The 143393-nt window shown below is 45.3% G+C and overlaps 4 protein-coding genes and 1 pseudogene across 8 annotated transcripts in view; 3 read left to right on the plus strand and 2 right to left on the minus strand.

Annotated features, from left to right (window-relative positions):
- Positions 1–2150: 2150 nt before the first annotated feature.
- On the plus strand, positions 2151–11806 carry bphl (biphenyl hydrolase like). Its single transcript, XM_036978547.2, has 7 exons — positions 2151–2303; positions 2978–3081; positions 6555–6721; positions 10277–10430; positions 10543–10674; positions 10798–10921; positions 11107–11806. Exons 1-7 carry the CDS (start codon positions 2227–2229, stop codon positions 11195–11197), a joined length of 849 nt encoding a protein of 282 aa, XP_036834442.2. The 5' UTR covers positions 2151–2226; the 3' UTR covers positions 11198–11806.
- On the minus strand, positions 11648–15300 carry LOC110524664 (uncharacterized). The gene is made up of 2 exons (XM_021604511.3): positions 14969–15300; positions 11648–14574 (listed from the first exon to the last, which is right to left on the minus strand). Exons 1-2 carry the CDS (start codon positions 15192–15194, stop codon positions 12524–12526), a joined length of 2277 nt encoding a protein of 758 aa, XP_021460186.2. The 5' UTR covers positions 15195–15300; the 3' UTR covers positions 11648–12523.
- A 110-nt stretch (positions 15301–15410) lies between these two features.
- Positions 15411–17449, plus strand: LOC149983600 (proteasome assembly chaperone 4-like; annotated as a pseudogene). The gene is made up of 3 exons (XR_016496339.1): positions 15411–15714; positions 15852–15927; positions 17272–17449. The product of XR_016496339.1 is annotated as a proteasome assembly chaperone 4-like (transcript).
- Positions 17450–17565: 116 nt separating this feature from the next.
- LOC110524665 (solute carrier family 22 member 23) lies at positions 17566–103622 on the minus strand. 2 transcript variants are annotated; one of them, XM_036978544.2, is made up of 10 exons: positions 100525–103622; positions 97892–97995; positions 97209–97363; positions 67943–68129; positions 67366–67493; positions 25645–25747; positions 23134–23360; positions 22631–22663; positions 21304–21427; positions 17566–20545 (listed from the first exon to the last, which is right to left on the minus strand). In XM_036978544.2, the coding sequence occupies exons 1-10, from the start codon at positions 100999–101001 to the stop codon at positions 20107–20109; spliced, it is 1977 nt and encodes a 658-aa protein (XP_036834439.2). In that variant the 5' UTR covers positions 101002–103622; the 3' UTR covers positions 17566–20106. The 2 variants fall into 2 exon arrangements, with proteins under 2 accessions (XP_036834439.2, XP_036834441.1); XM_036978546.2 differs by having other exon boundaries at positions 101187–101716.
- A 14322-nt stretch (positions 103623–117944) lies between these two features.
- LOC110524668 (desmoplakin-B) overlaps positions 117945–143393 on the plus strand; it is a 39666-nt gene continuing 14217 nt past the window's right edge. For all 3 annotated transcript variants that reach the window (XM_021604515.3, XM_021604516.3, XM_021604517.3), the window contains exons 1-21: positions 117945–118502; positions 120187–120280; positions 121299–121432; positions 123901–124051; positions 125746–125871; positions 126011–126070; positions 126660–126827; positions 127315–127419; positions 129048–129269; positions 129909–130064; positions 131394–131548; positions 135001–135127; positions 135347–135533; positions 138530–138837; positions 138969–139147; positions 139447–139585; positions 140310–140503; positions 140790–140952; positions 141042–141125; positions 141235–141342; positions 141653–141751. In XM_021604515.3, coding sequence (XP_021460190.3) covers positions 118312–118502; positions 120187–120280; positions 121299–121432; positions 123901–124051; positions 125746–125871; positions 126011–126070; positions 126660–126827; positions 127315–127419; positions 129048–129269; positions 129909–130064; positions 131394–131548; positions 135001–135127; positions 135347–135533; positions 138530–138837; positions 138969–139147; positions 139447–139585; positions 140310–140503; positions 140790–140952; positions 141042–141125; positions 141235–141342; positions 141653–141751 — 3150 coding nt within the window. In that variant the 5' untranslated portion in view covers positions 117945–118311. The remainder of the gene's footprint in view (positions 118503–120186; positions 120281–121298; positions 121433–123900; positions 124052–125745; positions 125872–126010; positions 126071–126659; positions 126828–127314; positions 127420–129047; positions 129270–129908; positions 130065–131393; positions 131549–135000; positions 135128–135346; positions 135534–138529; positions 138838–138968; positions 139148–139446; positions 139586–140309; positions 140504–140789; positions 140953–141041; positions 141126–141234; positions 141343–141652; positions 141752–143393) is intronic.

The following is a 143393-nucleotide window of genomic DNA, read 5'->3' on the forward strand; positions in this document are numbered from 1 at the left end:
GAAGCATCTTATATGGTGAGCTACTGAGTGGCTAGGACAGGCAAGCCCCATACTATTGTGGAGGACTTAATTCTTCCTGCTGCCGCGGGTATGACTGGGACAATGCTGCGGGGAAAGGCCAAAAAAATTATACAGACAGTGCCTTCATCAAACAACACTGTTTCACAATGCATTAGTGACATGGCAGGAGATGTTTTGAAGCAATTACTGCTTCGCATACAAGCCAGTGAATTATATGCATTACAGTTGGATGAGTCGACAGACGTGGTGGGCCTGGCACAGCTCCTGGTATATGTCTATTATGTTTATATGGGGCCAAGTAAGGAAGACATCCTCTTCTGCAAACCACTGGAAACCAGGACAACATGAAAGGATATTTCTAAAGTACTGGACAGCTTTGTGACATCAAATGACTTTGGTGGTTAGGATGTGTTGGAATCTGTACTGATGGTACCATGACAGGGAGACATAGTGGAGTGGTAACGCACATGCAAGCTGTTGCTCACGACACCACTTGGGTGCACTGCCGGGGGCGGCAGGGTAGCCTAGTCGTTAGAGCGTTGGACTAGTAACCGGAAGGTTGCAAGTTCAAAACCCCTGAGCTGACAAGGTACAAATCTGTCGTTCTGCCCCTGAACAGGCAGTTAACCCACTGTTCCTAGGCCGTCATTGAAAATAAGTTGTTAACTGACTTGCCTGGTTAAATAAAGGTAAAATAAATAAAAAATAAAATCCACCGAGAGGCTCTTGCTGTGAAGGGAATGCCTGACAGCTTGAAAGATGTTATGGACACTACAGTGAAAATGGTTAACTTTGTTAAAGCAAGGCCCCTGAACTCTCGTCTATTCCCTGCATTATGTAATGATATGGGCAGCAAACATGTACTGCTTTTACAACATATGGTTATCAAGGGGCAAAGTATTGACAATTTTTTTTTAAATTGAGAGAGTGGCTTAAAGTTTTCTTTACTGACCATAATTTTCACTTGTCTGACCGCTTGCATGATGACGAGTTTCTCAGACGACTGGCCTATCTGGGTGATGTTTTTTCACGCCTGAATGATCTGAATCTAGGATTACAGGTACTCTTTGCAACTATATTCAATGTGCGGGAGAAAATTGATGCTATGATTAAGAAGTTGGAGCTCTTCTCTGTCTGCATTAACAAGGAAAACACACAGGTCTTTCCATCACTGTATGATTTTTTTGTGTACAAATGAACTCAAGCTTACGGACAATGTCAAATGTGATATAGCGAAGCACCTGAGTGAGATGGGTGCACAATTAAGCAGGTACTTTCCCGAAACGGATTACACAAACAACTGGATTCCTTATCCCTTTCATGCCCTGCATCCAATCCACTTACCAATATCTGAACAAGAGAGCCTAATCAAATTTGCAACAAGCGGTTCTGTGAAAATTTAATTTAATCAGAAGCCACTGCCAGATTTCTGGATTGGGCTGCGCTCAGAGTTTCTTGCCTTGGCAAATTGGCTGTTAAGACACTGATGCCCTTTGCAACCACGTACCTATGTGAGAGTGGATTGTCGGCCCTCACTAGCATGAAAACTAAATACAGGCGGGCACAGACTGTGTGTGGAAAAGGATTTAAGATTGAGACTCTCCAATGTTTGAAGGGGTACGGGACTATAAAAAGTTTGGGAACCACTGGCCTAGATGGGGAATGTAGTGATACTATAACATTTAACTGTACCACTGTATAATTAAATAGTATACTTAGAGAAATAAGGACATGTCATTTCCATTAGAGCGGTCACTTGACTATCTTGTCACTCACTATAATAGACCATTTTTGCTGAGGTGATGGCTAGAAGAGATCGAGGTTTGGTCAAAAAATTTGAGATTGGACTTTTCGTAGCAGGCTAGAACTTAAACAGCATGTTATGATAATTAACGTAACAGGTTAGGATAATTTGGCTAAGGTAAGGAAAAACTGTTAAAATGTCAATTTTTGACATTAATTTAACAAGAGCTGTATCCCATCTAGCCATGACCCTTTGGCTAATATGAGCTAGTGAAAGATTTGCCTCCGTACTTTCGCCAAAACGCACACTTGTGTCGAAATTGTCGGCAGGTTCTTCAAGCTATTCATTCACCAAAACAAACTTTGCTTTACACGTTTACCTGTCAATATAGTTCAGCTGTGACACAGTCAAATGAGAAATTGTGCGAGGTGAAACCCATCTAGAAACGTTTTGTCAACGAAATGGCGATGTTATTCTGGGAAAGAGGACTTCGCAACGCTTTTACCAAAAAGGCTATGCAAGGAGTCCAGCTCTACTGGTAATACATGCGGTTCAAGTGTCCGTAAATACGATGTGCATTCTACGGTAGCTAGCTAGCGAATTATTTGCAAATATTACAACAATGGTTCGTGTTTAGCAATGAAAATACTTAGAATAGTCTTTGCCTCCAATACAGCTGTCATGCATGTTGTCTGGCTTTCAGTGCAGTTTAATATATTTACAGACGATGGCGCTATTTACCAATCTCAGGCTCCAGTTGCAGCGTATGAAATTTAATATGCATTTGGTTTGTGACCTATCAAATTTCAATCAAATGTATTTATAAAGCCCTGTTTACGCCAGCCGATGTCACAAAATGCTGTACAGAAACCCAGCCTAAAACGCCAAACCGCAAGCAATGCAGATGTAGAAGCACGGTGGCTAGAAAATACTCCCTAGGAAGAAACCTAGCGAGTAACCAGGCTCTGAGGGGTGGCAAAGCCTCTTCTGGCTGTGCCGGGTGGAGATTTTAATAGTACATGGCTAAGATGTTTAAACGTTCATGGTTGTAGAGGGTGCAACAGGTCAGCACCTCAGGAGAAAATGTCAGTTGGCTTTTCATAGCCGATCATGATACTGTATGTCACAGATTATCAGTTAAAATACGCATGAATTGTCAGTATTTATTCATCAAGTAGATAATCTGTCTAATTGTGTTTGTTTTCCCCTCAGTACGTCAGTGGTATCAGGCAGAGAGCGTGTGAATGGGGTGGATCTGTTCTACCAGCAGACTGGAAAAGGAGACCATGCTGTTTTACTACTGCCTGGAGCTCTGGGTAGGTAACAACACTCATAACATGGTCCCCAGGCTTTCAGTGTCTGGTGCACAACACTACCGACCTTTGTCACTTCCCCAAGCCTTGTCGAGTGACTGTCTAAAGTTGTAGATGATGATCTCTTTCAAATATGGAGTAGCCTAAATCATACGTCACACTACTGATTAAGGCCTCTGCCCATCAGAGCATCAACATTAGTAATTGTGACTTTGATATTGAGAGGAGACTGAGGACTTCAAGCTGCAGTGGTTCCCAAACTTTTTATAGTCCCGTACCCCTTCAAACATTCAACCTCCAGCTGCGTACCCCCTCTAGCACCAGGGTCAGTGCAATCTCAAATGTTGTTTTTTGCCATCATTGTAAGCCTGCCACACACATACTATACGATAAATGTATTAAACATAAGAATGAGTGTGAGTTTTTGTCACAACCTGGCTCATGGGAAGTGGCAAAGAGCTCTTATTGGACCAGGGCACAAATAATAACATAATAATAATCATTAATTTTTCTCTTTATTTAGACATCTTACATATAAAACCTTATTTGTTCATCAAAAATTGTGAATAACTCATCACAGGTTAATGAGAAGGGTGTGCTTGAAAGGATGCACATAACTGCATGTAGAGAGTCTGTCTTAAATAATTTTCCACAGTCTGTGCCCGCCTGTATTTAGTTTTCATGCTAGTGAGGGCCGAGAATCCACTCTCACATAGGTACGTGGTTGCAAAGGGCATCAGTGTCTTAACAGCCAATTTGCCAAGGCAAGAAACTCTGAGCGCAGCCCAATCCAGAAATCAGGCAGTGGTTTCTGATTAAATTAAATTTTCACAGAACCGCTTGTTGCAAATCCGATGAGGCTCTCTTGTTCAGATATCGGTAAGTGGACTGGAGGCAGGGCATGAAATGGATAACGAATCCAGTTGTTTGTTTTGTCCGTTTCGGGAAAGTACATGCGTAATTGTGCAACCATCTCACTCAGGTGCTTCGCTATATCACATTTGACATTGTCCATAAGCTTGAGTTCATTTGCACACAAAAAAAATCATACAATGATGGATAGACCTGTGTGTTTTCCTTTTTAATGCAGACAGAGAAGAGCTCCAACTTCTTAATCAAAGCCTCAATTTTCTCCCGCACATTGAATATAGTTGCGGAGAGTCCCTTTAATCCTAGATTCAGATCATTCAGGCGAGAAAAAACTTCACCCAGATAGGCCAGTCGTTTGAGATGCTCGTCATCATGCAAGCGGTCAGACAAGTGAAAATTACAGTGGCAAGAAAAAGTATGTGAACCCTTTGGAATTACCTGGATTTCTGCATGAATTAGGCAAAACATTTGATCTGATCCTCATCTTAGTCACAACAATAGACGAATACAGTGTGCTTAAACTAATAAGACAAAAATTATTGTATTTTTCTTGTCTATATTGAATACATAATTTAAACATTGATAGCATAGGTTGGTAAAAGTATGTGAACCCCTAGGCTAAGGACTTTTCCAAAATCTAATTGGAGTCAGGAGTCAGCTAACCTGGAGTTCAATTAATGAGACAAGATTGGAGATGTTGGTTAGAGCTCCCTATAAAAAAAACTCAGAAAATGTGAGTTTGCTATTCACAAGAAGCATTGTCTGATGTGAACCATGCCTCGAACAAAAGAGATCTCAGAAGACCTAAGATTAAGAATTGTTGACTTGCATAAAGCTGGAAAGGGTTCGAAAAGTATCTCTAAAAGCCTTGATGTTCATCAGTCCACAGTAAGACAAATTGTCTATAAATGGAGTAAGTTCAACGTTGTTGCTACTCTCTCTTGGAGTGGACGTCCTGCAAGAGCACAGTGCAGAATGCTCAATGAGGTTACAAAGAATCCTAGAGTGTCAGCTTAAGATGTACAGAAATCTCTGGAACATTCTAACATCTCTGTTGACGAGTCTACGATACGTAAAACACTAAACAAGAAAGGTGTTCATGGGAGGACACCGCGGAAGAAGCCACTGCTGTCCAAAAAAACATAGCTGCATGTCTTAAGTTCATAAAAAAGCACCTGGATAATTAAAAAAAAATATATTTTTTATTTCACCTTCACAAGCCAGTTGAGAACAAGTTCTCATTTACAACTGCGACCTGGCCAAGATAGAGCAAAGCAGTGTGACACAAACAACAGAGTTACACATACACATGGGATAAACAAACATACAGTCAATAACACAATAGAAAAAGTATATATACAGTGTGTGCAAATGTAGTAACATTAGGGAGGTAAGGCAATAAATAGGACATCGTGGCGAAATAATTACAATTTAGCTATTAAACACTGGAGTGATAGATGTGCAGAATATGAATGTGCAAGTAGAGATACTGGAGTGCAAAGGAGCAAAAAAAAGAATAACAATATGGGGATTAGGTAGTTGGGTGGGCAATTTACAGATGGGCTATATACAAATGCAGTGATCGGTAAGCAGCTCTGACAGCTGATGCTTAAAGTTTGTGGGGGAGATATGTCTCCAGCTTCAGTGATTTTTGCAATTTGTTCCAGTCATTGGCAGCAGAGAACTGGAAGGAAAGGCGGCCAAAGGAGGAGTTGGTTTTGTGGGTGACCAGTAAAATATACCTGCTGGAGCGCGTGCTACGGGTGGATGCTGCAATGGTGACCAGTGAGCTGAGATAAGGCAGGGCTTTACCTAGCAAAGACTTAGATGGCCTGGAGCCAGCGGGTTTGGCGACGAATATGAAGCGAGTACCAGCCAACGAGAGCATACAGGTTGCAGTGGTGGGTAGTATATGGGGCTTTGGTGACAAAACTGTGGACAGATTAAACTAAAGTTGAGTTGTTTGGAATGAACACACAACACTACAGTGGGGCAAAAAAGTATTTAGTCAGCCACCAATTGTGCAAGTTCTCCCACTTAAAAAGATGAGAGAGGCCTGTAATTTTCATCATAGGTACACTTCAACTATGACAGACAAAATGAGAAAAATAAATCCAGAAAATTACATTGTAGGATTTTTTATTTATTCATTTGCAAATTATGGTGGAAAATAAGTATTTGGTCACCTACAAACAAGCAATATTTCTGGTTCTCACACACCTGTAACTTCTTCTTTAAGAGGCTCCTCTGTCCTCCACTCGTTACCTGTATTAATGGCACCTGTTTGAACTTGTTATCAGTATAAAAGACACCTGTCCACAACCTCAAACAGTCACACTCCAAACTCCACTATGGCCAAGACCAAAGAGCTCACCCCCATTTTTTTTATTTTTTATATATATAATTTTTAAAATATTTTTTTAATGTGAATCACATTTTTATTTGGCGTACCCCTGACGGCATTGCACATACCCCAGTTTGGGAATACCTGGCCTACGTGATAGAAAACTTCATAAAAACACATACTAAGTTGTTTTGGGTCCTCATCAGAACAGGCATAGACCCTCTATAATGTTGGTTACCAGCAGTGTGTCTTCCTGTAACAGGAAGTGCTCAGACTGACTTTGGGCCGCAGCTGAAGTCTTTGAGTAAGGACCGCTTCACTGTGATTGGTTGGGACCCTCGCGGGTACGGAAACTCCCGCCCCCCGGAGAGAGACTTCCCACTGGACTTCTTTGAGAGGGATGCCAAGGACGCTGTGGACCTGATGCAGGTCAGAGTTAAACCAATCAGGAATCACATTCGGAAGATGCTTTAAAATGTTGCTGTAGAGTGTGTTTCTCAATATTGCATATTGCAAGTCAGCACACAAGATGACTTTCTCCGCAACACAGAGAAACAGGACTACTCTGGAGAACATGAACTACACAGTTGCCTCTCTTGCTCTTTGTATGTGAGGACAGTCAGCCAAGTATATTTCCTTATTTATCTGTGAACGTGTGTATGTCTTTCCCTCATTGCTTTTCTATGAACGTGTGTACAGTTGTGGCCAAAAGTTTTGAGAATGACACCAATATTAATTTTCACAAGGTCTGCTGCCTCAGTTTGTATGATGGCAATTTGCATATACTCCAGAATGTTATGAAGAGTGATCAGATGAATTGCAATTAATTGCAAAGTCCCTCTTTGCCATGCAAATTAACTGAATGCCAAAAAAACATTTCCACTGCATTTCAGCCCTGCCACAAAAGGACCAGCTGACATCATGTCAGTGATTCTCTCGTTAACACAGCTGTGATTGTTGACGAGGACAAGGCTGGAGATCTGTCACACTGATTGAGTTCAAATAACAGACTGGAAGTTTCAAAAGGAGGGTGGTGCTTGGAATCATTGATCTTCCTCTGTCAACCATGATTACCTGAAAGGAAACACGTGCCGTCATCATTGCTTTGCACAAAAAGTGCTTCACAGGCTGCCAGTAAGATTGCACCTAAATCAACCATTTATCGGATCATCAAGAACTTCGAGAGCGGTTCAATTGTTGTGAAGAAGGCTTCAGGGCACCCAAGAAAGTCCAGCAAGCGTCAGGACCGTCTCCTAAAGTTGATTCAGCTGCGGGATAGGGGCTCGGGAATGGCAGCAGGCAGGTGTGAGTGCATCTGCATGCACAGTGAGGCGAAGACTTTTGGAGGATGGCCTGGTGTCAAGAAGGGCAGCAAAGAAGCCACTTCTCTCCAGGACAAACATCAGGGACAGACGGATATTCTGCAAAAGGTACAGGGATTGGACTGCTGAGGACTGGGGTCAAGTCATTTTCTCTGATGAATCCCCTTTCTGATTGTTTGGGGCATCCAGAAAAAAGCTTGTCCAGAGAAGACAAGGTGAGCGCTACCATCAGTCCTGTGTCATGCCAACAGTAAAGCATCCTGAGACCATTCATGTGTGGGTTTGCTTCTCAGCCAAGGGAGTGGGCTCACTCACAATTTTGCCTAAGAACACAGCCATGAATAAATAATGGTACCAACACATATTCCGACAGCAACTTCTCCCAACCATCCAGGAACAGTTTGGTGACAAACAATGCCTTTTCCGGCATGATGGAGCACCTTGCCATAAGGCAAAAGTGATAACCAAGTGGCTTGAGGAACAAAACATCTATATTTTTGGTCCATGGCCAGGAAACTCTCCAGACCTTAATCCCATTGAGAACTTGAGGTCAATCCTCAAGAGGCGGGTAGACAAACAAAACCCCACAAATTCTGACAAACTCCAAGCATTGATTATGCAAGAATGGGCTGCAATCAGTCAGGATGTGGCCCAGAAGTTAATTGACAGCATGCCAGGGCGGTTTGCAGAGGTCGTGAAAAAGAAGGGTCAAGATTGCAAATATTGACTCTTTGCATCAACTTCATGTAATTGTCAATAAAAGCATTTGACACGTATGAAATGCTTGTAATTATTATTACTATGGAATACTTCAGTATTCCATAGTAACATAAATATCTAAAGACGCTGAAGCAGCAAACTTTGTGGAAATTAATATTTGTGTCATTCTCTTTTGGCCACGACTGTATGCTTTTTCCCTTATTGCTTATCTGTGAACGTGTGTATGCCTTTTCCCTCATTGCTTATCTGTGAACGTGTGTCTTTTCCTTCATTGCTTATCTGTGAACGTGTATGCCTTTTCCCTCATTGCTTATCTGTGAACGTGTCTTTTCCTTCATTGCTTATCTGTGAACGTGTGTGTCTTTTCCTTCATTGCTTATCTGTGAACGTGTGTGTGTCTTTTCCTTCATTGCTTATGTGTGAACGTGTGTCTTTTCCCTCATTGCTTATCTGTGAACGTGTGTCTTTTCCTTCATTGCTTATCTGTGAACGTGTGTCTTTTCCTTCATTGCTTATCTGTGAACGTGTGTGTGTCTTTTCCTTTATTGCTTATGTGTGAACGTGTGTCTTTTCCCTTATTGCTTATCTGTGAACGTGTGTCTTTTCTTTCATTGCTTATGTGTGAACGTGTGTATGCCTTTTTCCTCATTGCTTATGTGTGAACGTGTGTGTGTGTGTGTGTGTCTTTTCCCTTATTGCTTATCTGTGAACGTGTGTCTTTTCCTTCATTGCTTATGTGTGAACGTGTGTGTGTGTGTCTTTTCCCTCATTGCTTATCTGTGAACGTGTGTGTGTGTCTTTTCCCTCATTGCTTATGGGTGAACGTGTGTGTGTGTGTCTTTTCCCTTATTGCTTATGTGTGAACGTGTGTATGCCTTTTCCCTCAATGCTTATCTGTGAACGTGTGTGTGTCTTTTCCCTTATTGCTTATCTGTGAACGTGTGTATGCCTTTTCCCTCATTGCTTATGTGTGAACGTGTGTGTGTGTGTGTCTTTTCCTTCATTGCTTATCTGTGAACGTGTGTGTGTGTGTGTGTGTGTCTGTTCCCTCATTGCTTATCTGTGAACGTGTGTGTGTGTGTCTTTTCCCTTATTGCTTATCTGTGAACGTGTGTGTGTCTTTTCCCTTATTGCTTATCTGTGAACGTGTGTGTGTGTCTTTTCCCTCATTGCTTATCTGTGAACGTGTGTGTCTTTTCCCTTATTGCTTATCTGTGAACGTGTGTATGCCTTTTCCCTCATTGCTTATGTGTGAACGTGTGTGTGTGTCTTTTCCTTCATTGCTTATCTGTGAACGTGTGTGTGTGTGTGTCTTTTCCCTCATTGCTTATCTGTGAACGTGTGTGTGTGTCTTTTCCCTCATTGCTTATCTGTGAACGTGTGTGTTTGTCTTTTCCCTCATTGCTTATCTGTGAACGTGTGTGTGTGTCTTTTCCCTTATTGCTTATCTGTGAACGTGTGTATGCCTTTTCCCTCATTGCTTATGTGTGAACGTGTGTGTGTGTCTTTTCCTTCATTGCTTATCTGTGAACGTGTGTGTGTGTGTGTCTTTTCCCTCATTGCTTATCTGTGAACGTGTGTGTGTGTCTTTTCCCTCATTGCTTATCTGTGAACGTGTGTGTGTGTCTTTTCCCTCATTGCTTATCTGTGAACGTGTGTGTTTGTCTTTTCCCTCATTGCTTATCTGTGAACGTGTGTGTGTGTGTCTTTTCCCTTATTGCTTATCTGTGAACGTGTGTGTGTCTTTTCCCTTATTGCTTATCTGTGAACGTGTGTGTTTGTCTTTTCCTTCATTGCTTATCTGTGAACGTGTGTGTGTGTCTTTTCCCTCATTGCTTATCTGTGAACGTGTGTGTGTGTCTTTTCCTTCATTGCTTATGTGTGAACGTGTGTGTGTGTGTGTCTTTTCCCTCATTGCTTATCTGTATCTTTCCCATGGTAGGCGTTGAGATTTCCAAGGTTCTCTCTGCTGGGCTGGAGTGACGGAGGCATTACTGCTCTGATTGCAGCAGCCAGGAACCCCTCCCTGGTCAATAAGATGGTGGTGTGGGGCTCCAACGCATATGTCTCACCACAAGATGTAAAGATCTACAATGGTGAGGTCCTCTTATTGGTGTGTGCGAGCATGCTTTGGAGAGACTGGATGAGGCAGCTCTGCATGTGTCAGGGTTTGTGCAATACAGCTTGTGTGTGTCCATGTGTCTTCAGCGATCCGTGATGTGTCTCAGTGGAGTGAGAGGATGAGGAGGCCCATGGAGGAAGTGTATGGGGCAGAGCTCTTCATTAAGACCTGGGAAGGATGGGTGGACGGGATTGGACAGTTCGCCCAGAGACCAGAAGGTAAGGGCAGCAACATCTTTGCAGCAAAGATTCCAATTTTCCAGTTCCACTTGTCAGTTCCTGTGTTAGGTAGTATCTGTATAGATCCTTAGACTTGTTTTCTGTCTGTCCTGTATTGTTCAGGAAGCATCTGTATGGAGCTGTTGCCTCAGATCAGCTGTCCCTCTCTCATCATCCACGGAGAGAAGGATCCCATGGTGCCCAGCTTCCACCCTCAGTATCTCCTCAAACACATCAAGGGTTCAAGGTGAGCTGATTCCCCCATTACATTCCTTCTCTTTTGTTTTCCTATCCTCCCTTCTGTATGTTTTTCTCTCTTATAGAGGCATTGTATGAAATAAATTATGTAGTCAGCATGTATTATGTCAATGTTTAACTACAACCACTAATGATACGTACAACCTCCACTGTAACATCTTCTTTGGTGTCCAGGTTGCATCTGATGCCGGAAGGGAAACACAACCTGCATCTGAGGTTTGCTGCCAAGTTCAACAAGCTGGTTGAAGACTTCCTGAACCAGTGATGGACATAGGAATAGGGTGCCATTTGGGACGTAACCTAACATTTTGCAGTATGTAGGGATTAGGGTGCCAATTCGGTTACACAAGTCCTGCACCCACAGGAAATGAGAAGCTTTCAGGCCTGGGTCTGTGTTCAAGAGTGGACAACATTGAAGGAGCACTATAGAAAGCAACAGTAATAATCAATCGGAGTTTGGTCCATTAATTAACTGACTTATCACTGAATTACTAGTATATGAGCCAAAATAAATACCCATCCACATGACTATTGCAAATGTTATATATTAATTCCTTGTGTAATAAGTTGTTTAACTTTTTGCATCATTTGTATTGTTGTGTACAGTCCTCTGTTTTGTACTGTTGTGTGTCATATATGGCATGTTATGTAAATGTTGCATTTGCAAACTGTTATGCCATGTAAAACAAAGCAAAAGAAAAGTTGGAAAATGATAGTCATTCAATTACAATTTTAATCAGACATATTTAGTAAACAGCAGGGGTGAAAGTAAGGTGGTGTGTGGTACGGCGTCCCAGCAAAATAAATAGTGTGGGTACGCCGTACCAGTTAAACATGAACTTATCACAATGATTAAAACAAAATGTCAAGAAAATTAGCAAATGGACTTAAACTGGTGGTATAGCCTATGCTCCAATATGCGATGTGGTCAGATGAGAACACTGAAATTTTGCAAAGGTAGAGATGAGTGGCTGACACAGGCGCGTGCAGACAGCAGTGGACGCTTCAATTCTGGCCTAATGACAATCACCAAATGTCATTAGACTTTTTGGTGTTTTGTGTAACAGATGACTGGAAAGAGTCACCACTGTTTGGAACAAGAGCTCGACTTGGACTGAAATAGGTTCCGGTACTTTTGAGCTAATATTCTATAAGAGGAACAGGAGCTCAAGCAGTAGAACATTTGAAGTACCAGTACTCAGTTCATGTGAGGTCCTGGTTTGGAGGCTGGAAATATGTTGAGTGGATGAGCTTGGAGCCCTTTGAAGTGATTATCAAACAATCAGATAAAAACATAATGACTGGTTGTGTTTATACCACAATACTAGTTAATACATTTTAAAAGTTATGAAATATCTTCTAGGTCCACAGACATCCTTTTGAATTAATAGGAATTCTATGATTAGGCCAATACATTTATTGGGTCTATAGGCACAAGCACATGTTGGTCCCGTAGTGGGAAGAAATGAATTCTACTTTCACCGCTGGTAAAGTCTTTATATGTACAGTGTGTTCTCTGACAGGCACAACAGTGACAGTTACAATGAGCCTATCCATCTTTTGATGGACACATTTTACACCTGACCGAGAACTACATGCTCTCCCTCTTGTGAATGTTATTCATGTGTGATTTCAGGGAACTCATCTGATTGAAGCATTTATCGCAATAGTTACAGCGAAACGGTTTCTCGCCAGTGTGAATTCTCTGATGGCGTTTAAGATCGCTTGTTGATAAAAAGCATTTACCACACGAAGGACACATGTATGGTTTCTCCCCTGAATGAGTCCTCATGTGACCATTCAGGTGTTCCTTCCTGCTAAAGCTTTTCCCACAAGTGTTACACAGGTACGGTTTCTCTCCAGTGTGAATTCTCTCGTGGAGTTTGAGTTGGCTTTCTTTTGGAAAAGCTTTTTCACACATAGTGCACTGCAGCATTGCCTTCTGTTTGTGACTCTTCATATGCTGCTTAAGGTTTCGCATCTGATGGAAGCTTTTGCCGCAATCGCTGCAGAGATACGCTGGAGGCTCCTCTCCTTCCTCTCCTGTCTCCCCTGTGTGTACCCTCATATGGCTTAGCAAATTACCCTCGTAGTTGAAGCATTTGTTACATTCAACACACCTGTATGGTTCCTCACCTGTGTGAATTCTCTCATGCTTTTTCAAATCGCTTGAATAGACAAAGCATTTCCCGCAGACATCACACTTGTACGGCTGCTCCCCTGTGTGGCTCCTCATGTGGTCTGTCAGTCTAGTATTGTGGAGGAAGCATTTGCCACATTCATTGCAGCAGTAGGGTTTCCGTGTTGTGTGTATCTTCATGTGCGTTTTCAGACCTCCCTTAAGAGTGAAGCTTTTGTCGCATTCCTTGCAGCTGTATGGTTTCTCACCAGTGTGGATCCGCTGGTGGCGTTTTAAATCACAGTCTGATATAAAGCATTTCTCACATAGAAGGCACCGGAATAATCTCTCTCCTGTATGAGTGCGCATATGCCCGATCAAGTCCGATTTACGGCTGAAACTTTGACTGCAATCGCTGCACATGTATGGTGTCTCTCTATTGTGAGTTTTTAGGTGTTGTCTTAGACCTGCTTTAAATGTGAAACATTTTTCACACATAGGACACTGAAGTCGTTGCCCTGTGTGGCTCCTCATATGCTCTTTTAGTGTTGCCTTCAGACTGTAGCTTTTTCCACACTCCTGGCAGCTGCATGGTTTCACTCCGGTGTGAATTAGCTGATGGCGTTTTAGAACCACGGCTGATATACAGGATTTCTCACACACAGGACATTTAAATAGGCTCTCCCCTCCTGTATGGGATCTCATATGCTCTGTCAGGTGTCCCTGACGTGTGAAGCCTTTGTCACACTCAAAACATTGATAAGGTTTCTCTCCATTGTGAGTCTTCATATGCCTGACCAGAGCTCCCTTGCCTTTGAAGGACCTGGAGCATTCTTTGCACTTATATGGCTTTTCATCTTTCTGATGAATTTTCCGGTGATTTCCTAAATGGCTTCTGCTAATGAAGCATTGACTGCACACAGGGCATTTGTATGGTGTCACTCCTGTGTGAGTGTTTATATGCCTGTCCAGGATTTCCTTGTGGTTGAATGATTTGCCACATTCAGTACAGCTGTATGGTTTCTCACCGATGTGAATAATTCTCTGATGTATTTTTAACTGGCCTGCCCTGGTGAAGCTTTTCCTGCACACAGTACACATGTGTAACCGCTTCTCTGTGTGAGCCCTCAACGGTGCTTTCAGCTCACTGGTTATCTTGGCCTCAGTGCAGACTTTAGAGTCTGGATGTAGACCAAGTTCAGAGAGGGGCTGAGAGTCAATGATTGGTTCTGATACTCCGTAGTCCTCTCCATCATCAGGTTCTGTTTTGATTCCGACAATGGTGTTGGTGGGTAGAGGGTCCCTTTCACTGTCCTGATCACAGTCACGTTCCACATAGGGAGGAGGAAATATAAACTGTGTGACCTCTGTGGTATCCTGACTGGCCTTGAGTTCCTCCTGTTGCTCTGTAATCAATGTGTGCTCTGTCTCCTCCTGCACCCGACTGGGGCTCCACTCCTGCTCACAGTGTGGTTGTTGTTGCTGCTGCTTAGGTGGAATCTCCCGAGTTAGCTGCTGGGGGTCTGGGGAGAAGGATGGGAAATAAGGTTCTACACATTCGATAAATAACTCAAACACAATTCACATCAATTCAAGTTGGCTACCTTCACAATTATTTAGGCCTATGCCCCGCTTCTTAACCTGGGGAAATACAGTTTGTATGAGCTAACATTCCACTCCTTGTCATGCAAAAAATGTTTGGCAATGACACCGAATACAAGGATTGGAATGTTAGCAACAACAACAAAAAAACTGGTTCTGACTCAGGCATTCTGGAGTGGCAAAGAGTGACATCATCGCTTTAAGACTGTCAGTCTACCGCCCTTCTACTACTGCGACGAATGCAACAGTGGATTAATATGTGCATTAGCGGTCATCTGTATTGTTTTAATCGTATGCTGTTTACTAGTCACAAACCTGCTCCCAAATCCAGAAGAATCCTCCGCAGACGACCATTCTCCTGCTTTGAGCTGGATATCTCTTCCAAGTACTCTATTATCGTCTTTTCCACTATCCTGAATATATCAACTGCCGCTGATTTTAATCGGTCATGGTACTCGGTTTTATTTTCTCCAAATAGCTCAACAGCTGCCGTTGTTAACCGTTCGGTGATAAACAGATTCAACAGCTGTATTTTGGACATTTTTAGGAAATATTAACGCTTTAACAACTTAAATTAAACCTAAAGATACTCGTCAACTTCTAACCACCTTAGCATTTTTCATGCCGAAGTTCCGAGCTTGCAAAGATTTCCGGCTTCGAAAAGATGTTGACACTTTGAGGACCGAATGACATTCAAGCAAAGGCGGGAACAATACACAGCTAGCCAATCATGTTTCTCGTGATGTTCAGAATCACGTGCAAGTGCTTAGGCGTTCCAGAAACCAGGAAGTGACTTGATTTACGGGCGCACATGAGTAGGTTGAACAAATTCAAATGAATCGTCTCGTTTAGTCGTAGCTACTTGTCTTCCTACAAACAGCTATTCAAAATGAACATATCAGAAGCAGTAGGAGATGCCATTACAGTGCACGATATCTCAGAGAAGATTCTGGAGCAAACGGTTCACTTTCACGTCATGAAACTCAATGTTTTTTTTTCTCCTTTGGTTCGGCTCGAACCCCGTCTTGTCCAACTTGGTTGTTTCAATGGAAAGTACATTTGTGAGTAGCTTACTGTACAACACATACACTGTTACAAAGCAGACTAGCTAACAGAGATTGGAAGCTAGCTAGCTTCACTGTGTAATGTTTCTAGCTAGCTGCGTTAAAGGTATTATATCAGGTGTGTGTGTATTCAGGATTCGATGCCGCTGTCTACCTTAGTCCTGGAGGACCCATCTGAAACCACCCAGAATTCACTGGCGCAGAAATTGAGTAAGCACCCCTTTCTTCATCTTCCTGTCAATATCCTATCTCTCAGAAGATTGGCTGTATCCTCCACAGACTGTGAAGGTATTGTCCAGCTTCATGCTATCATGATGGTGCTGTCAAGACAACTGGGAATTTGGGAGAAAAAAATCATCAGGTCAGAAAATCGGAGCCCTAGAAAGATGGAGCTATACCGGTCCGCAAATACAGGACTACAAAATATATATTTTTGTATTAACTGTTTTTTCCTCTTCAGATTTTCCAGGTGGTGCTGCAGCACCTCTACTTCCCGAAGCTATGGTCGGACCTCGTTTTTCTCTGAATTCGCAGTTGTCTTGAACTCACTGAAGTTGGAATCAGTTCCCAGTTGTTTTAAACGCAGCATAAGACAGGCCACATATTTACACACACACAAATTATCCAAGATGCCACAACATTGTGCTTACAGTCAAAATTGTCTAACAATCAATTATACATTGATTTATACTGAACAAAAAAATAAACTCAACATGCAACAATTTTACTGAGTTACAGTTTATATAAGGAAGTCAGTCAATTGAAATAAATAAATTAGGCCCTAATCTAATTAGGCCCAGCCATCAGTTTTTCCCCACAAAAGGGCTTTAATACCGTAATAAATACTCCTCAGTTTCTTCAGGTGGCTAGACTCAGACGATTTTGAAGGTGAAGAAGATGGGTGTGGAGGTCCTGGGATGGGGTGGTTACGTGTGGTCTGTGGTTGTGACGCTGGTTGGACGTACTGCCAAATTCTCTAAAATAACGTTGGTAGAGAAATAATGGTAGAGAAATTAAGCTTCAATTCTCTGGCAAGACTCTGGTGGGCATTCATGCAGTCAGCATGCCAATTGCACACTCCCTCAACTTGAGACATCTGTGGCATTGTGTTGTGTGACAAAACTGCACATTTTAGAGTAGCCTTTTATTCTCCCCAGTAGAAGGTGCACCTGTGTAATGATCATGCTGTTTAATCAGCTTCTTGATTAAATCCATCCACCCGATATCTTGGCAAAGGGAAAATGCTCACTAACAGGGATGTAAACAAATTTGTACACAACATTTAAGAAGCTTTTATGTGTATTGAACATTTGTGGATCTTTAATTTCAGCTCATGAAACTTGGGACCAACACTTTACATGTTGCGTTTATATTTTTCTTCACTATAGTTGCTATATGTTATTCAGAATCAGAACATTTACAGAAAGCTAGACACTTAAACCACTAACCAGTATGATTGTCTTTTGTTGGTGTCAGCTTACACGATTTGAAACATCACTAACCCAGTTGTCCTAGTCACTAATCCAGCTGTCCTCCTTATCCTTTGTTTTCCAGCTAAGAGGACTAAGAAACGGGTGTTTGTGAGCTACAATCTGCCCATGACCAACTCCAACCTGTCTCTGCTGGTGGAGAATAGGATAAAGGAGATGGAAGTTCACATGGATACATTTGAATCTTTCCCCCATTTATATTGACATTTTACCAAAATAATACAATGGAGAGAACAACATTACCTACCTGTCTAGACTGTTTGTCACTTGCTGTTTTAGCACTTGCTTGAGATCTAACCAGAGACCAGTCCTCTTTCCTGTGCCCACTGCCCACCTACAAACTTAGACATCACATGTATCACCTCGGTAGTGTTCATTTATTGACAAACAATACATTAAGTGGTTTATTATCAAAACAACATTTATGGTTTTAATATGTACAAGTGCATCATATAAAAAAACATTTAGAAAATATTAGTGGTTGACAATCACTCATGGAATTTCATTTATTTTACCACAATATTTCATTGATAAACATTTACAAACTACCAAATAAACAATACAAGGTGTCCACCGTCAAAATATGTGCCATTTGCATCAACTATGGTTCATGGCAGAAATGTATAGAGTATACTTGGCCTTTAAGGTCCTCTATGTACATTGTGTGACAAATTGTCCTATGAAAATAACTGATGTGCCTAGTACATGAGATATGATAGTCCATACATCAGGGATCATTAACTAGATTCAGCAGCGGCTGATTTATTTTGGTTGAGTGGATGGTCAGGGGGCCAGGTCATACTTAAAAATAATTTGTAGACTGCAAATTGACTGAAAGAAGCCCAAATAGATATATTTGACGAAAACAAATCATTTCAAACCTTGTTTACATTTGTATACAGTCACATATCTCTTATGCGTGGGAATACTTTGGAACAGACTTCTAAAATTAAAATCAGTTGGAGCTGATTTGCTGGTGTTTCTACAATCTTTTCAGAAAACTTGGGGAGCCAAATAAAATCACCTGAGGTCGCCAATGTAAGGTGTGTATTAATAATTTGTATGTTAGAGCAGAGTTTGTATACAAACACCCTGTAAGTCACAGCTGTTCTAACTAGATCACACTATTGTACTAACCTAATAAACTAGACACTAACCATTTCAAAACCCCGATAGACATTGTGCTTTGTGGCATGGCCAGCCATTATTTAACCGTGCTAAAGAGACGGGTTGAAACAAGTCCTAAAAACACCAATATACTACTAACATTATTTACCACAGTGTTGAGAACAGGGACAGGAAAGGTCAGAATTAGCTAAATTAAAGGTATTTCAAGCAACAAGAATGCCCTTGGCAACATGACAAAAATAAATACTGAATTACTGAACGATTCTTTCAAAGTAGCCTGTACCATTTTAATTGTATTTTTTAAACAAAAGAACCATCATGATAAAGCCATTCAGAAGCATATGTTTCATAGTGGAGACAGGCTCAATCTCAAATTGTACTCTATTCCCTATGTAGTGCACTACTTTTGACCAAGTAGTGCACTATGTAGTAAATAGGGTGCTATTTGGGACATATTCTGCACATACTAGTAACTAACTAGTATTGTCCACTCAACACCATAGAATACGGATATAAAAACACCATGAAAAGGTCAAGTTCAAATCCTTTTCCATCACAGTTTTTAGGTTTCCGACTGTCACTCACAGCATTGTGTTGACAACCATCATTCACCAACATTACATGGGAGAAGCAATACTCTGTTTTCTAAAGTCATCATAGTGATTCCACTCCTACTAAGCATAAAGTGCCAACTTGGACTTTTGATGGGGGTGGGAGGCAGAGATTCATAAATAAACCCATCAAGTAGGCAACAGTATATAGGCCTACCCTTTTATTCAATTTAGAGCGCAGCAGTTTCACCTAAAACAAGTTGGCGGACAAATATTTTATTACATTTGATTTAACTTTGAATTTTAGTGCAAAAAAACCAAGTAGAGGGAAATTAAATGCATAGAGCACACATCACTGTTGAAAGCCATGACGTTTCAAATGAAATATCTAATACAGTGTCTGTTCTGCTGCTCTATACATTTATCTCTATGCGGTTTGAGTACACTACTCTGCTGATAACTTACAGACACCATGACATCCCTCCTCAGCATGGAACCATGCTGCTCATTCTACACACTGACAACCCTTGGCAACAACTACCCTATGGGCACTAATGCATGTAAGTCATTGTAATGAGTTTCAGTTAATTGCAAAGACATACTTTCCCATATTTTGTTCCAAGATCCTGTTCTATTGCAGGCCCTCAAAGTCTTACTAAATATATTGAGTGTCCAAAATAGTACCCTATTCCCTATAGATAGGCCTCTGGTCATGAGTAGTGCACGATGCAGGCCCTGGTCAAAAGCAGTACACTATATAGGGAATATGGTGACATTCAGGACACAGAGAATCACTACTCTACAGGCTAACCCATCACCATATTACATTACGACCCATTTAAATCCAACCATTGATGCCCTCCTGGGGCATCTGAATAGTAATTCGTTTTTTCTTTTGTCCAAATCTTGGATGTCCATGATTGGGGAAGCTCGATTTTCCCCTTTCAGACTAACACAACGTGGAGAGATCGCATCATAAGTCTAATGAGAGGGATAATATTTTCATTAAACCCACCAGAATGGGAATGTTTTAAAATTAAAGAGTTCCTCATGGAAGAATCTGACAAGCGGAATTATTCCATGTTCTCCTGACTGCATGATCACATCAGACCAGGCCAGTCATGACAGTGACCAGGAGTGGGACAGTCCCTGCCATCCCTACAGCACAGTCTCGTCCTATCCTCTGTCTGTGTGTGTCAGAGAGGAGTGTGTGTCTGCTGCTACGACGACCCTCCCACCCCATTTGACACCATAATATTACTGATCACCCCCCCTCTGGTAACATACAATGTCGGCACTGCTGCAAGAGCAGTAGCCGCTGCTGTTGTGGCGCCCCCGGTGGCCGTAAGATGCCGCGGCGTGTCGTGGACCCGGGAGTATAAGTCCCTATCCCCAGGCTTGGTGAGAAGGAGGTGCTGCTCTCCAGGCCGGTGGGTGAGGAGGGGCTGGCGAGTGTAGCTCTCCCCGTCCGCGAGGCTCTCTGGCAGAGGCTGGTTGCGCGGCTCGGGCAGCAGTAGGAGACAGATGATGCACAGCAGGGTGCAGGCAGCGAAGATCATGTGATGCAGGAAGTAGCCCTTCTGGTTGTGGAGCTCCATGATGGGGGCTGTCAGCATGCCGAAGCCAGCACTGGCCAGGACCAGGCCCAGACCACCACCCCTGGGGGAGGAAGGGAGACAGAGGGAGAGTCAGTTTTACACTTAATTTCCTGCAATTCTACACAGTTTACTATAGAGGGGAGGTAAACGTTTGCAGTTTTTAATATGATAACTGATGAGCAATGGGCCCACCCCGGTCAGTAATTCCACTATGCTTACTACAAGTGTAGATAGCGGGCCGCTAGATTACTACCAATCTATAAAAAACTATTTGCTGACATGAGCTAATTGAGTAACTGCTGATGCACAATCAATTTTCAAAATTGCACCTTGTGTATTTTATTATTCTAACTCTCAACAGTAAGTTGAGACCCCGACGGAGTCGTCACCCCCCCCCCCCCCAAAAAAAACTATATCCATATATTTGTTGTTCTTGTGAAATTGATCTGTGGACCGCCAGTTGCCCTTCCCTGATCTATATTCTAGAACAGCAGTCTCTGTCAAATTGCATTTATATGACACATACAGACTGCACCAAAAGATGGCGCTAGTAGGCCACTCAAACCTAAAACTTAGTGAGTAGCAGTGGAGGCTGCTGAGGGGAGGATGGCTCATAATGGCTGGAAGGGGTGAATGGAATGGTGTCCATGTGTTTGATGTTGTTGTTGATACCTTTCCACATGTTCTGCTCCAGCCATTACCACAAGCCCGTCCTCCCAATTAAGGTGCCACCAACCACCTGTAGTATGTAGTTATAGGAATCAAATAACTAGGTGTGTGTGGGTGCAGTCAGACCATACATAGGTGTGTGTGTGTTACCTGATGACGGTGGGAGTGATCTCAGCGCAGAAGAAGATGCTGAGGGTGCTGACGGCATGAGAGGAGAACATTCCAATGATGGAGAATGCCACAGAGAACTTCCTGTTTAGCGTGTCCCTCAGAACTAACCATACAAGAGGAGGAGGGACACGAGAGGAGGTGAGACACATACATCACAAGTATAAACATTTCACTTAATAAAAACCAAACACAGTGGTGTACTGACTAGCCATTCATTTTATTTAATGACTGTTTTGTATATTCTACAACACAAAATCAACAGATGGAGCCTGAGGCTGGCCTGTAGAGCACCTGATCGGCATATACTCTTAGAAAAATGGTTCCAAAAACAGTTATTTGGTTGTCCCAATAGGTCAACCCTTTTTGGTTCCAGGTAGAACCCCCTTTTTTAACCTTTATTTAACTAGGCAAGTCACTTAAGAACTAATTCTTATTTACAATGACAGCCTAGGAACAGTGTGCAGAAAGACAGATTTGTACCTTGTCAGCTCGGGGATTCAATCTAGCAACCTTTCAGTTACTGTCCCAACGCTCTAACCACTAGGCTACCTGCCGCCCCAGGTTAAAAGGGTTTAACCTGGAACCTAAAGGGTTTAACCTGGAACCTAAAGGGTTTAACCTGGAACCTAAAGGGTTTAACTTGGAACCTAAAGGGTTATACCCGGAACCTAAAGGGTTTAACCCGGAACCTAAAGGGTTTAACCTGGAACCTAAAGGGTTTAACCTGGAACCTAAATGGTTTAACCTGGAACCTAAAGGGTTATACCTGGAACCTAAAGGGTTTAACCTGGAACCTAAAGGGTTTAACCTGGAACCTAAAGGGTTTAACCTGGAACCTAAAGGGTTATACCTGGAACCTAAAGGGTTTAACCTGGAACCTAAAGGGTTTAACCTGGAACCTAAAGGGTTTAACCTGGAACCTAAAGGGTTTAACCTGGAACCTAAAGGGCTATACCTGGAACCTAAAGGGTTATACCCGGAACCTAAAGGGTTTAACCTGGAACCTAAAGGGTTTAACCTGGAACCTAAAGGGTTTAACCTGGAACCTAAAGGGTTTAACCTGGAACCTAAAGGGCTATACCTGGAACCTAAAGGGTTATACCCGGAACCTAAAGGGTTTAACCTGGAACCTAAAGGGTTTAACCTGGAACCTAAAGGGTTTAACCTGGAACCTAAAGGGTTATACCTGGAACCTAAAGGGTTTAACCTGGAACTTAAAGGGTTATAACTGGAACCTAAAGGGCTATACCTGGAACCAATGATTGCATTCTTCCAATCAGTATGATTGTATAAAGTCAAACTGTACCTGTGTCATGGCGAAGGCTGTACTTGCCAATCACTATATTCAAACAAAGGCCAGGATAGAGGGAATAAAAATTGAGAAAATTAGCACGAGCATAGCCATTAGAAGAGCTCAGTATTTGTCTGACAGATACTGTTGATCTGATATAATGACTGAAGAACAGAGGTAATGATGCAGAAAGTGACATTCTCCTAGTAATGACTTCTCTGAAGCACTGTAAGTCCATTATCTGAGTATGACACTTGTCTACGACAAATTCAAATTATAATAGGATGATTTTGCTTTGTGTTTACCCATGTAAAGAGCTATTTGTGAATTAAGAATTATGAGGGGGATGCCTGCATTGGTCACTTGTTAAAACATCTGACAAAACATGGGCTTTCATAAACTGAAGGTTGACCCAAATGTTTATTTCATAGAGATAAGATGTATATATATCTGTGTTTCATTTGTGTGTGTGTGCATAACACGTGTGTGTGTGTCTCCAGTGTGTGTCTCCAACTCACAGTTGAGCAGACCCAGCTGCAACAGTGATGCCAGGGCGGTGATGATCATGAAGGTGAGCAGTCCGCCCCGACGACCCATGAATGCCACGGCCGGGCACAGCGCCAGGCACGTCGCTACGGCGATGCCAGCCATAGTGTAGTAGTCAGCGTGAAACATGGCCGACACAGGAGCCTCCGGGTCCATCATACTGCGGGCAAAACAGTGGTGGATACCGTACCCAGTCAACCTGAGGAAAGAGAGATATGTAGGTGAGTTGGACTCTCTGGCAGAAGGATATTCTCTCCTGGTCTAGGTGAGTTGGACTCTCTGGCAGAAGGGTATTCTCTCCTGGTCTAGGTGAGTTGGACTCTCTGGCAGAAGGATATTCTCTCCTGGTCTAGGTGAGTTGGACTCTCTGGCAGAAGGGTATTCTCTCCTGGTCTAGGTGAGCTGGACTCTCTGGCAGAAGGGTATTCTCTCCTGGTCTAGGTGAGCTGGACTCTCTGGCAGAAGGGTATTCTCTCCTGGTCTAGGTGAGTTGGACTCTCTGGCGGAAGGATATTCTCTCCTGGTCTAGGTGAGTTGGACTCTCTGGCGGAAGGATATTCTCTCCTGGTCTAGGTGAACTGGACTCTCTGGCAGAAGGGTATTCTCTCCTGGTCTAGGTGAGTTGGACTCTCTGGCGGAAGGATATTCTCTCCTGGTCTAGGTGAGTTGGACTCTCTGGCGGAAGGATATTCTCTCCTGGTCTAGGTGAGTTGGACTCTCTGGCGGAAGGATATTCTCTCCTGGTCTAGGTGAGCTGGACTCTCTGGCAGAAGGGTATTCTCTCCTGGTCTAGGTGAGCTGGACTCTCTGGCAGAAGGGTATTCTCTCCTGGTCTAGGTGAGTTGGACTCTCTGGCGGAAGGATATTCTCTCCTGGTCTAGGTGAGTTGGACTCTCTGGCGGAAGGATATTCTCTCCTGGTCTAGGTGAGTTGGACTCTCTGGCAGAAGGATATTCTCTCCTGGTCTAGGTGAGTTGGACTCTCTGGCGGAAGGATATTCTCTCCTGGTCTAATGGTTAAGTCATTGCCCACTGGGCAATTTAATATCTATTTCACGTTGGTTGGAACAACGAGGTTTATAACCAGTGTGTGGTTTCCCAAGCGGGAGAGCAGATCCCACCAGTTACACACACACACACACACAGCCTTGTCATAGCCACAGTGTACCGGCACACCACTATGTCATAGCCACAAAGTGTACCAGCAAACAGCCTTGTCATAGCCACAAACTATACCGGCAAACAGCCTTGTCATAGCCACAAACTATACCGGCAAACAGCCTTGTCATAGCCACAAACTATACCGGCAAACAGCCTTGTCATAGCCACAAACTATACCGGCAAACAGCCTTGTCATAGCCACAAACTATACCGGCAAACAGCCTTATCATAGCCACAAACTATACCGGCAAACAGCCTTATCATAGCCACAAACTATACCGGCAAACAGCCTTGTCATAGCCACAAACTATACCGGCAAACAGCCTTGTCATAGCCACAAAGTGTACCAGCAAACAGCCTTGTCATAGCCACAAACTATACCGGCAAACAGCCTTGTCATAGCCACAAACTATACCGGCAAACAGCCTTGTCATAGCCACAAAGTGTACCAGCAAACAGCCTTATCATAGCCACAAACTATACCGGCAAACAGCCTTGTCATAGCCACAAACAGCCTTGTCATAGCCACAAACAGCCTTTTCATAGCCACAAACTATACCGGCAAACAGCCTTGTCATAGCCACAAACAGCCTTGTCATAGCCACAAACAGCCTTTTCATAGCCACAAACTATACCGGCAAACAGCCTTGTCATAGCCACAAACAGCCTTGTCATAGCCACAAACAGCCTTGTCATAGCCACAAACAGCCTTTTCATAGCCACAAACAGCCTTTTCATAGCCACAATGGCTATTTTATTTATTGTTATTTTTTAACATTTTTACCCCGTTTTTCTCCCCAATTTCGTGGTATCCAATTGTTTTAGCAGCTTGTCTTATCGCTACAACTCCCGTACGGGCTCGGGAGAGACGTCCTCACAACCCAACCAAGCCGCACTGCTTCTTAACACAGCGCGCATCCAACCCGGAAGCCAGCCGCACCAATGTGTCGGAGGAAACACCGCACACCTGGCAACCTTGGTTAGCGCGCACTGCGCCCGGCCCGCCACAGGAGTCACTGGTGCGCAATGAGACAAGGATATCCCAACCGGCCAAACCCTCCCTAACCCGGACGACTCTAGGCCAATTGTGCGTCGCCCCACGGACCTCCCGGGTTGCGGCCGGTTACGACAGAGTCTGGGCGCGAACCCAGAGTCTCTGGTGGCACAGCTGGCGCTGCAGTAACCACTGCGCCACCCGGGAGGCCAATGTACCGTTTCTCAATGGGAAACCTAACTCATATGAAATTCATGCTCTGTTTGGCACATTACCCAGTGCCTTCGATACAATTACACACAGATGTGCACACACACAGACAGACTTACGAGTTGACACAGAGCACGACGATGTTCTTCCACAGGTTTCTGGTGCTGGTCATCTTGACGATGCAGGTCCTCTTTGGCTTCTTATGCAGCTCATGCTCCAGCTCTGATGGTGAGATAGAACACAGTGTGAGACCTTTACACTGGCAAGGAAACAACACACACGCACGCACATACATGGAGCCAGCATCCACACCACACAGATTATACAGTAATGGTCTTCTGTGGGTTGATGTGTGTGTATGAGATCCGATCCATCTGTATTAATCTGCTCCCTGCGTTAAACTCATTTCTCATGGAGGGTGTATGTGTCTGGCATCAAGCCTTGCAGATATATTTCATCATATGAAACTAAATCCCATGCAGTTGCACATATAAAAATGAACGAGTGTGTGTGTGTTTGACAGTGTCTGACTGACTGAATCCATGGCAGACACATTTCATCACTGAAATCAGAGACCTGCAGTTACATGTTGTTTATAACAACAATGTGATCCGTGTAAATGCAATAGACAATGGTGTGTTGTTGTTGACTCTACGTGAAACTTCCCATATGTATATACTGCAAGATCAGCTGCAAACCAGGGATCTGTGTAGTGGCCATGGACAGAACACAGTTATTTTTTGACATGCAGTGTCTTTTCCCTCTCTACCTCTCCATCTCTCATTTTACTCTCTGTCTCTCCATCTCTCCCCTCTCTGTCTCTCTACCTCTCCCCTCTCTGTCGCTCTACCTCTCATTTTACTCTCTGTCTCTCTACCTCTCCATCTCTCCTTTTACTCTGTCTCTCTACCTCTCATTTTACTCTCTGTCTCTCTACCTCTCCATCTCTCCTTTTACTCTCTGTCTCTCTACCTCTCCATCTCTCCTTTTACTCTGTCTCTCTACCTCTCCCCTCTCTGTCTCTCTACCTCTCCTTTTACTCTCTGTCTCTCTACCGCTCCCCTCTCTGTCTCTCTACCTCTCCTTTTACTCTGTCTCTCTACCTCTCATTTTACTCTGTCTCTCTACCTCTCCATCTCTCCTTTTACTCTCTGTCTCTCTACCTCTCCCCTCTCTACCTCTCATTTTACTCTCTGTCTCTCCATCTCTCCCCTCTCTGTCTCTCTACCTCTCCTTTTACTCTCTGTCTCTCTACCTCTCCTTTTACTCTGTCTCTCTACCTCTCATTTTACTCTCTGTCTCTCTACCTCTCCCCTCTCTGTCTCTCTACCTCTCATTTTACTCTCTGTCTCTCTACCTCTCCTTTTACTCTCTGTCTCTCCATCTCTCCTTTTACTCTCTGTCTCTCTACCTCTCCATCTCTCCTTTTACTCTCTGTCTCTCTACCTCTCCCCTCTCTACCTCTCATTTTACTCTCTGTCTCTCCATCTCTCCCCTCTCTGTCTCTCTACCTCTCCCCTCTCTGTCTCTCCATCTCTCCTTTTACTCTCTGTCTCTCTACCTCTCCCCTCTCTGTCTCTCTACCTCTCCCCTCTCTGTCTCTCTACCTCTCATTTTACTCTCTGTCTCTCTACCTCTCCCCTCTCTGTCTCTCTACCTCTCATTTTACTCTCTGTCTCTCTACCTCTCCATCTCTCCTTTTACTCTCTGTCTCTCTACCTCTCCCCTCTCTACCTCTCATTTTACTCTCTGTCTCTCCATCTCTCCCCTCTCTGTCTCTCTACCTCTCCCCTCTCTGTCTCTCCATCTCTCCTTTTACTCTCTGTCTCTCTACCTCTCCCCTCTCTGTCTCTCTACCTCTCCCCTCTCTGTCTCTCTACCTCTCATTTTACTCTCTGTCTCTCTACCTCTCCCCTCTCTGTCTCTCTACCTCTCCCCTCTCTGTCTCTCTACCTCTCCTTTTACTCTCTGTCTCTCTACCTCTCATTTTACTCTCTGTCTCTCTACCTCTCCCTTCTCTGTCTCTCTACCTCTCCCCTCTCTGTCTCTCTACCTCTCCCCTCTCTGTCTCTCTACATCTCCTTTTACTCTCTGTCTCTCTACCTCTCCCCTCTCTGTCGCTCTACCTCTCCCCTCTCTGTCTCTCTACCTCTCATTTTACTCTCTGTCTCTCTACCTCTCCCCCCTCTGTCTCTCTACCTCTCCTTTTTACTCTCTGTCTCTCTACCTCTCCCCCCTCTGTCTCTCTACCTCTCCTTTTACTCTCTGTCTCTCTACCTCTCCCCTCTGTCTCTCTACCTCTCCTTTTACTCTCTGTCTCTCTACCTCTCTCCCCTCTGTCTCTCTACCTCTCCTTTTACTCTGTCTCTCTACCTCTCCCCTCTCTGTCTCTCCATCTCTCCTTTTACTCTCTGTCTCTCTACCTCTCCCCTCTCTGTCTCTCTACCTCTCCTTTTACTCTCTGTCTCTCTACCTCTCCTTTTACACTATCTCTCTACCTCTCATTTTACTCTGTCTCTCTACCTCTCCCCTCTGTCTCTCTACCTCTCCTTTTACTCTCTGTCTCTCTACCTCTCCTTTTACTCTGTCTCTCTACCTCTCCTTTTACTCTGTCTCTCTACCTCTCCTTTTACTCTCTGTCTCTCTACCTCTCCCCTCTCTGTCTCTCTACCTCTCCCCTCTCTGTCTCTCTACCTCTCCTTTTACTCTCTGTCTCTCTACCTCTCCCCCCTCTGTCTCTCTACCTCTCCCCCCTCTGTCTCTCTACCTCTCATTTTTACTCTCTGTCTCTCTACCTCTCCTTTTACTCTCTGTATCTCTACCTCTCCCCCTCTGTCTCTCTACCTCTCATTTTACTCTCTGTCTCTCTACCTCTCTCCCATCTGTCTCTCTACCTCTCCTTTTTACTCTCTGTCTCTCTACCTCTCCCCTCTCTGTCTCTCTACCTCTCCATCTCTCTGTCAGTCTACCTCTCCTTTTACTCTCTGTCTCTCTACCTCTCCCCTCTCTGTCTCTCTACCTCTCCATCTCTCTGTCAGTCTACCTCTCCTTTTACTCTCTGTCTCTCTACCTCTGTCCCATCTGTCTCTCTACCTCTCCTTTTTACTCTGTCTCTCTACCTCTCCTTTTTACTCTCTGTCTCTCTACCTCTCCCCTCTCTGTCTCTCTACCTCTCCATCTCTCTGTCAGTCTACCTCTCCTTTTACTCTCTGTCTCTCTACCTCTCCTTTTTACTCTCTGTCTCTCTACCTCTCCCCTCTCTGTCTCTCTACCTCTCCCCTCTCTGTCTCTCTACCTCTCCTTTTACTCTCTGTCTCTCTACCTCTCCCCTCTCTGTCTCTCTACCTCTCATTTTACTCTCTGTCTCTCTACCTCTCCCCTCTGTCTCTCTACCTCTCCTTTTACTCTCTGTCTCTCTACCTCTCCCCTCTCTGTCTCTCTACCTCTCCTTTTACTCTCTGTCTCTCTACCTCTCCCCTCTCTGTCTCTCTACCTCTCCCCTCTGTCTCTCTACCTCTCCTTTTACTCTCTGTCTCTCTACCTCTCATTTTACTCTCTGTCTCTCTACCTCTCCCTTCTCTGTCTCTCTACCTCTCCCCTCTCTGTCTCTCCATCTCTCCTTTTACTCTCTGTCTCTCTACCTCTCCCCTCTCTGTCTCTCTACCTCTCCCCTCTCTGTCTCTCTACCACTCATTTTACTCTCTGTCTCTCTACCTCTCCCCTCTGTCTCTCTACCTCTCATTTTACTCTCTCTCTCTACCTCTCATTTTACTCTCTGTCTCTCTACCTCTCCCCTCTCTGTCTCTCTACCTCTCCCCTCTCTGTCTCTCTACCTCTCCTTTTACTCTCTGTCTCTCTACCTCTCATTTCACTCTCTGTCTCTCTACCTCTCCCTTCTCTGTCTCTCTACCTCTCCCCTCTCTCTGTCAGTCTACCTCTCCTTTTACTCTCTGTCTCTCTACCTCTCCTTTTTACTCTCTGTCTCTCTACCTCTCCCCTCTCTGTCTCTCTACCTCTCCTTTTACTCTCTGTCTCTCTACCTCTCCCCTCTCTGTCTCTCTACCTCTCATTTTACTCTCTGTCTCTCTACCTCTCCCCTCTGTCTCTCTACCTCTCCTTTTACTCTCTGTCTCTCTACCTCTCCCCTCTCTGTCTCTCTACCTCTCCTTTTACTCTCTGTCTCTCTATCTCTCCCCTCTCTGTCTCTCTACCTCTCCCCTCTGTCTCTCTACCTCTCCTTTTACTCTCTGTCTCTCTACCTCTCATTTCACTCTCTGTCTCTCTACCTCTCCCTTCTCTGTCTCTCTACCTCTCCCCTCTCTGTCTCTCCATCTCTCCTTTTACTCTCTGTCTCTCTACCTCTCCCCTCTCTGTCTCTCTACCTCTCCCCTCTGTCTCTCTACCTCTCCTTTTACTCTCTGTCTCTCTACCTCTCTCCCCTCTGTCTCTCTACCTCTCCATCTCTCTGTCAGTCTACCTCTCCTTTTACTCTCTGTCTCTCTACCTCTCCTTTTTACTCTCTGTCTCTCTACCTCTCCCCTCTCTGTCTCTCTACCTCTCCTTTTACTCTCTGTCTCTCTACCTCTCCCCTCTCTGTCTCTCTACCTCTCATTTTACTCTCTGTCTCTCTACCTCTCCCCTCTGTCTCTCTACCTCTCCTTTTACTCTCTGTCTCTCTACCTCTCCCCTCTCTGTCTCTCTACCTCTCCTTTTACTCTCTGTCTCTCTACCTCTCCCCTCTCTGTCTCTCTACCTCTCCCCTCTGTCTCTCTACCTCTCCTTTTACTCTCTGTCTCTCTACCTCTCATTTCACTCTCTGTCTCTCTACCTCTCCCTTCTCTGTCTCTCTACCTCTCCCCTCTCTGTCTCTCCATCTCTCCTTTTACTCTCTGTCTCTCTACCTCTCCCCTCTCTGTCTCTCTACCTCTCCCCTCTCTGTCTCTCTACCACTCATTTTACTCTCTGTCTCTCTACCTCTCCCCTCTGTCTTTCTACCTCTCATTTTACTCTCTCTCTCTACCTCTCATTTTACTCTCTGTCTCTCTACCTCTCCCCTCTCTGTCTCTCTACCTCTCCCCTCTCTGTCTCTCTACCTCTCCCCTCTGTCGCTCTACCTCTCCTTTTACTCTGTCTCTCTACCTCTCATTTTACTCTCTGTCTCTCTACCTCTCCATCTCTCCTTTTACTCTCTGTCTCTCTACCTCTCCATCTCTCCTTTTACTCTCTGTCTCTCTACCTCTCCCCTCTCTGTCTCTCTACCTCTCCCCTCTCTGTCGCTCTACCTCTCCTTTTACTCTGTCTCTCTACCTCTCATTTTACTCTCTGTCTCTCTACCTCTCCATATCTCCTTTTACTCTCTGTCTCTCGACCTCTCCCCTCTCTACCTCTCATTTTACTCTCTGTCTCTCTACCTCTCCATCTCTCCTTTTACTCTGTCTCTCTACCTCTCATTTTACTCTCTGTCTCTCTACCTCTCCATCTCTCCTTTTACTCTGTCTCTCTACCTCTCATTTTACTCTCTGTCTCTCTACCTCTCCATCTCTCCTTTTACTCTCTGTCTCTCTACCTCTCCATCTCTCCTTTTACTCTCTGTCTCTCTACCTCTCCCCTCTCTGTCTCTCTACCTCTCCTTTTACTCTCTGTCTCTCTACCTCTCCCCTCTCTGTCTCTCTACCTCTCCCCTCTCTGTCTCTCTACCTCTCCTTTTACTCTCTGTCTCTCTACCTCTCCCCCCTCTGTCTCTCTACCTCTCCCCCCTCTGTCTCTCTACCTCTCATTTTTACTCTCTGTCTCTCTACCTCTCCTTTTACTCTCTGTATCTCTACCTCTCCCCCTCTGTCTCTCTACCTCTCCTTTTACTCTCTGTCTCTCTACCTCTCCCCCCTCTGTCTCTCTACCTCTCCTTTTACTCTCTGTCTCTCTACCTCTCTCCCATCTGTCTCTCTACCTCTCCTTTTTACTCTCTGTCTCTCTACCTCTCCCCTCTCTGTCTCTCTACCTCTCCATCTCTCTGTCAGTCTACCTCTCCTTTTACTCTCTGTCTCTCTACCTCTCCCCTCTCTGTCTCTCTACCTCTCCATCTCTCTGTCAGTCTACCTCTCCTTTTACTCTCTGTCTCTCTACCTCTGTCCCATCTGTCTCTCTACCTCTCCTTTTTACTCTGTCTCTCTACCTCTCCTTTTTACTCTCTGTCTCTCTACCTCTCCCCTCTCTGTCTCTCTACCTCTCCATCTCTCTGTCAGTCTACCTCTCCTTTTACTCTCTGTCTCTCTACCTCTCCTTTTTACTCTCTGTCTCTCTACCTCTCCCCTCTCTGTCTCTCTACCTCTCCTTTTACTCTCTGTCTCTCTACCTCTCCCCTCTCTGTCTCTCTACCTCTCATTTTACTCTCTGTCTCTCTACCTCTCCCCTCTGTCTCTCTACCTCTCCTTTTACTCTCTGTCTCTCTACCTCTCCCCTCTCTGTCTCTCTACCTCTCCTTTTACTCTCTGTCTCTCTACCTCTCCCCTCTCTGTCTCTCTACCTCTCCCCTCTGTCTCTCTACCTCTCCTTTTACTCTCTGTCTCTCTACCTCTCATTTCACTCTGTCTCTCTACCTCTCCCTTCTCTGTCTCTCTACCTCTCCCCTCTCTGTCTCTCTACCTCTCCCCTCTCTGTCTCTCCATCTCTCCTTTTACTCTCTGTCTCTCTACCTCTCCCCTCTCTGTCTCTCTACCTCTCCCCTCTCTGTCTCTCTACCACTCATTTTACTCTCTGTCTCTCTACCTCTCCCCTCTGTCTCTCTACCTCTCATTTTACTCTCTCTCTCTACCTCTCATTTTACTCTCTGTCTCTCTACCTCTCCCCTCTCTGTCTCTCTACCTCTCCCCTCTCTGTCTCTCTACCTCTCCCCTCTGTCGCTCTACCTCTCCTTTTACTCTGTCTCTCTACCTCTCATTTTACTCTCTGTCTCTCTACCTCTCCATCTCTCCTTTTACTCTCTGTCTCTCTACCTCTCCATCTCTCCTTTTACTCTCTGTCTCTCTACCTCTCCCCTCTCTGTCTCTCTACCTCTCCCCTCTCTGTCGCTCTACCTCTCCTTTTACTCTGTCTCTCTACCTCTCATTTTACTCTCTGTCTCTCTACCTCTCCATATCTCCTTTTACTCTCTGTCTCTCTACCTCTCCCCTCTCTACCTCTCATTTTACTCTCTGTCTCTCTACCTCTCCATCTCTCCTTTTACTCTGTCTCTCTACCTCTCATTTTACTCTCTGTCTCTCTACCTCTCCATCTCTCCTTTTACTCTGTCTCTCTACCTCTCATTTTACTCTCTGTCTCTCTACCTCTCCATCTCTCCTTTTACTCTCTGTCTCTCTACCTCTCCATCTCTCCTTTTACTCTCTGTCTCTCTACCTCTCCCCTCTCTGTCTCTCTACCTCTCCTTTTACTCTCTGTCTCTCTACCGCTCCCCTCTCTGTCTCTCTACCTCTCCTTTTACTCTGTCTCTCTACCTCTCATTTTACTCTGTCTCTCTACCTCTCCATCTCTCCTTTTACTCTCTGTCTCTCTACCTCTCCATATCTCCTTTTACTCTCTGTCTCTCTACCTCTCCCCTCTCTACCTCTCATTTTACTCTCTGTCTCTCCATCTCTCCCCTCTCTGTCTCTCTACCTCTCCTTTTACTCTCTGTCTCTCTACCTCTCCTTTTACTCTGTCTCTCTACCTCTCATTTTACTCTCTGTCTCTCTACCTCTCCCCTCTCTGTCTCTCTACCTCTCCTTTTACTCTCTGTCTCTCTACCTCTCCTTTTACTCTCTGTCTCTCCATCTCTCCTTTTACTCTCTGTCTCTCTACCTCTCCATCTCTCCTTTTACTCTCTGTCTCTCTACCTCTCCCCTCTCTACCTCTCATTTTACTCTCTGTCTCTCCATCTCTCCCCTCTCTGTCTCTCTACCTCTCCCCTCTCTGTCTCTCCATCTCTCCTTTTACCCTCTGTCTCTCTACCTCTCCTTTTACTCTCTGTCTCTCTACCTCTCCCCTCTCTGTCTCTCTACCTCTCCTTTTACTCTCTGTCTCTCTACCTCTCCCCTCTCTGTCTCTCTACCTCTCCCCTCTGTCTCTCTACCTCTCCTTTTACTCTCTGTCTCTCTACCTCTCATTTCACTCTGTCTCTCTACCTCTCCCTTCTCTGTCTCTCTACCTCTCCCCTCTCTGTCTCTCTACCTCTCCCCTCTCTGTCTCTCCATCTCTCCTTTTACTCTCTGTCTCTCTACCTCTCCCCTCTCTGTCTCTCTACCTCTCCCCTCTCTGTCTCTCTACCACTCATTTTACTCTCTGTCTCTCTACCTCTCCCCTCTGTCTCTCTACCTCTCATTTTACTCTCTCTCTCTACCTCTCATTTTACTCTCTGTCTCTCTACCTCTCCCCTCTCTGTCTCTCTACCTCTCCCCTCTCTGTCTCTCTACCTCTCCCCTCTGTCGCTCTACCTCTCCTTTTACTCTGTCTCTCTACCTCTCATTTTACTCTCTGTCTCTCTACCTCTCCATCTCTCCTTTTACTCTCTGTCTCTCTACCTCTCCATCTCTCCTTTTACTCTCTGTCTCTCTACCTCTCCCCTCTCTGTCTCTCTACCTCTCCCCTCTCTGTCGCTCTACCTCTCCTTTTACTCTGTCTCTCTACCTCTCATTTTACTCTCTGTCTCTCTACCTCTCCATATCTCCTTTTACTCTCTGTCTCTCTACCTCTCCCCTCTCTACCTCTCATTTTACTCTCTGTCTCTCTACCTCTCCATCTCTCCTTTTACTCTGTCTCTCTACCTCTCATTTTACTCTCTGTCTCTCTACCTCTCCATCTCTCCTTTTACTCTGTCTCTCTACCTCTCATTTTACTCTCTGTCTCTCTACCTCTCCATCTCTCCTTTTACTCTCTGTCTCTCTACCTCTCCATCTCTCCTTTTACTCTCTGTCTCTCTACCTCTCCCCTCTCTGTCTCTCTACCTCTCCTTTTACTCTCTGTCTCTCTACCGCTCCCCTCTCTGTCTCTCTACCTCTCCTTTTACTCTGTCTCTCTACCTCTCATTTTACTCTGTCTCTCTACCTCTCCATCTCTCCTTTTACTCTCTGTCTCTCTACCTCTCCATATCTCCTTTTACTCTCTGTCTCTCTACCTCTCCCCTCTCTACCTCTCATTTTACTCTCTGTCTCTCCATCTCTCCCCTCTCTGTCTCTCTACCTCTCCTTTTACTCTCTGTCTCTCTACCTCTCCTTTTACTCTGTCTCTCTACCTCTCATTTTACTCTCTGTCTCTCTACCTCTCCCCTCTCTGTCTCTCTACCTCTCCTTTTACTCTCTGTCTCTCTACCTCTCCTTTTACTCTCTGTCTCTCCATCTCTCCTTTTACTCTCTGTCTCTCTACCTCTCCATCTCTCCTTTTACTCTCTGTCTCTCTACCTCTCCCCTCTCTACCTCTCATTTTACTCTCTGTCTCTCCATCTCTCCCCTCTCTGTCTCTCTACCTCTCCCCTCTCTGTCTCTCCATCTCTCCTTTTACTCTCTGTCTCTCTACCTCTCCCCTCTCTGTCTCTCTACCTCTCCCCTCTCTGTCTCTCTACCTCTCATTTTACTCTCTGTCTCTCTACCTCTCCCCTCTCTGTCTCTCTACCTCTCATTTTACTCTCTGTCTCTCTACCTCTCCATCTCTCCTTTTACTCTCTGTCTCTCTACCTCTCCCCTCTCTACCTCTCATTTTACTCTCTGTCTCTCCATCTCTCCCCTCTCTGTCTCTCTACCTCTCCCCTCTCTGTCTCTCCATCTCTCCTTTTACTCTCTGTCTCTCTACCTCTCCCCTCTCTGTCTCTCTACCTCTCCCCTCTCTGTCTCTCTACCTCTCATTTTACTCTCTGTCTCTCTACCTCTCCCCTCTCTGTCTCTCTACCTCTCCCCTCTCTGTCTCTCTACCTCTCCTTTTACTCTCTGTCTCTCTACCTCTCATTTTACTCTCTGTCTCTCTACCTCTCCCTTCTCTGTCTCTCTACCTCTCCCCTCTCTGTCTCTCTACCTCTCCCCTCTCTGTCTCTCTACATCTCCTTTTACTCTCTGTCTCTCTACCTCTCCCCTCTCTGTCGCTCTACCTCTCCCCTCTCTGTCTCTCTACCTCTCATTTTACTCTCTGTCTCTCTACCTCTCCCCCCTCTGTCTCTCTACCTCTCCTTTTTACTCTCTGTCTCTCTACCTCTCCCCCCTCTGTCTCTCTACCTCTCCTTTTACTCTCTGTCTCTCTACCTCTCCCCTCTGTCTCTCTACCTCTCCTTTTACTCTCTGTCTCTCTACCTCTCCTTTTACTCTCTGTCTCTCTACCTCCCCCCTCTGTCTCTCTACCTCTCCTTTTACTCTGTCTCTCTACCTCTCCCCTCTCTGTCTCTCCATCTCTCCTTTTACTCTCTGTCTCTCTACCTCTCCCCTCTCTGTCTCTCTACCTCTCCTTTTACTCTCTGTCTCTCTACCTCTCCTTTTACACTATCTCTCTACCTCTCCCCTCTGTCTCTCTACCTCTCCTTTTACTCTCTGTCTCTCTACCTCTCCTTTTACTCTGTCTCTCTACCTCTCCCCTCTCTGTCTCTCTACCTCTCCTTTTACTCTCTGTCTCTCTACCTCTCCCCTCTCTGTCTCTCTACCTCTCCCCTCTCTGTCTCTCTACCTCTCCATCTCTCCTTTTACTCTCTGTCTCTCTACCTCTCCATCTCTCCTTTTACTCTCTGTCTCTCTACCTCTCCCCTCTCTGTCTCTCTACCTCTCCTTTTACTCTCTGTCTCTCTACCGCTCCCCTCTCTGTCTCTCTACCTCTCCTTTTACTCTGTCTCTCTACCTCTCATTTTACTCTGTCTCTCTACCTCTCCATCTCTCCTTTTACTCTCTGTCTCTCTACCTCTCCCCTCTCTACCTCTCATTTTACTCTCTGTCTCTCCATCTCTCCCCTCTCTGTCTCTCTACCTCTCCTTTTACTCTCTGTCTCTCTACCTCTCATTTTACTCTCTGTCTCTCTACCTCTCCCCTCTCTGTCTCTCTACCTCTCCTTTTACTCTCTGTCTCTCTACCTCTCCTTTTACTCTCTGTCTCTCCATCTCTCCTTTTACTCTCTGTCTCTCTACCTCTCCATCTCTCCTTTTACTCTCTGTCTCTCTACCTCTCCCCTCTCATTTTACTCTCTGTCTCTCCATCTCTCCCCTCTCTGTCTCTCTACCTCTCCCCTCTCTGTCTCTCCATCTCTCCTTTTACTCTCTGTCTCTCTACCTCTCCCCTCTCTGTCTCTCTACCTCTCCCCTCTCTGTCTCTCTACCTCTCATTTTACTCTCTGTCTCTCTACCTCTCCCCTCTCTGTCTCTCTACCTCTCATTTTACTCTCTGTCTCTCTACCTCTCCATATCTCCTTTTACTCTCTGTCTCTCTACCTCTCCCCTCTCTACCTCTCATTTTACTCTCTGTCTCTCCATCTCTCCCCTCTCTGTCTCTCTACCTCTCCCCTCTCTGTCTCTCCATCTCTCCTTTTACTCTCTGTCTCTCTACCTCTCCCCTCTCTGTCTCTCTCCCTCTCCCCTCTCTGTCTCTCTACCTCTCATTTTACTCTCTGTCTCTCTACCTCTCCCCTCTCTGTCTCTCTACCTCTCCCCTCTCTGTCTCTACCTCTCCTTTTACTCTCTGTCTCTCTACCTCTCATTTTACTCTCTGTCTCTCTACCTCTCCCTTCTCTGTCTCTCTACCTCTCCCCTCTCTGTCTCTCTACCTCTCCCCTCTCTGTCTCTCTACCTCTCCTTTTACTCTCTGTCTCTCTACCTCTCCCCTCTCTGTCTCTCTACCTCTCCCCTCTCTGTCTCTCTACCTCTCCTTTTACTCTCTGTCTCTCTACCTCTCCCCCCTCTGTCTCTCTACCTCTCCCCCCTCTGTCTCTCTACCTCTCATTTTTACTCTCTGTCTCTCTACCTCTCCTTTTACTCTCTGTATCTCTACCTCTCCCCCTCTGTCTCTCTACCTCTCATTTTACTCTCTGTCTCTCTACCTCTCTCCCATCTGTCTCTCTACCTCTCCTTTTTACTCTCTGTCTCTCTACCTCTCCCCTCTCTGTCTCTCTACCTCTCCATCTCTCTGTCAGTCTACCTCTCCTTTTACTCTCTGTCTCTCTACCTCTCCCCTCTCTGTCTCTCTACCTCTCCATCTCTCTGTCAGTCTACCTCTCCTTTTACTCTCTGTCTCTCTACCTCTGTCCCATCTGTCTCTCTACCTCTCCTTTTTACTCTGTCTCTCTACCTCTCCTTTTTACTCTCTGTCTCTCTACCTCTCCCCTCTCTGTCTCTCTACCTCTCCATCTCTCTGTCAGTCTACCTCTCCTTTTACTCTCTGTCTCTCTACCTCTCCTTTTTACTCTCTGTCTCTCTACCTCTCCCCTCTCTGTCTCTCTACCTCTCCCCTCTCTGTCTCTCTACCTCTCCTTTTACTCTCTGTCTCTCTACCTCTCCCCTCTCTGTCTCTCTACCTCTCATTTTACTCTCTGTCTCTCTACCTCTCCCCTCTGTCTCTCTACCTCTCCTTTTACTCTCTGTCTCTCTACCTCTCCCCTCTCTGTCTCTCTACCTCTCCTTTTACTCTCTGTCTCTCTACCTCTCCCCTCTCTGTCTCTCTACCTCTCCCCTCTGTCTCTCTACCTCTCCTTTTACTCTCTGTCTCTCTACCTCTCATTTTACTCTCTGTCTCTCTACCTCTCCCTTCTCTGTCTCTCTACCTCTCCCCTCTCTGTCTCTCCATCTCTCCTTTTACTCTCTGTCTCTCTACCTCTCCCCTCTCTGTCTCTCTACCTCTCCCCTCTCTGTCTCTCTACCACTCATTTTACTCTCTGTCTCTCTACCTCTCCCCTCTGTCTCTCTACCTCTCATTTTACTCTCTCTCTCTACCTCTCATTTTACTCTCTGTCTCTCTACCTCTCCCCTCTCTGTCTCTCTACCTCTCCCCTCTCTGTCTCTCTACCTCTCCTTTTACTCTCTGTCTCTCTACCTCTCATTTCACTCTCTGTCTCTCTACCTCTCCCTTCTCTGTCTCTCTACCTCTCCCCTCTCTCTGTCAGTCTACCTCTCCTTTTACTCTCTGTCTCTCTACCTCTCCTTTTTACTCTCTGTCTCTCTACCTCTCCCCTCTCTGTCTCTCTACCTCTCCTTTTACTCTCTGTCTCTCTACCTCTCCCCTCTCTGTCTCTCTACCTCTCATTTTACTCTCTGTCTCTCTACCTCTCCCCTCTGTCTCTCTACCTCTCCTTTTACTCTCTGTCTCTCTACCTCTCCCCTCTCTGTCTCTCTACCTCTCCTTTTACTCTGTCTCTCTATCTCTCCCCTCTCTGTCTCTCTACCTCTCCCCTCTGTCTCTCTACCTCTCCTTTTACTCTCTGTCTCTCTACCTCTCATTTCACTCTCTGTCTCTCTACCTCTCCCTTCTCTGTCTCTCTACCTCTCCCCTCTCTGTCTCTCCATCTCTCCTTTTACTCTCTGTCTCTCTACCTCTCCCCTCTCTGTCTCTCTACCTCTCCCCTCTGTCTCTCTACCTCTCCTTTTACTCTCTGTCTCTCTACCTCTCTCCCCTCTGTCTCTCTACCTCTCCATCTCTCTGTCAGTCTACCTCTCCTTTTACTCTCTGTCTCTCTACCTCTCCTTTTTACTCTCTGTCTCTCTACCTCTCCCCTCTCTGTCTCTCTACCTCTCCTTTTACTCTCTGTCTCTCTACCTCTCCCCTCTCTGTCTCTCTACCTCTCATTTTACTCTCTGTCTCTCTACCTCTCCCCTCTGTCTCTCTACCTCTCCTTTTACTCTCTGTCTCTCTACCTCTCCCCTCTCTGTCTCTCTACCTCTCCTTTTACTCTCTGTCTCTCTACCTCTCCCCTCTCTGTCTCTCTACCTCTCCCCTCTGTCTCTCTACCTCTCCTTTTACTCTCTGTCTCTCTACCTCTCATTTCACTCTCTGTCTCTCTACCTCTCCCTTCTCTGTCTCTCTACCTCTCCCCTCTCTGTCTCTCCATCTCTCCTTTTACTCTCTGTCTCTCTACCTCTCCCCTCTCTGTCTCTCTACCTCTCCCCTCTCTGTCTCTCTACCACTCATTTTACTCTCTGTCTCTCTACCTCTCCCCTCTGTCTCTCTACCTCTCATTTTACTCTCTCTCTCTACCTCTCATTTTACTCTCTGTCTCTCTACCTCTCCCCTCTCTGTCTCTCTACCTCTCCCCTCTCTGTCTCTCTACCTCTCCCCTCTGTCGCTCTACCTCTCCTTTTACTCTGTCTCTCTACCTCTCATTTTACTCTCTGTCTCTCTACCTCTCCATCTCTCCTTTTACTCTCTGTCTCTCTACCTCTCCATCTCTCCTTTTACTCTCTGTCTCTCTACCTCTCCCCTCTCTGTCTCTCTACCTCTCCCCTCTCTGTCGCTCTACCTCTCCTTTTACTCTGTCTCTCTACCTCTCATTTTACTCTCTGTCTCTCTACCTCTCCATATCTCCTTTTACTCTCTGTCTCTCGACCTCTCCCCTCTCTACCTCTCATTTTACTCTCTGTCTCTCTACCTCTCCATCTCTCCTTTTACTCTGTCTCTCTACCTCTCATTTTACTCTCTGTCTCTCTACCTCTCCATCTCTCCTTTTACTCTGTCTCTCTACCTCTCATTTTACTCTCTGTCTCTCTACCTCTCCATCTCTCCTTTTACTCTCTGTCTCTCTACCTCTCCATCTCTCCTTTTACTCTCTGTCTCTCTACCTCTCCCCTCTCTGTCTCTCTACCTCTCCTTTTACTCTCTGTCTCTCTACCTCTCCCCTCTCTGTCTCTCTACCTCTCCCCTCTCTGTCTCTCTACCTCTCCTTTTACTCTCTGTCTCTCTACCTCTCCCCCCTCTGTCTCTCTACCTCTCCCCCCTCTGTCTCTCTACCTCTCATTTTACTCTCTGTCTCTCTACCTCTCCTTTTACTCTCTGTATCTCTACCTCTCCCCCTCTGTCTCTCTACCTCTCCTTTTACTCTCTGTCTCTCTACCTCTCCCCCCTCTGTCTCTCTACCTCTCCTTTTACTCTCTGTCTCTCTACCTCTCTCCCATCTGTCTCTCTACCTCTCCTTTTTACTCTCTGTCTCTCTACCTCTCCCCTCTCTGTCTCTCTACCTCTCCATCTCTCTGTCAGTCTACCTCTCCTTTTACTCTCTGTCTCTCTACCTCTCCCCTCTCTGTCTCTCTACCTCTCCATCTCTCTGTCAGTCTACCTCTCCTTTTACTCTCTGTCTCTCTACCTCTGTCCCATCTGTCTCTCTACCTCTCCTTTTTACTCTGTCTCTCTACCTCTCCTTTTTACTCTCTGTCTCTCTACCTCTCCCCTCTCTGTCTCTCTACCTCTCCATCTCTCTGTCAGTCTACCTCTCCTTTTACTCTCTGTCTCTCTACCTCTCCTTTTTACTCTCTGTCTCTCTACCTCTCCCCTCTCTGTCTCTCTACCTCTCCTTTTACTCTCTGTCTCTCTACCTCTCCCCTCTCTGTCTCTCTACCTCTCATTTTACTCTCTGTCTCTCTACCTCTCCCCTCTGTCTCTCTACCTCTCCTTTTACTCTCTGTCTCTCTACCTCTCCCCTCTCTGTCTCTCTACCTCTCCTTTTACTCTCTGTCTCTCTACCTCTCCCCTCTCTGTCTCTCTACCTCTCCCCTCTGTCTCTCTACCTCTCCTTTTACTCTCTGTCTCTCTACCTCTCATTTCACTCTGTCTCTCTACCTCTCCCTTCTCTGTCTCTCTACCTCTCCCCTCTCTGTCTCTCTACCTCTCCCCTCTCTGTCTCTCCATCTCTCCTTTTACTCTCTGTCTCTCTACCTCTCCCCTCTCTGTCTCTCTACCTCTCCCCTCTCTGTCTCTCTACCACTCATTTTACTCTCTGTCTCTCTACCTCTCCCCTCTGTCTCTCTACCTCTCATTTTACTCTCTCTCTCTACCTCTCATTTTACTCTCTGTCTCTCTACCTCTCCCCTCTCTGTCTCTCTACCTCTCCCCTCTCTGTCTCTCTACCTCTCCCCTCTGTCGCTCTACCTCTCCTTTTACTCTGTCTCTCTACCTCTCATTTTACTCTCTGTCTCTCTACCTCTCCATCTCTCCTTTTACTCTCTGTCTCTCTACCTCTCCATCTCTCCTTTTACTCTCTGTCTCTCTACCTCTCCCCTCTCTGTCTCTCTACCTCTCCCCTCTCTGTCGCTCTACCTCTCCTTTTACTCTGTCTCTCTACCTCTCATTTTACTCTCTGTCTCTCTACCTCTCCATATCTCCTTTTACTCTCTGTCTCTCTACCTCTCCCCTCTCTACCTCTCATTTTACTCTCTGTCTCTCTACCTCTCCATCTCTCCTTTTACTCTGTCTCTCTACCTCTCATTTTACTCTCTGTCTCTCTACCTCTCCATCTCTCCTTTTACTCTGTCTCTCTACCTCTCATTTTACTCTCTGTCTCTCTACCTCTCCATCTCTCCTTTTACTCTCTGTCTCTCTACCTCTCCATCTCTCCTTTTACTCTCTGTCTCTCTACCTCTCCCCTCTCTGTCTCTCTACCTCTCCTTTTACTCTCTGTCTCTCTACCGCTCCCCTCTCTGTCTCTCTACCTCTCCTTTTACTCTGTCTCTCTACCTCTCATTTTACTCTGTCTCTCTACCTCTCCATCTCTCCTTTTACTCTCTGTCTCTCTACCTCTCCATATCTCCTTTTACTCTCTGTCTCTCTACCTCTCCCCTCTCTACCTCTCATTTTACTCTCTGTCTCTCCATCTCTCCCCTCTCTGTCTCTCTACCTCTCCTTTTACTCTCTGTCTCTCTACCTCTCCTTTTACTCTGTCTCTCTACCTCTCATTTTACTCTCTGTCTCTCTACCTCTCCCCTCTCTGTCTCTCTACCTCTCCTTTTACTCTCTGTCTCTCTACCTCTCCTTTTACTCTCTGTCTCTCCATCTCTCCTTTTACTCTCTGTCTCTCTACCTCTCCATCTCTCCTTTTACTCTCTGTCTCTCTACCTCTCCCCTCTCTACCTCTCATTTTACTCTCTGTCTCTCCATCTCTCCCCTCTCTGTCTCTCTACCTCTCCCCTCTCTGTCTCTCCATCTCTCCTTTTACTCTCTGTCTCTCTACCTCTCCCCTCTCTGTCTCTCTACCTCTCCCCTCTCTGTCTCTCTACCTCTCATTTTACTCTCTGTCTCTCTACCTCTCCCCTCTCTGTCTCTCTACCTCTCATTTTACTCTCTGTCTCTCTACCTCTCCATCTCTCCTTTTACTCTCTGTCTCTCTACCTCTCCCCTCTCTACCTCTCATTTTACTCTCTGTCTCTCCATCTCTCCCCTCTCTGTCTCTCTACCTCTCCCCTCTCTGTCTCTCCATCTCTCCTTTTACTCTCTGTCTCTCTACCTCTCCCCTCTCTGTCTCTCTACCTCTCCCCTCTCTGTCTCTCTACCTCTCATTTTACTCTCTGTCTCTCTACCTCTCCCCTCTCTGTCTCTCTACCTCTCCCCTCTCTGTCTCTCTACCTCTCCTTTTACTCTCTGTCTCTCTACCTCTCATTTTACTCTCTGTCTCTCTACCTCTCCCTTCTCTGTCTCTCTACCTCTCACCTCTCTGTCTCTCTACCTCTCCCCTCTCTGTCTCTCTACATCTCCTTTTACTCTCTGTCTCTCTACCTCTCCCCTCTCTGTCGCTCTACCTCTCCCCTCTCTGTCTCTCTACCTCTCATTTTACTCTCTGTCTCTCTACCTCTCCCCCCTCTGTCTCTCTACCTCTCCTTTTTACTCTCTGTCTCTCTACCTCTCCCCCCTCTGTCTCTCTACCTCTCCTTTTACTCTCTGTCTCTCTACCTCTCCCCTCTGTCTCTCTACCTCTCCTTTTACTCTCTGTCTCTCTACCTCTCCTTTTACTCTCTGTCTCTCTACCTCCCCCCTCTGTCTCTCTACCTCTCCTTTTACTCTGTCTCTCTACCTCTCCCCTCTCTGTCTCTCCATCTCTCCTTTTACTCTCTGTCTCTCTACCTCTCCCCTCTCTGTCTCTCTACCTCTCCTTTTACTCTCTGTCTCTCTACCTCTCCTTTTACACTATCTCTCTACCTCTCCCCTCTGTCTCTCTACCTCTCCTTTTACTCTCTGTCTCTCTACCTCTCCTTTTACTCTGTCTCTCTACCTCTCCCCTCTCTGTCTCTCTACCTCTCCTTTTACTCTCTGTCTCTCTACCTCTCCCCTCTCTGTCTCTCTACCTCTCCCCTCTCTGTCTCTCTACCTCTCCATCTCTCCTTTTACTCTCTGTCTCTCTACCTCTCCATCTCTCCTTTTACTCTCTGTCTCTCTACCTCTCCCCTCTCTGTCTCTCTACCTCTCCTTTTACTCTCTGTCTCTCTACCGCTCCCCTCTCTGTCTCTCTACCTCTCCTTTTACTCTGTCTCTCTACCTCTCATTTTACTCTGTCTCTCTACCTCTCCATCTCTCCTTTTACTCTCTGTCTCTCTACCTCTCCCCTCTCTACCTCTCATTTTACTCTCTGTCTCTCCATCTCTCCCCTCTCTGTCTCTCTACCTCTCCTTTTACTCTCTGTCTCTCTACCTCTCATTTTACTCTCTGTCTCTCTACCTCTCCCCTCTCTGTCTCTCTACCTCTCCTTTTACTCTCTGTCTCTCTACCTCTCCTTTTACTCTCTGTCTCTCCATCTCTCCTTTTACTCTCTGTCTCTCTACCTCTCCATCTCTCCTTTTACTCTCTGTCTCTCTACCTCTCCCCTCTCATTTTACTCTCTGTCTCTCCATCTCTCCCCTCTCTGTCTCTCTACCTCTCCCCTCTCTGTCTCTCCATCTCTCCTTTTACTCTCTGTCTCTCTACCTCTCCCCTCTCTGTCTCTCTACCTCTCCCCTCTCTGTCTCTCTACCTCTCATTTTACTCTCTGTCTCTCTACCTCTCCCCTCTCTGTCTCTCTACCTCTCATTTTACTCTCTGTCTCTCTACCTCTCCATATCTCCTTTTACTCTCTGTCTCTCTACCTCTCCCCTCTCTACCTCTCATTTTACTCTCTGTCTCTCCATCTCTCCCCTCTCTGTCTCTCTACCTCTCCCCTCTCTGTCTCTCCATCTCTCCTTTTACTCTCTGTCTCTCTACCTCTCCCCTCTCTGTCTCTCTCCCTCTCCCCTCTCTGTCTCTCTACCTCTCATTTTACTCTCTGTCTCTCTACCTCTCCCCTCTCTGTCTCTCTACCTCTCCCCTCTCTGTCTCTACCTCTCCTTTTACTCTCTGTCTCTCTACCTCTCATTTTACTCTCTGTCTCTCTACCTCTCCCTTCTCTGTCTCTCTACCTCTCCCCTCTCTGTCTCTCTACCTCTCCCCTCTCTGTCTCTCTACATCTCCTTTTACTCTCTGTCTCTCTACCTCTCCCCTCTCTGTCGCTCTACCTCTCCCCTCTCTGTCTCTCTACCTCTCATTTTACTCTCTGTCTCTCTACCTCTCCCCCCTCTGTCTCTCTACCTCTCCTTTTTACTCTCTGTCTCTCTACCTCTCCCCCCTCTGTCTCTCTACCTCTCCTTTTACTCTCTGTCTCTCTACCTCTCCCCTCTGTCTCTCTACCTCTCCTTTTACTCTCTGTCTCTCTACCTCTCTCCCCTCTGTCTCTCTACCTCTCCTTTTACTCTGTCTCTCTACCTCTCCCCTCTCTGTCTCTCCATCTCTCCTTTTACTCTCTGTCTCTCTACCTCTCCCCTCTCTGTCTCTCTACCTCTCCTTTTACTCTCTGTCTCTCTACCTCTCCTTTTACACTATCTCTCTACCTCTCATTTTACTCTGTCTCTCTACCTCTCCCCTCTGTCTCTCTACCTCTCATTTTACTCTGTCTCTCTACCTCTCCTTTTACTCTGTCTCTCTACCTCTCCCCTCTCTGTCTCTCTACCTCTCCTTTTACTCTCTGTCTCTCTACCTCTCCCCTCTCTGTCTCTCTACCTCTCCCCTCTCTGTCTCTCTACCTCTCCTTTTACTCTCTGTCTCTCTACCTCTCCCCCCTCTGTCTCTCTACCTCTCCCCCCTCTGTCTCTCTACCTCTCATTTTTACTCTGTCTCTCTACCTCTCCTTTTACTCTCTGTATCTCTACCTCTCCCCCTCTGTCTCTCTACCTCTCCTTTTACTCTCTGTCTCTCTACCTCTCCCCCCTCTGTCTCTCTACCTCTCCTTTTACTCTCTGTCTCTCTACCTCTCTCCCATCTGTCTCTCTACCTCTCCTTTTTACTCTCTGTCTCTCTACCTCTCCTTTTTACTCTCTGTCTCTCTACCTCTCCCCTCTCTGTCTCTCTACCTCTCCATCTCTCTGTCAGTCTACCTCTCCTTTTACTCTCTGTCTCTCTACCTCTCCCCTCTCTGTCTCTCTACCTCTCCATCTCTCTGTCAGTCTACCTCTCCTTTTACTCTCTGTCTCTCTACCTCTGTCCCATCTGTCTCTCTACCTCTCCTTTTTACTCTGTCTCTCTACCTCTCCTTTTTACTCTCTGTCTCTCTACCTCTCCCCTCTCTGTCTCTCTACCTCTCCATCTCTCTGTCAGTCTACCTCTCCTTTTACTCTCTGTCTCTCTACCTCTCCTTTTTACTCTCTGTCTCTCTACCTCTCCCCTCTCTGTCTCTCTACCTCTCCTTTTACTCTCTGTCTCTCTACCTCTCCCCTCTCTGTCTCTCTACCTCTCATTTTACTCTCTGTCTCTCTACCTCTCCCCTCTGTCTCTCTACCTCTCCTTTTACTCTCTGTCTCTCTACCTCTCCCCTCTCTGTCTCTCTACCTCTCCTTTTACTCTCTGTCTCTCTACCTCTCCCCTCTCTGTCTCTCTACCTCTCCCCTCTGTCTCTCTACCTCTCCTTTTACTCTCTGTCTCTCTACCTCTCATTTCACTCTCTGTCTCTCTACCTCTCCCTTCTCTGTCTCTCTACCTCTCCCCTCTCTGTCTCTCCATCTCTCCTTTACTCTCTGTCTCTCTACCTCTCCCCTCTCTGTCTCTCTACCTCTCATTTTACTCTCTCTCTCTACCTCTCATTTTACTCTCTGTCTCTCTACCTCTCCCCTCTCTGTCTCTCTACCTCTCCCATCTCTGTCTCTCTACCTCTCCCCTCTGTCTCTCTACCTCTCATTTTACTCTCTGTCTCTCTATCTCTCCTTTTACTCTCTGTCTCTCTACCTCTCCATCTCTCCTTTTACTCTCTGTCTCTCTACCTCTCCCCTCTCTGTCTCTCTACCTCTCCCCTCTCTGTCGCTCTACCTCTCCTTTTACTCTGTCTCTCTACCTCTCATTTTACTCTCTGTCTCTCTACCTCTCCATATCTCCTTTTACTCTCTGTCTCTCTACCTCTCCCCTCTCTACCTCTCATTTTACTCTCTGTCTCTCTACCTCTCCATCTCTCCTTTTACTCTGTCTCTCTACCTCTCATTTTACTCTCTGTCTCTCTACCTCTCCATCTCTCCTTTTACTCTGTCTCTCTACCTCTCATTTTACTCTCTGTCTCTCTACCTCTCCATCTCTCCTTTTACTCTCTGTCTCTCTACCTCTCCATCTCTCCTTTTACTCTCTGTCTCTCTACCTCTCCCCTCTCTGTCTCTCTACCTCTCCTTTTACTCTCTGTCTCTCTACCGCTCCCCTCTCTGTCTCTCTACCTCTCCTTTTACTCTGTCTCTCTACCTCTCATTTTACTCTGTCTCTCTACCTCTCCATCTCTCCTTTTACTCTCTGTCTCTCTACCTCTCCATATCTCCTTTTACTCTCTGTCTCTCTACCTCTCCCCTCTCTACCTCTCATTTTACTCTCTGTCTCTCCATCTCTCCCCTCTCTGTCTCTCTACCTCTCCTTTTACTCTCTGTCTCTCTACCTCTCCTTTTACTCTGTCTCTCTACCTCTCATTTTACTCTCTGTCTCTCTACCTCTCCCCTCTCTGTCTCTCTACCTCTCCTTTTACTCTCTGTCTCTCTACCTCTCCTTTTACTCTCTGTCTCTCCATCTCTCCTTTTACTCTCTGTCTCTCTACCTCTCCATCTCTCCTTTTACTCTCTGTCTCTCTACCTCTCCCCTCTCTACCTCTCATTTTACTCTCTGTCTCTCCATCTCTCCCCTCTCTGTCTCTCTACCTCTCCCCTCTCTGTCTCTCCATCTCTCCTTTTACTCTCTGTCTCTCTACCTCTCCCCTCTCTGTCTCTCTACCTCTCCCCTCTCTGTCTCTCTACCTCTTATTTTACTCTCTGTCTCTCTACCTCTCCCCTCTCTGTCTCTCTACCTCTCATTTTACTCTCTGTCTCTCTACCTCTCCATCTCTCCTTTTACTCTCTGTCTCTCTACCTCTCCCCTCTCTACCTCTCATTTTACTCTCTGTCTCTCCATCTCTCCCCTCTCTGTCTCTCTACCTCTCCCCTCTCTGTCTCTCCATCTCTCCTTTTACTCTCTGTCTCTCTACCTCTCCCCTCTCTGTCTCTCTACCTCTCCCCTCTCTGTCTCTCTACCTCTCATTTTACTCTCTGTCTCTCTACCTCTCCCCTCTCTGTCTCTCTACCTCTCCCCTCTCTGTCTCTCTACCTCTCCTTTTACTCTCTGTCTCTCTACCTCTCATTTTACTCTCTGTCTCTCTACCTCTCCCTTCTCTGTCTCTCTACCTCTCCCCTCTCTGTCTCTCTACCTCTCCCCTCTCTGTCTCTCTACATCTCCATTTACTCTCTGTCTCTCTACCTCTCCCCTCTCTGTCGCTCTACCTCTCCCCTCTCTGTCTCTCTACCTCTCATTTTACTCTCTGTCTCTCTACCTCTCCCCCCTCTGTCTCTCTACCTCTCCTTTTTACTCTCTGTCTCTCTACCTCTCCCCCCTCTGTCTCTCTACCTCTCCTTTTACTCTCTGTCTCTCTACCTCTCCCCTCTGTCTCTCTACCTCTCCTTTTACTCTCTGTCTCTCTACCTCTCCTTTTACTCTCTGTCTCTCTACCTCCCCCCTCTGTCTCTCTACCTCTCCTTTTACTCTGTCTCTCTACCTCTCCCCTCTCTGTCTCTCCATCTCTCCTTTTACTCTCTGTCTCTCTACCTCTCCCCTCTCTGTCTCTCTACCTCTCCTTTTACTCTCTGTCTCTCTACCTCTCCTTTTACACTATCTCTCTACCTCTCCCCTCTGTCTCTCTACCTCTCCTTTTACTCTCTTTCTCTCTACCTCTCCTTTTACTCTGTCTCTCTACCTCTCCCCTCTCTGTCTCTCTACCTCTCCTTTTACTCTCTGTCTCTCTACCTCTCCCCTCTCTGTCTCTCTACCTCTCCCCTCTCTGTCTCTCTACCTCTCCTTTTACTCTCTGTCTCTCTACCTCTCCCCCCTCTGTCTCTCTACCTCTCCCCCCTCTGTCTCTCTACCTCTCATTTTTACTCTCTGTCTCTCTACCTCTCCTTTTACTCTCTGTATCTCTACCTCTCCCCCTCTGTCTCTCTACCTCTCCTTTTACTCTCTGTCTCTCTACCTCTCCCCCCTCTGTCTCTCTACCTCTCCTTTTACTCTCTGTCTCTCTACCTCTCTCCCATCTGTCTCTCTACCTCTCCTTTTTACTCTCTGTCTCTCTACCTCTCCTTTTTACTCTCTGTCTCTCTACCTCTCCCCTCTCTGTCTCTCTACCTCTCCATCTCTCTGTCAGTCTACCTCTCCTTTTACTCTCTGTCTCTCTACCTCTCCCCTCTCTGTCTCTCTACCTCTCCATCTCTCTGTCAGTCTACCTCTCCTTTTACTCTCTGTCTCTCTACCTCTGTCCCATCTGTCTCTCTACCTCCCCTTTTTACTCTGTCTCTCTACCTCTCCTTTTTACTCTCTGTCTCTCTACCTCTCCCCTCTCTGTCTCTCTACCTCTCCTTTTACTCTCTGTCTCTCTACCGCTCCCCTCTCTGTCTCTCTACCTCTCCTTTTACTCTGTCTCTCTACCTCTCATTTTACTCTGTCTCTCTACCTCTCCATCTCTCCTTTTACTCTCTGTCTCTCTACCTCTCCATATCTCCTTTTACTCTCTGTCTCTCTACCTCTCCCCTCTCTACCTCTCATTTTACTCTCTGTCTCTCCATCTCTCCCCTCTCTGTCTCTCTACCTCTCCTTTTACTCTCTGTCTCTCTACCTCTCCTTTTACTCTGTCTCTCTACCTCTCATTTTACTCTCTGTCTCTCTACCTCTCCCCTCTCTGTCTCTCTACCTCTCCTTTTACTCTCTGTCTCTCTACCTCTCCTTTTACTCTCTGTCTCTCCATCTCTCCTTTTACTCTCTGTCTCTCTACCTCTCCATCTCTCCTTTTACTCTCCGTCTCTCTACCTCTCCCCTCTCTACCTCTCATTTTACTCTCTGTCTCTCCATCTCTCCCCTCTCCCCTCTCTGTCTCTCCATCTCTCCTTTTACTCTCTGTCTCTCTACCTCTCCCCTCTCTGTCTCTCTACCTCTCCCCTCTCTGTCTCTCTACCTCTCATTTTACTCTCTGTCTCTCTACCTCTCCCCTCTCTGTCTCTCTACCTCTCATTTTACTCTCTGTCTCTCTACCTCTCCATCTCTCCTTTTACTCTCTGTCTCTCTACCTCTCCCCTCTCTACCTCTCATTTTACTCTCTGTCTCTCCATCTCTCCCCTCTCTGTCTCTCTACCTCTCCCCTCTCTGTCTCTCCATCTCTCCTTTTACTCTCTGTCTCTCTACCTCTCCCCTCTCTGTCTCTCTACCTCTCCCCTCTCTGTCTCTCTACCTCTCATTTTACTCTCTGTCTCTCTACCTCTCCCCTCTCTGTCTCTCTACCTCTCCCCTCTCTGTCTCTCTACCTCTCCTTTTACTCTCTGTCTCTCTACCTCTCCCCTCTCTGTCTCTCTACCTCTCCCCTCTCTGTCTCTCTACCTCTCCTTTTACTCTCTGTCTCTCTACCTCTCCCTTCTCTGTCTCTCTACCTCTCCCCTCTCTGTCTCTCTAACTCTCCCCTCTCTGTCTCTCTACCTCTCCTTTTACTCTCTGTCTCTCTACCTCTCCCCTCTCTGTCTCTCTACCTCTCCCCTCTCTGTCTCTCTACCTCTCCTTTTACTCTCTGTCTCTCTACCTCTCCCCCCTCTGTCTCTCTACCTCTCCCCCCTCTGTCTCTCTACCTCTCATTTTTACTCTCTGTCTCTCTACCTCTCCTTTTACTCTCTGTATCTCTACCTCTCCCCCTCTGTCTCTCTACCTCTCCTTTTACTCTCTGTCTCTCTACCTCTCCCCCCTCTGTCTCTCTACCTCTCCTTTTACTCTCTGTCTCTCTACCTCTCTCCCATCTGTCTCTCTACCTCTCCTTTTTACTCTCTGTCTCTCTACCTCTCCTTTTTACTCTCTGTCTCTCTACCTCTCCCCTCTCTGTCTCTCTACCTCTCCATCTCTCTGTCAGTCTACCTCTCCTTTTACTCTCTGTCTCTCTACCTCTCCCCTCTCTGTCTCTCTACCTCTCCATCTCTCTGTCAGTCTACCTCTCCTTTTACTCTCTGTCTCTCTACCTCTGTCCCATCTGTCTCTCTACCTCTCCTTTTTACTCTGTCTCTCCCCTCTCCTTTTTACTCTCTGTCTCTCTACCTCTCCCCTCTCTGTCTCTCTACCTCTCCATCTCTCTGTCAGTCTACCTCTCCTTTTACTCTCTGTCTCTCTACCTCTCCTTTTTACTCTCTGTCTCTCTACCTCTCCCCTCTCTGTCTCTCTACCTCTCCCCTCTCTGTCTCTCTACCTCTCCTTTTACTCTCTGTCTCTCTACCTCTCCCCTCTCTGTCTCTCTACCTCTCATTTTACTCTCTGTCTCTCTACCTCTCCCCTCTGTCTCTCTACCTCTCCTTTTACTCTCTGTCTCTCTACCTCTCCCCTCTCTGTCTCTCTACCTCTCCTTTTACTCTCTGTCTCTCTACCTCTCCCCTCTCTGTCTCTCTACCTCTCCATCTCTCTGTCAGTCTACCTCTCCTTTTACTCTCTGTCTCTCTACCTCTCCCCTCTCTGTCTCTCTACCTCTCCATCTCTCTGTCAGTCTACCTCTCCTTTTACTCTCTGTCTCTCTACCTCTGTCCCATCTGTCTCTCTACCTCTCCTTTTTACTCTGTCTCTCCCCTCTCCTTTTTACTCTCTGTCTCTCTACCTCTCCCCCCTCTGTCTCTCTACCTCTCCTTTTACTCTCTGTCTCTCTACCTCTCCCCTCTGTCTCTCTACCTCTCCTTTTACTCTCTGTCTCTCTACCTCTCCTTTTACTCTCTGTCTCTCTACCTCCCCCCTCTGTCTCTCTACCTCTCCTTTTACTCTGTCTCTCTACCTCTCCCCTCTCTGTCTCTCCATCTCTCCTTTTACTCTCTGTCTCTCTACCTCTCCCCTCTCTGTCTCTCTACCTCTCCTTTTACTCTCTGTCTCTCTACCTCTCCTTTTACACTATCTCTCTACCTCTCATTTTACTCTGTCTCTCTACCTCTCCCCTCTGTCTCTCTACCTCTCCTTTTACTCTCTGTCTCTCTACCTCTCCTTTTACTCTGTCTCTCTACCTCTCCCCTCTCTGTCTCTCTACCTCTCCTTTTACTCTCTGTCTCTCTACCTCTCCCCTCTCTGTCTCTCTACCTCTCCCCTCTGTCGCTCTACCTCTCCTTTTACTCTGTCTCTCTACCTCTCATTTTACTCTCTGTCTCTCTACCTCTCCATCTCTCCTTTTACTCTCTGTCTCTCTACCTCTCCATCTCTCCTTTTACTCTCTGTCTCTCTACCTCTCCCCTCTCTGTCTCTCTACCTCTCCCCTCTCTGTCGCTCTACCTCTCCCCTCTCTGTCGCTCTACCTCTCCTTTTACTCTGTCTCTCTACCTCTCATTTTACTCTCTGTCTCTCTACCTCTCCATATCTCCTTTTACTCTCTGTCTCTCTACCTCTCCCCTCTCTACCTCTCATTTTACTCTCTGTCTCTCTACCTCTCCATCTCTCCTTTTACTCTGTCTCTCTACCTCTCATTTTACTCTCTGTCTCTCTACCTCTCCATCTCTCCTTTTACTCTGTCTCTCTACCTCTCATTTTACTCTCTGTCTCTCTACCTCTCCATCTCTCCTTTTACTCTCTGTCTCTCTACCTCTCCATCTCTCCTTTTACTCTCAGTCTCTCTACCTCTCCCCTCTCTGTCTCTCTACCTCTCCTTTTACTCTCTGTCTCTCTACCTCTCCCCTCTCTACCTCTCCTTTTACTCTGTCTCTCTACCTCTCATTTTACTCTGTCTCTCTACCTCTCCATCTCTCCTTTTACTCTCTGTCTCTCTACCTCTCCCCTCTCTACCTCTCATTTTACTCTCTGTCTCTCCATCTCTCCCCTCTCTGTCTCTCTACCTCTCCCCTCTCTGTCTCTCTACCTCTCCTTTTACTCTCTGTCTCTCTACCTCTCCTTTTACTCTGTCTCTCTACCTCTCATTTTACTCTCTGTCTCTCTACCTCTCCCCTCTCTGTCTCTCTACCTCTCCTTTTACTCTGTCTCTCTACCTCTCCTTTTACTCTCTGTCTCTCTACCTCTCCATCTCTCCTTTTACTCTCTGTCTCTCTACCTCTCCCCTCTCTACCTCTCATTTTATTCTCTGTCTCTCCATCTCTCCCCTCTCTACCTCTCCCCTCTCTGTCTCTCCATCTCTCCTTTTACTCTCTGTCTCTCTACCTCTCCCCTCTCTGTCTCTCTACCTCTCCCCTCTCTGTCTCTCTACCTCTCATTTTACTATCTGTCTCTCTACCTCTCCCCTCTCTGTCTCTCTACCTCTCATTTTACTCTCTGTCTCTCTACCTCTCCTTTTACTCTCTGTCTCTCTACCTCTCCCCTCTCTACCTCTCATTTTACTCTCTGTCTCTCCATCTCTCCCCTCTCTGTCTCTCTACCTCTCCCCTCTCTGTCTCTCCATCTCTCCTTTTACTCTCTGTCTCTCTACCTCTCCCCTCTCTGTCTCTCTACCTCTCCCCTCTCTGTCTCTCTACCTCTCATTTTACTCTCTGTCTCTCTACCTCTCCCCCCTCTGTCTCTCTACCTCTCCTTTTTACTCTCTGTCTCTCTACCTCTCCCCCTCTGTCTCTCTACCTCTCCTTTTACTCTCTGTCTCTCTACCTCTCCCCTCTGTCTCTCTACCTCTCCTTTTACTCTCTGTCTCTCTACCTCTCTCCCCTCTGTCTCTCTACCTCTCCTTTTACTCTGTCTCTCTACCTCTCCCCTCTCTGTCTCTCCATCTCTCATTTTACTCTCTGTCTCTCTACCTCTCCCCTCTGTCTCTCTACCTCTCCTTTTACACTATCTCTCTACCTCTCCCCTCTGTCTCTCTACCTCTCATTTTACTCTCTGTCTCTCTACCTCTCCCCTCTCTGTCTCTCTACCTCTCCTTTTACTCTCTGTCTCTCTACCTCTCCTTTTACACTATCTCTCTACCTCTCATTTTACTCTGTCTCTCTACCTCTCCCCTCTGTCTCTCTACCTCTCCTTTTACTCTCTGTCTCTCTACCTCTCCTTTTACTATCTGTCTCTCTACCTCTCCCCTCTCTGTCTCTCTACCTCTCCCCTCTCTGTCTCTCTACCTCTCCTTTTACTCTCTGTCTCTCTACCTCTCCCCCCTCTGTCTCTCTACCTCTCCCCCCTCTGTCTCTCTACCTCTCATGTTTACTCTCTGTCTCTCTACCTCTCCTTTTACTCTCTGTCTCTCTACCTCTCCCCCTCTGTCTCTCTACCTCTCCTTTTACTCTCTGTCTCTCTACCTCTCCCCCCTCTGTCTCTCTACCTCTCCTTTTACTCTCTGTCTCTCTACCTCTCTCCCATCTGTCTCTCTACCTCTCCTTTTTACTCTCTGTCTCTCTACCTCTCCATCTCTCTGTCAGTCTACCTCTCCTTTTACTCTCTGTCTCTCTACCTCTCCCCTCTCTGTCTCTCTACCTCTCCATCTCTCTGTCAGTCTACCTCTCCTTTTACTCTCTGTCTCTCTACCTCTGTCCCATCTGTCTCTCTACCTCTCCTTTTTACTCTGTCTCTCTACCTCTCCTTTTTACTCTCTGTCTCTCTACCTCTCCCCTCTCTGTCTCTCTACCTCTCCATCTCTCTGTCAGTCTACCTCTCCTTTTACTCTCTGTCTCTCTACCTCTCCTTTTTACTCTCTGTCTCTCTACCTCTCCCCTCTCTGTCTCTCTACCTCTCCCCTCTCTGTCTCTCTACCTCTCCCCTCTCTGTCTCTCTACCTCTCATTTTACTCTCTGTCTCTCTACCTCTCCCCTCTGTCTCTCTACCTCTCCTTTTACTCTCTGTCTCTCTACCTCTCCCCTCTCTGTCTCTCTACCTCTCCTTTTACTCTCTGTCTCTCTACCTCTCCCCTCTCCCCTCTCTGTCTCTCTACCTCTCCCCTCTGTCTCTCTACCTCTCCTTTTACTCTCTGTCTCTCTACCTCTCATTTTACTCTCTGTCTCTCTACCTCTCCCTTCTCTGTCTCTCTACCTCTCCCCTCTCTGTCTCTCCATCTCTCCTTTTACTCTCTGTCTCTCTACCTCTCCCCTCTCTGTCTCTCTACCTCTCCCCTCTCTGTCTCTCTACCACTCATTTTACTCTCTGTCTCTCTACCTCTCCCCTCTGTCTCTCTACCTCTCATTTTACTCTCTCTCTCTACCTCTCATTTTACTCTCTGTCTCTCTACCTCTCCCCTCTCTGTCTCTCTACCTCTCCCCTCTCTGTCTCTCTACCTCTCCCCTCTGTCTCTCTACCTCTCATTTTACTCTCTGTCTCTCTACCTCTCCCCTCTGTCTCTCTACCTCTCATTTTACTCTCTCTCTCTACCTCTCATTTTACTCTCTGTCTCTCTACCTCTCCCCTCTCTGTCTCTCTACCTCTCCCCTCTGTCTCTCTACCTCTCCTTTTACTCTCTGTCTCTCTACCTCTCCCCTCTCTGTCTCTCTACCTCTCCTTTTACTCTCTCTCTCTCTACCTCTCATTTTACTCTCTGTCTCTCTACCTCTCCCCTCTCTGTCTCTCTACCTCTCGCCTCTCTGTCTCTCTACCTCTCCCCTCTCTGTCTCTCTACCTCTCCTTTTACTCTCTGTCTCTCTACCTCTCCCCTCTCTGTCTCTCTACCTCTCCTTTTACTCTCTGTCTCTCTACCTCTCCTTTTACTCTCTGTCTCTCTACCGCTCCCCTCTCTGTCTCTCTACCTCTCGCCTCTCTGTCTCTCTACCTCTCCCCTCTCTGTCTCTCTACCTCTCATGTTTACTCTCTGTCTCTCTACCTCTCCTTTTACTCTCTGTCTCTCTACCTCTCCCCCTCTGTCTCTCTACCTCTCCTTTTACTCTCTGTCTCTCTACCTCTCCCCCCTCTGTCTCTCTACCTCTCCTTTTACTCTCTGTCTCTCTACCTCTCTCCCATCTGTCTCTCTACCTCTCCTTTTTACTCTCTGTCTCTCTACCTCTCCTTTTTACTCTCTGTCTCTCTACCTCTCCCCTCTCTGTCTCTCTACCTCTCCATCTCTCTGTCAGTCTACCTCTCCTTTTACTCTCTGTCTCTCTACCTCTCCCCTCTCTGTCTCTCTACCTCTCCATCTCTCTGTCAGTCTACCTCTCCTTTTACTCTATGTCTCTCTACCTCTGTCCCATCTGTCTCTCTACCTCTCCTTTTTACTCTGTCTCTCTACCTCTCCTTTTTACTCTCTGTCTCTCTACCTCTCCCCTCTCTGTCTCTCTACCTCTCCATCTCTCTGTCAGTCTACCTCTCCTTTTACTCTCTGTCTCTCTACCTCTCCTTTTTACTCTCTGTCTCTCTACCTCTCCCCTCTCTGTCTCTCTACCTCTCCCCTCTCTGTCTCTCTACCTCTCCCCTCTCTGTCTCTCTACCTCTCCTTTTACTCTCTGTCTCTCTACCTCTCCCCTCTCTACCTCTCATTTTACTCTCTGTCTCTCTACCTCTCCCCTCTGTCTCTCTACCTCTCCTTTTACTCTCTGTCTCTCTACCTCTCCCCTCTCTGTCTCTCTACCTCTCCTTTTACTCTCTGTCTCTCTACCTCTCCCCTCTCTGTCTCTCTACCTCTCCCCTCTGTCTCTCTACCTCTCCTTTTACTCTCTGTCTCTCTACCTCTCATTTTACTCTCTGTCTCTCTACCTCTCCCTTCTCTGTCTCTCTACCTCTCCCCTCTCTGTCTCTCCATCTCTCCTTTTACTCTCTGTCTCTCTACCTCTCCCCTCTCTGTCTCTCTACCTCTCCCCTCTCTGTCTCTCTACCACTCATTTTACTCTCTGTCTCTCTACCTCTCCCCTCTGTCTCTCTACCTCTCATTTTACTCTCTCTCTCTACCTCTCATTTTACTCTCTGTCTCTCTACCTCTCCCCTCTCTGTCTCTCTACCTCTCCCCTCTCTGTCTCTCTACCTCTCCCCTCTGTCTCTCTACCTCTCATTTTACTCTCTGTCTCTCTACCTCTCCCCTCTGTCTCTCTACCTCTCATTTTACTCTCTCTCTCTACCTCTCATTTTACTCTCTGTCTCTCTACCTCTCCCCTCTCTGTCTCTCTACCTCTCCCCTCTGTCTCTCTACCTCTCCTTTTACTCTCTGTCTCTCTACCTCTCCCCTCTCTGTCTCTCTACCTCTCCTTTTACTCTCTCTCTCTCTACCTCTCATTTTACTCTCTGTCTCTCTACCTCTCGCCTCTGTCTCTCTACCTCTCCCCTCTCTGTCTCTCTACCTCTCCTTTTACTCTGTCTCTCTACCTCTCCCCTCTCTGTCTCTCTACCTCTCGCCTCTCTGTCTCTCTACCTCTCCCCTCTCTGTCTCTCTACCTCTCCTTTTACTCTCTGTCTCTCTACCTCTCCCCTCTGTCTCTCTACCTCTCCTTTTACTCTCTGTCTCTCTACCTCTCCTTTTACTCTCTGTCTCTCTACCGCTCCCCTCTCTGTCTCTCTACCTCTCGCCTCTCTGTCTCTCTACCTCTCCCCTCTCTGTCTCTCTACCTCTCATTTTACTATCTGTCTCTCTACCTCTCCCCTCTCTGTCTCTCTACCTCTCATTTTACTCTCTGTCTCTCTACCTCTCCTTTTACTCTCTGTCTCTCTACCTCTCCCCTCTCTACCTCTCATTTTACTCTCTGTCTCTCCATCTCTCCCCTCTCTGTCTCTCTACCTCTCCCCTCTCTGTCTCTCCATCTCTCCTTTTACTCTCTGTCTCTCTACCTCTCCCCTCTCTGTCTCTCTACCTCTCCCCTCTCTGTCTCTCTACCTCTCATTTTACTCTCTGTCTCTCTACCTCTCCCCCCTCTGTCTCTCTACCTCTCCTTTTTACTCTCTGTCTCTCTACCTCTCCCCCTCTGTCTCTCTACCTCTCCTTTTACTCTCTGTCTCTCTACCTCTCCCCTCTGTCTCTCTACCTCTCCTTTTACTCTCTGTCTCTCTACCTCTCTCCCCTCTGTCTCTCTACCTCTCCTTTTACTCTGTCTCTCTACCTCTCCCCTCTCTGTCTCTCCATCTCTCATTTTACTCTCTGTCTCTCTACTTCTCCCCTCTGTCTCTCTACCTCTCCTTTTACACTATCTCTCTACCTCTCCCCTCTGTCTCTCTACCTCTCATTTTACTCTCTGTCTCTCTACCTCTCCCCTCTCTGTCTCTCTACCTCTCCTTTTACTCTCTGTCTCTCTACCTCTCCTTTTACACTATCTCTCTACCTCTCATTTTACTCTGTCTCTCTACCTCTCCCCTCTGTCTCTCTACCTCTCCTTTTACTCTCTGTCTCTCTACCTCTCCTTTTACTATCTGTCTCTCTACCTCTCCCCTCTCTGTCTCTCTACCTCTCCCCTCTCTGTCTCTCTACCTCTCCTTTTACTCTCTGTCTCTCTACCTCTCCCCCCTCTGTCTCTCTACCTCTCCCCCCTCTGTCTCTCTACCTCTCATGTTTACTCTCTGTCTCTCTACCTCTCCTTTTACTCTCTGTCTCTCTACCTCTCCCCCTCTGTCTCTCTACCTCTCCTTTTACTCTCTGTCTCTCTACCTCTCCCCCCTCTGTCTCTCTACCTCTCCTTTTACTCTCTGTCTCTCTACCTCTCTCCCATCTGTCTCTCTACCTCTCCTTTTTACTCTCTGTCTCTCTACCTCTCCATCTCTCTGTCAGTCTACCTCTCCTTTTACTCTCTGTCTCTCTACCTCTCCCCTCTCTGTCTCTCTACCTCTCCATCTCTCTGTCAGTCTACCTCTCCTTTTACTCTCTGTCTCTCTACCTCTGTCCCATCTGTCTCTCTACCTCTCCTTTTTACTCTGTCTCTCTACCTCTCCTTTTTACTCTCTGTCTCTCTACCTCTCCCCTCTCTGTCTCTCTACCTCTCCATCTCTCTGTCAGTCTACCTCTCCTTTTACTCTCTGTCTCTCTACCTCTCCTTTTTACTCTCTGTCTCTCTACCTCTCCCCTCTCTGTCTCTCTACCTCTCCCCTCTCTGTCTCTCTACCTCTCCCCTCTCTGTCTCTCTACCTCTCATTTTACTCTCTGTCTCTCTACCTCTCCCCTCTGTCTCTCTACCTCTCCTTTTACTCTCTGTCTCTCTACCTCTCCCCTCTCTGTCTCTCTACCTCTCCTTTTACTCTCTGTCTCTCTACCTCTCCCCTCTCCCCTCTCTGTCTCTCTACCTCTCCCCTCTGTCTCTCTACCTCTCCTTTTACTCTCTGTCTCTCTACCTCTCATTTTACTCTCTGTCTCTCTACCTCTCCCTTCTCTGTCTCTCTACCTCTCCCCTCTCTGTCTCTCCATCTCTCCTTTTACTCTCTGTCTCTCTACCTCTCCCCTCTCTGTCTCTCTACCTCTCCCCTCTCTGTCTCTCTACCACTCATTTTACTCTCTGTCTCTCTACCTCTCCCCTCTGTCTCTCTACCTCTCATTTTACTCTCTCTCTCTACCTCTCATTTTACTCTCTGTCTCTCTACCTCTCCCCTCTCTGTCTCTCTACCTCTCCCCTCTCTGTCTCTCTACCTCTCCCCTCTGTCTCTCTACCTCTCATTTTACTCTCTGTCTCTCTACCTCTCCCCTCTGTCTCTCTACCTCTCATTTTACTCTCTCTCTCTACCTCTCATTTTACTCTCTGTCTCTCTACCTCTCCCCTCTCTGTCTCTCTACCTCTCCCCTCTGTCTCTCTACCTCTCCTTTTACTCTCTGTCTCTCTACCTCTCCCTCTCTGTCTCTCTACCTCTCCTTTTACTCTCTCTCTCTCTACCTCTCATTTTACTCTCTGTCTCTCTACCTCTCCCCTCTCTGTCTCTCTACCTCTCGCCTCTCTGTCTCTCTACCTCTCCCCTCTCTGTCTCTCTACCTCTCCTTTTACTCTCTGTCTCTCTACCTCTCCCCTCTCTGTCTCTCTACCTCTCCTTTTACTCTCTGTCTCTCTACCTCTCCTTTTACTCTCTGTCTCTCTACCGCTCCCCTCTCTGTCTCTCTACCTCTCGCCTCTCTGTCTCTCTACCTCTCCCCTCTCTGTCTCTCTACCTCTCATGTTTACTCTCTGTCTCTCTACCTCTCCTTTTACTCTCTGTCTCTCTACCTCTCCCCCTCTGTCTCTCTACCTCTCCTTTTACTCTCTGTCTCTCTACCTCTCCCCCCTCTGTCTCTCTACCTCTCCTTTTACTCTCTGTCTCTCTACCTCTCTCCCATCTGTCTCTCTACCTCTCCTTTTTACTCTCTGTCTCTCTACCTCTCCTTTTTACTCTCTGTCTCTCTACCTCTCCCCTCTCTGTCTCTCTACCTCTCCATCTCTCTGTCAGTCTACCTCTCCTTTTACTCTCTGTCTCTCTACCTCTCCCCTCTCTGTCTCTCTACCTCTCATTTTACTCTCTGTCTCTCTACCTCTCGCCTCTGTCTCTCTACCTCTCCCCTCTCTGTCTCTCTACCTCTCCTTTTACTCTGTCTCTCTACCTCTCCCCTCTCTGTCTCTCTACCTCTCGCCTCTCTGTCTCTCTACCTCTCCCCTCTCTGTCTCTCTACCTCTCCTTTTACTCTCTGTCTCTCTACCTCTCCCCTCTGTCTCTCTACCTCTCCTTTTACTCTCTGTCTCTCTACCTCTCCTTTTACTCTCTGTCTCTCTACCGCTCCCCTCTCTGTCTCTCTACCTCTCGCCTCTCTGTCTCTCTACCTCTCCCCTCTCTGTCTCTCTACCTCTCATTTTACTATCTGTCTCTCTACCTCTCCCCTCTCTGTCTCTCTACCTCTCATTTTACTCTCTGTCTCTCTACCTCTCCTTTTACTCTCTGTCTCTCTACCTCTCCCCTCTCTACCTCTCATTTTACTCTCTGTCTCTCCATCTCTCCCCTCTCTGTCTCTCTACCTCTCCCCTCTCTGTCTCTCCATCTCTCCTTTTACTCTCTGTCTCTCTACCTCTCCCCTCTCTGTCTCTCTACCTCTCCCCTCTCTGTCTCTCTACCTCTCATTTTACTCTCTGTCTCTCTACCTCTCCCCCCTCTGTCTCTCTACCTCTCCTTTTTACTCTCTGTCTCTCTACCTCTCCCCTCTGTCTCTCTACCTCTCCTTTTACTCTCTGTCTCTCTACCTCTCCCCTCTGTCTCTCTACCTCTCCTTTTACTCTCTGTCTCTCTACCTCTCTCCCCTCTGTCTCTCTACCTCTCCTTTTACTCTGTCTCTCTACCTCTCCCCTCTCTGTCTCTCCATCTCTCATTTTACTCTCTGTCTCTCTACCTCTCCCCTCTGTCTCTCTACCTCTCCTTTTACACTATCTCTCTACCTCTCCCCTCTGTCTCTCTACCTCTCATTTTACTCTCTGTCTCTCTACCTCTCCCCTCTCTGTCTCTCTACCTCTCCTTTTACTCTCTGTCTCTCTACCTCTCCTTTTACACTATCTCTCTACCTCTCATTTTACTCTGTCTCTCTACCTCTCCCCTCTGTCTCTCTACCTCTCCTTTTACTCTCTGTCTCTCTACCTCTCCTTTTACTATCTGTCTCTCTACCTCTCCCCTCTCTGTCTCTCTACCTCTCCCCTCTCTGTCTCTCTACCTCTCCTTTTACTCTCTGTCTCTCTACCTCTCCCCCCTCTGTCTCTCTACCTCTCCCCCCTCTGTCTCTCTACCTCTCATGTTTACTCTCTGTCTCTCTACCTCTCCTTTTACTCTCTGTCTCTCTACCTCTCCCCCTCTGTCTCTCTACCTCTCCTTTTACTCTCTGTCTCTCTACCTCTCCCCCCTCTGTCTCTCTACCTCTCCTTTTACTCTCTGTCTCTCTACCTCTCTCCCATCTGTCTCTCTACCTCTCCTTTTTACTCTCTGTCTCTCTACCTCTCCATCTCTCTGTCAGTCTACCTCTCCTTTTACTCTCTGTCTCTCTACCTCTCCCCTCTCTGTCTCTCTACCTCTCCATCTCTCTGTCAGTCTACCTCTCCTTTTACTCTCTGTCTCTCTACCTCTGTCCCATCTGTCTCTCTACCTCTCCTTTTTACTCTGTCTCTCTACCTCTCCTTTTTACTCTCTGTCTCTCTACCTCTCCCCTCTCTGTCTCTCTACCTCTCCATCTCTCTGTCAGTCTAACTCTCCTTTTACTCTCTGTCTCTCTACCTCTCCTTTTTACTCTCTGTCTCTCTACCTCTCCCCTCTCTGTCTCTCTACCTCTCCCCTCTCTGTCTCTCTACCTCTCCCCTCTCTGTCTCTCTACCTCTCATTTTACTCTCTGTCTCTCTACCTCTCCCCTCTGTCTCTCTACCTCTCCTTTTACTCTCTGTCTCTCTACCTCTCCCCTCTCTGTCTCTCTACCTCTCCTTTTACTCTCTGTCTCTCTACCTCTCCCCTCTCCCCTCTCTGTCTCTCTACCTCTCCCCTCTGTCTCTCTACCTCTCCTTTTACTCTCTGTCTCTCTACCTCTCATTTTACTCTCTGTCTCTCTACCTCTCCCTTCTCTGTCTCTCTACCTCTCCCCTCTCTGTCTCTCCATCTCTCCTTTTACTCTCTGTCTCTCTACCTCTCCCCTCTCTGTCTCTCTACCTCTCCCCTCTCTGTCTCTCTACCACTCATTTTACTCTCTGTCTCTCTACCTCTCCCCTCTGTCTCTCTACCTCTCATTTTACTCTCTCTCTCTACCTCTCATTTTACTCTCTGTCTCTCTACCTCTCCCCTCTCTGTCTCTCTACCTCTCCCCTCTCTGTCTCTCTACCTCTCCCCTCTGTCTCTCTACCTCTCATTTTACTCTCTGTCTCTCTACCTCTCCCCTCTGTCTCTCTACCTCTCATTTTACTCTCTCTCTCTACCTCTCATTTTACTCTCTGTCTCTCTACCTCTCCCCTCTCTGTCTCTCTACCTCTCCCCTCTGTCTCTCTACCTCTCCTTTTACTCTCTGTCTCTCTACCTCTCCCCTCTCTGTCTCTCTACCTCTCCTTTTACTCTCTCTCTCTCTACCTCTCATTTTACTCTCTGTCTCTCTACCTCTCCCCTCTCTGTCTCTCTACCTCTCGCCTCTCTGTCTCTCTACCTCTCCCCTCTCTGTCTCTCTACCTCTCCTTTTACTCTCTGTCTCTCTACCTCTCCCCTCTCTGTCTCTCTACCTCTCCTTTTACTCTCTGTCTCTCTACCTCTCCTTTTACTCTCTGTCTCTCTACCGCTCCCCTCTCTGTCTCTCTACCTCTCGCCTCTCTGTCTCTCTACCTCTCCCCTCTCTGTCTCTCTACCTCTCATGTTTACTCTCTGTCTCTCTACCTCTCTCCCATCTGTCTCTCTACCTCTCCTTTTTACTCTCTGTCTCTCTACCTCTCCATCTCTCTGTCAGTCTACCTCTCCTTTTACTCTCTGTCTCTCTACCTCTCCCCTCTCTGTCTCTCTACCTCTCCATCTCTCTGTCAGTCTACCTCTCCTTTTACTCTCTGTCTCTCTACCTCTGTCCCATCTGTCTCTCTACCTCTCCTTTTTACTCTGTCTCTCTACCTCTCCTTTTTACTCTCTGTCTCTCTACCTCTCCCCTCTCTGTCTCTCTACCTCTCCATCTCTCTGTCAGTCTAACTCTCCTTTTACTCTCTGTCTCTCTACCTCTCCTTTTTACTCTCTGTCTCTCTACCTCTCCCCTCTCTGTCTCTCTACCTCTCCCCTCTCTGTCTCTCTACCTCTCCCCTCTCTGTCTCTCTACCTCTCATTTTACTCTCTGTCTCTCTACCTCTCCCCTCTGTCTCTCTACCTCTCCTTTTACTCTCTGTCTCTCTACCTCTCCCCTCTCTGTCTCTCTACCTCTCCTTTTACTCTCTGTCTCTCTACCTCTCCCCTCTCCCCTCTCTGTCTCTCTACCTCTCCCCTCTGTCTCTCTACCTCTCCTTTTACTCTCTGTCTCTCTACCTCTCATTTTACTCTCTGTCTCTCTACCTCTCCCTTCTCTGTCTCTCTACCTCTCCCCTCTCTGTCTCTCCATCTCTCCTTTTACTCTCTGTCTCTCTACCTCTCCCCTCTCTGTCTCTCTACCTCTCCCCTCTCTGTCTCTCTACCACTCATTTTACTCTCTGTCTCTCTACCTCTCCCCTCTGTCTCTCTACCTCTCATTTTACTCTCTCTCTCTACCTCTCATTTTACTCTCTGTCTCTCTACCTCTCCCCTCTCTGTCTCTCTACCTCTCCCCTCTCTGTCTCTCTACCTCTCCCCTCTGTCTCTCTACCTCTCATTTTACTCTCTGTCTCTCTACCTCTCCCCTCTGTCTCTCTACCTCTCATTTTACTCTCTCTCTCTACCTCTCATTTTACTCTCTGTCTCTCTACCTCTCCCCTCTCTGTCTCTCTACCTCTCCCCTCTGTCTCTCTACCTCTCCTTTTACTCTCTGTCTCTCTACCTCTCCCCTCTCTGTCTCTCTACCTCTCCTTTTACTCTCTCTCTCTCTACCTCTCATTTTACTCTCTGTCTCTCTACCTCTCCCCTCTCTGTCTCTCTACCTCTCGCCTCTCTGTCTCTCTACCTCTCCCCTCTCTGTCTCTCTACCTCTCCTTTTACTCTCTGTCTCTCTACCTCTCCCCTCTCTGTCTCTCTACCTCTCCTTTTACTCTCTGTCTCTCTACCTCTCCTTTTACTCTCTGTCTCTCTACCGCTCCCCTCTCTGTCTCTCTACCTCTCGCCTCTCTGTCTCTCTACCTCTCCCCTCTCTGTCTCTCTACCTCTCATGTTTACTCTCTGTCTCTCTACCTCTCCTTTTACTCTCTGTCTCTCTACCTCTCCCCCTCTGTCTCTCTACCTCTCCTTTTACTCTCTGTCTCTCTACCTCTCCCCCCTCTGTCTCTCTACCTCTCCTTTTACTCTCTGTCTCTCTACCTCTCTCCCATCTGTCTCTCTACCTCTCCTTTTTACTCTCTGTCTCTCTACCTCTCCTTTTTACTCTCTGTCTCTCTACCTCTCCCCTCTCTGTCTCTCTACCTCTCCATCTCTCTGTCAGTCTACCTCTCCTTTTACTCTCTGTCTCTCTACCTCTCCCCTCTCTGTCTCTCTACCTCTCCATCTCTCTGTCAGTCTACCTCTCCTTTTACTCTATGTCTCTCTACCTCTGTCCCATCTGTCTCTCTACCTCTCCTTTTTACTCTGTCTCTCTACCTCTCCTTTTTACTCTCTGTCTCTCTACCTCTCCCCTCTCTGTCTCTCTACCTCTCCATCTCTCTGTCAGTCTACCTCTCCTTTTACTCTCTGTCTCTCTACCTCTCCTTTTTACTCTCTGTCTCTCTACCTCTCCCCTCTCTGTCTCTCTACCTCTCCCCTCTCTGTCTCTCTACCTCTCCCCTCTCTGTCTCTCTACCTCTCCTTTTACTCTCTGTCTCTCTACCTCTCCCCTCTCTACCTCTCATTTTACTCTCTGTCTCTCTACCTCTCCCCTCTGTCTCTCTACCTCTCCTTTTACTCTCTGTCTCTCTACCTCTCCCCTCTCTGTCTCTCTACCTCTCCTTTTACTCTCTGTCTCTCTACCTCTCCCCTCTCTGTCTCTCTACCTCTCCCCTCTGTCTCTCTACCTCTCCTTTTACTCTCTGTCTCTCTACCTCTCATTTTACTCTCTGTCTCTCTACCTCTCCCTTCTCTGTCTCTCTACCTCTCCCCTCTCTGTCTCTCCATCTCTCCTTTTACTCTCTGTCTCTCTACCTCTCCCCTCTCTGTCTCTCTACCTCTCCCCTCTCTGTCTCTCTACCACTCATTTTACTCTCTGTCTCTCTACCTCTCCCCTCTGTCTCTCTACCTCTCATTTTACTCTCTCTCTCTACCTCTCATTTTACTCTCTGTCTCTCTACCTCTCCCCTCTCTGTCTCTCTACCTCTCCCCTCTCTGTCTCTCTACCTCTCCCCTCTGTCTCTCTACCTCTCATTTTACTCTCTGTCTCTCTACCTCTCCCCTCTGTCTCTCTACCTCTCATTTTACTCTCTCTCTCTACCTCTCATTTTACTCTCTGTCTCTCTACCTCTCCCCTCTCTGTCTCTCTACCTCTCCCCTCTGTCTCTCTACCTCTCCTTTTACTCTCTGTCTCTCTACCTCTCCCCTCTCTGTCTCTCTACCTCTCCTTTTACTCTCTCTCTCTCTACCTCTCATTTTACTCTCTGTCTCTCTACCTCTCGCCTCTGTCTCTCTACCTCTCCCCTCTCTGTCTCTCTACCTCTCCTTTTACTCTGTCTCTCTACCTCTCCCCTCTCTGTCTCTCTACCTCTCGCCTCTCTGTCTCTCTACCTCTCCCCTCTCTGTCTCTCTACCTCTCCTTTTACTCTCTGTCTCTCTACCTCTCCCCTCTGTCTCTCTACCTCTCCTTTTACTCTCTGTCTCTCTACCTCTCCTTTTACTCTCTGTCTCTCTACCGCTCCCCTCTCTGTCTCTCTACCTCTCGCCTCTCTGTCTCTCTACCTCTCCCCTCTCTGTCTCTCTACCTCTCCTTTTACTCTCTGTCTCTCTACCTCTCCCCTCTGTCTCTCTACCTCTCCTTTTACTCTCTGTCTCTCTACCTCTCCCCTCTGTCTCTCTACCTCTCCTTTTACTCTCTGTCTCTCTACCTCTCCTTCTCTCTACCTCTCCTTTTACTCTCTGTCTCTCTACCTCTCCCCTCTCTGTCTCTCCATCTCTCCTTTTACTCTCTGTCTCTCTACCTCTCCATCTCTCCTTTTACTCTGTCTCTCTACCTCTCCTTCTCTCCATCTCTCCTTTTACTCTCTGTCTCTCTACCTCTCCTTCTCTCCATCTCTCCTTTTACTCTATGTCTCTCTACCTCTCCTTCTCTCCATCTCTCCTTTTACTCTCTGTCTCTCTACCTCTCCTTCTCTCCATCTCTCCTTTTACTCTCTGTCTCTCTACCTCTCCCCTCTCTGTCTCTCTACCTCTCCTTTTACTCTATGTCTCTCTACCTCTCCTTCTCTCCATCTCTCCTTTTACTCTCTGTCTCTCTACCTCTCCTTCTCTCCATCTCTCCTTTTACTCTATGTCTCTCTACCTCTCCTTCTCTCCATCTCTCCTTTTACTCTCTGTCTCTCTACCTCTCCTTCTCTCCATCTCTCCTTTTACTCTCTGTCTCTCTACCTCTCCCCTCTGTCTCTCCATCTCTCATTTTACTCTGTCTCTCTACCTCTCCCCTCTCTGTCACCCTACCTCCATCTCTCCGTTTGCTCTCTGTCTCTCTACCTCTCCAGCTCTCCTTTTACTCTGTCTCTACCTCTCCCCTCTCTACCTCTCCTTTTACTCTCTGTCTCTCTACCTCTCCATCTCTCCGTTTACTCTCTGTCTCTCAACCTCTCCATCTCTCCTTTTACTCTGTCTCTACCTCTCCCCTCTCTGTCTCTCTACCTCTCCTTTTACTCTTTGTCTCTCTACCTCTCCCCTCCCTGTCTCTCTACCTCTCCCCTTCCTGTCTCTCTACCTCTCCCCTCCCTGTCTCTCCATCTCCTTCACCTGTTAGAACGCCACTGGGCTCGGTTGTCATGTCGACCTGGTTCTTCCTGGCGATGCAAAGCATCATGGCTTTAGAGCGATGATAGTGCTGGGTGGCCAGGAGCCAACGCAGGGACTCAGGGAAGATCCTACAGAGAGAAAGGGGGGAGATGGGAGGGGAGTAGGAAGAGAAATATAATAAGTTGTGAGGGAATGAGTAGAGGAGAGAGAGAAAGAAAGAAAGGAACGGAGAGAGAGAGAAGTAAACATGACAAAGAGAGAAAGAATGACAGAAGGGAAGTGAGAGAAAGAGAGTATTGTCTAAAGATCTGAACAGAGCATGCAGTGTGTAATGTACTGTACAAGCCGAAGCCTGGTCCTGATGACCAAGTCTTTAACCTCTAACCCCACAGCATGGCGGACTCCCTCAGTGGGCTGATATACTTCATCAGTGGGAGGGGCCACTCTCTAAGTGGGTGTGGCTATCCCCTCAGTGGGTGGGACTACATGGTGATTCAAATTTTCAACCTCTAACTCTAGGATGAATGTCTCAACAGAATAGTGGTGACATGGAAGACATTTGGGCATGTCTCCTTACCAGATGTAGGGCAGCATGAGGACGAAGGGGCAGATTATGAAAATCTGCAGGACCTGCCAATCATCCCGGGCGGGCCAATCACGACACAGAGCCGCCACCCCGGGCATCACCAGCTGCCCGCCCACCATGAGGAAACTGGCCACCATGGTCATGGAGAAACGCCAGCCTGGCAGGCACAACTCAATCCCTGTAAAGAGGGAGAGTGGGGGGGGAAAGAGCCGGAGAGGATAGGGGAGCGAGAAGGGGGAAGTAGAGAGAGAGAGAGGGAGGGAGGCGAGGTTAGACATATACAGACACCATGGTCATAGAGAACCGCCAGTTCAATCCATGTAGAGAGAGAGGGACAGAAGTTCCAGACAGAAACATTGGTTCAATTAGTGCATTCTAAGAGGTTTTTGTGTATTCCTTCTAATAAGGGCTTTTTACACTACTGAGCTGAACCAAATCAAACTGTGCTGAGCCTGGTTATGCATTCACCATAGTTGCTGGAAATGTGCTGAAAAGGAAAATGTGAAACAAATATTGTGAAAAGGGTATAATTGTATATCACTCGGTACTGGCTGGTATCTCTGTCTTTGGTGTATGTGTGTTTAAAGACTAAACAGTGAAACCTACATCTCTATCAATTAATAATTGAACACCTCTTCATGGCTGACCATTCCCTGGAGAAACTCCCAGTTAACCACCAGTTAACAATCAGAGAGAGAGAGAGAGAGAGAGAGAGAGAGAGAGAGAGAGAGAGAGAGAGAGAGAGAGAGAGAGAGAGAGAGAGAGAGAGAGAGAGAGAGAGAGAGAGAGAGAGAGAGAGAGAGAGAGAGAGAGAGAGAGAGAGAGAGAGAGAGAGAGAGAGAGAGAGAGAGAGAGAGAGAGAGAGAGAGAGAGAGAGAGAGAGAGAGAGAGAGAGAGAGAGAGAGAGAGAGAGAGAGAGAGAGAGAGAGAGAGAGAGAGAGAGAGAGAGAGAGAGAGAGAGAGAGAGAGAAAAAAAATGAAAGAGAGAGAGAGAGCTATACACACAAATTGATGGAAGCGGTGTTGTGGGAAAAAAATACAATACTGTGAAATCCATGTACACAAACAACAAGTGTGCAGTTAAAATTAGCAAAAAACACACATTTTCTTCCACAGGGCTGTGGGGTGAGTCAGGGATGCAGCTTAAGCCCCACCCCCTTCAATATATATATCAACGAATTGGCTACTAGAATCTGAAGTCATCTGTTTGCTGATGATCTGGTGGTTCTTTCACCAACCAAGGAGGGCCTAAATCAGCACCTAGATCTTCTGCACAGATTCTGTCAGACCTGGGCCCTGACAGAACTGGGACCTGACAGTAAATCTCAGTAAGACCAAAAGAATGGTGTTCCAAAAAAGGTCCAGTGGTCAGGACCACAAATACAAATTCTATCTAGACACCGTTGCCCTAGAGCACACAAAAAACTATACATACCTCGGCCTAAACATCAACGCCACAGGTAACTTCCACAAAGCTGTGAACGATTTGAGAGACAAGGCAAGAAGGGTCTTCTATGCCATCAAAAGGAACATAAAATTCGACATACAAATTAGGACCTGGCTAAATATACTTGAATCAGTTATAGAACACAATGCCCTTCATGGTTGACAGTAGGGCTGTTGCGGTGACCGTATGACTGTTTAATCACGGTAGTTAGGCTTCTCCGAGCTCTGATGCTGCTGCTGGTCATTAGTACCTACCAAAAGTTCTAACTGCCTGGTACTCAGCACTCTACTGTCCCTCTAAATCACTCTACTGTCCCTCTAAATCACTATACTCTCTGTCATCACTCTAATGTCCCTCTAAATCACTATACTGTCCCTCTAAATCACTCTACTGTCCATCTAAATCACTCTACTGTCCCTCTAAATCACTCTACTCTCTCTCATCACTCTACTGTTCCTTTAAATCACTTTACTCTCCCTCTGAATCACTCTACTCTCCCTCTGAATCACTCTACTGTTCCTCTAAATCACTCTACTGTCCCTCTAAATCACTCTACTGTCCCTCTAAATCACTCTACTGTCCCTCTAAATCACTCTACTGTCCCTCTCATCACACTACCGTCCCTATCATCACTCTACTGTCACTATCATCACTCTACTGTCCCTCTAAATCACTCTACTGTCCCTCTAAATCACTTTACTCTCCCTCTGAATCACTCTACTGTTCCTCTAAATCACTCTACTGTCCCTCTAAATCACTCTACTGTCCCTCTAAATCACTCTACTGTCCCTCTAAATCACTCTACTGTCCCTCTAAATCACTCTACTGTCACTCTCATCACACTACCGTCCCTATCATCACTCTACTGTCACTATCATCACTCTACTGTCCCTCTAAATCACTCTACTGTCCCTCTAAATCACTTTACTCTCTCTCATCACTCTACTGTCCCTCTAAATCACTCTACTGTCACTCTCATCACTCTACTGTCCCTCTAAATCACTATACTGTCCCTCTAAATCACTCTACTGTCACTCTCATCACTCTACTGTCCCTCTAAATCACCATACTGTCACTCTAAATCACTTTACTGTCCCTCTAAATCACTCTACTGTCCCTCTAAATCACTTTACTCTCTCTCATCACTCTACTGTCCCTCTAAATCACTCTACTGTCCCTATAAATCACTTTACTGTCCCTATAAATCATTTTACTGTCCCTCTAAATCACTCTACGGTCTCTATAAATCACTCAACTGATCCTATAAATCACTATACTGTCCCTCTAAATCACTCTACTGTCACTCTCATCACTCTACTGTCCCTCTAAATCACTATACTGTCCCTCTCATCACTCTACTGTCCCTCTAAATCACTCTAGTGTCCTGCTCATCACTCTACTGTCCCTTAAAATCACTACTCTCCCTCTGAATCACTCTATTGTCCCTCTAAATCACTACTGTCCCTATAAATCACTTTACTCTCTCTCATCCCTCTACTGTCCCTCTAAATCACCATACTGTCCCTCTAAATCACTCTACTGTCCCTCTAAATCACTCTACTGTCCCTCTAAATCACTATACACTCTGTCATCACTCTACTGTCCCTCTAAATCACTATACTGTCCCTCTAAATCACTCTACTGTCCATCTAAATCACTCTACTGTCCCTCTAAATCACTCTACTCTCTCTCATCACTCTACTGTTCCTTTAAATCACTTTACTCTCCCTCTGAATCACTCTACTCTCCCTCTGAATCACTCTACTGTTCCTCTAAATCACTCTACTGTCCCTCTAAATCACTCTACTGTCCCTCTCATCACACTACCGTCCCTATCATCACTCTACTGTCACTATCATCACTCTACTGTCCCTCTAAATCACTCTACTGTCCCTCTAAATCACTCTACTGTCCCTCTAAATCACTCTACTGTCCCTCTCATCACACTACCGTCCCTATCATCACTCTACTGTCACTATCATCACTCTACTGTCCCTCTAAATCACTCTACTGTCCCTCTAAATCACTCTACTGTCCCTCTAAATCACTCTACTGTCCCTCTCATCACACTACCGTCCCTATCATCACTCTACTGTCACTATCATCACTCTACTGTCCCTCTAAATCACTCTACTGTCCCTCTAAATCACTCTACTGTCCCTCTCATCACACTACCGTCCCTATCATCACTCTACTGTCACTATCATCACTCTACTGTCCCTCTAAATCACTCTAGTGTCCTGCTCATCACTCTACTGTCCCTTAAAATCACTACTCTCCCTCTGAATCACTCTATTGTCCCTCTAAATCACTACTGTCCCTATAAATCACTTTACTCTCTCTCATCCCTCTACTGTCCCTCTAAATCACCATACTGTCCCTCTAAATCACTCTACTGTCCCTCTAAATCACTCTACTGTCCCTCTAAATCACTATACTCTCTGTCATCACTCTACTGTCCCTTAAAATCACTACTCTCCCTCTGAATCACTCTATTGTCCCTCTAAATCACTACTGTCCCTATAAATCACTTTACTCTCTCTCATCCCTCTACTGTCCCTCTAAATCACCATACTGTCCCTCTAAATCACTCTACTGTCCCTCTAAATCACTCTACTGTCCCTCTAAATCACTATACTCTCTGTCATCACTCTACTGTCCCTCTAAATCACTATACTGTCCCTCTAAATCACTCTACTGTCCATCTAAATCACTCTACTGTCCCTCTAAATCACTCTACTCTCTCTCATCACTCTACTGTTCCTTTAAATCACTTTACTCTCCCTCTGAATCACTCTACTCTCCCTCTGAATCACTCTACTGTTCCTCTAAATCACTCTACTGTCCCTCTAAATCACTCTACTGTCCCTCTAAATCACTCTACTGTCCCTCTAAATCACTCTACTGTCCCTCTCATCACACTACCGTCCCTATCATCACTCTACTGTCACTATCATCACTCTACTGTCCCTCTAAATCACTCTACTGTCCCTCTAAATCACTTTACTCTCTCTCATCACTCTACTGTCCCTCTAAATCACTCTACTGTCACTCTCATCACTCTACTGTCCCTCTAAATCACTATACTGTCCCTCTAAATCACTCTACTGTCACTCTCATCACTCTACTGTCCCTCTAAATCACTCTACTGTCCCTCTAAATCACTCTACTGTCCCTCTCATCACACTACCGTCCCTATCATCACTCTACTGTCACTATCATCACTCTACTGTCCCTCTAAATCACTCTACTGTCCCTCTAAATCACTCTACTGTCCCTCTAAATCACTCTACTGTCCCTCTCATCACACTACTGTCCCTATCATCACTCTACTGTCACTATCATCACTCTACTGTCCCTCTAAATCACTCTACTGTCCCTCTAAATCACTCTACTGTCCCTCTCATCACACTACCGTCCCTATCATCACTCTACGGTCACTATCATCACTCTACTGTCCCTCTAAATCACTCTACTGTCCCTCTCATCACACTACCGTCCCTATCATCACTCTACTGTCACTATCATCACTCTACTGTCCCTCTAAATCACTCTACTTTCCCTATAAATCACTACTAAATCACTACTGTGATTTAGGATCGAACATAAGGACAACTCAGAGTATGCTATTCTGTTCTTCTGAAATAGACCACATTTTCTTCATATCATGCTTCATTAGATCTGTCTAAAATAGATAATATATTTATTGTGAAGGTGTAGGCTATAGTACATGGATTAATTTGACTTTTGAAAATGTATATGTTCCAAAGGTCTCCATCAGTTGCATGTAGGCTACGTGTGGAAGCGGTAAATTAATGGTCAATTACCGTGAGACCAATAGTTATTTGCTTGACAATCACCAGCTGACCAAATTCCATGACCGCCACAGCCCTAGTTGTGAGGTCTGGGGTCCACTCACCAACCAAGAATTCACAAAACGGGAAAAACACCAAATTGAGACTCTGCATTCAGAATTCTGCAAAAATACAATCTGTGTACAACGTAAAACACCAAATAATACATGCAGAGTAGAATTAGGCCAAGACCCACTAATGATCAAAATCCAGAAAAGAGCTGTTCAATTCTACAACCATCTAAAAGGAAGCAATTCCTAAACCTTCCATAACAAAGCCATCACATACAGAGAGATGAACCAGGAGAAGAGTCCCCTAAGCAAGCTGGTCCTGGGGCTCTGTTCACAAGCACAAACAGACCCCACAGAGCCCCAGGACAGCAACACAATTAGACCCAACCAAATCATGAGAAAACAAAAATAGAATAACATAAAGAATTAACAAAAAAACTGAGCAAACTAGAATGCTATTTGGCCCTAAACAGAGAGTACACAGTGGCAGAATACCTGACCACTGTGACTGACGCAAACTTAAGGAAAGCTTTGACTATGTACAAACTCAGTGAGCATAGCCTTGCTATTGAGAAAGGCCACCGTAGGCAGACCTGGCTCTCAAGAGAAGATAGGCAATGTGCACACAGCCCACAAAATGAGGTGGAAACTGAGCTGCACTCCCTAACCTCCTGCCAAATATATGACCATATTAGAGACATATTTTTCCCTCAGATTACATAGACCCACAAAGAATTCGAAAACAAATCCAATTTTAATAAACTCCCATATCTACTGGGTGAAATACAGGTGTGCCATCACAGCAGCAAGATTTGTGACCTGTTACCACAAGAAAAAGGCAACCAGTGAAGAACAAACACCATTGTAAATACAACCTATATTTATGTTTATTTATTTTCCCTTTTATACAACACTGTACATAGCCATAATATGACATTTGAAATGTCTCTATTCTTTTGAAACTTTTGTGAGTATAATGTTTACGGATCATTTCTGATTGTTTATTTCACTTTTGTTTATTATCACTTGCTTTGGCAATTTAAAATATTTCCTGTGCCAATAAAGCCCTTTGAATTGAGAGAGAGAGAAGTCAGCTGATGCCTGGAGATGGAGAACATCCCCTCCGACCTCCTGTAGTGAGCTTCTCTCCCCTGGAGCCCAAACACACAGCAAGGAAATTGTACTGACCCCAGGTTGACTCACCCTTAAGCCCTTTCTCTCTCCCTCTCTATCTCTCTCTGTGTGCATATGTGATGAAAGTCTGTGCCCAGTCAGCACAGCCCGCTTTGTTCATACAGAAACAGACCCAGAGCCCAAACCTCCTCCTCATTAGACAGATACTGTAGCAGGCTGTATGAAACTAATGTAATGTACTGCTCACAATGAAGATACCTCTGCCAGAGCTTGGTATATAATCCCTCGCAAAACATAGCAGTAAGCAACCCCCGCTGTTTCCCCCAAAAAACATAACCCCTTGTGGGGGTGGTGTCTGCTTACAGACTGTTCTGGGAATCTCAAGCAAGAGCGCACACGCACATGCACGCGCACACACGCACACACACACACACACACACACACACACACACACACACACACACACACACACACACACACACACACAGCTCTGAGTCAGGAACCTTTTGTTCTAACTGAGCAGGAGAAAGACTCCTCTTGTGTTGATTACCTCACTGAACCCCCTCCTCTCCTCCCTCTCCCCTCCTCCTCTGCTCTCCATCCCTTTTTCTCTCCCCTCCTCTGCTCTCCCCACAGCTGACCCCCCTCCCTCCCACGGCCCTCCCTATGCCCACTCCTCTCCAACTGCTCTCAACTCAGCTGACACGTCCCTCAAAAGTTGTATGTTACATGCACCCACCAGTACAGTGAAAAGCTTAACTTGCAAGCCCTTCCCAACAATGCACTATTCAATATCAAAATATTATATATATAAAAAAACTAAATTAAATAAGAAATAAGAGAGGTGAAAAAAAGGAAGGTAAACTATATACTATATTGTACACGGTCAGTGCCAGTACCACAATCCACAATATGAAGGCATACTGGGTAGTTGGTGCAGATGAAATCAAATCAAATATATGTCACATGCGCTGTATACAACAATACAACCTTATTGTGAAATGCTTACTTACAAGCCCTTAACCAACAATGCAGTTCAAGATATAGAGTTAATAAAATATTTACTAAATAAACTAAAGTAAAAAATATCAAATCATAACAATAACGAGGCTATATACAATGGGGTACAGGTACCGAGTCAATGTGCGGGTGTACAGAATAGTCAAGGTAATTTGTAAAGTGACTATGCATAGATAATAAACAGCGAGTAGCAGCCATGTAAAAACAAAGGGGGTGGGGGGGGGTCAACGTAAATAGTCCGGGTGGACATTTGATACATTGTTCGTCAGTTTTAAGGATTGGGGATAGAAGCTGTTAAGGAGCCTTTTGGTCCGAGACTTGGAGCTTCGGTACCACTTGCCATGCGGTAGCAGAGAGAACAGTCTATGACTTGGGTGGCTGTAATCTTCCTCTGGCACAGCCTAGTATATACAGTTGAAGTCGGAAGTTTATATACACTTAGGTTGGAGTCATTAAAGTCGTTTTTCAACCACTCCACAAATTTCTTGTTAACAAACTATAGTTTTGGCAAGTCGGTTAGGACATCTACTTTGTGCATGACACAAGTAATTTTTCCAACAATTGTTTACAGACATATTATTTCACTTATAATTCACTATATCACAATTCCAGTGGGTCAGAAGTTTACATACACTAAGCTGACTGTGCCTTTGAACAGCTTGGCAAATTCCAGAAAATTATGTCATGGCTTTAGAAGCTTCTGATAGGCTAATTGACATAATTTGAGTCAATTGGAGGTGTACCTGTGGATGTATTTCAAGGCCTACCTTCAAACTCAGTGCCTCTTTGCTTGACATCATGGGAAAATCAAAAGAAATCAGCCAAGACCTCAGAAAAAAAATTGTAGACCTCCACAAGTCTGGTTCATCCTTGGTGGCAATTTCCAAATACCTGAAGGTACCACGTTCATCTGTACAAACAATAGTATTCAAGTATAAACTTCATGGGACCACGCAGTCGTCTTACCGATCAGGAAGGAGACGCGTTCTGTCTCCTAGAGATTAACATACTTTGGTGCGAAAAGGGCAAATCAAGTTGTAAATGAGAACTTGTTCTCGACTGGCCTACCTGGTTAAATAAATGTGAAATACATTTTTTAAAAGAGTGGGTCTCGGGTTTCCGGCATGATGGTGTTGATGTGAGCCATGACCAGCCTTTCAAATCACTTCATGGCTACCGACGTGAGTGCTACGGGGCGGTAATCATTTAGGCAGGTTACCGTCGCTTTCTTGGGCACAAGGACTATGGTGGTCTGTTCGAAACATGTAGGTATTACAGACTCGGTAAAGGAGAGGTTGAAAATGTCAGTGAAGACACTTGCCAGTTGGTCTGCGCATGCTTTGAATAAAATTCCTGGAAATCTGTCTGGCCCCGGGGCTTTGTGAATGTTGACGTGTTTAAAAGTCTTGCTCACATCAGCTACGTAGAGCGTGATCACACACTCGTCCGGAACAGCTGGTGCTCTCATGCATGCTTCATTGTTACTTGTTTCTTGCCACGTCCAGATTAGTGTCCCGCTCCTTGAAAGCGGCCGCTCTAAATCAAATCAAATTGTATTTGTCACATGCTCTCTAGCCTTTAGCTCGGTGCAGATGTTGCCTGTAATCCATGGCTTCTGGTTGGGATATGTACGTACGGTCACTGTGGGGACGACGTCATCGATGCACTTATTATTATTTTATTTGTATTTATTTTTTTACCCCTTTTTCTCCCCAATTTCGTGGTATCCAATTGTTTTAGTAGCTACTATCTTGTCTCATCGCTACAACTCCCGTACGGGCTCAGGAGAGACGAAGGTTGAAAGTCATGCGTCCTCCAATACACAACCCAACCAAGTTGCACTGCTTCTTAACACAGTGCGCATCCAACCCGGAAGCCAGCCACACCAATGTGTCGGAGGAAACACCGTACACCTGGCAACCTTGGTTAGCGCGCACTGCGCCCGGCCCGCCACAGGAGTCGCTGGTGCGCGATGAGACAAAGACATCCCTACCGGCCAAGCCCTCCCTAACCCGGACGACGCTAGGCCAATTGTGCGTTGCCCCACGGACCTCCCGGTCGTGGCAGGTTACGACAGAGCCTGGGCGCGAACCCAGAGTCTCTGACGGTACTGCGCCACCCGGGAGGCCCTCTTCGATGCACTTATTGATGATGCCGGTGACTACGGTGGTATACTCAATGCCATTGGATGAATCCCGGAACATATTGCAGTCTGCTCTAGCAAAACAGTCCTGTAGCGTAGCATCCGTGTCATCTGACCACTTCCATATTGAGCGAGTCACTGGTACTTCCTGCTTTAGTTTTTGCTTGTAAACAGGAATCAGGAGGATAGAATTATGGTTAGATTTGCCAGATGGAGGCTGAGGGAGAGCTTTGTACATGTCTCTGTGTGTGGAGTAAAGGTGGTCTAGATATGTACATGTAGGCAGGGATTAGGAGAAAGTGACTGGTAGCAGGATTAATAGTAATAATAATAATCAATAATAGTAAACAATATGGCAGCAGCATAGAAAAGCTGTTCCCCACGCCTCCTACTCTCCACCCCCTGTCCTCTACCCCCTCCCCTGTTCTCTACCCCCTCCCCTGTTCTCTACTCCCTCCCTTATCCTCTACCCCCTCCCCATACCCCCTGTCCTCTACCCCCTCCCCTGTTCTCTACTCCCTCCCTTATCCTCTACCCCTCCCCCACCCCATACCCCCTGTCCTCTACTCCCTCCCCTGTTCTCTACTCCCTCTCCTGTTCTCTACCCCCTCCCCTGTTCTCTACTCCCTCCCTTATCCTCTACCCCCTCCCCCACCCCATACCCCCTGTCCTCTACCCCCTCCCCTGTTCTCTACTCCCTCCCTTATCCTGTACCCCCTCCCCCACCCCATACTCCCTGTCCTCTACCCCCTCCCCTGTCCTCTATCCCCTCCCCTGTCCTCTACCCCCTCCCCTGTCCTCTACCCCCTCCCCTGTCCTCTACCCCCTCCCCCCTCCCATGTCCTCTACCCCCCTCCCCTGCCCTCTACCCCCTCCCCTGTCCTCTCCCCCCTCCCCTGCCCTCTACCCCTTCCCCTGCCCTCTACCCCCTCCCCGTCCTCTACCCCCTCCCCTGTCCTCTACCCCCTCCCCTGTCCTCTACCCCTTCCCCTGTCCTCTACCCCCTCCTCTGTCCTCTACCCCCTCCCCTGTCCTCTACCCCTTCCCCTGTCCTCTACCCCCTCCTCTGTCCTCTACCCCCTCCCCTGTCCTCTACCCCCTCCCCTGTCCTCTACCCCCTCCCCTGTCCTCTACCCCCTCCTCTGTCCTCTACCCCCTCCCCTGCCCTCTACCCCCTCCCCTCCCCTGCCCTCTACCCCCTCCCCTCTACCCTCTACCCCCTCCCCTGTCCTCTACCCCCTCCCCTGTCCCACTCCTGTTCCCTGCTTCTCCTTTCACAAGGAGGCAATCCTCTGACTAGGGCTGAAAGTGATCAGCTGCAGAGAGAAAGAAAAGAGAGAGAAAACACTGTGATTGTGGCTAAAGAAATCTGTCATAACAAAAGGCTTGACCCCCACACCCACTCACTGAGTGTGGAAGGTCTGAGGGATAGCGGGGGTGATAAGGCAGCTGTCATGGATAAACAGGCACCTGTGAGAGAGGAAGAGAGGGGGAGAGGAGGATGGAGGACAGGGAGGGAAGGACATGGGGTGATTGTTCTTCTTTCCGGCTGAGTCAGTCATTTAACTGTATCCTTCCATTCTCTCTATCACTAATACTCTACTCCTCTCCAATTTGTTTTCAATCCCTTATTTTTTCCTCTTCATCCCACATTCTCTATGAAGGAAGAAATGGAGGGAATTGAAGGGGAGACGTGGAGAAATAGAGACATTTTATGGAGGGAGAGCAACAAGGGAAAAAGAGAGAGGAAGGGAATGGAGAGAGGGAGAAAGAAAGAAGGGAGAAATGGAGAGAGGGATCACAACATTTAACCCTGTAGAATGATTGAGTACATATAAAACCTAACAGTCCTTCTGGCCCCTGGCAGACTCATGGCCCCTCAGGAATAAGACTGATTATACAGTAAATACACACACACACAACCAGAAGCTTGTGACCGCTTGTTCTGAAATAATGTATTGAATAAGCACTGTTCTCTCATTGTGTGTGTGTGTGGAACAGCGAGATAAAAGGGAGATCAGAGATTCGAAATAAGCCTAGAAAGAATCCCACACAAGCTTGGGGATGAGTTGGAGGGAGAGAGAATGAGAGGAGGAGGGGTGGAATGGATTGGGAAAGAGAACAGAGAGAGGAATTGGACAAAGACAAGGAAATGTGGAGAGAATAAGCAGGGAGGGAGGGAAGGGGGAAGGGTGGGACAGAAAGAAAATAAGGGGAGTGTTTCTCTGGCTGCAAACCCCACAGACACACACCCATATAATTTCCATTTCCCTTCATCAGCATGGCACACACACACTCAAATTTTTCTGTACTTAAAGAGAGAGGTGCATGTACTGTGTGTTCGTTTATGTTTTGCTGTGTGCACGTGTGTGCGTGCATATACACTGAACAAAAATATAAACGCACTAAGTGTTGGTCCCATGTTCTCACAAAAAGCTTATTTCTCTCAAATTCTGTGCACAAATTTGTTTACATCCCTGTTAGTGAGCATTTCTCATTTCCAAGATAATCCATCCACCTGACAGATGCGGCATATCAAGAAGCTGATTAAACAGCATGATCATTACACAGGTGCACCTTGTGTTCGGGACAATAAAAGGCCACTCAAAAATGTACTATTTTGTCATACAACCCAATGCCACAGATGTCTCAAGTTTTGAGGGAGTGTGCAATTGGCATGCTGACTGCAGGAATGTCCACCAGAGCTGTTGCAAGATAATTTAATGTTAATTTCTCAAGCATAAGCCGCCTCCAATGACGTTTTAGAGAATTTAGCAGTGCGTCCAACCGGCCTTACAACCACAGACCATGTGTATGGCATCGTGTGGGTGACAAGTTTGCTGATGTCAACAGTGGGAACAAAGTGCCCCATGGTGGCAGTGGGGTTAAAGTATGAGCAGACATAAGGTATGGACAACAAACAAAATTGCATCTATGGCCATTTGAATGCACAGAGATACCTTGACGAGATGGTGACGCCAATTGTTGTGCAATTCATCCGCCGCCATCACCTCATGTTTCAGCATGATAATGCACGGCCCCATGCTGCAAGCATCTGTACACAATTCCTGGAAGCTGAAAATGTCCCAGTTCTTCCATGGCCTGCATCCTCACCAGACATGTTACCCATTTAGCATGTTTGGGATGCTCTGGATCAACGTGTGCCTAATATATTTATTTAAATTGACCTTATATGAACTGTAACTCTGTAAAATCTTTGAAATTGTTGCATGTTACGTTTATGTTTTGTTCAGTATAACTATATCTTTGAACATTTCGATTAGGGCAGCTGCCCACAGCTCTGATTAAGAGGGGTTGGGTTAAATGCGGAAGACACATTTGGGTTGAATGCATTTAGTTGTGCAGCTGACTAAGTATGCCCTTTCCCACCCCAAAATCTTACCAAATTGGTTCCCACTAGAGCCTATTAAATCAAATAAAATTGCAATAGTCACATGCGCAGGATACAACAGGTCATAGACCTTACAGTGAAATGCTTACCTACAAGCCCCTAACCAACAATGCAGTTAAACATTTTTGGGACAAGAATAAGAAATATAAGTAACAAATAATTAAAGAGCAGCAGTCTCCGGTACCGCTTCCCGTGCGGTAGCAGAGAGAACGGTTTATGACTAGGGTGGCTGGAGTCTTTGACAAATTTTAGGGCCTGGTATGGAGGTCCTGGATGGCAGGAAGCTTGGCCCCAGTGATGTACTGGGCCGTTTGCATTATCCTCTGTAGCTGTAGTGCTTTGCGGTGAGAGGCCCGAGCAGTTGCCATACCAGGCAGTGATGCAACCAGCTACACCATGCTCTTGATGGTGCAGCTGTAGAACCTTTTGAGGATCTCAGGACCCATGCCAAATATTTTCAGTCTCCTGAGGGGCAATAGGTTTTGTCGTGCCCTCTTCACAACCGTTATTGATGTGCTTGGACCACGTTAGTTTATTGGTGATGAGGACATCTTAACTTGCTCCACAGCAGCCCCGTCGATGTGAATCGGGGCGTGCTCAGTCCTCTTTTTCCTGTAGTCCACAATCATCTGACCTCCTCCCTATAGGCTGTCTCGTCGTTGTCGGTGATCACGCCTACCGTTGTTGTGTCATCAGAAGACTTAATGATGGTGTTGGAGTCATACCTGGCCATGCAGTCATGAGTGAACAGGGAGTACAGGAGAGGACTGAGCAAGCACCCCCGAGGGGACCCTGTGTTGAGGATCAGCTTGGCGGATGTGTTGTTACCTACACTTATCACCTAGGGGCGGCCTGTCAGGAAGTCCAGGATCCAGTTGCAGAGGGAGGTGTTTAGTCCCAGGGTCCTTAGCTTATTGATGAGCTTTGAGGGCACTATGGTGTTGAACTGTAGTCAATGAATAGCATTCTCACATAGGTGTTCCTTTTGTCCAGGTGGGAAAGGGCCGTGTGGAGTGTGAATGAGATTGCATCATCTGTGGATCTATTGGGGCGGTATGCAAATTGGAGTGGGTCTAGGGTTTCTGGGATAATGTTGTTGATGTGAGCAATGACCAGCCTTTCAAAGCACTTCATGGCTACAGACATGAGTGCTACGGGTCGTGTTCTTAGTGTTCTTTTTTTTTTTCTCCCCAATTTCGTGGTATCCAATTGTTGTAGTAGCTACTATCTTGTCTCATCGCTACAACTCCCGTACGGGCTCGGGAGAGACGAAGGTTGAAAGTCATGCATCCTCCGATACACAACCCAACCAAGCCGCACTGCTTCTTAACACAGTGCGCATCCAACCCGGAAGCCAGCCACACCAATGTGTCGGAGGAAACACCGTGCACCTGGCCACCTTGGTTAGCGTGCACTGTTCCCGGCCCGCCACAGGAATCGCTGGTGCGCGATGAGACAAGGACACCCCTACCGACCAAGCCCTCCCTAACCCGGACGACGCTTTGCCAATTGTGCGTCGCATGATGGTGGTCTGCTTAAAACATGTTGGTATTACAGACTCGGACAGGGAGAGGTTGAAAATGTCAGTGAGGACACTTGCGAGTTGGTCAACGCATGCTCGCAGTACATGTCCTGGTAATCCGTCTGGCCCTGCAGCCTTGTGAGCGTTACTTACTCACATCGGCTGCAGAGAGCGTGATCACACAGTCTTCCGGAACAGCTGATGCACTCATGTATGTTTCAGTGTTATTTGCCTCGAAGCGAGCATAGAAGTAGTTTAGCTCATCTGGTAGGCTCGTGTCACTGGGCAGCTTGCGGCCGTGCTTCCCTTTGTAGTCTGTAATGGTTTGCAAGCCCTGCCACATGTGACGAGTGTAAGAGCCAGTGTAGCATGATTCGAACTTAGTCCTGTATTGACATTTTGCCTGTTTGATGGTTCGCCTGAGGGAATAGAGTCCCACTCCTTGAAAGCGGCAGCTCTAGCCTTTAGCTCAGTGCGGATGTTGCCTGTAATCCATGGCTTCTGGTTGGGGTATGTACATAAGGTCACTGAGGGGACGACATTATCAATGACCTTATTGATGAAGCCAATGACTGATGTGGTGTACTCCTCAATGCCATCTGAGGAATCCCAGAACATATTCCAGTCTGTGCTATCAAAACAGTCCTGTAGCTTAGCATCTGCTTCATCTGACCACTTTTTTATTGATCTAGTCACTGGTGCTTCCTGCTTTAATTTTTGCTTGTAAGCAGGAATCAGGCGGATAGAGTTATGGTCAGATTTGCCAAATGGAGGGCAAGGGAGATATTTGTATGTGTCTCTGTGTGTGCAGTAAAGGTGGTCCAGAGTTTTTTCCCTCTGGTTGCACATTTAAAATGCTGATAGAAATGTTGTAAAACAGATTTAAATTTCCCTGCATTATAGTCCCCGGCTACTTCGAGCGCCGCCTCTGGTTGAGCATTTTCTTGTTTGCTTATGGCTGAATACAGCTCGTTCAATGCGGTCTTAGTGCCTCCGTCTGTGGTGGTATGTAAACAGCTACGAAGAATACAGATGTAAACTCTCTAGGTAGGTACTACAACTTATCATGAGATACTTATCATGAGATACTCTACCTCAGGCGAGCAATAGCTTGAGACGTCCTTAGATATCATGCACCAGCTATTATTTACAAAATACATAGTCCGCCACCCCTTGTCTTACCAGACGCCGCTGTTCCATCCTGCCGGTACAGCGTATAACCAGCCAGCTGTATGTTGATATTGTCGTCGTTCAGCCACGACTCCGTGATACGTAAGACATTACAGTTTTGAATGTCCCGTTGGTAGTTTATTCTTCCGCGTAGGTCATTGATATTATTCTCCAAAGATTGCACGTTTGCTAGCAGAATGGAAGAAGTGGGGGTTTATTTGATCGCTACAAATTCTCAGATGGCAGCCTGCCCTCTGGCCCCTTTTTCTCAGCCTCCTCTTCACGCAAGTCACGGGGATCTGGGCCTGTTCCCGAGAAAGCAGTATATCATTCACGTTGGGGTTGTCAGTCTCGTTAAAGGAAAAAAAGGATTCTATCAGTCTGTGGTGAGTAACAGCAGTCCTGATGTCCAGAAGTTATGTTCGGTCATACGAGACAGTCGCGGCAACATTATGTACAAAATAAGTTAAAAAAAAGTGACAAACAACGCAAATAAAAAAAAATAAAACACAATCGGTTGGGGACACGTAAAAACGTCAGCCTTCTTCATCGGCGCCATTGTTGGTCATACCATGACTACCATAGCAGCCTTGGAATAACGGTATGCTATTATTTTCTATTAACATGAATCCTTTTGAGCATGTCTACTGGGGTGTGGCAAAATGCTATAGTACGACTCCTTACTCTCTGAGACAAACAATAATAACAACAACAAGAACAACAATGCAGCTTTATCCTACCAGCTCTGACAGTATACAGTGGGGCAAAAAAGTATTTAGTCAGCCACCAATTGTGCAAGTTCTCCCACTTAAAAAGATGAGAGAGGCCTGTAAGTTTCATCATAGGTACACTTCAACTATGACAGACAAAATGAGAAGAAAAAAAATCCAGAAAATCACATTGTAGGATTTTTAATGAATTTATTTGCAAATTATGGTGGAAAATAGGTATTTGGTCACCTACAAACAAGCAAGATTTCTGGCTCTCACAGACCTGTAACTTCTTCTTTAAGAGGCTCCTCTGTCCTCCACTCGTTACCTGTCTGTCATAGTCGAAGTGTACCTATGATGAAAATTACAGGCCTCTCTCATCTTTTTAAGTGGGAGAACTTGCACAATTGGTGACTGACTAAATACTTTTTTGCCCCACTGTATATCATGTGACAGAAGACAATGAGGTTCAAGTAACAATAAAGCTCAGTAAATTTACATAAATGGGTCATCAATGGAGTATTTAAATATTGCAGGTTGTCACTATACTGTAAATGATAACACATGCAGCTCATGCAAGCAGTGAAATACATGTTTTTATTGTCACAACATAAAGTCAATCGTAAAGTACCATGGCAACCCACTGCATAGCTACAGTAGCTATATTCTCTGTCCACTCTGTACACTCTCTTCTGAATACCTATTTACACAATAAAGCACAGACAACATAGGACTTTTTCACTAACACACATTCTCTCTTGCTCTCTCTCTCTCCACACACACACACTATCTTATTCTATCCTTGTGGGGACCAAACATTTATTTCCATTCAAAATCATATTTTCCCTAACCCCTGACCCTTACCATAACCATAAATTTAACCCATAACCCATAACCCTAACCCAAAACCTAACTCCTAACCACTAACTCTTACCATAATCATAACTGTAACCCTAAACCGAACCCCTAAGCTTAAAATAGTCTTTGTCCTCATTGGGATGTGGGAAATGTCCCCACGAGGGAGAATTTTCCTTGTTTTACTATCCTTGTGGTGACTTTTGGGGATTTTAGGTCCCCACAGGAATAGACGAACCAACCCACACACACACCCTGTATAATTACAGCGAGAGAACAGTGCCTATTCAAAGCATTATTTCAGATCAACGTTACAAGCTGCTAGTTGTGTGTGGGTGAATGTCTACTGTATAATCAGTCTTATTCCAGAGGGGCCATGTGTCTGCCAGGGCCCGAAGGACTGTTAGGTCTCAGGTGTACAGCAACACTTAGACATGTGTCAAGTGAAATGGATCCCATTTAAAGGACTTTTCTATTTAAGCTGACAAACAGTAGTATAAGGGTTGTCTTATGTCAGCATAGGTAGCTGTGTGTGTGCGTACGTGCATGCGTGAGCCGAGGAGCCTGTGTATGTGTGTGTGCGGTCTTTGTTTGTGACACACCACAATGTCAGCTGGTCTTATACATGATTACTGAATGTGAACATTAAGAAATTATGATTTTAGACACAGAACCTGATCGGTGAAAAAATGGGAAGGCATGATGGGGAAACAACAGCTTTGTCAGCCTCCCTTCTAGTATGGCCTGGTAACAATGACCTCACACAAACACACACACAAAACATGACTCCGAGTTTATAGACAGTCTTTGTTTGATTAACTCTGCAACAAACACCCAAACAACACCATACAGCACCATACAGCATTCATCTGGCTAACACATTCACCAGCACAAAAACCCATAACCTATTTCTCAAAAAACACATCCGTAGTACACCACAAAAAATGGAGGAATTCTATATTCATCACGTTAGCCTCAAACAATTTCCCCAGGATCACCTCCATAGAAGCCTAAAATCCCCTGCATTTATCTGGACAGGCATTATAAAGGATAGTGAGAGTCTCTATAACAACAGGAACCGTTAAGGTTCTACAGTATCAACAGCTCAGGGATTAAACCCCCGTATGACTCACCACAGCTCTAAGAGGCATCCATTTTGTTTGTTTGTTTTTAGTGAAGCTTAGAAGACATTTATCAGCTACCCCCCCCCCCCCCCCCCCCCCCTCTGCCCCACCCTCAAACTGACTGACTAATCTCTCTAGTGAGAAAAGTCAAAAAAGCCTAGGTGACAAGGGAGAGGTGTTGGAGGTTTTATGGTAAAAGGGCAGGAGGATAGTATGCCAAACATAGCTGTAGATAAAGGACAAGCTAGAATATACTGATGTCCTCATCAAGGGGGAGGGGAACAGTGGTTAGGGGGTTGGGCATCAGTATGGCAGTCAGGCATAGCTTTAGATAAAGGACAAAGCAAAACAAGACATTGTCAGGTCCCCCACCAAAGACTGTAAAGTGAATCATGCTAATCATCTTATTCATGCAGTGTATCTAATCACACTAGACAGAGACCATTGAGGTTTAACAATGCTGTGAATATAATCAACACCCATAGTCTAATGTTGTTGTTTATCACTTCAGGTAGACAGACACAGAGACTCAACAGTATCTCAACAGGGGAAAATTTCCTCCTGTGTGCTACCTATATCCCCCTCACTAGAATACCTATGCTTTAATGAAGACAGCTTCCCCATCTTGGAGGAGGAAATTAACAATTTCCAGGCCCATAGACATGTACTAGTCTGTGGTGACCTAAATGCCAGTACTGGACAAGAACCTGACACCCTCAGCATACAGGGGGACAAACACCTGCCTGGAGGTGACAGCATTCCCTCCCCCATATGCCCCCCAAGGTACAACTATGACAACATAACCAACAAAAACGGGTCACAACTCCTGCAGCTCTGTCGCACGCTGGGTATGTACATAGTCAATGGTAGGCTTCGAGGGGACTCCTATGGTAGGTACACCTACAGTGGGGAGAACAAGTATTTGATACTGATACTGACGATTTTGCAAGTTTTCCTACTTATAAAGCATGTAGAGGTCTGTAATTATTATCATAGGTACAAATCAAATCAAATGTTATTTGTCACATACACATGGTTAGCAGATGTTAATGCGAGTGTAGCGAAATGCTTACACTTCAACTGTGAGAGATAGAATCTAAAACAAAAACCCAGAAAATCACATTGTATGATTTTTAAGTAATTAATTAGCATTTTATTGCGTGACATAAGTATTTGATCACCTACCAACCAGTAAGAATTCCGGCTCTCACAGACCTGCTAGTTTTTCTTTAAGAATCCCTCCTGTTCTCCACTCATTACCTGTATTAACAGGTTAACTGCATCTGTTTGAACTCGTTACCTGTATAAAAGACACCTGTCCACACACTCAATCAAACAGACTCCAACCTCTCCACAATGGCCAAGACCAGAGAGCTGTGTAAGGACATCAGGGATAAAATTGTATACCTGCACAAGGATGGGATGGGCTACAGGACAATAGGCTTAGTGAGAAGGAAACAACTGTTGGTGCAATTATTAGAAAATGGAAGAAGTTCAAGATGACGGTCAATCACCCTCGGTCTGGGGCTCCATGCAAGATCTCACCTCGTGGGGCATCAATGATCACGAGGAAGGTGAGGGATCAGCCCAGAACTACACAGCAGGACCTGGTCAATGACCTGAAGAGAGCTGGGACCACAGTCTCAAAGAAAACCATTAGTAACACACTACGCCGTCATGGATTAAAATCCTGCAGCGCACGCAAGGTCCCCCTGCTCAAGCCAGCGCATGTCCAGGCCCGTCTGAAGTTTGCCAATGACCATCTGGATGATCCAGAGGAGGAAGGTCATGTGGTCTGATGAGATAAAAATAGAGCTTTCTGGTCTAAACTCCACTGGCTGTGTTTGGAGGAAGAAGAAGGATGAGTACAGCCCCAAGAACACCATCCCAACTGTGAAGCATGGAGGTGGAAACATAATTCTTTGGGGATGCATTTCTGCAAAGGGGACAGGACGACTGCACCGTATTGAGGGGAGGATAGATGGGGCCATGTATCGCGAGATCTTGGCCAACAACCTCCTTCCCTCAGTAAGAGCATTGAAGATGGGTCGTGGCTGGGTCTTCCAGCATGACAACGACCCGAAACACACAGCCAGGGCAACTAAGTAGTGGCTCTGTAAGAAGCATCTCAAGGTCCTGGAGTGGCCTAGCCAGACCTGAACCCAATAGAAAATATTTGGAGGGAGCTGAAAGTCCGTATTGCCTAGCGACAGCCCCGAAACCTGAAGGATCTGGAGAAGGTCTGCCTGGGCCAAAATCCCTGCTGCAGTGTGTGCAAACCTGGTCAAGAACTACAGGAAACATATGATCTCTGTAATTGCAAACAAAGGTTTCTGTACCAAATATTAAGTTCTGCTTTTCTGATGTATCAAATAATTATGTCCCTCCTGTCTCAGCCTCCAGTATTTATGCTGCAGTAGTTTATGTGTTGGGGGGCTAGGGTCAGTTTGTTATATCTGGAGTACTTCTCCTGTCCTATTCGGTGTCCTGTGTGAATTTAAGTGTGCTCTCTCTAATTCTCTCTTTCTTTCTCTCTCTCGGAGGACCTGAGCCCTAGGACCATGCCTCAGGACTACCTGACATGATGACTCCTTGCTGTCCCCTGTCCACCTGGCCGTGCTGCTGCTCCAGTTTCAACTGTTCTGCCTTATTATTATTGGACCATGCTGGTCATTTATGAACATTTGAACATCTTGGCCATGTTCTGTTATAATCTCCACCCGGCCACCCCACATAGCCTGGTTCCTCTCTAGGTTTCTTCCTAGGTTTTGGCCTTTCTAGGGAGTTTTTCCTAGCCACTGTGCTTCTACACCTGCATTGCTTGCTGTTAGGGGTTTTAGGCTGGGTTTCTGTACAGCACTTTGAGATATCAGCTGATGTACGAAGGGCTATATAAATAAATTTGATTTTATTTGATTTTGATTCATGTCATGCAATAAAATGCAAATTAATTACTTAAAAATCATACAATGTGATTTTCTGGATTTTTGTTTTAGATTCCGTCTCTCACAGTTGAAGTGTACCTATGATAAAAAATTACAGACCTCTACATGCTTTGTAAGTAGGAAAACCTGCAAAATCGTCAGTGTATCAAATACTTGTTCTCCCCACTGTATAGCTCATCTCTTGGCAGTAGTACTGTAGACTACTTCATCACTGACTTCAACCCAGAGTCTCTCAGAGTGTTCACAGTCAACCCACTGACACCCCAATCAAATCATAGTAAAACCACTGTCTTGAACAGAGCAATATTCAATTGTGGGGCATCAAACCAAAGGAACTAAATAATATTAAGAAATGCTATAGATGGAAGGAAAGTATTGTGGAAATCTACCAAAAAACAATTAGGCAACAACAAATTCAATTCCTTTTACACAACTTCCTAATAGTGAAGGTGTTAACTTGGCAGTAGAAAACCTAAACAGAATATTTGACCTCCCAGCTTCCCTATCAAATCTAAACATTTCAAACAGAAAACCGAAGAAAATTAACAACAATGACAAATGGTTTGATGAAGAATGCAAAAACTTAAGAAAGAAACTGATAAACCTACCCAACCTAAAAATTAGAGACCCAGAAAACCATGAGCCTTCGCCTTCACAATGGTGAATCACTAAAACAATAAATAAATAGGCAACGGAAAAAGAAGGAACAGCACATCAGCTCCATGTAATTGTCAGAAATCAGCTCCATGTAATTGAAGAATCCATAAACTCTAACCAATCCTGGAAAGATTGGAAAACACTAACCAAACAACAACAAGAAGAGTTATCTATAGGGATGCCTGCTCAACAAAACTGCAGACACAGACGTGATACCCTCTGTCATGGCATTGAAACGCTCAACAAAACTGCCCACACAGACGTGGTGTTAAAACGTAAAGTACTCTACAAGAGGCTGTGTACAAGCAATTCAGTGGCATTCTCTCTGAGCCTCTTTATTGTGTCCCACTATGCTCGGTACAAGGACCGCTACTTCGATGCAGACAAGAAACAGGGTTTATGTGAAATGTTACATACACAGCTGGACAAGATGGAAACAGACACAGTGACAGTGCGCACCGAGGAAAAGAAAAGATAAGTTTTGTTGAGCAGGCATTCAATGCCATGACAGAGGGTATCACGTCTGTGTCTGCAGTTTTGTTGAGCAGGCATTTCAATGCCATGACAGAGGGTATCACATCTGTGTGGGCAGTTTTGTTGAGCAGGCGTTTCAATGCCATGACAGAGGGTATCACGTCTGTGTCTGCAGTTTTGTTGAGCAGGCATTTCAATGCCATGACAGAGGGTATCACGTCTGTGTCTGCAGTTTTGTTGAGCAGGCGTTTCAATGCCATGACAGAGGGTATCACGTCTGTGTGGGCAGTTTTGTTGAGCAGGCATTTCAATGCCATGACAGAGGGTATCACGTCTGTGTCTGCAGTTTTGTTGAGCAGGCATTTCAATGCCATGACAGAGGGTATCACGTCTGTGTCTGCAGTTTTGTTGAGCAGGCGTTTCAATGCCATGACAGAGGGTATCACGTCTGTGTCTGCAGTTTTGTTGAGCAGGCATTTCAATGCCATGACAGAGGGTATCACGTCTGTGTGGGCAGTTTTGTTGAGCAGGCCTTTCAATGCCATGACAGAGGGTATCACATCTGTGTCTGCAGTTTTGTTGAGCGTTTCAATGCCATGACAGAGGGTATCACGTCTGTGTCTGCAGTTTTGTTGAGCAGGCGTTTCAATGCCATGACAGAGGGTATCACGTCTGTGTCTGCAGTTTTGTTGAGCAGGCCTTTCAATTCCATGACAGAGGGTATCACGTCTGTGTGGGCAGTTTTGTTGAGCGTTTCAATGCCATGACAGAGGGTATCACGTCTGTGTCTGCAGTTTTGTTGAGCAGGCGTTTCAATGCCATGACAGAGGGTATCACGTCTGTGTGGGCACTTTTGTTGAGCAGGCGTTTCAATGCCATGACAGAGGGTATCACGTCTGTGTCTGCAGTTTTGTTGAGCAGGCGTTTCAATGCCATGACAGAGGGTATCACGTCTGTGTCTGCAGTTTTGTTGAGCAGGCATTTCAATGCCATGACAGAGGGTATCACGTCTATGTGGGCAGTTTTGTTGAGCAGGCATTTCAATGCCATGACAGAGGGTATCACGTCTGTGTCTGCAGTTTTGTTGAGCAGGCATTTCAATGCCATGACAGAGGGTATCACGTCTGTGTCTGCAGTTTTGTTGAGCAGGCGTTTCAATGCCATGACAGAGGGTATCACGTCTGTGTGGGCAGTTTTGTTGAGCAGGCATTTCAATGCCATGACAGAGGGTATCACGTCTGTGTCTGCAGTTTTGTTGAGCAGGCATTTCAATGCCATGACAGAGGGTATCACGTCTGTGTCTGCAGTTTTGTTGAGCAGGCGTTTCAATGCCATGACAGAGGGTATCACGTCTGTGTCTGCAGTTTTGTTGAGCAGGCATTTCAATGCCATGACAGAGGGTATCACGTCTGTGTGGGCAGTTTTGTTGAGCAGGCCTTTCAATGCCATGACAGAGGGTATCACATCTGTGTCTGCAGTTTTGTTGAGCGTTTCAATGCCATGACAGAGGGTATCACGTCTGTGTCTGCAGTTTTGTTGAGCAGGCGTTTCAATGCCATGACAGAGGGTATCACGTCTGTGTCTGCAGTTTTGTTGAGCAGGCCTTTCAATTCCATGACAGAGGGTATCACGTCTGTGTGGGCAGTTTTGTTGAGCGTTTCAATGCCATGACAGAGGGTATCACGTCTGTGTCTGCAGTTTTGTTGAGCAGGCGTTTCAATGCCATGACAGAGGGTATCACGTCTGTGTGGGCACTTTTGTTGAGCAGGCGTTTCAATGCCATGACAGAGGGTATCACGTCTGTGTCTGCAGTTTTGTTGAGCAGGCGTTTCAATGCCATGACAGAGGGTATCACGTCTGTGTCTGCAGTTTTGTTGAGCAGGCATTTCAATGCCATGACAGAGGGTATCACGTCTATGTGGGCAGTTTTGTTGAGCAGGCATTTCAATGCCATGACAGAGGGTATCACGTCTGTGTCTGCAGTTTTGTTGAGCAGGCGTTTCAATGCCATGACAGAGGGTATCACGTCTGTGTCTGCAGTTTTGTTGAGCAGGCATTTCAATGCCATGACAGAGGGTATCACGTCTATGTGGGCAGTTTTGTTGAGCAGGCATTTCAATGCCATGACAGAGGGTATCACGTCTGCTGCAGGCGCAGTTGAAGAGCTTATTTCTCCAGTCAGTTGTTTGAATGGAGCTAGGAGTGTGTTCATGTTTCAAAGTTTCAAACATGTTCTCAAATGCCATTGAAATGGCAGCAGCGGTATGAGAACCAGCACATTCTTGAGCATGCAATATGGCTTTCCTCAGTACGAAATCCTCGTCGACCCACTGTGCTATCAGACTCAGCATGCTCATGGGGCTGATATCCCTGGTCCAAATGTCAGTGGTGAAGATAATAGCAGTGACGCCCATAGCAAGTAGCTCAGGAATGTGCGTTTCAACAATACTGTGGAACTCCAGTAAGGCAACATCTGAAAAATAGTGCCTACTTGGTAGTGTGTACCGGGCCTCGAGGTGTTCGACCAGTCGGCGAAAGCCAACATCATCTATCAATCTACGGTTGATTGTCAAGGGCAATGAATTCCATTATCTTGCCGTTAATGGATTTCGCCGTTGAGTTGTCTCACAAAAATGTTCTTACTCTTTCAAATGACTGCTGGACTTGAACTTGTTTAGTTGTTGGAAGTGTGCGCTTAGTATTGTTCTGTTTTTGTTCTGTGTAGCGCTGTATTTTTCTGTTTTTGTTCTGTGTAGCGCTGTATTTTTCTGTTTTTGTTCTGTGTAGCGCTGTATTTTTCTGTTTTTGTTCTGTGTAGGGCTGTATTTTTCTGTTTTTGTTCTGTGTAGCGCTGTATTTTTCTGTTTTTGTTCTGTGTAGCGCTGTATTTTTCTGTTTTTGTTCTGTATAGCGCTGTATTTTTCTGTTTTTGTTCTGTGTAGCGCTGTATTTTTCTGTTTTTGTTCTGTGTAGCGCTGTATTTTTCTGTTTTTGTTCTGTGTAGCGCTGTATTTTTCTGTTTTTGTTCTGTGTAGCGCTGTATTTTTCTGTTTTTGTTCTGTGTAGCGCTGTATTTTTCTGTTTTTGTTCTGTGTAGCGCTGTATTTTTCTGTTTTTGTTCTGTGTAGCGCTGTATTTTTCTGTTTTTGTTCTGTGTAGCGCTGTATTTTTCTGTTTTTGTTCTGTGTAGCGCTGTATTTTTCTGTTTTTGTTCTGTGTAGCGCTGTATTTTTCTGTTTTTGTTCTGTATAGCGCTGTATTTTTCTGTTTTTGTTCTGTGTAGCGCTGTATTTTTCTGTTTTTGTTCTGTGTAGCGCTGTATTTTTCTGTTTTTGTTCTGTGTAGCGCTGTATTTTTCTGTTTTTGTTCTGTGTAGCGCTGTATTTTTCTGTTTTTGTTCTGTGTAGCGCTGTATTTTTCTGTTTTTGTTCTGTGTAGCGCTGTATTTTTCTGTTTTTGTTCTGTGTAGCGCTGTATTTTTCTGTTTTTGTTCTGTGTAGCGCTGTATTTTTCTGTTTTTGTTCTGTGTAGCGCTGTATTTTTCTGTTTTTGTTCTGTGTAGCGCTGTATTTTTCTGTTTTTGTTCTGTGTAGCGCTGTATTTTTAGTGGTGTCATTATGTCATCTACCTACGTTATATTAGGTATGCACATCATCTACCTACGTTATATAGGTATGCACATCATCTACCTACGTTATATAGGTATGCACGTCATCTATCTACGTTATATAGGTATGCACGTCATCTATCTACGTTATATAGGTATGCACGTCATCTATCAACGTTATATAGGTATGCACGTCATCTATCTACGTTATATAGGTATGCACGTCATCTATCTACGTTATATAGGTATGCACGTCATCTATCAACGTTATATAGGTATGCACGTCATCTACCTACGTTATATAGGTATGCACGTCATCTACCTACGTTATATAGGTATGCACGTCATCTATCTACGTTATATAGGTATGCACGTCATCTACCTACGTCATATAGGTATGCACGTCATCTATCTACGTTATATAGGTATGCACGTCAGCTTTGACATCGGTTTTGAACATCGGCTTTAAACTAGACATTGGGCCGATGTTGGCATTTTTAGCTAATATCGGCCAATTCCTATATGCTTACCGATATATTGTGCGTCCCTAGTTATCTATCCAAAACGGAGATGTAAGGGGAAACACTTTTCCAATATTTGTGTCCCTATAACAAAGAACAAACAGCAAAAAAAATATACATGAACAAATACAAATCTTAGAATCAACTATTAAAGACTACCACAACCTATAGGATTCTCCAATGTGAATTGAATGAACAACAGGACAAAATACAAACCCTCCAACCCAAAAAGGCCTGTGGTGTTAATGGTATCCTCAATGAAATTATAAAATAGACAGACCACAAATTCCAATTGGCTATATTAAAACTCTTTAACATCATCCTTAGCTCTGGCATCTTCCCCAATATTTGGAACCAAGGACTGATCACCCCAATCCACAATAGTGGAGACAAATTTGACCCCTATAACTACCATGGGATATGCGTCATCAGCAACCTCGGGAAAATCCCCTGCATTATCATTAACAGCAGACAAATGAATTTCCTCAGTGAAATGTACTGAGCAAATGTCAAATTGGCTTTAAAACAAATTACCATACGACAGACCACGTATTCACCCTGCACACCCTAACTGACAAACAACCAAACCAAAACAAAGTCTTCTCATGCCTTATTGATTTCAAAAAAGCTTTTGACTCAATTTGGCATGAGGGTCAGCTATACAAATTGATGGAAAGTGGTGTTGTGGGAAAAACATACAACATCATGAAATCCATGTACACAAGCAACAAGTGTGCGGTTAAAATTGGCAAAAAACACAAACATTTCTTTCCACAGGCCCGTTGGGTGAGACAGGGATGCAGCTTAAGCCCGACCCTCTTCAACATTATATATCAACGAATTAGCAAGGGCACTAGAACAGTCTGCAACGCCCAGCCTCACCCTACTAGAATCTGGGGTCAAATGCCTACTGTTTGTTGATGATCTGGTGCTTCTGTCACCAACCAAGGAGGACCTACAGCAGCACCTAGATCTTCTGTCAGACCTGGGCCCTGACAGTAAATCTCAATAAGACAAAAATAATGGTGTTCCAAAAAAGATCCAGTTGCCAGGACCACAAATACAAATTCCATCTAGACAACGTTGCCCTAGAGCACACAAAAAACTATACATACCTTGGTCTAAACATCAGCGCCACAGGTAACTTCCATAAAGCTGTGAACGAGCTGAGAGACAAGGCAAGAAGGGCTTCTATGCCGTCAAAAATAACATAAAATTCGACATACCAATTAAGAACTGGCTAAAAATACTTGAATCAGTTATAGACCCCATTGCCCTTTATGGTTGTGAGGTCTGGGGTCCGCTCACCAATCAAGAATTCACAAAATGGGACAAACACCAAATGGAGAGACTGCATAAATGATTCTGCAAAAATTTCCCTAGTGTACAACGTAAAACACCAAATAATGCATGCAGAGCAGAACTAGGCTGCTAACTATCAAAATCCAAAAAAGAGTTGTTTAAATTCTACAACCACCTAAAAGGAAGCAATTCCCAGACCTTCCATAACAAAGCCATCACCTACAGAGAGATGAACCTGGAGAAGAGTCCCCTAAGCAAGCTGGTCCTGGGGCTCTGTTCACAAACAGACCCCACAGAGCCCCAGGACAGAAACACAATTAGACCCAACCAAATCAGGAGAAAATGAAAACAGAATAACTTATAAAGAATTAACAAAAAAAAATTGCAAACTAGAATTCTATTTGGCCCTAAACAGACAGTACACAGTGGCAGAATACCTGACCACTGTGACTGACCCAAACTTAAGGAAAGCTTTGACTATGTACAGACTCAGTGAGCATAGCCTTGCCATTGAGAAAGGCTGCCGTAGGCAGACCTGGCTCTCAAGAGAAGACAGGCTATGTGCTCACTGCCCACAAAATGAGGTGGAAACTGAGCTGCGCTTCCTAACCTCCTGCCAAATGTAGGACCATATTAGAGACACATATTTCCCTCAGATTACACAGATCCGAAAACAAGCCCCATTTTGATAAACTCCCATATCTACTGGGTGAAATACCAGTGTGCCATCACAGCAACAAGAAAAGGGCAACCAATGAAGAACAAACACCATTGTAAATGCAACCCATATTTATGTTTATTTTTTTTCCCCTTTTGTACTTTAACTATTTGTACATCAACACTGTAAATATATGTACAACACTGTACATATAGACATAATATGACATTTGAAATGTCTTAATTATTTTGGAACTTCTGAGTGAAATGTTTACTGTTCATTTGTATTGCTTATTGTTTATTTCACTTTTGTTTATTACCTACTTCACTTGCTTTGGCAATGTAAACATATTTTCCCCATGCTAATAAAGCCCTTAAATTGAAAATGAATTGAGCAGCATGGGGTGAGACTGGTGACAATGTGACAGAGAGGAGGAGACACATCATCATCCAAGGACGACTAGCAACACACCAGAGAAGGTTTGTTGAGTGGAGAGAGGTGAAGGAATAGTGTGAAAAAGCTGAGTGAGAGAGAAGTGAGGTACTACCTTCGAGGTGGAGTGATGTGGGGGAAGAGGAAAAGGAAGTTTGTGGAGTAGAGCCCTACGTTCTAGAAAGACCATGCATTGTGCTTCCTGGGCAGTCTTTGACAGACAACAGAAGTAGATACCAGGAAGTGGAGGTGTACTTACTCAGTATGTAGAGGGAGAGAGTGAGGCCAGCCAGACAGAAGCCCTCAAAGAAACGTAATGTGCTGAACATGGTCACGTTGAAGGAGAACGCTACACTCAAACCAAACACCAACATGAAAAGCACCGAGACTATCAGGACAGGGTGTCGACCGAACCTGAGAGAGGAGAGGAGAGGAGAGGAGAGGAGAGGAGAGGAGAGGAGAGGAGAGAGAGAGAGAGAGAGAGAGAGAGAGAGAGAGAATTTGAAATGGAAAGAGATATTAATCCAATGGTCTACAACCTGATCCTGGGTTAGAGGTCAGCAGATCATTGGGTCAGAGTAGTCTCTGTTGCTATAGCTACAGCTCATCCCACAGACAACTCAACAGGGAGATCTGTGGGAGTTTTTCATAAGACACTGCCTATTCTCGGATGCCTGGGGGAGTGGGGATGCAGACACAGACATGAGAACACATGTAGCAGATGGCTAAGTGCATCACTACTACCTTGCTGAGACCTAGAAGTACTGTCACCCCAGATCCAGATATGCCTTGGCTTTTTATGGGTCAGTGGTATTGACACTGTTTCTGGAGTATGTTTTGTTACGCTGTGGGTAGTTGTGAGTTACCGCCCCGGTTGGAGCGGAATTTCCACTGTCACACACAAAGACACAAAATGGAGAAGGAGAATGCTGGATCACGTACCAGTCGGCCAGGATGCCCATCACCAGGTAGCCGAAGATAGATCCCACTAAGAGAGAGAACTTGGCGATGTGAACCTTCCAGGCCGAATCACACACCAGGTTCCACTGCAGAGAGAGAAGTGGGAAATATATGTATTAAATAAACTCAGCATGAAAAGAAACATCCTCTCACTGTCAACTGCGTTTATTTTCAGCAAACTTAACATGTGTAAATATTTGTTTGAACATAACAAGATTCAACAACTGAGACATAAACTGAACAAGTTCCACAGACGTGAAATAACAGAAATGGAATAATGTGTTCCTGAACAAAAGGGGGGGGGGGGATCAAAATCAAAAGTCAGTCTCTGGTGTGGCCACCAGCTGCATTAAGTACTGCAGTGCATCTCCTCCTCATGAACTGCACCAGATTTGATTTGCCTGTTCTTGCTGTGAGATATTACCCCACTCTTCCACTAAAGCACCTACAAGTTCCAGGACATTTCTGGGGGGAATGGCCTTAGCCCTCACCCTCCGATCCAACAGGTCCCAGACGTGCTCAATGGGATTGAGATCTTCGCTGGCCATGGCAGAACACTGACATTTCTGTCTTGCAGGAAATCACGCACAGAATGAGCAGTATGGCTGGTGGCATTGTCATGCTGGAGGGTCATGTCAGGATGAGCCTGCAGGGGGGGTACCACATGAGGGAGGAGGATGTCTTCCCTGTAACGCACAGCATTGAGAATGCCTGCAATGACAACAAGCTCAGTCCGATGATGCTGTGACACACCGGCCCAGACCATGACAGACCCTCCACCTCCAAATCGATCCCGCTCTAGAGTACAGGCCTCGGTGTAATGCTCATTCCTTCGACAATAAACGCAAATCCGACCATCACCCCTCAGGCAACAAAACCGCGATTCTTCAGTGAAGAGCATTTTTGCCAGTCCTGTCTGGTCCAGCAAAGGTGGGTTTGTGCCCATAGGCGACGTTGTTGCTGGTGATGTCTGGTGAGGACCTGCCTTACAACAGGCCTACAAGCCCTCAGTCCAGCCTCTCTCAGCCTACTGCGGAAAGTCTGAGCACTGATGGAGGGATTGTGCGTTCCTGGTGTAACTCGGGCAGTTGTTGTTGCCATCCTGTACCTGTCACGCAGGTGTGATGTTCGGATGTACCGATCCTGTTTAGGTGTTGTTACACGTGGTCTGCCACTGCGAGGACGATCAGCTGTCCGTCCTGTCTCCCTGTAGCGCTGTCTTAGGCGTCTCACAGTACGGACATTGCAATTTATTGCCATGGCCACATCTGCAGTCCTCATCCCTTCTTGCAGTATGCCTAAGGCACGTCCACGCAGATGAGCAGGGACCCTGGGCATCTTTCTTTTGGTGTTTTTCAGAGTCAGTAGAAAGGCCTCTTTAGTGTCCTAACTTTCATAACTGTGACCTTAATTGCCTACCCTCTGTAAGCTGTTAGTGTCTTAATGACCGTTCCACAGGTGCATGTTCATTAATTGTTTATGGTTCATTGAACATGCATGGGAAAGTGTTTAAACCCTTTACAATGAAGATTTGTGAAGTTATTTTGATTTTGACTTATTATCTTTGAAAGACAGGGTGCTGAAAAATGGACGTTACTTTTTTACGTTTAGGTTATAAGTAATAATACACCAAATAACAGGAGAGAAAGAGAATGAGATGGACATAAATACTGTACATGTTTATCAACAACATGATACAGTATCACACAGCAAACTACACGAGAGAAAGAGTAATCATATAAGTTGTTAGGGATAAAACTAAAAGATCCTGAAGCACAACTTGGTTGGAGAGAGTAAGGAAGAGAGAGGGAGAGAGAGAAAGAGGGAAGAGAGAGGTTGAAGGAGAGTAAAAGGGCAAGAGAGAAGAGAGAGATGAGCATCGGGTATGATTGTTAAGTCTACTGTAATAGGTTTATCAACGGGCTATTTAAACCCAGCATTATCTGAAAAAGCAGATGTCTGGCACTGAACACACGCACACACACACACACACACACACACACACACAATAAAACACTAAGAAAGGATCACACATACTAACACACACAGTTAAACTTAATATCATATAAGAAGGTACCTGTTTTAGATTGAATTGTTATTTTGTCAAACCTGCTCAGATGCAGGTCAATGCGTTGGGGGTCAAAAGAGACTACCTGCTACACCTACTCTTCTTCTATGATGGATTGTACAATAATCACATCCTCTGCTCTGATCAGTATCACAGAGTGGCCTATAATAGGCAACACCACAGTAGGATTAATTCAATTAGCTGGCATGGATTGTTGTACTTCAAAGTGTAGTGTGTTTTGATCATGCCAACTGGGGTCAGCTGAGATATGAAAGTGGTTTGAAAATGAGTGGGCACCAGATACTGTATGCTCTGAGGGCAAACTGTGCTTTGTTTTACAGTAGGCCTATGTCACAGAATGTACAGAATGGAACATTGGCAGAGTGTATGTACTGCCCATGGTGCTGGGTAGACTAAACTCCACTGAGACCAGCGTGTGCCCCATAGCTGCATAGGATGCGCTGTTAGTGATGCTGATGATTGTTCAGCTTTTTCAGATGCCGAAACAGTCAGAGGGGAGGTATGGCATCTGGTGCACACTTGTTACCTTGGTTACCACGTTCTGACTGAGTCCAGTCTGCAGTTCGAGCTTCCACTCCTTACACGCGCATTGCATGCCACCGCTGTCACCGACACCGTCTCTTGTGCCATTGTCTAGGGGGAGGTAAGGCACGAGTGTACCAATGCCACCATTCGTTACGGTCACCGGTAACGTTAAAGATCCCATGGTCCAATTACTCCCGTTGACCAGAGGCTGTACGCACGTGCCGTTCGGTTGGGCCAAAAGGAAATAATCCGAAAACTGGCTAAATCCGATAAATAAAGCCGGTATCCACGTCAGGATCACGAGCTGCTTTTGGTGTTTCCCAAACCCCCCGAGAGACGGTAGAACTGAGCCGTCGACTTGCGGCAGCAGCCTGGGGGCCTGTGTCGGCTCCAGCGACACGAAGCCGTTCTCAATTGGCGGTTGGTCCCGCTCCTGCTGCTGCGCCTCTGCCACCGGCCGCTCTGGTCCCGCTGCCATCTCGGCAACAAAGAACTGCCAAACCCCTGGAGCTCTGCTGCCCTGTCCACTCGGCTCTGCGTAAACCCTGTGTTACAAAGGAAACCCAGAGCGCAGGCAAACAAAATGTATACAACAAAGACTGGGGAAGAATGAGAGTTGAATCGGGGTCCTCTGGAAGATTACCGAGTGGTTGCTCGTCTCACCATGGTGCTCCGGTTAGAATAGGCTGACCGAATGACGGTTTCAGGTGGAGCCTGGGGCGCAGGGCGAAGGTGCGGCGAGGGCACCGGCAAGGTGTGGGCTCGGAGAGGCAGGCATGCTCACCATGCTGAAGGTCTTTGTGTTCCAACGGGATAGCATCCATCCATGTGGGGTTAAACTAGACACACAGGCAAAGAGGTGTGGGTGACTGATCGGCATATTTGCTAGCCCCTCCACGCGCTCCACAGGTAACACACCTGCCAAGTCCTCGACCCTTCGCAGGTATAGTGGTGGTTGTGGTGGTCATTGCTGCAGTTTGCAGACAGAACCAACCGTTAGGTCTATCCTACATATCATACGGTTCCCATCCAATATGAGATCACCGTTTGATTTCAATGAATATTCGTCCAGGTCTCTCCGTTCGGATACACTTGGCTTTGAACAAGTCGACCACACACTCCAATCCCGCTTCGTTTCGCTGGTAATCGGTGGTGTAGGCTAAACTGTGCGGTGCACCCAGTCTCGGAGAATCAAGCCCCGCCCTTCGCCGTTGTTCGGCGCGCTGTGATTGGTCCGTGTTCACGGGGCGATTGCACCACTGACGCGCAATTGGACATCGGTGCCGTAGCCTACCGAAACCGCGACAAAGATATCCTTTGTTTACCACCTGCCCCCTTTCCCTCAAAATAATAACACGGGTTTGTGAGAAATACTACACAGTTCATGTTTATCGTCAATTAGGTGAGATTTAGAGATTAACTAGAGATGTGTTGGAGGCAATGAGGATTTGTGTCAATTAAAGCCTCACTCGCACAGGCTACCCCCCGCCCCCCCCCCCCCCCCCCGCCCCCACACACTCCATACAGCTGCGTTTATTATGTATGTCAGAATGTCTGACTCATAAATAGATAATAACGTTTGCATTTCTGGAGATGACAATAGCCTGTCACACAGATGGGTTGCAGCTGCAGCCTATTGTACAATTATGACATTGTTTCCTCCGCAGGGTGATGTGTGGGTAGTCCTTCGCCAGAGGGCGTCAAATGATCAAAATCTGTTAAGAATCCTTGCATTGCTCAAGGTTTGACAAGAAGTATGGTAATCTGTTGTTTTAGAATTCATCTGATGCATCACTTTCTCTCCTCTAATTTGTTCCCGGTGTGAAATGTTATTTGCTCAAATGTCAGGGAGACATGGATGAGTTGAACGTTACACCCAGGCTTGAATTTGGCAAAGTTCTAGGGAAATTACTAATGTAGGGCTCCTGGTCACCATAGCTCAGGTGTGCTAGGAAGTGATGATTATTAGAGGTCATATAATAGATGTACTTGAGGAAAACACCAGTTTTCTCCACATTATCTGCTTCACAATCCGACTGCACGATATCTAGGTCATTTAATGTGAAACAACACACCATTTTATGATTTGATGACATGTCAAGTCATATGGCATATTCTATTTCCCCATCCTGCACTGCAGCGCTGTAAAGATGCAGTATTACTGTAATGAACATGGAGGCAGTAGAACCTCATCATAACCTTCACTAGTTAGGATACAGCAATAACAGTAGGCAAGTAGCACAGCTAAACAGAACCATATGGCTCTCCAGCAAGGTAGTGTCTTCTCTCTCACATTCTCAATCTCACAATCATTGCGATAGGTCTCCTGACCCCTCCTGTCTCAGCCTCCAGTATTTATCCTGCAGTAGTTTATGTGTCGGTGGGCTAGGGTCAGTTTGTTATATCTGGAGTACTTCTCCTGTCCTATTCGGTGTCCTGTGTGAATTTAAGTGTTCTCTCTCTAATTCTCTCTTTCTCTCTTTCTTTCTCTCTCTCTCTGAGGACCTGAGCCCTAGGACCATGCCTCAGGACTACCTGACATGATGACTACTTGCTGTCCCCAGTCCACCTGGCCGTGCTACTGCTCCAGTTTCAACTGTTCTGCCTTATTATTATTGGACCATGCTGGTCATTTATGAACATTTGAACATCTTGGCCATGTTCTGTTATAATCTCCACCCGGCACAGCCAGAAGAGGACTGGCCACCCCACATAGCCTGGTTCCTCTCTAGGTTTCTTCCTAGGTTTTGGCCTTTCTAGGGAGTTTTTCCTAGCCACCGTGCTTCTACACCTGCATTGCTTGCTGTTTGGGGTTTTAGGCTGGGTTTCTGTACAGCACTTTGAGATATCAGCTGATGTACGAAGGGGTATATAAACACATTTGATTTGATTTGATTTGATTGCATTGGTACATTATTAGAATATACATTTCTTCATAGATTTATGGGGCAAAACTTGACCCGATATTGAAAACTTGTGAATTGCTTCTGAATGCCTGACTATTGCTCAGCGCTGGAAAAAAAACTACATCAGCCAGCCAGTAGTCAGTGACTTTTTGACAGCATGTGTACGTAATGATGTTATGAATATAAAACAACAGACTGATCTGATTCTTCATTTATTGGTGTCGGCATGACATCGCTATGACATTGAGGTGGTATCCGGAGTGTGATTGGCTCTTTCACAGCGAGATGAGAACATGTGCTCAGCCCTCACTCATTTCTCACCTACACACAAGCACCTCGCCTCTGCTCGGCCGCTGGCTTACCCAGACATTCCTTCAGGGGGTTAGAGACAGAGGGAGGGAGGAGGGGGGGAAGCGGAGGAGGAGAAGTGTGTGTCACATATCACTGTCTCCCAACCACACCCTTGTATACCTTCACTCCTGACACACACACACACACACACACACACACATTGTCAGGAATCGTGAATTTGCCCAAGGTGTGGAAATTGCTGAATGAAAAAATAAGGTGAAATACTTTTATATTTACAGGTTCAATAGACAAACAATAGACAGACATATGCATATGGGAAGACAGACACGCTCCTCTGAGAGGTTCGTAGCAATCTTCCAACCTCCTCAAGGGCAGGCAGGCGTAAATACTCATACTTATCTGTTCGTTCTCCAAGTGTTCCAGGCCCCTGATCAAAACATTAATCAAGGTTGTCGAGACCACTTGGGTCAGAGTGAGCCGTATATTAGATGTCTTTATCATCTGAAACCACTGATGGCTGAATTTACAGCAATTGGCCCTCGGCCTCAGGAACGTCACCTAGAGGTCACCTAGGATACAAGGTTCTCCTTTATGGTGATTCCTAACCTCTTGGAAGTCACTCAGGGGCTGAGTTCAGATTTAAGGGGGGCCAAGAATTTAGATTTTAACGACACACACACACACACACACACACACACAATGTTGGTATTACTATCCAAGTGGGGACCCATAACTAATAACCCTAACCCTAAACCTAACTCCTAAGCCTAAAATAGCCTCTTCATTTTGGGGACCTGCGAAATGTCCCCACTTATCAGAATGTTCCTTGTTTTACTATCCCTGTGAGGACTTTTGAAACCCAAAAGGATTGGTCATTATACACTTACAATCTACTTTAATTACAGTTATTTACTTGATATGCTTTGTGAATAAAGATGCCAACAGACTGATTCATCTCTCTTGTGAAGTTTTAGCTTACCTTTTGCCTTTTAAAACAGGTTTGAGGAAACTGTTGAAAAAGTATTGTGCTATCTCATAAAAGACATACACTATATATACAAAAGTATGTGGACACCGCTTCAAATGAGTGGATTCAACTATTTTAGCCACACCTGTTGCTGACAAGTGTATAAAATGGAAAACACAGCCATGCAATCTCCATAGACAAACATTGGCAGTAGAATGGCCTTACTGAAGTGATCAGGGACTTTCAACATGGCACCGATATAGGATGCCACCTTTCCAACAAGTCATTTCGTAAAATTTCTGCCCTGCTAGAGCTGTCCCGGTCAACTGTAAGTGCTGTTATTGTGAAGTGGAAACGTCTAGGACAGGGGTACTCAAGTACTATTTGAGAAGGTCCAGTCACACAAATTTCCTAGGTGTAACGTCTGCTTCAAACTCACACCCTCAAACACCTAGATCCCCTGAACGCAGCTCACTCTCCAGATCCCAATCACCTGAATTCTAATCACCTGTTCACACACCTGTATGTTATTACCACACACAAGCCTTTGCACACCGTCACTGTGAGGTATTGTTTGTTTTGTGACACACATCTTTCAGAGAGCAATTTTGTTTTTTTGGTGAATCACTCCTCCCGTGTATGATAGTTTGTGCCTGCCTCACTAACGATGCCTATTCCCTGCCTGTATTTTAGCCTACCGGATTTCCTGTTATCTACTGATTGCCTGATCTCCCAGACTACATTACTTGCCTTTTCCCTGCCTGTACTATTTCCCTTTTGGACCCCCCCCCCCCTCCCCCCTGTGTATAACCTTCTGCCTACCCCTGGACCCAGCTACCTGCCTCCTCCTGTGGTGCTTTGCAATAAACACCTGCTGCGCCCTGCACTTGAAACCAGCTCTCTGTCTCCCCTCATGTTTATTAGACTAGGTGGCAAAGGTCTGGATGGATGTTATTTATCGGCGTTGTAACAAACCCACACCTCGCAACCCATGCAAACCCAGACTGTTCATACCCCTCTTGTTGGCGTTGAGCAAATTTAGCAGTTTAAGTTAATTTCCTGCAATTCTACACATTATTCCATGTCTGCCCGAATGCATAGTGACAACTGTAAAGTTTGGTGGAGGAGGAATAGTGGTCTGGGGCTGTTTTTCATGGTTTGGGCTAGGCCCCTTATTTCCAGGGAAGGGAAATGTTAACGTCACAGCATAGAGTGACATTCTGTGCTCCCAACTTTGTGGCAACAGTTTGGGGAAGGGCCTTCCTTGTTTCAGCATGACAATGCCCCTGTGCACAGGCGAGGTCCATACAGAAATGGTTTGTCTAGACCGGTGTGGAAGAACTTGACTGGCCTGCACAGAGCCCTGACCTCAACTCCATCGAACACCTTTGAGATGAATTGGAAAGCTGTCTGTGAGCCAGGCCAAATCGCCCAACATCAGTGCACGACCTCACTATGGCTCTTGTGGCTGAATGGAAGCAAGTCCCTGCAGCAATGTTCCAACATCTAGTGCAAAGCCTTCCCAGAAGAGTAGAGGCTGTTATAGCAGCAAAGAGGGGAACAGCTCCATACTATTGGTCATGTAGGATGCTTGTAATTTAAAAAATACTAAATATAACGACTGGTCCATTAGTGGGCGGAGCCACATCAGTTCTTACAGTAGGTAAAAGTGATGTCAGTGGCCTAGTTGGGCTCAGGTGACAGATATCTGATCCTCCTTCTTCTCTCCCCCTCCATCCTCCCCCCTTCCCCTGCTCTGTCTAACCCCCTGGGTGAGTATCCATGTCACACGGCTCACACAGGTACTCTATTGTCAGGCATCGCTCCCTCCATCCCTCTCACCTCTTCCCATCACTGTGCCCCTGGTGACCCAACAAAGCGTTGCCTATCCACAGGATCATTTTTAAAATCAAACAAACCCTGCTGAAGGGACTCAGATAATCACAGGATGTCCCCTCAAGTATTGTGATTTGTGTTTATTTCTCATGCCAAGCGTCATTTGACTGAGGCAACAAAGATGTGTTTGAGCTGCAAACAGAGAGTGACTGTGTCAGCCTCCCAGGTGTGACAGTGACAATCACCAATTTGGCCTACTTTCCACACACTCACTATCTGAAAATATTGAAAGACCAGCTTCATCATCACAACCTACACTGAACAAAAATATAAACTCAAAATGTAAAGTGTTGGTTCTATGATTCATGAGCTGAAATAAAAGATCCCAGAAATGTTCCATACGCACAAAAAGCTTATTTCACTCAAATGTTGTGCACACATTTGTTTACATCCCTGTTAGTGAGCATTTCTACTTTGCCAAAATAATCCATCCACCAGACATGTGCGGCATATCAAGAAGCTGATTAATAAGCATGATCATTATACAGGTGCACCTTGTGCTGGGGACATTAAAAGGCCACTCTAAAATGTGCAGTTTTTTCACACGACACAATGCCACAGATGTCTCAAGTTTTGAGGGAGCATGTTTTTGGCATCCTGACTTCGAGAATGTCCACCAGAACTGTTGCCAGATAATTTAATGTTATCTTCTCCACCATAAACTGCCTCCAACGTCATTTTAGACAATTTGTCAGTACGTCCAACCAGCCTCACGCCCGCAGACCACGTGTATGGCGCTGTGTGGGCGAGCGGTTTTCTGATGTCATCTTTGTGAACAGAGCGCCCCATGGTAGCGGGGGGTTTATGGTATGGGCAGGCATAAGCTATGGACAAGAATACAATTGCATTTTGCAATTTGAATGCACAGAAATACCGTGACGAAATCCTGAGGCCCATTGTGAGGCCCATTTTTTTTAAAGGTATCTGTGACCAACAGATTTATATCTGTATTTCCAGTCATGTGAAACCCATAGATTAGGGCCAAATTAATTCATTTCAATTGACTGATTTGAACTGTAACTCTTTGAAATTGTTGCGTTTAGATTTTTGTTCAGTATATAATGTCCGCTGGGATATAGAACTACCTCATCATCATCTTACTGTACACTCAGATTCTTCCATAGAGATCTGAGGTCTGAGCAGAGGTGTGGACTCGAGTCACATGACTTGGACTCGAGTCAAACTCGAGTCACAAATATGATGACTTGCAACTCGACTTTGACTTTAACACCAATGACTCGTGACTTGACTTGGACTTGAGCCTTATGACTCGACCTGACTTGATACCCTCCCCAAGCCTCCCCGAGCCTCCCCAAGCCTCCCCGAGCCTCCCCAAGCCTCCCCAAGCCTCCCCAAGCCTCCCCAAGCCCAAATATTAAAAACGATGCTATTAAAAAAAGTGTGCAGCACATCAACTCTTCATTTAACGGATTACAGTTTGAATCGGACAGCAGCCAATCAAATTGTGCCAGCTGAGAAAAAGGTGTGCGTGGCAGTGCAGAGGTACTTCGAGTGAAATCAGATGGAGCCGTTGGAAAGATGATACCCCAAATTATTATTTTCCGATATGAAGACGATGCTGTATCAACAAAAAACGGTTTGCAAGACATGCGGGCAGAAAATGACTGACGGAGGCACAACAATTTCTAACTTTGTTCGACATTTGAAGCTGCACAAAGTCGTGACTAGCCAACAGCTATAGCCAACAGCTATAGCCAACAGCTATATATTTTATTACTTTACTAGTATTTCATGTAGGCTAATGTAACGTTAAATCAATGAGCCTCCACAAAGTCACAGAGTGGGAATGTGATCATTGCACCCATGATTGAGCTACAACTGGCTAGGCAGTTGGTAGCCTAAATCCTGCCTTATGTTACTGCTGTTCCTAAAACCATTGACATACGTTAGCCTACTGTAACCTCACACACAGAGAGAGAGAGAGAGAGTGTGTGTGTGTGTGTGTTAAGATTGAGCGATTGTGTACATTCGTGGCCAAAAGTTTTGAGAATGACACAAATATTAATTTTCACAAAGTCTGCTGCCTCAGTTTGTATGATGGCAATTTGCATGTACTCCAGAATGTTATGAAGAGTGATCAGATGAATTGCAGTTAATTGCAAAGTCCCTCTTTGACATGCAAATGACCTGAATCCCAAAAAACATTTCTACTGCATTTCAGCCTTGCCACAAAAGGACCAGCTGACATCATGTCAGTGATTCTCTCGTTAACACAGGTGTGAGTTTTGACGAGGACAAGGCTGGAGATCACTCTGTCATGCTGATTGAGTTCGAAAACAGACTGGAAGCCTCAAAGGAGGGTGGTGCTCGGAATCATTGTTCTTCCTCTGTCAACCATAGTTACCTGCAAGGAAACATGTGCCGTCATCATTGCTTTGCACAAAAGGGCTTCACAGGCAAGGATATTGCTGCCAGTAAGACTGCACCTAAATAATCCATTTATCAAATCATCAAAAACTTCAAGGAGAGCGGTTCAATTGTTGTGAAGAAGGCTTCAGGGCGCCCAAGAAAGTCCAGCAAGCATCAGGACCATCTCCTAAAGTTGATTCAGCTGCGGGATTGGGGCAAAACCAGTACAGAGCTTGCTCAGGAATGGCAACAGGCAGGTGTGAGTGCATCTGCACGCACAGTGAGGCGAAGACTTTTGAAGGATTGCCTGGTGTCAAGAAGGGCAGCAACGAAGCCACTTCTCTCCAGGACAAACATCAGGGACAGATGGATATTCTGCAAAAGGTACAGGGATTGGACTGCTGAGGACTGGGGTAAAGTCATTTTCTCTGATGAATCCCCTTTCTGATTGTTTGGGGCATCCGGAAAAAAGCTTGTTTGGAGAAGACAAGGTGAGCGCTACCATCAGTCCTGTGTCATGCCAACAGTAAAGCATCCTGAGACCATTCATGTGTGGGGTTGCTTCTCAGCCAAGGGAGTGGGCTCACTCACAATTTTTCCCAAAAACACAGCCATGAATAAAGAATGGTACCAACACATCCTCCGAGAACAACTTCTCCCAACCATCCAGGAACAGTTTGGTAACGAATAATGCCTTTTCCAGCATGATGGAGCACCTTGCCATAAGGCAAAAGTGATAACTAAGTGGCTCGGGGATCAAAACATTGATATTTTGGGTCCATGGCCAGGAAACCCCCCAGACCTTAATCCCATTGAAAACTTGTGGTCAATCCTCAAGAGGCGGATGGACAAACAAAACCCCACAAATTCTGACAAACTCCAAGCATTGATTATGCAAAAATGGCTGCCATCAGTCAGGATGAAGCCCAGAAGTTAATTGACAGCATGCTAGGGCGGATTGCAGAGGTCTTGAAAAGAAGGGTCAACACTGCAAATATTGACTCTTTGCATCAACTTCATGTAATTGTCAATAAAAGCCTTGGACACTTATGAAATGCTTGTAATTATACTTCAGTATTCCATAGTAACATCTGACAAAAATATCTAAAGACACTGAAGCAGCAAACTTTGTGGAAATTAATATTTGTTTCATTCGCAAAACTTTTTGCCACGACTGTACAAGCCTACATTGCTCGATTGTGGCCATAGCGATCCTCGATATCACTGGGGGGGGGGGGGGGGGGGGGGGGGGGCTCTTTCTCATGGCTACCCATGTATTTCTATGGAAATAAAACATTTATTTGGAAAGTAATAAATATATACATATTTTTAAAAGCATTCATGATTTGCATAAATGTAATATACTATCTACTACTCTTGTTAAAAATATGAAATGGTATTACATTTGGTGAAGAGTACATTATGACTGGTTTGCACTCGAAACTCAAAGTTTAGGACTTGAGACTTGACTCGGACTTGCCTGTCTTGACTTGGGACTTGACATGGGACTTGAGTGCTAAGACGTACTTGTGAATTGTAAAACAATGACTTGGTCCCACCTCTGGTGTAAAGATCTCTCTTTCTTTCCTTTGTGAGAGGAGGACAAGCTGTGACCCGGTTCAAATACATAAGAGTGAGACCACGCTCTATGTTGGCATGTTACTGATTTCCTGCAAGAGCCTTGAAGCCTGAATACCATTCTATCAGACAGACTGACACACCACTCATTACCCACTTTCCTTATAATTATTGACACTCCTGTTATGTCTTTTTCAGGCAGTGCAACACTTCCTGTGTACATACAAACCCACCTACTCACACCTACCTCCACCTACTGTTGAAGTCAGAAGTTTACATACACCTTAGCCAAATACATTTAAACTCAGTTTTTCACAATTGCTGACATTTAATCCTAGTAAAAATTTGCTGTCTTGGGTCAGTTAGAATCACCACTTTATTTTAAGAATGTGAAATGTCAGAATAATAGTAGAGAGAATTATTTATTTCAGCTTTTATTTCTTTCATCACATTCCCAGCGGGTCAGAAGTTTACATACACTCAATTCGTATTTGGTAGCATTGCCTTTAAATTGGGTCAAACATTTCAGGTAGCCTTCCACAAGCTTCCCACAATAAGTTGGGTGAATTTTGGCCCATTCCTCCTGACAGAGCTGGTGTAACTGAGTCAGGTTTGTTGGCCTCCTTTCTCACACACGCTTTTTCAGTTCTGCCCACATATTTTCTATAGGATTGAGGTCAGGGCTTTGTGATGGCCACTCCAATACCTCGACTTTGTTGTCCTTAAGCCAATTTGCCACAACTTTGGAAGTATGCTTGGGGTATGCATTGTCCATTTGGAAGACCCATTTTTCGACCAAGCTTTAACTTCCTGATGTCTTGAGATGTTGCTTCAATATATCCACATAATGTTCCTTCCTCACTTCCTTTGTGAAGTGCACCAGTCCCTCCTGCAGCAAAGCATCCCACAACATGATGCTGCCACCCCCGTGCTTCACGGTTGGGATGGTGTTCTTTGGCTTGCAAGCCTCCCCTTTTTTCCTCCAAACATAATGATGGTCATCATTATGGTCAAACAGTTCTATTTTTGTTTCATCAGACCAGAGGACATTTCTCCAAAAAGTACGATCTTTGTCCCCATGTACAGTTGCAAACCGTAGTATGATTTTTTTATGGCGGTTTTGGAGCCGTGGCTTCTTCCTTGCTGAGCGGCCTTTCAGGTTATGTCGATATAGGACTCGTTTTACTGTGGATATAGATACTTTTGTACCAGTTTCCTCCAGCATCTTCACAAGGTCCTTTGCTGTTGTTCTGGGATTGATTTGCACTTTTCGCACCAAAGTATGTTCATTTCCAGGAGACAGAACGCGTCTCCTTCCTGAGCGGTATGATGGCTGGTCCCCTGGTGTTTATACTTGCGTACTACTGTTTGTACAGATGAACGTGGTACCTTCAGGCATTTGGAAATTGTTCCCAAGGATGAACCAGACTTGTGGAGGTCTACAATTTGTATTTTGAGGTCTTGGCTGATTTCTTTTGATTTTCCCATGATGTCAAGAAAAGAGGCACTGAGTTTGAAGGTAGGCCTTGAAATACATCCACAGGTACACCTCCAAGTGACTCAAATAATGTAAATTAGCCTATCAGAAGCTTCTAAAGCCATGACATAATTTTCTGGAATTTTCCAAGCTGTTTAATTAAAGGCACAGTCAACTTAGTGTATGTCATCTTCTGACCCACTGGAATTGTGATACAGTGAATGATAAGTGAAATAATCTGTCTGTAAACAATTGTTGGAAAAATTACTTGTGTCATGCACAAAGTAAATATCCTAACCGACTTTTCAAAACTATAGTTTGTTAACAAGAAATTTGTGGAGTGGTTGAAAAAAATAGTTTTAATGACTCCAACCTCAGTGTATATAAACTTCCGACTTCAACTGTACCTGTCCAAACACAGGCAATGATTGATAAGCAAAAATGTAAGGTGACAGGTCATTTGTAGAGTTGTGACAGTTTGTTGACAGTTCAATAACAGGGGTTGGGGAGAGTCAAAGTGGCAAACGTCATGAAGGGGTTTCTACTCAGTTTTCTTCAGAAGACAGTGTCTGAACATGCCTCCCAGAGTCAGCACAGAGAGGGGCAGAAAGAGAGGGAGAGTGTGATAGGGGGTTGGAGGAAAGACAGGTAGAGAGAGAGAGTTAGGACAGGTACAGAGAGAGAGTTAGGACAGGTAGAGAGAGAGAGTTAGGACAGGTAGAGAGAGAGAGAGTTAGGACAGGTAGAGAGAGAGAGTTAGGACAGGTACAGAGAGAGAGAGTTAGGACAGGTAGAGAGAGAGAGTTAGGACAGGTAGAGAGAGAGAGTTAGGACAGGTAGAGAGAGAGAGAGTTAGGACAGGTACAGAGAGAGAGTTAGGACAGGTAGAGAGAGAGAGTTAGGACAGGTACAGAGAGAGAGTTAGGACAGGTAGAGAGAGAGTTAGGACAGGTAGAGAGAGAGTTAGGACAGGTAGAGAGAGAGCGTTAGGACAGGTACAGTGAGAGAAAGTTAGGACAGGTAGAGAGAGAGAGTTAGGACAGGTAGAGAGAGAGAGAGAGACAGTGAAAGTAATGTAGAGATGTCGGACAGAGAGAGAGTGGGAATTGGCAGGAACTCTGTACTCGATACCAAGGCTGGGTGTGGTGTGATAGGGGTTGGTTTTCGTGGGTTTTGGTGGAGTTTTAGGTGTGTCTGTGCTTCAACAGAGCCTCCCAGGGCTCACTCATCTCAGCTCACCTGATGAGGCACGATGGGACAGGTGTACGTGTTGGTGGTTGCCCCTCTATTGTGAGACTAGGGCGTAACCCCTAAGGCGTGGCCTGTTGGAAGTGTGATGAATGACCGGTTTTATCACACTACCATGGGAACAACTTCAAGAGATTTAAATCAAAGAGTGTCACTATAAAAATGCTCATCACACAGTTTTTCTGGTCAACACACATACACAAGGAGACTTATTAGATGCCCATTACAAGCCCTCATGTCTCATCCTGTCTGACATCTGGAGATGAGTGAAGTGTGATGTGATGTGTGAACTGAGAGCCTATCCAATGCCACACCTGACTCAGCCCAAGTATACACACACTACAATTACACACACACACACACACACACACACACACCTTGTCATTCAATTGGGATGCTGATGGTGATTCTTCCTGTCCTGTCTCTCTGATTCTTACATCCATTCTCGTAAAGACGTCTCCATATACAACTGGGCCAGACGTCTGTGTTTACTGTATAGAAATGCACTTTAGACCTTGTAAAATGTACATACTATATAACCTACCTGAGCCACGCATGTACATGTCTGCTATGCATCATCATAAAAGTGTCAAAGAAACATTTAAGCCCATGGAAGACTGTATTTCTATTAGCTGCAGCTGTACATAGTCTATCGGTAAATAGCCCACCCAATTTTACCTACCTCATCCCCATACTGTTTTTATTTATTTACTTTTCTGCTCTTTTGCACACCAATATCTCTACCTGTACATGGCCATCTGATCATTTATCACTCCAGTGTTAATCTGCAAAATTGTAATTATTCGCCTACCTCCTCCTGCCTTTTGCACACAATGTATATAGACTCTCTTTTTTTCTACTGTGTTATTGACTTGTTAATTGTTTACTCCATGTGTAACTCTGTGTTGTCTGTTCACACTGCTATGCTTTATCTTGGCCAGGTCCCAGTTGTAAATGAGAACTTGTTCTCAACTAGCCTACCTGGTTAAATAAAGGTGAAATAAAAAAAATAAAAAAAAATAAAGACAAGAACACTGATGTGTTCCAATATATTCCAACACACACTGATCTGTTTGCTTGTTTTCTATCGTGGTAGAATGAAGACCAGCCGTGGAATGTTGGTTTGGCAGAATGTGTGTGTGTGTGTGTTCATCTGTGTGCACACACAGGCAGGGACGTGTTTCAGAAAACTGAAATGCGCCAACAGGCATATAGCCTAGTGATTATAAGGGTGGGACTACGTTGGTCTTCTATCTGAGAAAAACTCCAACTCCGAGTTTATTACATTCATGAATCAATCCACCCATACTGTTGCTATTAAAAGTCTGAACATGTTGGGGGATGGAAGGGAGGAATGGGGTTGATAGAGAAGGGGTTGTTTGTAGGTTTGTCACGCTGCATTTCCATGACATCAAACTTAGGTGTACTAACCCTGGTCTCTGGCTTGGAGCAATAGGCCTAGCTCACACACCAAGGAGCAACATTCTGCACTTACATGTTTGAGCTAACAGAAAATACACAGTCTTTCAATAAATCAATCATGCGCACACAATCACCCACTGTACCCTGACACACACACACACACACACATGAACTCACGCACACGCGCACACACACACACACACTGTACCCTGACAGTCAATCATCATACAAACACACACACACCACACACACACACACACACACACACACACACACACACACACACACACACACACACACACACACTCACACTGTACCCTGACAGTCAATCATCATAAACACACACAGACTCTCACACACACACACACACAAACACTGTCCCTTGACAGTCAATCATCATGAACACACACTCTCAAGAAAGCACGTACTTACGCACACACGCACGCACACACACACAGAAAGAGCTGTGAGATTCCTCAGAGCCTGCTGAAATCGTAGGGGTAGAGTTGTTCTGGTTAATACAGTATATAGGCCAAGTACAAACATAAAATCGAATCCCCCTTATTTATTTGTTATTTTCTTTAGAGTTTTTCCCCTTATCCTACCATCCCTACCCTGACTGGAGTAAGCTAACGGACAACAATACTTCTACTGCTATTTACATGTATTTTTGCTCACAGTTATGGTACCTGTAGTTAAATAATTATACATATAAACTCAGCAAAAAAAGAAAAGTCCCTTCTTCAGAACCCTGTTGTTCAAAGATAACTCGTAAAAATCCAAATAACTTCACAGATTCACATTGTAAAGGGTTTAAACACCGTTTCCCATGCTTGTTCAATGAACCATAAACAATTAATAAACATGCACCTGTGGAACGGTCGTTAAGACACTAACAGCTTACAGATGGTAGGCAATTAAGGTCACAGTTATGAAAACTTAAGACACTAAAAGAGGCCTTTCTACTGACTCTGAAAAACACCAAAAGAAAGATGCCCAGGGTCCCTGCTCATCTGCGTGAACGTGTCTTTGTAACAGTATAACTTTGGTCCGTCCCCTTGCCCATGCCCGGGCTCGAACCAGGGACCCTCTGCACACATCAACAGTCACCCTCAAAGCATTGTTACCCATCACTCCACAAAAGCCAAGGCCCTTACAGAGCAAGGGGAACCCATACTTCAAGGTCTCAGAGCAAGTGACGTCACCAATTGAAACGCTATTAGCGCGCACCCCCGCTAACTGTCTAGCCATTTCACATCTGTTACACCTTACGCATGCTGCAAGGAGGCATGAGGACTGTAGATGTGGCCAGGGCAATAAATTGCCATGTCCGTACTGTGAGATGCCTAAGACAGCGCTACAGGGAGACAGGACGGACAGCTGATTGTCCTCACAGTGGCAGACCACGTGTACCAACACCTGCACAGGATCAGTACATCCGAACATCACACCTGCGGGACAGGTACAGGATGGCAACAACAAGTGCCCGAGTTACACCAGGAACGCACAATCCCTCCATCAGTGCTCAGACTCTTCGCAATAGGCTGAGAGAGGCTGGACTGAGGGCTTGTAGGCCTGTTGTAAGACAGGTCCTCACCAGACATCACCGGCAACAACGTTGCCTATGGGCAGAAACCCACCGTCGCTGGACCAGACAGGACTGGCAAAAGGTGCAGGGTTCTTCACTGACGAGTCGCGGTTTTGTTGCGCCAGGGGTGATGGTCGGATTCGCGTTTATTGTCGAAGGAATGAGAGTTACACCGAGGCCTGTACTCTGGAACGGGATCGATTTGGAGGTGGAGGGTCTGTCATGGTCTGGGGCAGTGTGTCACAGCATCATCGGACTGAGCTTGTTGTCATTGCAGGCAATCTCAACACTGTGCGTTACAGGGAAGACATCCTCCTCCCTCATGTGGTACCCTTCCTGCAGGCTCATCCTGACATGACCCTCCAGCATGACAATGCCACCAGCCATACTGCTCGTTCTGTGCATGATTTCCTGCAAGACAGGAATGTCAGTGTTCTGCCATGGTCAGCGAAGAGCCCGTATCTCAATCCCATTGAGCATGTCTGGGACCTGTTGGATCGGAGGGTGAGGGCTAAGGCCATTCCCTCAGAAATGTTAGGGAACTTGCAGGTGCCTTTGTGGAAGAGTGGGGTAACATCTCACAGCAAGAACTGGAAAATCTGGTGCAGTCCATGAGGAGGAGATGCACTGCAGTACTTAATGCAGCTGGTGGCCACACCAGATACTGACTGTTTGTTCAGGGACACATTATTCCATTTCTGTTAGCCACATGTCTGTGAAATTTGTTCAGTTTAAGTCTCAGTTGTTGAATATTGTTATGTTCATACATATATTTACACATGTTAAGTTTTCTGAAAATAAATGCAGTTGACAGTCAGAGGACGTTTCTTTTTTTGCTGAGTTTATATTATACATTTCTTCAAGTGCTGGATTTTCACCCAGAGTGGCCAATTCACTATTAATTCTGATCTTAACGCCAACCTTCCGATGCCCAAGGCTGTTCAGTCTGTACAGAGTGCAATATAGGTTATACCTTATGCTAAACAATGCATTACTGCAACATTATCTTCCGAGCTGGAAACATTTGAGAGCAAGACACATTACTGTAAATCTTTTAGAATAGCTTAGTGCTGAAGACTGAATGTGTTCATATTATCTTAATATTATCTTTAAAGACTACTGTAAGATGATAAGATGGAAATTATTATAATAACTCTTTATACAATGTGCTGAGCAGGGCCGGCTCCAGGCATAAACTTCATAAGCTGACGTTTAGGGCCCACAAAAGGCTAGAGCCGGCCCTGGTGCTGATTGACACCAGTATACTTCACCGGCAGGTTGTCTCTGCCAGTGGCATTATGCAATCCAAATGGTTTTTCCTGTGGACCGCATCCACTGTCTTGGATGTGTAAAAATGGTTGAGGTGAAAAGTATTACATTTTTTTTTGCAATGAATGCTGTAATAAATGCTATTGTAATTAATGCTGTGATGAATATCTCATAAGATATGAACTGTCACAATTGTGTGCAACATACAGCACTTTTTTAAGATGTTTATTAGCTTATCCAGGGGGCCTTTGCTGTTCAGACTCTTGCTGCATTCGGTCAGTCAATAGTGATCTAGGGGAAAGGAACAGTAAACATTTCAGTGTCGAGACTTCTTAAACTTGAGTGACACACTGAGACACTGAGATAATAATAATTAGGCTGGTCACTAGAAACACAATAATGGCGTATCCTCTCACAGAGCACGCACGCACACACATTCTTCCATAGTCTAGAAAGAGGAGAGGGTGGGAACATGGAAAGAAAAAAGGATAACATTAAAATCGTTTGCGAGGCAAACACGTTGATGGTAGGTGTGGTCTGTCTTGTTTAAACAAAACAGATTCTCTTCCGTGTTATAGATCCAGTCTGCGCTCCTCCGCTGAAAGGTGCGAGGGGAGAGAATTAAAGCGTCACCACCAACCGCTTCGTTCGCAGCATCTCCGCTCAAAGCTACCGCGCTGTAGCCAGGATTTTTAAGTCTTCGTCCCATAATTGTTTTTCTTCCACCAGAGTTTCATAACTTTTTGCATCCAAAGATGAGTCTACACACGTCCCAGAGAAACCGCAAATCCGGTTCTAGGCCCGACCTGAGTGGGGGAACTCAACACTATGACCGGAGTGAAGTGCACGGTGGTAATGGATACGGACAGGAGTACATGGACGGCGCAGGATACAATACCTACAGCTACTCAAAGACTTCAATGGGAGGTGGTGGAGGAGTACAGGGGTATGACGGTTTTTATTTATTCTAAAGGCCATTCATTGTGCTGTATTACACAACTGTTGCTCTCACTTGACCGAATACCTCTTTTAGTAAGCTAAATTCCTGCAGAGATAAAATGCATTGTCCAAAGTGTTTCTATCTCCAATTGAAATCATCAAACACATTTTTTATTTCCTTCTAGTTCATTAATAACTTGATATCAAGATAATGGAATTCTTGAGGGAAATGTATGCAGTTGTCTGCCAGGGGCATTATTACAATCCAAATGGTTTTTCCTGTGGAAGCATCCACTGTCTATGATGAGGGATAGAGTTTGTATATTGTTATCTACAATGCAGTTGTCTGTCTATTCACTGGGAGGAATATTTGTATTACCACAAAGCCCAGTAATACACACAGTCATTTTGTTCTGTGTGCAGTCCCATTTCATAATTTATTACCCTGCGTTGAGGTGTTTGTTTTGAAGGACAAAGCAGACTGCCTGACTGCTAAAACCATGACACTAAATGCAAATAAAACGTTTTATTGGAGCCTACATTAGTTAACATGTCAGACATGCATATTATGAGCACTGACAACTTATTTGCATGCATCCAAATAGATATGTGGAGTTGTTTTCATGGGAATATTTTCACTAGAGAGATCACTACTGACTGTTGCCTGGCTACCTAAACGCCTTGCTCTGGCCAAACGCTATGCCACGCCCACCGACGTTAGTTTATGTATGTAGTAAACATAGAACTGACACCATCTGTCTTTGTGGCTCTGTGGACAAGCTGCTGGGAGACTTAAACTTGAATTATAACTCGCATGGAAACTGTGAGGCGTTGTTTAGACACCAGCTCTAACACACTTTTACTCCATTCCTGAGACCTATGTAGGAATCTAAAACATTCTATAGAGTCTATACTAGTATAGAGGTCATAGTTGATGATTACAGTATGAATAGCTGTAGAAAGACTTCATATGACTACAAAGACCAACAGATCCTCTGGGAGCATGTAAAACCACGTGAAGTTTCAGTCGCTCTTTAGCAGTTGCATTCTCTTTATATGTGAAGTTTTTAGTCTCTCTGCCACTCTGTGTTGTTGTGTTTGTAGGCTAAGGAAAAGCATGTCACTACTGGCAAAGGAACAGCATGTCACTACTCTTGAAAACCACTTCACAGGAACAGCATGTCACTACTCTTGAAAACCACTTCACAGGAAAAGCATGTCACTACTCTTGAAAACCACTTCCCAGGAAAAGCATGTCACTACTCTTGAAAACCACTTCACAGGAAAAGCATGTCACTACTCTTGAAAACCACTTCACAGGAAAAGCATGTCACTACTCTTGAAAACCAGTTCCCAGGAAAAGCATGTCACTCTTGATTCATGTTTCCCCTTTGCCCATCCCTGCACATAGTCTATTCAATTAAGGCACATCGGAAGCATCCTTAGAAAACTAAATACTTGCTAGTTGCTGCAATAAGACCACAATTCATAACAGGAAACCACTGGGATCATTGATGTAAATCATTGATCAATGTTAAACATTTATTTAACGAGGAAGTCACATTGAGGTCAGAAGAAGGGCCAGTTTTTTATAGGGTTGTTGACGGTGATGAGGATGATGATTACAATGTGCTATAGTGATGTTTATAGTAGGCTGATGATGATAACGATGTCTTCCATGTCTCCTACAGCCAATCCACCGCCAGTGCCCTCCAACAGAAGGCCTACATCCTACAGGGCCAATGTCAGGAGTACCTGAGGAAGGCAGAACACTGCCTACAGGCTGTAAGTCACTACCTACCATAGAGACATAGAATAAGTGTTCTATTCTGTGAGTCACTTCATGTCCTGTCTGCTTTGAGATGCCTGCTTTGGTCCTGTTTTAGTCTAAAAACAGTTAGTCTGACAACAAGTACATGTAATCAGACAGTCTGACTAAGATATGTACCGTACCTGACTGTGAGGTATGAAAGCTGAGATAGTACTGTACTAATCCTACAGCCAATCACCCTTGACTTGCTTTAGTGGATTTGTTGTCTAAGTACAAGTAGTAGGAACATGAGGTTTCTTAAAAGTCAGGTCTATTGTGAGATGATCCATAACAGGTCATTATTATCTTTGGTAGACACTCACACACGATGAATCCTCACACCTGGCATGTGAAATATGCTCTGTCAGATGCGACTCCACCCTTTCCCTTTATGTTCTCAAATGAGCTTAAAACAGCTTTAGATATTTGTCTGTCAATCCAGGTTTTATCAGAATCATGTCTTTGTTTAAGTCATAACCAGTGAGATTATATGTCTCATCTGTCCCTGTTATGTTTGACATGTTCATGCAGGAATGGCTGACTCAACGCGTGTGTGTGAGCATGAGTGCGAGTTTTGGATTCAATCTGCTTGGAATAAAAGTGTTTTTGATTATGAATGGTATGAAAGAAGGCCGTGTCAGCTTTTGTCTGGTACACAGTCTGCAGCAAACCCAGGGATTAGCTTTAATCACACACCCAGGGAAAGTGCTAATTTGGCCATGACCTGTCACATTATAGTACACTACTTATAGTACACTACTTATATTATAGTACACTACTACAATCTGATAGAAGTAATAGAAGCTGTCTGGACAGAAAGGAGATTTATACATTATGGTCCTGTCGTTAACTGGGTTTGAACTGAAGGACTCACCTGACTGAACATAGTCTACCGTATTCTCATTTGAGAAACCTAGAACACCAAGTCAAAGCTAGACTGAACGTAATGTACAAATCCATAATGTTCCTGACATTTCCCTGTTGATCCTACAGGGCGGCGACTCTGGGCGTGCCACAGCCGAGGCAGAACGCTTCATGGCCATGGCCAAAGAGACCATAGAGCAGCTGAATGCGTGTGCTCGGGACCTGAGCCACATGGGACAATCCAACGACAACGTGTTCCGAAGGTCAGTAGTCTCATGGTACCAAACCTCAAAACCATATTCTTGTTTGAAACCTAGAAAGGCTGGAGTCAAGGTTAAGAGGTAAAATATACAGAGCAATTATCACTACTACAGATTTTTATTTGTACAGGTCATTCTCATTGTGGCCGATTTAGGAAATCAATTTATTTTTTACATGTTTTGATGCAAGTACTTCTCAGTATTTGGTATTTAGACTTACTTTATCTAGGTGTGCAACGAGCTCTTTGGGAGTGGCTCCCTTATGCACACTGAATGCACACACTGTAATTCAACCGCCAAAGAACCTCCCACTTATTGGCCAACAGAAATAGGGTTTTTAGTACATTTATCTAAAGCAATCCCTTTCAATACAGTACCTTTTTTCATTTGAATTCCCGACAGATGTTCCCCACCCCAAATAATGTTGCTCAAACAGAAGGGGGAAGGAACTAGGTGGGGTTTTAGCAGGGGTTCTGAAAGACACTCATGGGGGTGTCCACTGAAAGTTGACCAGCAACAACAACTGGGGCCCAAAAGACACCCACCATGAACGCCCACAAAATTTGCCCAAGAACAGGCAAACTAGATTAAAACTCACATCAAAGTTAGACAGGAAGCGAACCAAAGAGTGGAGCAAAACAAAAACAGGGAAAATTAGATAAAGGATTGTCCTTCTAGAAATCAAATACGGAGCTCCAACTCAAGACAACTGGAGTATTGGGCCAGCCACTGTAATATCACCTGGGCCAGCACAGGTGAAACACCTACCCACTAACGAGATGACAAACCGGCACAGGTGTAACATATACTGACTAACGAGGTGACACCAATCGTGTGCCCCACATGCTAATGTCCAACCTCAAACTATAAATGGGAATGCCAAAGCCTGTAACAAGGCTCACTAGAATATATGAAGAGAATGGGTTCTGAGTATTAGGGATCAATGAAAAAAGCCATCAAAATATGCATATTCGTCTCTGTTTAGTAGATTTAAAAATACACTGATCTTATAAATGATTAAGGGTTAGGAAAGTGTTAATGAATTTACCTACTTCTTAAACAAAAACAGGTTTGGAGAGCCTTTACGCACAAGATATATTGGTGAATCAAAAATGCAGAGGTTTGATTCATCCTGAAAGTTGCCACATTCAGTTGTTCAATTCATTAATTTTGGAAGGGGAGAAAAGTCTACAAAGTTTGAACAATAGTAATATACATCTCCCTTAATCACTGATCATGGAACTGTGATGACAAAGGCTCACTCATTGTGAACCATGCTCCAGGCTCCAGGTTTAAACTGCCACGTTTTGCCTGCGTTCCATATTGATACCAAACATTTTCACAACAGTGTTTACAGAGGAAACAACTAAAGGTAGGCTAAATCAAACAATGTGGACTAATGGAATGATACAGAATGTAGTGACTGAAGGGAACTAACTGAAGGGAACTAACCCTAAATAAAGTTAAGGCCATACAATTTAAATTCTGCTTAACAGCACAGCATGTCATACTGTGGGAAAGGGGTATACATACTTGTTATGTTGATATGCTTTTCAGTTTGCAGTCTTATGACTGATTTCACATTTGTCTCCAGAGATCATAAGATGAAATAGATAAAAAAAAAATAGGCATTTATATTTACAATCTCCAAATGGATGACTAGCTCTTATCAATACAGTGAGCTCCAAAAGTATTGGGACTGTTACCAATGTTTTGGTCAATGTTGTTGTCCTTCCAATAAAACACCAGCTCTTTTGGAATGATACAACTATGAGTTTAAAGTGCAGAATCTCAGCTTTAATTTTAGGGTATGTTCATCAATATTGGGTGAACCATTTAGAAATTACACCACTTTTTGTACATAGTCCCCCTGCATTTTAGGGGACCAAAAGTTTTGGGACAAATTCACTTATGTTCTAAAGAGGTAGTAAAAAGTGAAGTATTTGGTCCCATATTCATAGCACACAATGACTACATCAAGCTTGTGACCACAAATTATTTGGATTCATTTGCTATTTGTTTTGCTTGTGTTTCAGATAATTTTGTGCCCAATAGAAATTCATAGTAAATAATGTATTGTGCATTTTGGAGTCACTTTTATTGTAAATAAGAATAGTATATATTTGTAAACACTTCTACATTAATGTGAATGCTACCATTGTTAGGGATAATCCTGAATGAATCGTGAATAATGACAAAGTTACAGACGCACAAATATCATACCCCCAAGGCATGCTAACCTCTCACCATTACAATAACAGGGGAGATTTAGTGGGGTATAATATTTGTGCGTCTAACTTTCGCACTCATCATTATCAGCACTCCTACTTTGAGAATCTTTGTGGATACGGGCCCAGTTCTGTGTTAATATCTTAGAAATCCCTTACTGCCTTCACTTTCCCAAACTGTTAGGGTCATGTATAGGCGTTGTTTAACTCTCTGTCTCTGTCTCTCTCCCCCTGCCTCCATAGTATTGATCTGTTTAGGGACCAGTTAAAGGGAGTCCACATGGCCGTATACGGGACCATGCAGAGGCGGAGCCGGGGGAGCAGGGGGAGTGGTGCATGGGAGGAAGCTGGGAGGAGCTTCAACGAGGCCATTGCCTGGATTGGACAGCAGAAGGTACAGAAAACCACACCCTACCCAGAGATACAGGATAGATGTGTAATGCTGTGTAGGAAGGCATATGCTATGGGATTGCATAATATTATTGCTGCCACCTGTACATCTTCAAAATATATCATGATAACTGCATGTAGTTGTGAGTCAAAAGGGGTGCTGACAACTTCTTGCAAAACATTCCCAGTGATATTTAGAATATTTAGGTCATCATTGTGAGACACTTGACCCTTTGACGCTTTTAGGAATTTCTCCCTCCCACACATAAAGTTTTGATCCTGAAGGACTGGGGTGTGTAGGAGAGGCCAGTGTAGATAACACACTGACATTCTAATCTAGATCTGAATACACAGGAAATCCCACACCGCACTCGCACAAAAATGCACGCATGCGCACTAATGCACGCAGTAAATAAAATAACCATAGCCCTTCTCTGACAATTCCCACTAAGACTGTTATCACAACCGCCGGTGACGTACGTCATCCCTGCCTGCTGAACTATTGCACACCTTCCTATGCCAGCTCCTGCAAACCTCTGGAGAATGAACAGAGAGGTTAGAGCAGCTGGTGGGGAAGGTTATAATGACTGTAACAGTATAGCTTCCGTCCCTCTCCTTGCCCCTACTTGGGCTTGAACCACAACTGACACCCATGAAGCATCGTTACCCATCGCACCTCTGCAAGGGGAACAACTACTTCAAGGTCTCAGAGTGAGTGACTTCACCAATTGAAACGCTATTAGTGCGCACCACTGCTAACTAGCTAGCCATTTCACATCAGTTACACTCACCCCCCTTTTGACCTCCTCCTTTTCCACAGCAACCAGTGATCTGGGTCAACAGCATCAATGCAACAGTATAGCTTCCGTCCCTCTCCTCGCCCCTACCTGGGCTCGAACCAGGGACCCTCTGCACACATCAACAACAGCCACCCTCAAAGCGTCGTTACCCATTGCGCCATTGAGCCATTTCACATCGGTTACAACTGCAGCTTTGCCACTTATGTATTAACAGAAAATATCCAAATGTCATGTTAGAGGTAACCTTTTAGAAATGCATGTCAATTGTCGTGCCAAGTTGAAAGCATTCTTCTTATTTGCATATGCAGTAATTTGAGTTTTTTAAAGTTGTAAAGAATGCTTTAGAGTCCATCTGCCACTGTCAGACATAAATCTCAATTAGGAGGGGTGGAGACCAGAGACACAGAAGGACAAAAACATTCTCACACGCCCACACTTGCATGCAACCACACTCCCCACAAACCGAGGTGAAAGTGAGACTATGTTATTGTGGTCTTCACCAGCAGACATGGAGTTTGATCTGAAGTCCTGACATACTGTTCTTCCTTGGCTGTTTTTCTGTGTGTATTACAGCCTTACAGGGGTAACCATTCAGTCATACCTCGTGTTTCTCTATCACCACCGTGTGGCAATATGCAGCATTGTCTTCACAATAGTCAAATCTAATCAACGTTTATTGGTCACTACATAGTTTAGCAGGTGTTATTGCAGTGCAACGAAATGCTTATGTTACAAATAAACATGGGGTCAAAACTGGGTTTTTTCATGGACAGCTTGGTTGCTGTTGTGTGTTTTCAATATGTCTGGCCTCTGAGCGTTGGTTGAGATGTGTTAATGTTGTGTGTGAGAAGGTGTTGTTATGTGGTTATTACATGGTGGTGATATCTTTGTGTTCCAGCGTCTCATAGAAACCTCACCCTGGGGAGACGACTCTGCAGCCATCGAGCAGCAGCTGATCAGCCACAACAAGTTTCACAGCTCCATACAGAGAAGTGCAGAGGTGGACAGAGCCAAGGATGAATTGGTGTGTAGGATATATATATATATATAAACAAACAAACCTATCACAAACACAGTTACTTTCACACACTCATACATTCTATCTCTGTGTGTGCGATTCTGAGTTTGTGTGATTCTAGCTCCGTGTGTGTCTTTCCCTACAGTTCAAGAAAGGAGACAAGGCCAACCAGCACGCTCTGGATCAGGACTGGGACACGCTGCAGGTGTGAGAGGGCTCTGGGGAAAACTCTCTCACACCCTGCATTACTTTATAATATGGTTGTTGTACCATATCCTATCTCTGTATGTTTGTGTTGTATTTAACATGTTGGTGTCCATCTGTCTGTCAGTTAGTCATGACACAACCAGGGGTGTAGTGCTGCCAGAGCGTGGAGCAGTGACGTGCATTCACTTCTTTACATTTGAGAATGCACAGAGCTGGTAACACTTTCGGGAAAATTCATTACATACATTTAAATAAATACCAATAACATTCCATGAAAAACTATAGAACTATAGGCTATGTGTGTACTGCTAAGGCCCGTCGGTGGCTTGAACACTTAGGGCAATCAGAACATGTCTGCCTTGAGGTTCATAAACCTCGATGGATCCCCCTCGTGCGCAGTGGAACCCAGAATGATATGTGACCACTTGGTTACGGCAACACCGTTCTGCCGAGGACACCCAAACCAGAGTGGCCACCGCAAAGCCCCCAGGAATAGCAAGAATAGCACTACACCACTGGTAACAATGGATGTTTAACTTTATTGATTGTACCTAACTATAGATGTCTCACCATGTTTTGTGTGTCAGAAAATGTCTCATGGCCGTAGCAACCAGCTGAGAGAGCTGCAGCAAATTATTGAGGAGATCAGCAGAGAAATCATGTGGGTGAATGAGAGAGAGGAGGAGGAGCTGGTGTTCGACTGGGGGGAGAAAAACATTGACCTCTACATTCCCAAGAAGCAGGAGAGCTACTCGGTAAGGACTGGGTCAAGGGTTAAAGGTCAAGGGTCAGGGGGGAAGTGTCACAGTGGGAGGGGTGAAAGGCTAGTTCATTATCATTATCCCATAGAGGCCATACAGGATGCCTGTGTACCATATGGCACCCTATTACCTATTTAGTGCACTACTTTTCACCAGGACTCTGGTCAATGTAGGGAATAGGGTGCCATTTGGGGTGTATACTAGCTGTAATATTTCCTGATTGTTACCTATCCTTCCTGATGATTGGTAATGTTTGGTAATCTCTAGTCCCGTGACTGACACATCTAGTTTATTGTGTATCTGCATGTCATTATGTCTTGTTCATCTGTTTTGCATTCTGTTCCCTAGGGAACTATAATGCCAAACCACTGGGAGTTGTGCAATGAAACCACAGATCATTCTTCCAGTCCCAATGGGTCCCCAGGTCCTAACACTGTTTCTGTCTCTCCAGTTCTGCCCTAACTGTGTTGTTCTCTGACAGAAACTGATGAGTACCCTGGAGGAGAAGGAGAAAGACCTGAATAAACTGAAGTTGAAAGTGGACAGCCTTCTGAAGAACCATCACCCTGCCTCTGACAAGATCGAGGTGAGGAGAATATCTATTTGATTATTGATTATTAGCTGTTAGTCGCAACAGCTCCTCATCCTGTGGCCCATGATACCTAGCAATATCTACTGTAGCTATCTACACTGAACACAATTATAAACGCAACCTAAAACCATTTTGAAGATTTTACTTAGTAACAGTTCATGTAAGGAAATCAGTCAATTGAAATACATTCATTAGGCCCTAATCTATGGATTTCACATGACTGGGAATACAGATATGCACATGTTGGTCACAGATACCTTACAAAAAAGGTAGGGACGCGGATCATAAAACCAGTCAGTATCTGGTGTGACCACCATTTGCCTCATGCAGTGCAACACATTGGCTTCACATTGATCAGGCTGTTGATTGTGGCCTGTGAAATGTTGTTCCACTCCTCTTCAATGGCTGTGTGAAGTTTCTGGATATTGGCGGGAACTGGAACACGCTGTCATACATGTCGATCCAGAGCATCCTTAACATGCTCAATGGGTGACATGTCTGGTGAGTATGCAGGCCATAGAAGAACTGGGACATTTTCAGCTTTCAGTAATTGTGTACAGATCTTTCGACATGCGGCCGTGCATCATCATGCTGCAACATGAAGTGATGGCGGTGGATGAATGGCACGACAATGGGCCTCAGGATCTCGTCACGGTATCTCTGCATTCAAATTGCCATCAATAGAATGCAATTGTGTTCATTGTCCATAGTTTATGTCTGCCCATACCATAACCCGACTGCCACCATGGGGCACTCTGTTCACAACTTTGACGTCAGCCAACTGCTTGCCATCTGCCCGGTACAGTAGAAACCAGGATTCATCTGTGTAGAGCACACCTCCAGTGGGCATCGAAGGTGAGAATTTGCCACTGAAGTCGGTTACGACCCCGAACTGCAGTCAGGTTAAGACCCTGGTGATGACGACGAGCATGCTAATTAGCTTCCCTGAGATGGTTTCTGACAGTTTGTGCAGAAATGATTTGGTTGTGAAAACCCACAGTTTCATCAGCTGTCCGGGTGGCTGGTCTCAGACAATCCCGCAGGTGAAGAAGCCGGATGTGGAGGCCCTGGGCTGGCGTGGTTACTCGTGGTCTGTGAGGCCGGTTGGACGTACTGCCAAATTCTCTTAAACGACGTTGGAGGCTGCTTATGGCAGAGAAATTAACATTCCATTCTCTGGTAACCGCTCTGGTGGACATTCCTGCAGTCAGCATGCCAATTGCACCCTCCCACAAATCTTGAGCCATCTGTGGCATTGTGTTGTGTGACACAACTGCACATTTTAGTGGCCTTTTATTGTCCCCAGCACAAGGTGCACCTATGTAACAATCATGCTGCTTAATCAGCTTCTTGATAATCCAGGCACCTGAAAGGTGTGGCATATCTCGGTGAAGGGGAGATGCTCACTAACAGGGATATAAACACATTTCTGCACAAAATGAGAGAAATAAGCTTTTTGTGCATATGGGACATTTCTGGGATCTTTTATTTCAGCTCATGACACATTACACCAACACTTTACATGATGCAAATATATTTTTGTTCAGTGTCATTCGTTGTGATGGTTATCTTGATTCATTCATCCTTTAACCCCTCTATCCTTTTGTTTTTATTTCTTCCAGGCCTACATGGACACTCTGCAGACCCAGTGGAGCTGGCTCCTCCAGATCACCAAGTGTATTCATGTCCACCTGAAGGAGAATGCTGCATACAGCCAGTTCTTCAAGGAGGCCAATGAGACATACAGCAATCTGCAGAAGGAGCATGAGAACATCCGTAGGAAGTTCACCAGCGATAGGAACACACCTCTGGAAAACCTGCTGGAACTACTCAACGGCCTGGAGGTAAGACATGTATATCAGCACCACAGATGCTGTTCATCAAAGCACAAGACGAGACCCAAATGCAGATACAGGAGGCAGATGGTTTTGAGTCTTACATTGTTTATTAATCTTAAGGGGTAGGAGAGAGAAAGGTCGTGGACAGGCAAAAGGTCAAAACCAGATCCGAGTCCAGGGGGTACAGAGTGGTAGACAGGCTCGTGGTCAAGGCAGGCAGAATAGTCAGGCAGGCAGGTGCAAAGTCAAGAAACAGGCAATGTTCAAAACCGGGAGGATTAGAAAAAGGAGAATGCAAAAAGCAGGAGAATGGCAAAAACACTGGTTGACTTGGAAACATACAAGACAAACTGGCACAGAGAGACAGGAAACACAGGGATAAATACACCAGGGAAAATAAGAGACACCTGGAGGGGGTGGAGACAATCACAAGTGGAACAGATCAGTGCGTGACAGTTCAAGGCTATATCTCAAACAACCAATTCCCAATATAGTGCACTACGTTTGACTGTAGTCACACCAATTAAAAAAAACTGCACTACATGGGGAATAGGCAGTAATTTGTGAAGATACAAAAGTTCAATTGCTCCCCTTGTCCTCTAAAATGGATATTAACCTCTGACCCCTAACCTATGTGTCCAACAGAAGGAGAAAGAGTGGATCTTGGAGAATAAGAGGCAGGTGCAGCACCTGGTCAACATGTCCAAAAGCATCGTGAGGCTGAGACCACGTAACCCTGAGGAAGAGAAGAGCAGTAGTCCTGTTATGGTACAGGCCCTGTGTGACTTCAAACAAGACCAGGTCAGAGACTTATTTATTTAACCATGGAGTCATACTGAGACCAAGGAGTCATACTGAGACCAAGGAGTCATACTGAGACCAAGGAGTCATACTGAGACCAAGGAGTCATACTGAGACCAAGGAGTCATACTGAGACCAAGGTCTTTTACAGATGAGCCCTGAATGACATAAATTACATCAATACACACATCAACATAAATACAAAATGCAAGGAGAAAGAACAACATGGTCATTAAAAACAAGCACATTCGTCAGTAACAAGGTCCTAAATCAGCCTACTGAATTGGCCTTGAGGCACCAAAACATAAAATGTAAGAACATTTAAGATTGTTCCACAAATAAGGCGCAAGAAAGGTAAATCAGCTTTTAGTTAACTCAGTAGAGACCAACAGAATTCCCAGAGTTAACCATTCCTGAGACTGGGTGTGGTAACTTGTATGTCAAGTTTAGTTATGATGTTAGGTACAGTGGGACTTTTTGTAAAAGGGCTTTATAAATGAAAACATAGCAATGTATCAAACTAGGAGACATCGAAGAGGGCCAACCAACTTTCTGGTAGAGAATGCAGTAAAATACTAAAACTGTCACCCGTAATAAAGAGCAGTGTGCTATGAGAAACTGCATCTAATGACTTTAATGAGGTGGCAGTTGTGTTCATATAGACGATGTCACCATAGTTTAGGACCGACAGAAACGTTGACTGAATGATCTGCTTTCTACTATTTAGCGAGAGGCAGGACCTATTTCTGTAGAAGAAGCCTGTTTTTTTTTTTTTTAACTAACTCATCATTATGCTTTGTAAAAGACAGCCTTTCAACCTTCAAGATGCCCAGATATTTGTAAGCAGGGACACGATCAATATGCACACCATCCAAAATACATGTTTAAATCATCAGCTCCACTTTTATGCGCGCTAGGGAACGACTTATACTTAAGTTTTACCAGCATTCCATAGTAATTTCAGTAATTTTTCAACCAGTTACATGCAGCCTGGTCTAGGCCAATTGAGGAACGCCTCTGAATTAGAGGTGAGTGATCAACAGTATTGAAAGCCTTTGAAAGGTCAATGAAGGCACAATGTTGCCTTTTATCCATACAGTTAACCACAGCATTTATAACTAGGGATCCAGCAGAGATAGTGCTATGACCTGGTCTAAAACCCGACAGATGTACATTTAAAATACATTTCAAATATCAGAAAGATCTTAGCTGAGAATTAATCAAGGATTATGTTTTAGCTAGGCAAGAAAGTAGAAATAGGGGGATTTTAATTGTTTAGGTCACATAAGGGTATCTTCTCTCGTACACATTCTGTATTGTGCTCCACAGAAGGTGATTCTGAAGGGCAACGAGGGCATCCTAAAAGACAACTCCCAGCGTAGTAAGTGGCAGGTAACGGGACCAGGAGGACTGGACATGCTGGTGCCTTCTGTCTGTCTGCTGGTGCCACCACCCAATTCCCTGGGCATCAACCTGGCCAACAAGTAAGAACACTCGCATACACACACAGTACCAGTCAAAAATTCCACAAATGTACTTAACAAGGCACACCTCTTAATTGAAATGCGTTCAAATCGAAATTGTATTTGTCACATACAAGGTTAGCAGATGTTAATGCGAGTGTAGCAAAATGCTTGTACTTCTGGTTCCGACAGTGCAGTAATATGTAACAATTCCCCAATACACACATCTAAAAGGGGGAAATGAGAATATGTACTGTGGCAGACCAGGGGGTTTGGTCAAGACATTTACACATATCAGACACGGACAGAGTAGGATTAGCTCCGTTTCAAGGGTGTTTATTTAAATACTAGATCAAAAAGGATAGGATAGGTCTCCACCTGAGACCCTCTCCGGGATACCGTCTTCTGGGCGCCGGGTCTTGCTGTATTCTGTCGGGATCAAAACTGCACTCCTGTTACCTCTGTAACCGTCCCCAACTATACGGGAGTCCTTTCTTCCTACCCATCCCCAACTATACGGGAGTCCTTTCTTCCTACCCATCCCCAACTAAACGGGAGTCCTTTCTTCCCCCCCATCCCCAACTATACGGGAGTCCTTTCTTCCCCCCCATCCCCAACTATACGGGAGTCCTTTCTTCCTACCCATCCCCAACTATACAGGAGTCCTTTCTTCCCCCCCATCCCCAACTATACGGGAGTCCTTTCTTCCCCCCCATCCCCAACTATACGGGAGTCCTTTCTTCCCCCCCATCCCCAACTATACGGGAGTCCTTTCTCCCCCCCCATCCCCAACTATACGGGAGTCCTTTCTTCCCCCCCCATCCCCAACTATACGGGAGTCCTTTCTTCCCCCCCCATCCCCAACTATACAGGAGTCCTTTCTTCCCCCCCCATCCCCAACTATACAGGAGTCCTTTCTACCCCCCCATCCCCAACTATACAGGAGTCCTTTCTTCCCCCCATCCCCAACTATACAGGAGTCCTTTCTACCCCCCCCATCCCCAACTATACAGGAGTCCTTTCTTCCCCCCCATCCCCAACTATACAGGAGTCCTTTCTTCCCCCCATCCCCAACTATACAGGAGTCCTTTCTTCCCCCCATCCCCAACTATACAGGAGTCCTTTCTTCCCCCCCCATCCCCAACTATACAGGAGTCCTTTCTACCCCCCCATCCCCAACTATACAGGAGTCCTTTCTTCCCCCCCATCCCCAACTATACGGGAGTCCTTTCTTCGCCCCCATCCCCAACTATACAGGAGTTCTTTCTACCCCCCCATCCCCAACTATACAGGAGTTCTTTCTACCCCCCATCCCCAACTATACAGGAGTCCTTTCTACCCCCCATCCCCAACTATACAGGAGTCCTTTCTACCCCCCCATCCCCAACTATACAGGAGTCCTTTCTACCCCCCATCCCCAACTATACAGGAGTCCTTTCTACCCCCCCATCCCCAACTATACAGGAGTCCTTTCTACCCCCCATCCCCAACTATACAGGAGTCGTTTCTACCCCCCATCCCCAACTATACAGGAGTCCTTTCTACCCCCCATCCCCAACTATACAGGAGTCCTTTCTACCCCCCCATCCCCAACTATACAGGAGTCCTTTCTACCCCCTATCCCCAACTATACAGGAGTCCTTTCTACCCCCCCATCCCCAACTAAACAGGAGTCCTGTCTACCCCCCCCCATCCCCAACTAAACGGGAGTCCTTTCTACCCCCCCCCCATCCCCAACTATACGGGAGTCCTTTCTTCCCCCACTCTCCCTGTGTGCTGTCCTTCTGGCAGCTTTATGGGACTTGCACAGCTGGTGAGCAATCAGCCCTTGATTACTCACCAACTCCCAATCAGCCCCAATTAGTCTTGGCCGGAGAGCCCGTCGAGACCTGGCACGTCCAGCAGATGGAGCCAATGCCTTGTGACGTATACACTGTCTGTCACCAGGCCTTGACGAGTCTCCCCCTGGTGGCTGACCTGTACGCAACAGTACATATAAATATATGGATGAGCGATGGCCAAGCAGCATAGGCAAGTGCAATAGATGGTATAAAATACCGTGTATACATATGATATGAGAAATGTAAGATATGTAAACATTATTGAAGTGACATTATTTAAAGTGGGATTTTTTAAAGTGACTAGTGATCCATTTATTAAAGTGGCCAGTGATTGGGTCTCCATGTAGGCAGCAGCCTCTCTGAGTTAGTGGTTGCTGTTTAGCAGTCTGATGGCCTTGAGACTGAAGAACAGCTTCTGTCTCTCGGTCCCAGCTTTGATGCACCTGTACTGACCTCGCCATCTGGATGGTAGTGGTGTGAACAGACAGTGGCTTGGGTGGTTGTTGTCTTTGATGATCTTTTTTGCCTTCCTGTGACATCGGGTGCTGTAGGTGTCAGGTAGTTAGTTTGCCCCCGGTGATGCGTTGTGCAGATCGCACCACCCTCTGGAGAGCCTTGTGGTTGTGGGCGTAGCAGTTGCCGTACCAGGCTGTGATACAGCCCGACGGGATGCGCTTGATTGTGGATCTGTAAAAGTTAGTCAGGGTTTTAGATGACAAGCCAAATTATGCGCTGTTGCACCTTCTTCACCACACTGTCTGTGTGGGTGGACCATTTCAGTTTGTCGTTGACGTGTACGCTGAGGAACTTAAAACTTTCCACTTTCTCCACTGCTGTCCCTTCGATGTGGATAGGGGGGTGCTCCCTCTGCTGTTTCCTGAAGTCCACGATAATCTCCTTTGTTTTGCTGACATTGAGTGAGAGGTTGTTTTCCTGACACCACACTCCGAGTGCCCTCACCTCCTCCCTGTAGGCTGTCTCGTCATTGTTGGTAATCAAGCCCACTACTGTTGTGTTGTCTGCAAACTTGAGTTGGAGGCGTGTATGGTCACGAAGTCGTGGGGGAACAGGGAATACAGGAGGGGGCTGAGCACGCACCCTTGTGGGGCCACAGTGTTGTGGGTCAACAAGGTAGAGATGTTGTTTCCTACCTTCACCACCTGGGGCGGCCCATCAGAAAGTCAGGGACCCAATTGCACAGGGCGGGGTTGAGGTCCAGGGCCTCCAGCTTGATGATGAGCTTGGAGGGTACTATAGTGTTGAATGCTGAGCTGTAGTTAATGAACAGCATTCTTACATACAGTGGGGCAAAAAAGTATTTAGTCAGCCACCAATTGTGCAAGTTCTCCCACTTAAAAAGATGAGGCCTGTAATTTTCATCATAGTTACACTTCAACTATGACAGACAAAATGAGAAAAAAAATCCATAAAATCACATTGTAGGATTTTTAATGAATTTATTTGCCAATTATGGTGGAAAATAAGTATGTCAATGTCAAATAGTAAAAATAAAGAAAAACCCTGAATGGGTGAGTCCAAGCTTTTGACTGGTACTGTGTATGTGCTATGCATGTATGCACCCACGCACGCATACACAGACTAAATCCATGTCCGTGTTGTGTGGTCCATCAGGAATGAACAGTACTATGAGGCCATCCTGTCTGTGTGGAACCAGCTCTACATCAACATCAAAAGTCTCATCTCCTGGCAGTACTGTGTCCAGGACATCACACGCATCAACTCTCTCACCATCACCATGGTAAGAACCTATCGCCATCGTAACCATATCACGTCATCACTGTCACTACAGTTTCACTTACAAGGGCCACGACTGACTCAAATGTCAGTTTGACTTTATGGTGCAGCTGAGTCCATTATTACTAAGATTACAAATGACCTGACTACATAACTACATTCACTAAAAGGAGGACACAAAAACAATGTCTGAATTTTTCTTAATATGTGTGTGTCCTCTCAGCTGTCTCGTATGCGTCCTGAGGAGTACTGCAGCATCCTGAAGAGTCTGGAGACCCACTACTCAGACTTCACACACTGTTGCCATGGCTCTGAGATGTTCAAGGACGACGACAAGAGGAGCATCGAGAGCCAGTACACTGGAGCCCAGGCTCACTACGACCAACTGGTGGTCCAGCTACCTGCTTACAGTGAGTAGATATACAGTAGCGAGTCAGTACACTGGACCCCAGGCCTACTACGACCAACTGGTGGTCCGACTACCTGCTGAGTGAGTAGATATGCAGTAGCGAGATAGTAGATATACAGTATCAGGTCCATTACAGTTAATAGAGATACAGTAGTGAGATAGTGGATATACAGTATCAGGTCCATTACAGTTAATAGAGATACAGTAGTGAGATAGTAGATATACAGTATCAAATCCATTACAGTGAATATAGATACAGTAGTGAGATAGTAGATATACAGTATCAGGTCCATTACAGTTAATAGAGATACAGTAGTGAGATAGTGGATATACAGTATCAGGTCCATTACAGTTAATAGAGATACAGTAGATATACAGTATCAGGTCCATTACAGTTAATAGAGATACAGTAGATATACAGTATCAGGTCCATTACAGTGAATAGAGATACAGTAGTGAGATAGGAGGTATACAGTATCAGGTCCCTTACAGTGATTAGAGATACAGTAGTGAGATAGTAGATATACAGTATCAGGTCCATTACAGTTAATAGAGATACAGTAGATATACAGTATCAGGTCCATTACAGTTAATAGAGATACAGTAGTGAGATAGTAGATATACAGTATCAGGTCCATTACAGTTAATAGAGATACAGTAGATATACAGTATCAGGTCCATTACAGTTAATAGAGATACAGTAGTGAGATAGTAGATATACAGTATCAGGTCCATTACAGTTAATAGAGATACAGTAGTGGGATAGTAGATGTACAGTATCAGGTCCCTTACAGTGATTAGAGATACAGTAGTGGGATAGTAGATGTACAGTATCAGGTCCCTTACAGTGATTAGAGATACAGTAGTGGGATAGTAGATGTACAGTATCAGGTCCCTTACAGTGAATAGAGATATAGTAGATATACAGTATCAGGTCCATTACAGTGAATAGAGAGACAGTAGATATATAGTATAGAGTACAGATGTAGTAGATGTAATAGGAGACACAGTAGATATACTGTAGAGCGATAGTATATATACAGTAGAGCGATAGTGTATATATAGTAGAGACAGTGAGAGTAGATAGACAGTATCAGGTCCATTACAGTTAATAGATATACAGTAGAGAAACAGTAGATACTGTAGATATAGAGTAGAGATATAGTAGATACAGTAGAGTGATAGATATATAGTAGAGAGACAGTATTGCGATAGTGTAGATACAGTTGAAGTCGGAAGTTTACAAACACTTAGGTTGGAGTCATTTAAAACTCGTTTTTCAACCACTCCACAAATTTCTTGTTATGAACTATAGTTTTGGCAAGTCGGTTAGGACATTTACTTTGTGCATGACACAAGTCATTTTTCCAACAATTGTTTAGAGAGATTATTTCACTTCTAATTCACTGTATCACAATTCCAGTGGGTCAGAAGTTTACATACACTAAGTTGACTGTGCCTTTAAACAGCTTGGAAAAATCCAGAGAATTATGTCATGGCTTTAGAAGCTTCTGATAGGCTAATTGACCTAATTTGAGTCAATTGGAGGTGTACCTGTGGATATATTTCAAGGTCTACCTTCAATCTCAGTGACTCTTTGCTTGACATCATGGGGAAATCAAAAGAAATCAGCCAAGACTTCAGAAAAACAACTGTAGACCTGGTTTATCCTTGGGAGCAATTTTCAAATTCCTGAAGGTACCACTTTCATCTGTACAAACAATAGTAGGCAAGTATAAACACCATGCCGTCATACCGCTCAGGAAGGAGACACATTCTGTCTTTTGGAGATGAATGTACTTTGGCGCAAAAAGTGCAAATCAATCCCAGAACAACAGCAAAGGACCTTGTGTATCCATATCCACAGTAAAACAAGTCCTATATCGACATAACCTGAAAGGCCGCTCAGCAAGGAAGGAGCCACTGCCCTAAAACTGCCATAAAAAAAGCCAGACTATGGTCTGAAACTGCACATGGGGACAAAGATCATACTTTTTGGAGAAATGTCCTCTGGTCTGATGAAACAAAAATAGAACTGTTTGGCCCTAATGACCATCGTTATGTTTGGGGAAAAAGGGGGAGGCTTGCAAGCCGAAGAACACCATCCCAACCGTGAAGCACGGGGGTGGCAGCATCATGTTGTGGGGGTGCTTTTCTGCAGGAGGGACTGGTGCACTTCACAAAATAGATGGCATCATGATGGGGGAAAATTATGTGAATAGATTGAAGCAACATCTCAAGACATCAGTCAGGAAGTTAAAGCTTGGTCACAATGTCTCTTCCAAATGGACATTGACCCCAAGCACACTTCCAAAGTTGTGGCAAAATGGCTTTAGGACAACAAAATCAAGGTATTGGAGTGGCCATCACAAAGACCTGACCTCAATCCCATAGAAAATTTGTGGGCAGAACTGAAAAAGCGTGTGCAAGCAAAGTTGCCTACAAACCTGACTCAGGTACACCAGCTCGGTCAGGAGGAATGGGCCAAAATTCACCCAACTTACTGTGGGAAGCTTTTAGAAGGCTACCCAAAACGTTTGACCCAAGTTAAACAATTTAAAGGCAATGCTATCAAATACTAATTGAGTGTATGTAAACTTCTGACCCACTGGGAATGTGATGAAAGAAATAAAAGCTGAAATAAATAATTCTCTCTACTATTATTCTGACATTTCAAATTCTTAAAATAAAGTGGTGATCCTAACTTACCTAAGACAGTGAATTTTTACTAGGATTAAATGTCAGGAATTGTGAAAAACAGAGTTTAAATGTATTTGGCTAAGGTGTATGTAAACTTCCGACCTCAACTCTATATAGTAGAGATACAGTTTCAGGTCCATTACAGTGAGTAGAGCAGCTCTCTCATTGTAGGGTGCAGTATGCTCCTCTATTCTGCTGTCTCTGCTCACCTATGTACTCTGGGTGTATGTCATTAATCTAAGTTGTACCTTTACCATACAGCATATGACCTCTAACTCTCTGTATCTCTGTCCCTAGCTGCACAACAGACCGCCAACGAAGGGAGGATCAAGGCAGAGGAGGAGACCAGGATACTGGTGGTCAATCAAGAGGAGGCAAAGAAGATAGAGGAGACCAAGATAGTGGAGGTTAAGCAACAGGATGTGAAAAAGGGGGTGGTTAAGAAGGTGAAGAAGAAAGTGGTGGTGACGTCACACAGCCTGACGGAGTTGCACACGCTCAGACAGCGCCTGGAGGAGGCGGAGGCGGGGCTTACCCAGCACATCCATATCTGTCTGGGAGAGGACGGAGCGCACGACTGTGGCCTGAGGATTAGCCAACTAGAGGTACATACACACATGGACGCCACACATGAACGCACGCACACACAGATACAATATACTGTACATCCTAGGAGTACTACTGTGTGTGTAGGGTTAGGTTTGTGCATGTGACTAAATGTGTGTTTTTTCCCCAGTCTGTACAGAGGGATGTGAACTCTATCCGTGAGGAGTACCAGCGTCTGAATGAGCATGTTCTGAAGGAACTAGAGGGTATGACTGACTCTGACAAGGCCACGTTCTTACGCAGCCAACTCAGCCTCATCAACGAGAGACTGGGCAGTCTGGACGGGTGCTCCACCGCCTACCTACAGAGGTAAATATTATGCTGTATGAACATACACACAGCCTGAAAGGGTTCTCTGCAGAATACCCATATAACTACTCCATACACAGACAAACTCATCCATACACACACTCATTGCTCAAATTGAACTAATTTGTTCTGACGAATTCTCTCTCTCTCTCCCCGCTCTCTCTCTCTTCCCGCTCTCTCTCTCTCTTCCCGCTCTCTCTCTCTCTTCCCGCTCTCTCTCTCTCTTCCCGCCCTCTCTTTCTTTCCGCCCTCCTTTCTTTCTTTCTTTTCTCGTTCTTCCCGCCCTTTCCCACTCCAAGGTTGCGGGCTCTAAGGGCCCTCCTGGAGAGTGAGTCCAGGGCTGAGGACATCATTAAGGTCCACGAGGCCAGACTGACAGAGAAGGAGACCACATCCCTGGATCCTGCAGAGGTGGAGGACTACAGGTCCACTCTGAAGGTAACAGTTACTGTTTGAAACACAAGCCCCAAAACATTGGGAATGGGAGTGACTGTCACAGCAATGATTAAGTCGGTCATTTAGCTGTGTGTGGTGCTCCTAGGCTAAATGTTCCGTTGTGTGTAAATGCTTTGAAGTCAGTAAGTTTTGTGATTATTACTATTCCCGGTATGTACTCTGTAAAGGCCAGTTAGCTTTGTGATTATTACTATTCCCGGTATGTACTCTGTAAAGGCCAGTTAGCTTTGTGATTATTACTATTCCCGGTATGTACTCTGTAAAGGCCAGTTAGCTTTGTGATTATTACTATTCCCGGTATGTACTCTGTAAAGGCCAGTTAGCTTTGTGATTATTACTATTCCCGGTATGTACTCTGTAAAGGCCAGTTAGCTTTGTGATTATTACTATTCCCGGTATGTACTCTGTAAAGGCCAGTTAGCTTTGTGATTATTACTATTCCCGGTATGTACTCTGTAAAGGCCAGTTAGCTTTGTGATTATTACTATTCCCGGTATGTACTCTGTAAAGGCCAGTTAGCTTTGTGATTATTACTATTCCCGGTATGTACTCTGTAAAGGCCAGTTAGCTTTGTGATTATTACTATTCCCGGTATGTACTCTGTAAAGGCCAGTTAGCTTTGTGATTATTACTATTCCCGGTATGCACTCTGTAAAGGCCAGTTAGCTTTGTGATTCAAATCTCAGATGTTCTGTTGTATGTGTAGAGTATGAGGGCCGAGCTGGAGGGGAAGAGGGACGTCCTGGTCTCCATGGAGACAGAGCTCGGGAAGGCAGTCCACTGGAACGGCCAGGTGGGCGGAGCCTTCCACAGGTGTGACGTGGACCTGTCCAGATACAGTGAACAAGTCACCCAGCTGTCTGACCGCTGGAGACGCCTCCAGAGCCAGATAGACTTCAGGTATACAGACCTCTCTATATCTTATCTATGCACACCTTTTTGGTTCCATATCTCACTCAGACATTTACCTCCGTCTCTAGCTGTATCTGTTTTGTTGTCCCTCTGACTTCTGTATATAGAGTCCTGTTCTCCATACCTATCCAACTTGTGATGTGCTGTACCTCCTTCCTTTACTTTGTGATGACTTCAAGCAGTTACTATTGATGACCATTTTTTTCTTTTTTATATATATATATATACACCCAAAAACATTTTTTACCTGTATCTCTTGCTTTTCCTCTCTCAGACTGAGGGACCTAGAGGGGTACCAGGGGCAACTCCAGCAGTACACCACCACTAGCTCAGTCCTCAGTGAGTGGATCGGTACTACGCGTCAGAAACAGGACGCCCTGCAGGCCACCAAGATAGACAGCATCACAGCCCTGGATGAGCACCTCAACCAGCAGAAGGTCAGTCAGTCAGTCAGTCAGTCAGTCAGTCAGTATAATTGTTCAGGGCAATATAATCAACATATGGAGGTTTTTGTGTGTTTGTCTAGGCTCTGAACTCTGAGATCAAGGTGAAGAGAGAGAGTGTTGAGAGTGTTCTGAGAGACACTGACGCCTGTGTGAACTCCATCAAGGTAAGGGCTTTCACATCCGGCCCATGTATTACTATACCCGTCATAGTATAGTAATGTACTGCTTTTCCTGCATTCTATTCCTCTGAATTTAAGATATATTTGTTTTCAGGATTATGAGCTGGAGTTGGCTTCATACAGTGCTGGTCTAGAGACTCTACTGAACATCCCTATGAAGAGGACCATGACACAGTCTCCTTCTACTCAGCTCACAGAGGAGGTAACAATCATAGCACCACCAAGTCACTCAAACATATACTGTTTACTTATACAGGTGCATACACTACATGTACATCTGTTACTGAGTGCCTTCAGTGTCAAGGTGAATCTAGCCTCATACATACAAACTCTGCTTTACCCCGGGTTAGAAACCCAGTAAACAGGTAGAACTGTGTCCCTAGTCTGGTGTATTCGGTGCCCAGTATGTTAACAATGTTACCACTGAGTTGATTGAGTGTTTAGGTGACTTTGTGTTACTGAGTAGTTTGTATGTTTCCGTTATTAACTGTGTGCTGTATGCCCTCTCCCAGGCTACTCTACTGCAGACCCGTTACATCGAGCTGCTCACTCTGTCTGGTGACTACTACAAATACCTGGGAGAACTACACAAGAACATGGAAGAGCTCAAGGTACTGAGAGGAACCACACTGACCGCCTGTAGAATCAATCTGTTCAGCTGTTTTTACAACGATGAGCTTTTAGACCTTCTGCATTATAATTTCATTTATTTTCCATGTTTTAATGAATACATTGGAAATCTTATTCTGTCTTAAAACTGGTAAATCTAACATTGCATTATTATTATATTAAATCTAAAATATTAGTTCTGTACTAAGGCATCTAAAGTGATACTATTTTGGTTGCATATGCTCCTTAATATTTTGCTGTGCAACCTGCATGTAATAATAATGTTGTAATGATTGAAAACGGATCGTTTTTAGCCCAAACAGTTCCAAAGATTAATTAATTTACCCAAGTATACCTCCCCCACCCAAAAACATGCAGAAAGTGTCAAAAATGTAACAGGAGGCCATTACCACTTCAGGAATAATAACTTTTTTAGGCCTTGCTAATGAATTGAAGTTTAAATTATTATTACATTCTAAAATATGTGAGAATGTGGACATCACCTGACTAAATAGATTGGATGCATGGCAGTTTTTCTGTAGACTATGTGGCCGACGCAGGTACACATAATAAAACCATGAATAGCGGTAGCATTAATCTCACCATTGCTGTTTTTATCATGAGAAAGTGACCAAAAAAACAGGTAATTTTTTTAACGGAAGGATTTGTATGGAAAGCCAAGTTGAAGCCAACATTAGATGTTGTTGTCCTCATAATAACCACACCTGGTTTTACCTCAGCGGAGTACTGCAACACCCTTCAATTGAAGTGGCGGGAAACGAACGAAAGTGGCCACATCTCTCACAAAAACTCATCAAAAATACAATTACAGATAATTATAAGGGAGCAAGAGAATTTATAAATTGGCTACAATAATTACAATAACTTTTCAAGCACCAAATTGAGGAAATGTCAGTTTTTCAAGGTAATCCTATTCTAGTACTTCAATTTCTGAACTCTAAATTCAAGTTCAAGTAGGCTACTTCAAGCCTCTTGTATTGTTTACAATTGCAGGTCAAAATGCATTTGTCATGTTATTTCATGACCAGATCATATTGTGAATAAGCCCACTAGGCTATGTAATTTGTTGTCATTATATCCAGAATAATTAATAGGAATAGCTTTGGGTGTTGCACAATAGTCTATCCTACACAATTGTGCACAGTAAACTCAGGGGCACAAAAACATATGCAACCATGAACTCAATACCTTGATGCTTTCTCTGTTAAATCAAAGGAGACCCTGCTGTAAATCAAACGGACAACAACAGATGGTCAACATCAATTCACTAGGGATATTAGATCCAACGTGGATCCAGGCACAACTGTCTTCCCTGGCATAACAAATGAGAACTAAATATTCAAACACTTTTTTCCAGCACTTGCCTGCACTATCAAAACAGCTGTTCGTCACTTAACAGACACCAAATGTGCATCCAACAAGTATTATGCATAATTATTGAAGAACCACATTTATAACAGTATTGATTTAGGTGTTAAGTATCAAGGTAAGGCGACTCTTTCGGTTAGAAGAATTTGATTTTGCAATGCATACATTATTTTAGTGGCCCATAAACTGTTTTCACCCTGTAACATAAGGACACAAAATGTTATGTAGTTACACTGCATTTCTGAGATCTCTATA

The sequence above is a fragment of the Oncorhynchus mykiss genome, chromosome 5 (assembly GCF_057628025.1).
Source record: "Oncorhynchus mykiss isolate SJ-2025 chromosome 5, ASM5762802v1, whole genome shotgun sequence".
Classification (NCBI taxonomy): domain Eukaryota; kingdom Metazoa; phylum Chordata; class Actinopteri; order Salmoniformes; family Salmonidae; genus Oncorhynchus; species Oncorhynchus mykiss.

Excerpts from the sequence above, each read along its gene's own strand:
- bphl (XM_036978547.2), top strand. The coding sequence starts at position 2,227 with ATGGCGATGTTATTCTGGGAAAGAGGACTTCGCAACGCTTTTACCAAA. Across the intron at positions 6,722-10,276 it reads ACGCTGTGGACCTGATGCAG|GCGTTGAGATTTCCAAGGTT; the intron begins GTCAGAGTTAAA and ends TTCCCATGGTAG. Across the intron at positions 10,675-10,797 it reads GTTCGCCCAGAGACCAGAAG|GAAGCATCTGTATGGAGCTG; the intron begins GTAAGGGCAGCA and ends TGTATTGTTCAG.
- LOC110524664 (XM_021604511.3), bottom strand. The coding sequence starts at position 15,194 with ATGTCCAAAATACAGCTGTTGAATCTGTTTATCACCGAACGGTTAACA. Across the intron at positions 14,575-14,968 it reads TCTTCTGGATTTGGGAGCAG|ACCCCCAGCAGCTAACTCGG; the intron begins GTTTGTGACTAG and ends CCTTCTCCCCAG.
- LOC110524665 (XM_036978544.2), bottom strand. The coding sequence starts at position 101,001 with ATGGCAGCGGGACCAGAGCGGCCGGTGGCAGAGGCGCAGCAGCAGGAG. Across the intron at positions 97,364-97,891 it reads ATGGGCATCCTGGCCGACTG|GTTCGGTCGACACCCTGTCC; the intron begins GTACGTGATCCA and ends CTCCTCTCTCAG. Across the intron at positions 68,130-97,208 it reads TCTCTCCCTCTACATACTGA|GGATTGAGTTGTGCCTGCCA; the intron begins GTAAGTACACCT and ends CCCTCTTTACAG.